Below are 144,179 nucleotides of genomic sequence, written 5' to 3'. Positions count from 1 at the left end.
CGGTGATACTGAAAACGGTTTGTGTTTGAATAAATGGTCAGGATAGCTAAGCCACTGATGAAGAGGATGGCAAAGTAACCGAGTCATCGAACTGGTTCGATCCAAGTTGGATTCGAGTTGGATTCGATCCAAGTCGAGTCAAGATGAGGCTTGCTCGAACTCATTTTCGAGCTCAAAAAATCATCTTGACTTGGCTCAAACTCAGCTTCGAACCGAGTCGAATCGAGCTTTTTCGAGTCGATTCGAGCGAGCTAACCAAGCTAGCTTGGTTCGTGTACACCCCTAGGGGTGTATGATGGACCTCATTCTCATCTTCTACTTCCTCAACTGGATATTGACGTTGATTTGCGGCCATAACTTCAATTAATTCAGAGGATCTCAAGTGATGTCTAATCCGGTGATAGATAGACAACCTTTCGACTAATCCTCCTTCACTCAAGAGACAAAGAGTGTTATCATGGACCCACTTTGTCATGCCTTAAACTAGGAAACCGGGCTCACGAAATTCTCAATTGCCGAATTCGGCACCGACAGCCTCCGTAGAACCCCATTCTCGGGTCCCGGCACCCATATACCAGGTTCCGATCCTGGGATCCTACAAGGAAGATTTTGTACATGAATTTGATTCATAATAAGCATAACTATAAGCATAAACCACTAACAATAACGAGAACACCATCACAAAAATCCACTATGACCAAAACTTGAGTATAATGCACATAAAGGGAAATACAATGATAATAATAACCAAACTCCAGAAGCTCTACGGCATGGTCCTGCTCTTTCTCAAGTATGGCCTAGCATCACCTGTATGCAATGGTTGTGCATAAGCTTATAAAAAGCTTAAAAGGTGGTGTAAGTGTGTGCTCAATATAAGCGTGCTCGGGATGCAATATCAGAGTAATACGAAAATATATTGGCAAGTCCATGAATGCTAATAGCCATACCAAGGCTATGCGATGCAAGGCATGGATGTTATCAATCATACCAAGGCCATGCAATGCGAGGCATGAATGTTATTAGCCATACCAAGGCTATGCGATGCAAGGCCTACAGGGCCAATGTCATATGCGAGGTGCAACTCAAGCATACCAAATCTCATCTAAATCCTCATATCAATACAGTTTGTCTCTAGAATATATATAGCACCGGGGTCTAGTACACTATACACCATATCGCCGCCCACTAGACGTCAACCATGCAAGTGGAAGAGACCTCACTATCCGCCTACCAATATCGACCCGGCCCGTCAATAGCGGACCCATTTATGAGCTGGTCAGACTTAGCCTAGCATTGCCCCCACCCTCGGGTGGATAAGGCCACATCCCCTTCCAATCAACCACGACACAGTGGGAGACGCGACTTACTAGTATACGGCCCTCGTGCGCTCATATATCCACTCGGTCTCGACGTTAGAGTCATCCTCTGGTACCATTGGGCTTAGGGATTTTTATCCAAGGACATCTATGGTACCCCGATGCTAGTAACAGTATTTTCAGTGTCCAATCCTGCCATCCACGATATGTCTCTGGAGGCTATGGCCCTGATGTCGTTAGGGCGTATAGAAATCATATCACATAAATGCGAGATGCATGAATCATACTATCCAGTCATGCAGCAATCCTGTGTGTACCGTGCACTCATGTGGGCAACTCCTCCTATCAGGGAGTCCCATAATTATCCACCCAATGGCATGGGCCATGATCAATCACTCCTCATATCAAGCATACATATGATGCACATGGGCATGGATCGTCAAGCTATACTAAGCATGTTATATGATGATGATGTACTCTCCTCATATCAAGGATGGGCTTAGACGGCCTACGCATATCAAGAATGGGCCTAACAATCATGGGGGCCGAACTATTTGGGTTAGCCCCCTAAGGGGAGGTGAGAATGGGCCTAACAATGTGCCCTAGGGAGAGTTACAATGTTAACATTTAACCATCATTGCTCTTATAATGTGGATATCAAACCATCATTATTCCCAAGGCATGACCTATCATAAACATCATTACATACATCATGGTGGAATCACACATCACATTGATCCTCACATACATCACATTGGGCCTCACACAAGGGCCTCACATACATCACATTGGGCCTCACTCATGGGCCTCACATGCATCACATTGGGCCTCATACAAGAGCCTCATATATATCGCATTGGGCCACATCCCATGGGCCTCAAATATATCACAATGGGTAATGTCCCATGGGCCTCAAATACATCACAATGGGCCACATCCATAGGCCTCTCATACATCACATCAGTCCTCACTCATGGGCCTCATATAGATCAAGTGGGCTGCATCACATGGGCCTCATATACATCAAGTGGGCCACATCACATAGGCCACACCATAAATAGTGGGCCGCATCACATGGGCCACACCATAAATAACAACAAAAATAATGATCAAAACATCATCTAGACCATACCACAAATAGCAGTGGAGATAATGAATTTCACTGTTTAAAATTCACTGGGCCCACCATAACATTTATTTTCTATCCAATCTAATCATAAGGTCACAAAGGCATGAATTAAGAGGAAAAACAAATTTCATATTGATCCAGAACTTTGTGACCCCAAACGGTTTCAATGGTGGACATTCAATCCTCCACTGATTTTTGCAGTGTGGTCCACCTGATAGACGGTGTGGATATAGAACATATACATCAATGGTGGGTCCCACCATCCAGCCATCTGGACGGTGTGGATAAGACTCATACATCATGGCTAGCCCCACATGGATGGACCGTGGGGATGTAAAACAAATGAACAGTGTAGATGGAAAATACATACATCATGGGGTCCACAGAGCTTGCTGACGTCAAACAGCGGCTATGTGGCTGTGTGGGACCCACCGTCCAGATAGACGGTTTGGATATAACACATGCCACAATGGGGCCCACACATGACACCAATCCAGCAGCTATAGCTGCTGGTGGATAGAGCTATACACGAGTAGAGTTAGCCCAGTAACTCGCTCGACTTGACTCGAAAAAGCTGGACTCAACTCGGCTCGAAATGAGTTCAAGTCGAACACGAGCTAATTTTTGGAGCTCGAAATGAGTTCGAGTCGAGCACAAGCTTGACCCTGCTCGACTCAGCTCGACTCGAAATCGATTTGACTTGGCTCGACTCGGTATAGGGACCAGGGTATATATACCCTTCTAATTTTCAAAATAAAAAACCTTAACCCCATTGCCCATCCCAGTGCCCGTTTTTTTTAAAAGAAAAAAAAAAACCCTAACCCTTCAAAAAAAAAAAAAACCCTCACCATCTCTCAGCCATCCCATCGGCCATCTGACCCATCCTAGCTCTCGTTCCCCTCTTATGCGGCCCATCCGCAAGGCCATCTGGGGTTGTCCCATCCACGCTGACACACAAGACGGCCGTGATCAGCATTCAGAAAACATCATCTGCCCACTTCATCTGTTGCCACAAAGACCCCTTTTTACCCTTTGCCCCATTCAAATTCACATCGCTCCCATCTTCCCTAAAACCCAGTTCATCTTCAACACTTGTGCTGTTATGATTAGCAGCAACAACAACAACACTAATGCCCTTCCCTTTACCGCAATTCAAAGAAATGCCCTTCAGGGCGATCGTGTGGTCAGTTTCAAGACCCATTGTCATTCCCATCACATATACCTGATGAGATAGACGGTGTTACGGTGGATTCTGATGAAATGAAGGGTCCCGATCTACTCGAACTCGACTCGAAATCGACTTGAAAACTCTGCTCGAAATCGGCTCGAAATATGCTTGAACTCGGCTCAAACTCGTTCTGAGCTGCTGTTGTTCTGAGCTCGAAGGCCGAGCACGAGTTAAGACTCGAGCAGTCCGAGCCGAGCACGAGCTGGGCAATACTCGGCTCAGCTCGTCTCGACTCGTGTACACCTCTACTAGTGGAGGTACTCTAGCCATTCCATTCCAGGCAGGTGGGTCCCACGTGGGGCCCACCATTATATACATATATATACAATACATATTATATTATATTATTATTATTTTTTCATACCTGCTCTAGCGTCCAGGGGACTGGACGGTGTGGGCTGCCACACATGCAGCAAGCCCCACCATCCATAATCCCATGGACGATGTGGATTCAATACACATGCATCACATGTGAGTCCCACGTGGTTGGGCCACACGAATTGGATCAACTTGATATTTGTGATTTCCTTCATCCAAGCCTGTCCCAACGGACAGGCAGAAAGGTGGGGTCCAACACATGGATGGCATGGATCGGATGCATCATGGTGGGCCACAAGATGGGAAGAGAGAGAGAGAGAGAGAGACATGCGATGGAGGGGGGGGACTCTGCCACCATGAGCCCTCCCTATCTTACAATGCATACATCAAATGGGTCCCAAATCATGTGGGCCCTAAATCATAAAAAAATCAACGATGTAGATCCCTTTCCACCAAGGAAATGCAAGGTCTAAATGACCATTCACAATGGGAAATAAAAATTATGATGGGGTTCATGGAGGATGGCCCCATCATGGGATGATCATGTGAATTATGGTGGGCCATCGGCCACACCTACGGTCCAAAGTGAGATCTATACCATCGATCGGTAAGCCCCACTTGGCCCATCATCAAATACAATCTAATCCTACAAAAAAAAAAAACACCACCGATTGTTCTTTTCTTTAACTCCTTGGAATCCTTGGCTCCTAAGCTCTCCCTTTAATGGAGGATGATGAAGATTGAAGGATTGGATGGTGAGATGAGGGGGGTAAGAAGTGGGCCTTGATCTTTTCTCTCCTTAGGATTTTCTTTCTTGGAAGCTTGGGAAATGGTGGAGAGAATGAGAGAAGGGAAGGTGTTGTAAGAAGAATGAAATGAGAGGGATGGATGTTGTAAGAAGAATGACATGGAGGGTATGGGCTTGGTTGAATTTTGGATGAGAGAGGGATGGGTGGAGAGAGAGAGAGAGAGAGAGAGAGAGAGAGAGAGAGTTGACTTTGGGGATGGCTTGTGTACTTGACTTGTGATTGATTAATTGATGTGATGGGTTGTAGAGATTATCTCGTAATTCACAACGTGCTGCGTTTCCTCGAAATATACGCGAGCCCATAACTCCTGACTTAGGTATCGCATGGCGCGAAAGACATGGCGTTGGAACCATGGTGACGGCGCGGTCGCTAGGGTACAAGTTTCGAGTTGAGTCGACTCAGATATACGGGATACAACTTAGGGTCGTGCACAAATGCTAGTTACAGGTCACAGCTCGCTGGAATTCAACGGGGAGGATCGCGAGAGTCTGAGGAACGATATAAACTAGGATACGGGCCTTACACACTTGGGCATGAAACACTCACAACCCTCAAACAACTAAATAAAACTAAACCTATGAAAAAGAAAATTAAATAAAATAAAGCAGATAAGAAATTTAGAAAAGATAAGAGAGAGTTGGAGAGAAGTTACCCGATTAGGGTTGCTATGTTAGGATTCTACAAAATAGAAAACAAAGTTAGTTTCTAAAAATAATTTCAGAAAATTCCTAACCTAAAAAGCATAGCAAAAAAAATAAACCATAATCTTAACCTAATTCTAATACCAATTAATTTCAGAAAAAGCAGCCGTAGTCCCCAGCAACGGTGCCAAAAACTTGTTCACAACCCCAAGTGTAGGGTCGCGATGTAGTAATAATTCGGTGTGAGACCGAGGTAGAATCCATAAGGACTAAACTTGTACGTATTCTGAAAATAACTAGAAAAAGATCTAAATCTAAATCTAGAATAAAAGAGAGTAATTGTGAATAATGTTAATTAAAACTATTAATTGAAAGGTGGGAACTAGGGTGCCAAGGATCCACTTGTAGCTATCAGGATGCTATCTCACTTTGATTCAAGAGACACAATTGGAATTGGAGTCCTATCCTATCCAATTGGAAGATGAAGCAGTTATACCAAATCTAAACTTTTCATTGACCTAGCCACACATGAAGGAGTAAAGCTGGGCATGTCTGACTTGATCCGGTGGATCCAACCCGATTCGAACCGAACCGACGGCCTGGATTGGGTTGGATCGAGTAGGCCCACTCAAATCCAACCGTACATCGAGTCGAGTTCAAATCGGTGGCCAATCCAGACTAATCCGATCTGAAATCCGATCCGATCCGCACAATATTCATTCAACACTATTTCTTGTAATGTTGTCCACTTGAGATCGGGATATACCTCATTTTTGGTTTAATACCATAAATGATCTAGAAAAATAGATGGACGGTGTGGATGAAATAAATACATCATGGTGGGTCCACAAATCACTGACCATTAGCCATGGGCCGGTGGCAGGGGAGTAGCCAATCCCTCTCTCAGCTCATGGCTCGAGGTGCATCGAGCACCGAGCTCTGACAGAGAGAGAGAGGGAAATAGTTCTATTCGATCGAGCTCATGGGAACTTCCCATGAGGTCAAGCTGTGTGGGCCCCACCGTGATGCGTGTCGAACATCAACACCGTGCATTTGATGGGTCCCCTTTAAATTATGGGATATCCTAAAAATCAGCCGTATATGGAACTCAGGTGGGCCATACCATCTAAAATCATGTGAAGACATTCCTAAAACATATAAAAGCACCTAGTGGGGGCCATCTAAAATTTGGATGCATCTGAAACTTGGTTTGACCCCTCATCCAAGTGGGACACACATAATGAATGGTCTGGATTTGTGAACCACACCTCGGTGGGCCCAAAAAATGTTTATAAATATTTTAATGGGAGGGTAACCCGGTCCGTAACCCACGTTTGTAGCTTTCACAGACTAGTAGTGGCTGGCATCCTACAGGTGTACCCAGGTACAACTCCCCCTTATTTGATACTCGGGCCATGTATGGTGCTTGATACAATGGCGCTTTGAAATGGTACAAATGAAGTATAATGACTCAAACTACACCGTCTAAATTGTGGAAAATGATGTCACCAACTTACACTCAATAAATCAAATTGGTTAAAAACATACTGACCTCTTATTCATGGACACTTATATATTGAAATAATACCGTTGGGTAGTTATCATTACTAACCGCCCAAGAAACGTCTACCGATCTAATAGATAGATGACTACATAATGGTAATTTTTGGTATATGATACATCTAAACTGGTAAAAATAATTTGGACGGTTTGATATGAACTACTTATATAAATTACATGCAAATTTCAAGTGCCTACGTATCATCCATCACCCTCTGCCAGAGTATAAAACGTTTTTTTCTCTGGAAAGTGGAGTCTTCGAGTTTTCCGTTCCAAAAAGAGAGAGAGAGAGAGAGAGAGAGAGAGAGAGAGAGATGAAACTACCAACGCACAGGCCAGCATGTGATTTGATGTCAGCAAGTTCTGTGGGTTCCATCAAGAGGTATGTGTTATATCCAAACCATCCATCCATTTGGCGGGCTAGTCTTAGGGCTTGAGTCAAAAAATAAGACAAATCTAAAGATCAAGTGGACCACAATGCAAAAAGTAGTGCGGTTGAAGGTCTACCACTGAAACTGAAGATTTGATCCGAGTCGTACCTAACCCGATCCGACTCAATTTCCTTGACCAAGTCGGATTCAGTTCGGGTCAAGCCTGCAGTGTGATGGATCAGATTGAGTCAAACGACCCAGACTCGATCCCGGATCGGATCGAGTTCGGTCAGAGCATTGAAAGTTTCGGACCTCGTCGAGTTGGACCCAATGCGATCCGACCCGACTCAATGCCCACCTTTATGAAGGAGTATTTTGATGATTGGAATGGATTCCATCATCCTACCATGCCCAGGAGATGATGGTGAACAACAAGATTTATCGATCTCACAATTTAAAAATAGAAAAAGAAGATATTCAAAGCTATCATAGCATCTATTGTAATTTGAGTCACAATAAATCATAAAAAACTAAAAATATTCCTTAAATTTAAACTAGAAATCAATGAGGTTCAAGAAAAATAAGAATCAAAGCAAGAAAATCATCTCAATATGCTACAAGCTTCACCTCTTAGCCCTAGCTAAGAGGTTTAGCCAACCATAGACATGATTGGATTTAAAAACCTTAAAAAAAAAGCATTAAAAATAAATAAGGAAGAAAAACTCCTGGGAGGCTGCTCCACCCTTTGGCTCTGCTCCTTGTAACATAATTCATGTTTAGAACTCATCAAAGAACCCATATTTATAGCCTTTATCTGACCGTCTTTGAAAACTGCCTCATATTTACACATTCTGTGTAATGCCTTCGATGTCATCGAACGTAACTTAAATCTGGAAGTCGCGCTTTTTCGCATTATGTAATACCTTTCGCACTGTGTAACTCTCCATGTCATCGAACATACCTTCGATGTCATCGAACAGTCCTTTGATGTCATCGAAGGGTGTTCGATCAATCGAGAATGTGTTCAAAGTGTTCTAGCGAGTTACTCCAAAAATCCATAAAAAATATCAATGTCATCGAACTGTGTAACATCTCGGATTTTTTTCCAACTTGGCAATGGACGTCCTTGGACATTGAACTGCCCTAGGACCTTATTCTGTTGTAATTAGGGCGTAATTTAGTTAAGTATTAATAGCTTGGATCACTTTCTATATAAACTACAAAGGCCCAAGTACCACCTCAGGCAGAAATCAAATATGACCAAATCCTTTAGAAACTAAACAAGAATTAATTTAGCGCTAAACTAGATTCTCTGTGCAATGAGCCCTAATCACTTTAAATACAAACTGCAAGACCCAAACCGTGCAATATCATTGACGCTATATTACCCTGAAATCTAGAATCCATCCCTAAACTCGGTTGCTCTCGGGAGCACACCAAAACTCCGTATCGGACCTGGACCGCACGTCGAAAGTCCGATAACTGAAAAACTATACAGCTATGACCGCATTATAGGACTTGACAACCCCCTCAAAAATCAGGTCTTAATTGTGTCTAGAAATGCACAACTTGAGCCTGGAGCAAAATGTGTGAGGAACGTGGATATCTTTAGAAATAAAATTTGAATTTAAGTAATCTGAGTCGTGTCGCTTGCGAGCCAAATATAACGATTCAGACCGTTAAAATCTGACCCAAATACATGCTTGGATCAAGGAAAATGCCCCATACATGGCAATGCACTTGTGGCCTTGATCGAGTGCCCGTGACCGTTGAACTGAAACTGGTCCGCCACGGTCAATCTGTAAACCCGATCGGAGCGAAAACTCAGCCTGACCTAGATCCATGGTCAGGGAGCTTAAGTCCAACTGCACATGGAAACAGGGCCACCAAAAGTGCTCCGTTGGACTGAAACAGACGCCCTTTGGATATAACCTAAGTATACCTTGGCCCTGGGACCATTCCCATCAGTTCTGGGCCTATATAAGGGCCTTAAACCCTCTCTCTCTCATTCCGTACGATTTTGCAACCCTAGGAGAGAGAAGAGAGTAAAGAGAGAAGGAAAGAGAGAGAAAGTGAGAGAGAAAGTGGGAGAGAGTTCCTGGTATCCGAGCTCATCGCTCCACATGCTGAATCGACCTATCTGTATCGCTATACTGGCGATTCTGATTCTATTGTCGGATAACAAATCCTAACCCTGATCTATTTTAGGGTTTCAGGTAGAGTAAATGGTGAAATAGCTGACATGTTTCATGTTATAGGTTGTCGTTGTGCCGTAAACAAAGACTTAGTGTTTAAACTAAGTTCGTTACGCGTTTACAGGCGAAAGGTGCGGACTATGAATGTTTAGTTTATGGTTTTCAAGGCTTTCAAAGTCAGTTAATGATTTATGACTGACTTGAATTGCTATCACATGCTTAGACACGTTGTTCCTGCATTTTACACCTATATATGAACTATGTTGAATATAGTGTATTCTTGTGTTTGTTGAAATATTTGTATGAGTATGGATTCTGGATATGGTTTTGCCATGATTAACTGTTGTAGACATATGGTTGAGGTATACGTGACAATTCCTTAGTGAAAGGATTTACCTTAATACATGCTATCACTAACATACTTCAGGTATGTTGGAATATGTAGTCTAAGTGTTTGTAGAAATGTCTGAATGAACAAGTGTGTAATAAATCATACTTTATATGGGCGATCACCCCCAGCACCCCCGGGGGGGGGGAGGACCTCGCCCCACCGGTGACCTCTCGCTGGAAGGTCCAGAGACCGGTGAGGACCTCGTCAGTTCGGCGAGGCCTCGTCCGTACAGCGGGCCGACGGCTCGTTTTCAACAGAAAAATTCTACAATGTATGTCCGACTTTGAAAAATCATATCTCCCTCGTTATAACTCCGATTTAGGTGATTCAAAAGCCAGATTAAATCTTGGTAAGTCTAGTTTTATATAAAAATAAGTTAAAAATATAATAAAATATTTAAGTTATTTAAATATAGGTCATTGGGGTAACTATCCGAAAATTATTAGTTTGGACAACTGCTGCTTCTGGAATTTTTAGAATTTTTCTACAAAACAAAATATAATGAAATTTGGTAGGGATGAAGTGGACTTAATGATGAACTATTAAAAAAATAATTAAAATAATATATAAATTAAAAGTACACGAAAAAGGACATAAAATTACCCTAGGATGACATTAAGTGTTGGCACTCCTAGATTTCAAAAAATCTGACAGTATAGGAAATCTACTGATGTAATAACCTGAACCCTAGGACCTCCTTAGATAGTATGGGCATATGTGTAGTACTTGAGCATAGTTAAATTCAAGTTCAGGCAACTCAATTTCAACCAGACGACTTTTGACCCTAAGCGATAAAACATCTTCTTGTATTAGAAAAGGTATGAAATCATCTAACGTATGAGCATAGGCTTTGGACTATAACTATTAGAATACAGTTACTTCCAAGTTAAGACTAGGATACTGGTTATACTAAGGAATGTAAAAGACTGATTATGCTAAGGTAATTGAAAGATAGACTTAGTTAGTTGTCATGATTAAGTTAGAGTGAGACCTCGTTCCTTCGTTGAATTTCCTTAATACTTATAGGCTTCTTTAATAACTCTTAGGAAGCTTGCTTTGATTGGAAACTAGTCATACTCTGAGAACAATTCATCGGATTGAACATTAGGTCAAATCAACACACCCGCTAGAATTGCCTTCTCAAGGACTTGATACACTCGGGAACACGGAGTAGAGGAACTATATATAAGTGAAATATTCGCGGTTTAAATCGAATTTTCAATCTTGGTAGTTGCCCATGAACTCAATGCTCTGATCAAGCAGAAAGTCGGGATCAACTAGGATTAAGAACTGATATGACAAACTTTTTGTGATAGCTAAGCAAAAGGTCCATGTATCCGATTCTGACCCACTACACAACTTTCCTTCCGTGTTGGCCCAACCACTTACAACCACAAGTTTCATACTTCATCTTTGAGAGGTGTTGAGAATATATAGCCAATAAAGATTTTTTTCTTTTAGGCCCAAGAAATTTCTTAAATGGGCAACAGACAGTTAAGAATTAGATCCCAAATCACAGACCATTCTGACCTACATATGAACTTAGAAGAATAGCCTGCCCATTAACTTGTTTTGTCCAACTTCCTTATGTACTACCAATGTATAGATTATCTTACGGTATTAAACTGGACATGATTAAAGAGGGTAAGTCAGGACTGTAGCAAAAGTTCCTTCTTGGGTAGAATTAGACATTTTGCCACAAACTCACACCCGCCCCTGGAATCAACCACAACACCAATCATTTTAGCTTCTTTCTATAACCATAGGTACCAATACCATAGCACACATTATCGATGGAAGGAAGACCAATGCATTGGGAGATCATATCCAATTTCATGTCAAGGATAGGTCCTAAATTACACCTTGTTCCGACATACGGATCATGACATAGATCCTTGAGCCTTGAGGGTGAAGATAATTTTTAAGGGGGGTAGAACATTATGAGCCCAATCTATTTAGGTCAGTTAATACTTCTATTTAATAAAAGTGGCACAGAGAAAGCGTGGTTGGCCCTTACCCCACTGACCCAGGATCGAAGGAAATTGATCTAGGTTAGACGAAAGGATAGTATAAGACCCCTATCCTAGTCCGTACTGTTCCGTTAAATCCCGCGATCCTTCCTGTCGAATTTCGGCAACCTGCGACCGATAATCAACGTTTACGCACAACCCTAAGTCGTATCCTGTAGAATTGAGTCAGCTTTATTCGAGACTTGTACCATTGCGACCGCACCGTTGCCACAGTTCTAACGCCGTGACTTGTGTACCGATCCGCTACCTTGGCAGGGAGATATGGGCCGGCATTCAGTTTGAGAAAACACCACGCGTTTGTAATCCCAATAGAATCTCTACGACATGTCCCATCAATCAATCACTCCGTCAATCAATCAATTCCATTAAGGGTCAAGTACACCATCACCTCACACCCATCCCCAAGCAACCCATAAGTCAAAAGTTTCTTACACACCCCATACCCTTCTTAGATCATCTACCCCCTAAAGTCAACAAAATCCCTACACACCCATCCCTCTCTCCCATCCATCACTTCATTACCCATCACTCTCTCTCCTTACATCCCATTCTCTCTCTCATTTTTCAAAACACAAAATCCAAGCAAAAGAGTGTGGACGTCCAACACTTCTAAGGAGAGAAAAGTGAGTGTGTGTGGCCCACTTTTCATCCCAAAAATCCATCAACCTAGCCATTCATTTCTCATATTCCACCGTTAAAGTGAAGCACAAGGAGATCGGCTTTCCAACAGACCAAGAAGATCGACGGTGGGTGCTTCTATAGGCTAGATTTTCATGTTCTTATGATGGGCCAAGTGAGGCCTACCGATCAATGGTATGGATCTCACTTTGGACCCTAAGATGTGGCCGATGGCCCACCTTGATTTTCATGATCATTCCATGATGGGGCCATTCTCCATGGACCCCATCATGATGTTTATTTTCTAGCTTGAAAATAGGTCATCTAGACCCTCTATTTCGGTGGAGGAAGGACCTCCACCGTTGATTTTGATCGGTGGGCTCATTTGAAATGGGACCCACTTGATATATGTTATAGATCATGCAAGGGAGGGCCCATAATGCCGGGGTCCCTCCATCATCACGTGTCTCTCTTTCTCTCTTTCTCTCTCCCTCTCTTTTTTTTTATTTATTTTTACGTGTGATGATATGGCCGTGTGGCCCACTTGGATGGACCCCCACCATGAAGCAGGTATTGGATCCAAGTCACTTGTAGGTGGGGCCCACTTTATGTATGTGTTGTATCCACACCACTCACCATTTGGCGGCCCACCTAAGCAGGGCCCACCTCAATGCACATGTTATGTCCAAACGTCCAGGGACGTCCCTGTACATCAATTGAAAACACAAATATGAGCTTGATTCATAAGCTTTGGGAGGGGCTTGTCCATGTAGGCCCTACCTTGATGTATGGGACTAATCCACACCGTCCATTCCATTTTCCAAATCATTTTACGCGTTGAGCAGAAAGATGAAGTTGATCCAAGCTTCTGGTGGGCCATACCTTTCAAAATAATGATTCTCACTGTTTAAATTCACTTTAATTTTTGCTACACGCCGAAATATATTCGATATTGGACTTGTTTGGCTTGTCTTGAGCCATGGAATGCAATGGCTGGAGTGGATTCACTTGATGTGGGCCCCACATATGAAAAACTACGGAAAAACGTGATTTCAAAATAAAAATAAAAATATATATATATGAGGGTACAGCGCCTGCTGCTGCTATGCAGCAGGACGCTGCTGGCGTTAGCGTGAAACGGGCAGGGATCCACGGCCCCAACCATGGCCCCACCATGATGTTTGTTTGTCATCCAACCCATTCATTATGTGAGCCCCATTACTGAAGTAGGCCCCACCCAAATATTAGCCCCATCTACGACTCAGGTGGCCACATCATAGTAAACAGTGGGGTTGAATCCTCTGCCATTGAAACCCATTTTTGGGTTCACAGAAGTTTTGGATCAAGATGAAATTTGTTTTTACTCTTCATCTAGCTCTGAGTGACCTTATGGGCAAATTGGATGGCATATAAGCATTATGGTGGGCCCCACGTGGGACCCACACTGATGTATGTGTTCTAGGCACACCGTCCACTGCTGTGGACGATGGATCCTACCCAGATGTATGTGTTTTACCAATGTCGTCCAGTGACTGGACTACCAGTGAACCCCACCATGATTTATGTGTTTATCCACACCGTCCACACCTGGACGGTGGGACCCACTATGATGCATGTGTTGCATCCAAACCGTCAATCCATTTTGCAAGCTCATTTTGGGCACGAGTTAAAGAATGAATCAGATCCATGGTTCATGTGAACCCCCCAACCATGATGCATGTGCTGCATCCAACCTATCCATCCATTTTAAAAGCTCATTTTATGGTATGAGCTAAAGAATGAGCTAGAATAATAGTTCGGTGGACCCCACCCTTGATGCATGTGTTACATCCAAACGGTCTAGCCATTTGGCAAGCTTGTCTTAATAGGTTTGAGACTAAAAATAAGATAGATCTATAGTTCAAATGGACCCCACCTTGGTATATATAAGGCCCAAGTGTTTAGGCCCACCTTGTCATATTTATGGCCCATTGTTGAGGCTCACCTTGATGTGTATGAGGCAGTTGCTGAGGCCCACTTTGATATATATAAGGCCCATGTTATGAGGCCCATTGTGATGTATTCCAAGGCCCAGGGGTTATGGCCCATTGCAATATACATAAGGCCTATTGATGTGGCCCACTTGATTTATATAAGGCCCATAGGATACGGCCCATTTGATGTATCCAAGGCCCATGGGTCGAGGCCCAACGGGATGTCCTTAGGGTCCATTGCAATGTGTGATTCCCCCATGGTTTGTGTAATGATGTTTTATGGCGGGCCATGCCTTGGGAGCTATGTCGGTTTGACGTCCACATTGTAATAATGTTGGTTAAATGTCCGCATTATGACTCTCCCTTGGGCCCATTGGTAGGGCCATATTGGTTATGTGTAGGCCATCTAGGCCCATCTTCGGTGTAAGGATAGTTCATTACTTTGTAACATGCTTAGTATATCCCCATGATTCATGCCCATACGCATCATATGTATGCTTGATATGAGGAATGTTTAATCATAGCATAAGCCGTTGGGCTGAGACATTTACGAGACTCCTTATGAGACGGAGTGCCTCACATGAGCGCGTGGTACGCGCGAGATTGCTGCATGACTAATGGTTTGACTCATGCATTTTGCATTGTGTGTCGTGATTCATTGCACGCCCTTAGTGACATAAGGGTCGTGGCCTCCACAGGCACATCGTGGATGGTCGTATTGGATACCAGAAATATTGGTTCTAACATTGTGGGCACTTAGGATGTCTTTGGGTGAAAATTTCAAAACCTTTTTTGTACCAGGAGATGCTCCAACGTCTAGACCGAGTGTATACACGAGCGCCTGAGTGCCGAATACTAGTAGGCTGCGTCTCTCTCTGTGTCGTGGTCGGTTAGAAGGGAGTGTAGCCTTATCCGCCCGAGTGAGGGGGATATAAGCTAGGCTGAGTTTGACCAGCTCATAAATGAGTCTGCTGTCAACGAGCCGGGTAGGTATTGGCATACTACTGGTCAGGCGGATAGTGTGGTCTCTTCCACTTGCTTGACTATGCAGTTAGGGAGGAGGCAGTCAGTGTGAGGTGTGTTAGACCCCGGTGATATCCAGAGAGGAATTGTACTGATATGTGTACTTGATGAGTACTGGCACGCTTGCTTTGCATCTCGCATGTGACATTTGGCTATATAGGCCTCGCATCGCATGGCCTTGGTATGACTGATAGCATTCATGCCTTGCATTACATAGTTTTAGTATAGCTGATAACATTCATGGACTTATTACATATTTCCGTATTACTCTGATATTGTACACTTGGCACTCGCCTTATACACACTTTCACCACCCTCTAAACTTTCTATAAGCTTATGCACGATAGATGCATGCAAGTGGCGTTACGTTGCAGCGTTAGGCTTAGAGCGTGCAGCCGAGCTTCTAGTGTAAGCCCCGTATCCTAGACCGTACCGTTCCATAGGCTTCCGCGGTCTTCCCGGTCGAATTCCGGTAACCTTCGACCCTTGTCCGGTATTTGCGCGACCCTGATTCTCATGCCGTTGACCCGAGTCGACTCAACCCAGGGCTTGTACCTTAGCGACCGCGTCGTCGCCGCGGTTTTGATGCCGCGACTCGCGCGCTGATGCGATGCTCTGGTCGGGAGTTGTGGGCCAGCGAGGAAACGCCGCGCGTACGAATTTCGAGAGAATCTCTACAAGGTGTCACATCAATCAATCAATCCCATCAACCCCATCATGTCAAGTACACATCAACTTTCACCATTTCCCAAGCAACCCCCAAAGTCAAAAAGTTCTTACAACCCCCATACCCTTTCTTACAACTTTTGCCAAAAAAAGTCAAAAAGTCTCTTACACCCATCCCTCTCTCCCATCCATCACTCCATCACCCATCACTCCCTCTCTCTCTCTCTCCCTTACAAGTCTCTCTCATTTCAAACTCTCCCATAGCAAAATCCATACGTATGAGTCCCCCATGGTGAGAAATTTTCATTTGTGTGGCCCACCTTTCTATCCTTAGATCTCTCATCTCAACCATCCATTCCTCATCTTCCTCCATCAAAGAGAAGCACAAGGAGCTAAGGAAGCCAAGGGAGCAAGAAGATCAAGCGGTGGGTGTTTGGATAGGATAGTTTTTTATGCTTTTAAGATGGGCCAAGTGAGGCCAACCGATCAATGGTTCGGATCTCACTTTAGATCCTATGATGTGGCCAATGGCCCACTTGGATCATCATGATCATTCCATGATGGGGCCATTCTCCATGGACCCCATCATGATGTTTACTTTCTTGCATATTTAGGGTCATCTAGACCGTCTGATTTAGTGGAGAAGGGATCTCTACCGTTGAATTTTAATTTAATGAGCCCACATGTAATGGGACCCACTTGATGTATGATTTAGTGCAAGGGAGGGCCCATAGTGCCGGGGTCCCTCCATCACACGGTCTCACTCTCTATCTCTCTCCCTTTTATTTTATTTATTTTATTTTTATTTTTTTTCTTTTATGTTAATGAGGTTATGTGGCCCACTTGAATGGACCCCACCATGAGGTAGGTATCTTATCCAAACCATTTATAAGTGGGGCCCACCTTATATGTGTAGCACCCGCACCATCCATCAGTGGTGGCCCACCTGAGCAGGCCCACCTTGTGTGGCAGACCGTCCAGCGTCGTTTTAATGTGAAAACATAAATACTAGCTTGGTTCAAGCTTGGGTGGTCCACTCATGTAGGCCCCACCTTGATGTATGTATTAAATCCACACCATCCATTCCTTCCCTAAGCCCTTTTTAGGCATTGACCTGAAAGATGGGATCCATCAGACCTTCAAGCGGGCCATACCATAGCAAATGGTGGTTTTCACCATTGAAAACTTCCCTGATTGGTTATACACTGGAATATGTCCAATATTGGACTTGTTTTGCTCGTGGTGGGCCATGGAAGAACACTGGACGGCGTGGATTCACTGGATGCGGACCCCACCTATAAAATCCTTGGATTTTCAAAAATCAAAAAAAAAATAAGAAGCAACACAGCAGCTGCTGCTGCTGTGTCAGACGGCAGCAGAGACGCTGCCTGCGCACCAGCGCTCGGGCGAGCGGGCGAGCGTACAGCCACTCACGGCTGTAGCCGTGGGCCCCACCTTGATGTTTATATACCATCTAAACCGTTCATAGGGTGGGCCACTACCTGACGTGGGCCCACCCCAAAAATCAGACTGATCCAAGACTCGGGCGGCCCACATCAAAGGAAACAGTGTGAATTGGACTCTACCGTTGGAACCCTTTTTGGGCCCACAGAAGTTTTGGATCAGGGTGAAATTTATTTTCACCCTTCATCTAGGTCTGCTGGACCTTATCAACGGTCTGGATGGAATATAAACATTATGGTGGGCCCCACATGGAGCCACAGTGATGTAAGTGTTTTTGCCACCGTCCGCCTGGACGGTGGGCTGCGGTGGAGCCCACTGTGCATGTGTTGCATCCCCACCGTCCAGGGACGGTGGGTGTTTCCAGGTACGTGCGTCTGTGGGTGTGTGCGTGTGTGTGTGTATATATATTTATATATATATATATATATATATATATATATATATATATATAATATTATGTTATATATAATACTTATGTATTGTATATATATATATTATATGCTATATTATATATATTTTTATTGGTGTGGGAGGGCCACCTCAGTTGCTTGTGGCCCATGGTTGAGGCCCACTTTGGTGTACATGTAAGGCCCATGGGTCGAGGCCCATTTAATGCATTAGGGGCCCATGGGTCGAGGCCCATTAAAATGTATTGGGGGCCTATGGGTCGAGGCCCATTTGATACATTATAGGCCCATGTGAGTAGGCCCATTTGATGCACGTATGGGGCCCAATTGGCGAGGCCCATTTGATACATATAAGGCCCATGTGAGCAGGCCCATTTGATGCACTCTAAGGCCCACGGGTTATAGCCCATTGTAATGAACATAAGGCCCATTGGTGCGGCCCATTGATGTGGCCCACTTAATGAATATAAGGCCCATGTGATTTGGCCCATTTGATGTATTTAAAGCCCAATGGGATGTACCTAAGGTTCATTGCAATGTGCAGTCCCAACATGATTTATGTAATGACGTTTACGTCAGGGCTATGCCTTGGGAGCAATGGTGGTTTGACGTCCACATTGTAGGTATAGTGTGGTTAAATGTCCGCATTATGACTTTCCCTAAGGCCCATTGTTAGGCTCGTGCGTGTTATGTGTAGACCGTCTAGGCCCATCTTTGTTATGCACATCATCCATCCTATATAACATGTTTAGTTCCATGATTCATGACCATATGCATCATATGCATGCTTGATATGAGGAATGACTGATCATAGCATATGCCTTCGGGCAGATTGTTTAGGGGCTCCCATACAGGGGGTGTTGCCCTACATGAGTGCACGATATGCGCAGGATTACTGCATGACTGAGTAGTGTGATTCATGCATTTGCATTATGTGATATGGTTACTGTACGCCCTAGCGACATCGGGGCCGTAGCCTCCACAGACGTATCGTGGTTGGCAGGATTGGATACCGAAAATACTGTTCTACATGGGGTGCGATAGATATCCCTGGGTGAAAGTCCCTAAACCCTTATAGTACCAGGAGGTTGCTCCAACGTCTAGACCGAGTGGATGCATGAGCGCTGAGTGTCGATTACCAGACGGTTGCGCTTTCCACTGTGTCGTGGTCGGTTGGAAGGGGGTGCGGCCTACCCGCCCAAGAGTAGGGGGCAATGCTAGGCTGAGTCTGACCAGCTCGAGGAATGGGTCCGCTATTGACGAGCCGAGCCCGATATTGGCAGGCGGATAGTGAGGTCTTTTCCACTCACCTTATTGCGCGCGATGGGGCGGCAATCTGGCTTGGAGTGTACTAGACCCCGGTGATATTCCAGATTTTGAGCTGTATTGATATGTGGACTTAGATGAGGATTTGCATGCTTGAGTTGCATTTCGCATTGCATGGCCTTGGTATGGCCGACATCATTCTTTGCACCGCATGGCCTTGGTACGGCTAATGGTATTCTTGGCATTCATCAGCATGTTCCGCATTACTCTGATACTGCATAACTACATTACCACCTTGAGCATACACTTTCACCACCCTCTAAGCTTTCTATAAGCTTATGCACGACTGTTGCGTGCAGGTGACGTTGGATCGCAGCAGCGCTGAGGCTTAGGCGCGTGGCAGATCATTTTTGGAGTTTTGTTCATCTTCATTGTATTTCCCTTATGCTCATTGTACTTGTAAAGTTTTTGATTATAGTGGAAATGTGATGGAGTTTTTGGTTGTTGTGTGTGGGTTATGCCTTTGGTTATGCTTATTATGAATTAAACTGATATTGAAAATCCTCCTTATAGCATCCCAGGATCGGAATCTGGCGAATGGGCGCTGGGAGCAGAGAATGGGGTTCTACGGAGGCTGTCGGCGCCAGATTCGGCGATCGGGAATTTTGTGAGCCCGGTCTCCGAGTTTGGGGCGTGACATCTAGAGTTTATGTTACTTTCATTATATTGTATTTCCCTTTCAGACGCATTGTACTTAAAGTTTTTGATATAGTGGATATGTGGTGTTGTTGTTTTGTGACTTGGTTATGCTTATGGTTATGCTCCATTACAAAAAAAAAATTCATACTGAAAATCCTCCTTGTAGGATCCCAGGATCGGAATCTGGCGTATGAGCATTGGGAGCTGAGAATGGGGTACTACGGAGGCTGTCGGCACTGAATTCGACGATCGAAAATTTTATGAGCGCGTTTTCTGAGTTTGGGGTGTGACAAAAGTTGGTATCAGAGCATAACTTGGGAATACCTGAGATCACATCACATATCTGTTATGAACTTAGAGTGGATAGGTTCCAAGTCCGAATAACTTAACAATTTTCTGACATCGGCCCTTAACATTTATGCCTTCGAGAATTCTCAATGCTGATAGGCCCTTGTTCCTTCTTGTAGGACGTAATGGCTAGAAGATCGACCCGAGCGAATCCCGCTCCACCACCTGCGACTCTCGCTCCACCACCTGCGACTCCCGCTCCACCACCTGCGACTCTCGCTCCACCACTAGATATTCCTGCTTTTCAGCCCGGGGATGCCATTCCTTTACCTGAGACGGGTGCGGATCCTACCATACCCGTGAGTGCCACCCAGGTGCAGCAGATGCTTCAGGCGATGACTGCTATTCTTCAGGGGCAAAGCAGGCGTCCTACTGTTACACCAGCCGAGGCCAAGCAGGAGCGTGCGAGCGCCCTTCTCAAAGACTTTCGACAGCACGATCCTCCACGTTTCCAGGGCGAGCCTGACCCTACTGCAGCGGAGATATGGTGCTCCGAGGTGGAGAAGATATTTGACACCATGAGATGTACAACCCAGCAGTGAGCCCCATTAGCTGTATTCATTCTCCAGGTGAGGCTCAACATTGGTGGGCATCTGTAGCCTGATTGGTAGCGATCGATTTTGAGTGGACCTGGGAGGACTTTGTAGACCAGTTTGACTAGAAGTTCTTTCCCGAGCATGTGCGACAGCAGCGCGCATTAGAGTTTGAGACTCTGGTCCAGGGAGACATGACGGTGTCCCAGTATGAGGCATGTTTCGTCGTGCTGTCGAGATTCATGACCTACCTTGTTGATGATGAGGGGCTGAAGGCCCACCGTTTTGAGAACGATTTGCGTCCTGCCCTCAGGAGTTATGTGATCGGACACATGCTTCCGACTTTTAAGCATATTGTGGAGAGGGTCCAGATCTACGAGTCAGATTGGGTCAATTTGCAGAGAGCCCGTGACCTGAGGGGAGATCAGAAGAGGAAGGAGCCCTCCAGTAGCTCCCGGTCACAGCAGCATCGTTCACAGCAGCGATGCACGACCCGCCCAGCATTTCGAGCACCAGCAGTACCCCCAGCACCACCTTCGGGACCGTTCGTAGGTACCTGTTTTAGATGCGGTAGGACAGGACATCGAGTGCACGAGTGTCCCCATCTGCAACAGCAGCAGCTGAGGGCACAGCATCCACCTCCGCAACAACCACCACAGCATCAGCAGCTAAGGGCACCATATCAGCCCCGCGACAGTCCCCACAGCAACAGCAGCGATCGCAGCACTAGCCTCTGGGACCTCCCCCGTAGCAGCAGAGACCTCAGAGGGGACCTACACCTCCCCAGCAGACCCAGGGCAAATTTTATACCGCCCAGCAAGACCCTTAGTCATCAGGAGCAGTCGTCGATGATTCCTGTGACTTGGCCCCTATACCGTCTTCCTAGATTGTTCATGAATGAGGTGTCCTGGGAGGTAGAGCTTGAGATTTGTGGGCGTTATCCCTATCCCTTAAATGTTTGATTATGTTGGCATGTTGTATTCTGATTATATATATAAATATATATATATAGCGGTGCGGTTTCCCTCTCTTGGTAAGCTCTGTATTGGTTATGTTATGATTTAAATTTTGAGAATGAAATTTCTTATTAGGTGGGGAGAGCTGTAAAACCCGTATCCTAGTCCGTATTGTTCCGTCGAATCCCGCGATCCTTCCTGTCGAATTTCGGCAACCTACGACCGATAATCAACGTTTGCGCACAACCCTAAGTCGTATCCTGTAAAATTGAGTCGGCTTTATTCGAGACTTATACCATTGCGACTGCACCGTTGCCACGGTTCCAACGTCGTGACTGTTGCACCGATCCGATACCTTGGCAGAGAGATGTGGGTTGGCGTTCAGTTTGAGAAAACACCGGGCGTTTGCAATCCCAATAGAATCTCTACGACATGTCCCATCAATCAATCACTCCGTCAATCTATCAATTCCATTAAGGGTCAAGTACACCATCACCTCACACCCATCCCCAAGCAACCCATAAGTCAAAAGTTTCTTACACACCCCATACCCTTCTTACATCATCTACCCCCTAAAGTCAACAAAATCCTTACACACCCATCCCTCTCTCCCATCCATCACTTCATCACCCATCACTCTCTCTCCTTACATCCCATTCTCTCTCTCATTTTTCAAAACACAAAATCCCAAGCAAAAGAGTGTGGACGTCCAACACTTCTAAGGAGAGAAAAGTGAGTGTGTGTGGCCCACTTTTCATCCCAAAAATCCATCATCCTAGCCATTCATTTCTCATCTTCCACCGTTAAAGTGAAGCACAAGGAGATCGGCTTTCCAACAGACTAAGAAGATCGACGGTGGGTGCTTCTATAGGCTAGATTTTCATGTTCTTATGATGGGTCAAGTGAGGCCTACCGATCAATGGTATGGATCTCACTTTGGACCCTAAGATGTGGCCGATGACCCACCTTGATTTTCATGATCATTCCATGATGGGGCCATTCTCCATGGACCCCATCATGATGTTTATTTTCTAACTTGAAAATGGGTTATCTAGACCCTCAATTTCGGTGGAGGAAGGACCTCCACCAATGATTTTGATCGGTGGGCCCATTTGAAATGGGACCCACTTGATGTATGTTATAGATCACGCAAGGGAGGGCCCATAATGCCGGGGTCCCTCCATCATTACGTGTCTCTCTCTCTCTTTCTCTCTCCCTCTCTTTTTTTATTTATTTTTGCGTGTGATGATATGGCCGTGTGGCCCACTTGGATGGACCCCCACCATGAAGCAGGTATTGGATCCAAGTCAGTTGTAGGTGGGGCCTGCTTTATGTATGTGTTGTATCCACACCACTCACCATTTGGTGGCCCACCTAAGCAGGGCCCACCTTAATGCACGTGTTATGTCCAGATGTCCAGGGACATCCTTGTACGTCAATTGAAAACACAAATATGATCTTGATTCATAAGCTTTGGGAGGGGCTTGTCCATGTAGGCCCCACATTGATGTATGGGACTAATCCACACCGTCCATTCCATTTTCCAAATCATTTTAGGCGTTGAGCCGAAAGATGAAGCTGATCCAAGCTTCTGGCGGGCCATACCTTTTAAAATAATGATTCTCACCATTTAAATTCACTTTAATTTTTGCTACATGCCGAAATATATTCGATATTGGACTTGTTTGGCTTGTCTTGAGCCATGGAATGCAATGGCTGGAGTGGATTCACTTGATGTGGGCCCCACATATGAAAAACTACGAAAAAACGTGATTTTAAAATAAAAATAAAAATATATATATGAGGGTGTAGCGCCTGCTGCTGCTGTGCAGCAGGACGCTACTGGCGTTAAAGTGAAACAGGCAGGGATCCACAGCCCCAGCCATGGCCCCACCATGATGTTTGTTTGTCATCCAACCCATTCATTATGTGAGCCCCATTACTGAAGTAGGCCCCACCCAAATATTAGCCCCATCTAAGGCTCAGGTGGCCCACATCATAGTAAACAGTGGGGTTGAATCCTCTGCCATTGAAACCCGTTTCTGGGTTCACAGAAGTTTTGGATCGAGATGAAATTTGTTTTTACTCTTCATCTAGCTCTGAGTGACCTTATGGGCAGATTGGATGGCATATAAGCATTATGGTGGGCCCCACATGGGACCCACACTGATGTATGTGTTCTAGGCACACCATCCACTGCTGTGGACGGTGGATCCTACCCAGATGTATGTGTTTTACCAATGTCATCCAGTAACTGGACTGCCAGTGAGCCCCACCATGATTTATGTGTTTATCCACACCGTCCACACCTGGACAGTGGGACCCACCATGATGCATGCGTTTCATCCAAACCATCAATCCATTTTGCAAGCTCATTTGGGCATGAGCTAAAGAATGAATCGAATCCATGGTTCATGTGAACCCCACCAACCATGATGCATGTGCTGCATCCAACCTGTCCATCCATTTTAAAAGCTCATTTTATGGTATGAGCTAAAGAATGAGCTAGATCAATAGTTCGGTGGACCCCACCCTTGATGCATATGTTGCATCCAAATGGTCCAGCCATTTGGCAAGCTTGTCTTAATAGGTTTGAGACTAAAAATAAGATAGATCTATAGTTCAAATGGACCCCACCTTGGTATATATAAGGCCCAAGTGTTTAGGCCCACCTTGTCATATTTATGGCCCATTGTTGAGGCTCACCTTGATGTGTATGAGGCGTTGCTGAGGCCCGCTTTGATATATATAAGGCCCATGTTATGAGGCCCATTGTGATGTATTTCAAGGCCCAGGGGTTATGGCCCATTGCAATGTACATAAGGCCCATTGATGTGGCCCACTTGATTTGTATAAGGCCCATAGGATGCGGCCCATTTGATGTATCCAAGGCCCATGGGTCGAGGCCCAACAGGATGTCCTTAGGGTCCATTACAATGTGTGATTCCTCCATGGTTTGTGTAATGATGTTTTATGGCGAGCCATGCCTTGGGAGAAATGTTGGTTTGACGCCCACATTGTAATAATGTTGGTTAAATGTCCGCATTATGACTCTCCCTTGAGCCCATTGGTAGACCCATACTGGTTATGTGTAGGCCGTCTAAGCCCATCTTCAGTGTAAGGATAGTTCATTACTTTGTAACATGCTTAGTATATCCCCATGATTCATACCCATACGCATCATATGTATGCTTGATATGAGGAATGTTTAATCATAGCATAAGCCGTTGGGCTGAGACATTTACGGAACTCCTTATGAGACGGAGTGCCTCACATGAGCGCGTTGTATGCCCGAGATTGCTGCATGACTAACGGTTTGACTCATGCATTTCACATTGTGTGTCATGATTCGTTGCACGCCCTAGCGACATAAGGGTCGTGGCCTCCATAGGCACATCGTGGATGGTCGTATCGGATACCGAAATTATTGGTTCTAGCATTGTGGGCGCTTAAGATGTCCTTGGGTGAAAATTCTAAAACCTTTTTGGTACTAGGAGATGCTCCAACGTCTAGATCGAGTGGATACACGAGCGCCCGAGTGCTGAATACTAGTAGGTCGTGTCTCCCATTGTGTCGTGGTCGGTTGGAAGGGGGTGTGGCCTTATCCGCCCGAGTGAGGGGGCTATAAGCTAGGCTGAGTTTGACCAGCTCGCAAATGAGTCCACTATCAACGAGCCGGGTAGGTATTGACAGACTACTAGTCAGGTGGATAGTGTGGTCTCTTCCACTTGCTTGACTGTGCAGCTAGGGAGGAGGCAGTCAGTGTGAGGTGTATTAGACCCCGGTGATATCCAGAGAGGAACTGTACTGATATGTGTACTTGATGAGTACTGGCACGCTTGCTTTGCATCTCGCATATGACATTTGGCTATATAGGCCTCGCATCGCATGGCCTTGGTATAGCCAATAGCATTCATACCTTGCATTACATAGTTTTGGTATAGCTGATAACATTCATGGACTTACTGCATATTTCCGTATTACTCTGATATTATACACTTGGCATTTGCCTTACACACACTTTCACCACCCTCTAAACTTTCTATAAGCTTATGCACAATAGATGCGTGCAGGTGGTGTTAGGTTGCAGCAGCGTTGGGCTTGAAGCGTGCAGTCGAGCTTTTAGAGTTTCTGTTACTTTCATTATATTGCATTTCCCTTTCAAACGCATTGTACTTAAAGTTTTTGATATATTGGATATGTGGTGTTGTTGTTTTGTGACCTGGTTATGCTTGTGGTTATGCTTCATTAAAAAAAAATTCATACTGAAAATCCTCCTTGTAGGATCCGAGGATCGGAATCTGGCGTGTGGGCATTGGGAGCTGAGAAAGGGGTACTACGGAGGCTATCGGCACCGGATTCGGTGACCGGGAATTTTGTAATCCCATTTTTCGAGTTTGGGGCGTGACAGATAGGTCAGTAAATGGTCACTAAATAGGAGCTGAACCTTCGTATTAAAGAATAGGTTTAACAATAGTTACAAGTTAAGTCACAATAAACAAAGTTAGTGTATCCGCAAATGTTAATAGAAACCTTAGCCAATTCTATACTATTAGAAACCTCCTTAGGATGATCTATTACGATATTGATTTACCCCTTCCTCGGACATAGATTAAAACGAGGACTCTCTTAGACCAAGACCTAAAGGACAACCTTAGAAATAGGAAATTTAAACCTTTTAGTGATGGGCATTTCCTAAGCTTTTAGAGTGATCGGACTACGGAGTTACTGAAATATACAACTGCGAAACATTCGCGGCTTGACCCAGTTCTCAATCCTGAGCGACTACCAATGGACTCACTGCTTTGACCGAGAAGAAGACCAGGATCCACCAAGACTAAAAAAGGATACATGAGCCTTCCACCCTAGTCAGGTAGATGATTGATGTATCGAGATCAAACCCATTACAACTGTCTCTCCGTGTTGGTCGACCATTGAAAACAAATATCTTACTCTAAATAGATGGGAATCATCATCAAGACTCTAAATAGGGAAAGAAATTCATTGTAGCAAACCATCAGGATGTAAGTAAGAGATAAAGAAATAAGTTTTTAAGGGGGGTAGAGACTAAAATGTACTAGACTAGCATGGACAATGTACACCATACCACGCGTATAAACTTAAAATAAATAAAACGTAGGCAAATGAAATAATCAAATCGTTATTTATTCCTCTTAGGCAATTTCAGGGACGAAATTGGTTTTTAAGCGGGGTAGATTGTAACATCCCGGATTTTTTTCCAACTTGGCAATGGACGTCCTTGGACGTAGAACTGCCCTAGGACCTTATTTTGTTGTAATTAGGTCATAATTTAATTAAGTATTAATAGCTTGGATCACTTTCTATATAAACTACAAAGGCCCAAGTACCACCTCAGGCAGAAATCAAATATGACCAAATCTTTTAGAAACTAAACGAGAATTAATTTAGTGTTAAACTAGATTTTCTGTGCAATGGGCCCTAATCACTTTAAATACAAACTGAAAGACTCAAACCGTGTAGTATCATTGACGCTACATTACCCTGAAATCTAGAATCCATCCCTAAACCTGGTTGCTCTCAGGAGCACACCGAAACTCCGTCTCGGACCTAGACCGCACGTCGAAAGTCCGATAACCGCAAAACTATACAACTATGCCCACATTACTGGACTTGACAACTCCCTCAGAAATCAAGTCTTAATTGTGTCTAAAAATGCACAACTTGAGCCTGGAGCAAAGTGTGTGAGGAATGTGGATATCTTTAGAAATAAAATTCGAATTTAAGTAATCTGAGTCGTGTCGCTTGCGGGCCAAATATAAGGATTCAGACCGTCAGAATCTGACCCAAATACACCCTCAAATCAAGGAAAATGTCCCATATATGGCAATGCACTTGTGGCCCTGATCGAGTGCCCATGACCGTTGAACTGAAACTGGTCCGCCATGATCGATCTGTAAACCCGATCGGAGCGAAAACTCAGCCTGACCTAGATCCATGGTCAGGGAGCTTAAGTCCGACCGCATGTGGAAAATGGGCCACTAGAAGTACTCCGTTGGATTGAAACAGACGCTTTTTGGATATAACCTAAGTATACCTTGGCCCTGGGGCCATTTCCATCAGTTCTGGGCCTATTAAGGGCCTTAAACCCTCTCTCTCATTCCGTATGATTTTGCAACCCTAGGAGAGAGAAGAGAGTAAAGAGAGAAGGAAAGAGAGAGAAAGTGAGAGAGAAAGTTGGAGAGAGTTCCTGGTATCCGAGCCCATCGTTCCACATGCTAAATCGACCTATCTTATCGCTATACCGACTATTCTGATTCCATTTTCGGGAAAGAAATCCTAACCCTAATCTGTTTTAGGGATTCAGGTAGAGTAAATGGTGAAATAGCTGACCTGTTTCATGCTATGGGTTGCCGTTGTGTCGTAAACAAAGACTTAGTGTTTAAACTGAGTTCGTTACGCGTTTACTGGCGAAACGTGCGGATTATAAATGTTTAGGTTATGGTTTTCAAGGCTTTCAAAATTAGTTAATGATTTATGACTGACTTAAATTGCTATCACATGCTTAAACACGTTGTTCCCGCATTTTACACCTATATATGAACTATGTTGAATATAGTGTATTCTTGTGTTTGTTGAAATGTTTGTATGAGTATGGATTCTGGATATGGTTTTGCCATGATTAACTGTTGTAGACATATGGTTGAGGTATACGTGACAATTCCTTACTGAAAGGATTTGCCTTAATATGTGCTATCACCAACATACGTCAGGTATGTTGGAATATGTAGTCTAAGTGTTTGTAGAAATGTCTGAATAAACAAGTGTATAATAAATCATACTTTATATGGGCGTTGAGAAGAGATTCTCAACTACCTTAACGATGTGTATGATTTCCTCCATGTAACTTATATTCTTTGTCTGTTTTACTTAGACACTGCATATGTGTGAATTCATGTTTAAGTTGAAATCCATCAAATGCTTACATGCTTGTATGATTGGAATTGTTGATCCATTACTATTCCGATTAGCTTGTTTGATTATCTGTTATAGTTGATTGTGTTTGGGACTACAGAATGGTCCAGGCAATCGGTAACAGGCATTAAATAGGTGGCTGAGGTTGATTTCGCCACATAGGACGTGATCGATGAATCCGAGCCGTACGAAGAATGTTGGCAGTGGTTAGGCCACACGGAGTGCTTACGCACTTCATGTCGATCAACTCAACGTGCGCTTGTACTAGTCGAGCTCGTCAAGTAACCTGATTGACCCGATGTATGTTCACCATGTATGGACGCTACTGCTTGAGCTTAAGGTACCAAACTTACCAGTGGAAACCCCTTTAACCTTGGTACCTCGATCCGCTAAGACTCATGAGCCGGACATGGTGGTATGGGATACCGTGGTCGAGCTGTCGGCCTACGTTGCGGTGACGAGCCTCCTCGTAGTGACCAGTGAGCAACCCAAACTCGTGAGCCGAATACAGTGGTATGGGACACTGTATTCGATCTGTCGACCTACCCTTGCGCAGCCTGGCTGTGGTCCCCAGTCGGGTTGGTGACGAGCCTTTAAAAATAGACTGCCAGTTGGTAGGGTGTGGGTGGTAGTGACCTCGAGTGTACTCTAAGACTGCGTTGAGGTGATGAGTCTTTTCGTAGCAACTAGAGTACAAAATAGGCATAAACTGATCAGGTGACGAGCCCTTTGTAGTGACCTAGAACTGCAACATCATATAAGATTTGCTAGGACTGATGACCCTAGAATGGATCATTGTTTGGAAATTGATATAAGGGAGGTACCTTAGCTTCCCAATCCTGCTGTATGAAAAGGACTAATAAGAACTTGGTAATCATATTCATGCACCACATTGGATGTGCCATTTGGTGATGTGTAGAGAGCACGAGGAAGTGACTGACATGCGCGACCGTTAGATGAAGATCGCTAAGGGAGTGCAGGTGAGGGCATGCATCATTTATTCAACCATTCCTTCATTAATCAGAGTACTTAGGGATGTTCGATTGTATTGTTTTAGCATTACTGCTTGACTGAATTGATAATATGTTAACCTTTGCTTTATTGTTCCACTGAGTTGATCACTCACTCCCACGTTACAGGACGGTGTCTTAAACACCAACCAGACCCTTTTGTAGGTTCAGATGATGGCCTAGCCTGCGAGGCGGAGCTGGACTTTGAGGATGATGAGGAGGCATTCTCATATATGCAGTATTCAGGCGGGTTCTCGTAGACCGTTCTGAATCGACGGGGCTTCAGGGTTATACTTGTAGTGGACTATTACATTTTTGACATTTTATATTTTGAAATAATACATGTAATTATTGACCTGGCAATGCATACATACTTTGGGGACTTATACTGATTTGTAGAGTTATATATATTTGAGTCAGTCTTCCGCTTGCGTATTACAACTGTCCCTAGATTATATTTTGCTGATTTGGCTTAATCTTATTCATGTTTTATGCACTAATACAGACAACATTTAATCATTATTAAATATGTTGTATAAGTGATGCGTTGGAACTCGGGAGTTGGACTTTTACTCAACCCCCGATTTTCAGGGCGTTACAAACTGTCTTCGATGTCATCGAGCAGGTCATCGAGCAATTGAACAGGGCTTCGATGTCAACGAGAACTCAATCCAATTTGTCCAGCAACCAGACTTGATTTCCTATAATTCTACGATGTCATCGACCAGCGGTCAATGAGATAGACAGTGAAGTTCAAATTCTGTGAATTTCTACACTTTACACTTTCAACTTCCATCCTTCCTTCTCCACTTGGTTTCCTTGAATCTTGGGTTCTTAAAATCTTCAATCTTAGTCTCCTAAGATCCATCCCTTACCTTAGTGATTCTTAGGCATCAAATCCATGCTTTTAACATTCATTTCAATCCAAACTCTTAAATTCACCTCGTAATACAAACATGTATAAAATATACCCATTAAGCATTATCATGTTCATAAAATCAAGATATAAACAGGAGAAATATGTAATATTTAACACTCAACACTGCGCAAGCTGAAAAGTAGGGGATCTTATTGTTATGTGTAAAAATTGACTGGATAAAGCGATGAGGTCAGCTCAGACATCTCTGCGGGACACGAGGTCAACTAGCGCCAGCTATGACCAATGAGCTACTCAATGACCAAGGAAGAGAGGTCGGTCACCTATTACATATGAAGGCAAGTCAACAGGTCGGTAGGTTGGCCATCTACCCAATGATAAGGGGAGACTCGAAGCTCATCCGAGTATCCAAGTCGGTCAAGACCACCTTAGACTCTTGAGGTAGGTCAGTAGGTCGGCCATCTATCCAATGATAAAGGGAGACTCGAAGCTCATCCGAGTATCCAAATCGGCTAAGACTACCTCGGACTCTTAAGCTCGACCCCCCACAACATATGTAATCCAAATTCTATTAAAGAAAGGAGCTTGGCCTCACTACCCTAACACAAAGTATAAGGGCATGTCGGTAGGTCAACAACATACATGACATTGAGAGAAGGGTCAGGGCTCACCGAAGAATCCAGGTCAGCATACTACAGCCAGGTTAGGTCGGCATACTACCCTCAGGTCAGGTCAGAAAAGACCACCTCGGCCTCCTACTGTACATCTCCACTAATTCCGAATAATCAGATCTTATCTAAGAGAGATTCGCACGAGATCTTTTCCAAAAATCTCGAAGGATATCTGTGACACGCTCGAGATCCCGAGATCTTCACCAAGGATTTGAGAGATTCCCCCACATGTTCGGGATCCGAATCCCTCTATAATACTTCTCTACTAAATAAGGAGATCTCCTCTACATCACTGCCTCTCCTCAACTATAAATAGGAGCATCTCTAATGGTGAAAGGTATGCAAAATCACTCATCTAAAATCCATCGATACTACTAGACCCAGATTCCTAGCCTAGCTTTGGCATCGAAGGGTCCCCTGCTCTAGCCAGGGTCTCCTTTGTCTTCTTCCTGTGCAGGTACTCAAAGGTCTAAAAATGGTGTACTAGATTTTTGCATCAACACTAATAATGAGTCCAATCACATATACTATAATAGATGTGTCATTCAGGCAACTAGTTTATATATGATAGTGTACATATGTGTGTGGGATGTGCTGACTATTAATGTCTAACATTCATCTAATTATTCATACAAATAAGTTCACTAACAAATCTAAACCACAATTCATAACTGATGAGTAAAGGTGGGGTATACATTCGCTTTGGCATTAAGTTTTGCACATTCTCTACCAAAGAGGGGCATCTGTAGACACCCCACCTTAGGTCGATAAGCTGATTGAAATTGAACCGTTTAGACATTTGGCTAAATCCCAAATCTAATCCATAGTCCATACCCTAACTAAAACCCTAAACCCCAACCTGTAACTTAAAACCCTATTCCAAACCCTTAACCTTAGAGCCTCGAGTAAACTCAGCGAGTCAACTTGTCTACTCAGCCTACCTAGTCCATCCACCTAGTAAAATCACTTAGTTTAGCCCAACCTTAAAGCCAGGCCTGAACCAAGCCCAACCGAAGTTCAAGGCAAATAGCAAATTGACAACCCAAAAGGTAGAGCCTCCAAACAAGTATGAGAGACCCCCTGTTAAGACAGGAGGTCCCGTGTGTAACTGACAGCTCCTTGAGAGTCACTGGCCATGTGGCATTCCTCCTGTCTGGGAAAGCGCCCTCCAAGCATGCAGTTTCTACCTTGTACAACCCCCATGTATGTAGTAATGTGCATTAACATCGATGCCCCTATCTTGGACCCGTATTTTCTATTTTAACACCTAATCCAATTGTTGAGATGTTACCACATGGAAATCTCAAATCCAGACCTTTGAAGCACCTTTCACCCCCCTGAACTTGGCAAGAATCACCAGAAAACTAGGTTTTGGAGCTATAAATGACCCCCTCCCCTTCCCATTTCAAGCATTCAGTAACTATCAAAGTATCCATCACTCATTAAGAGTCCCTTAGCCACCCATTTCCATCCCTCCACCAAGGAGAGGAAAGAGCCATAGGAAGGAGAGCCTAGCCCTAGTCTAGCATAGCCTAGTCAAATCCCTAGCCTCTTGAGCAATCCAGGTCCTGATCTAAACCATTCAATCCCATTCTTGCGACACAGCTGTCCATCCAACCATTCAATCTTTAATCAACTTCATCCAATCCAACATTAACATAGTGCAACACTCATTCCCCTCTCAACCCCCTGCTCATTAAATTCATCATATTTGTATTGCATTACGTCACCTCTTGCACCTAATTGGCTCGGGCGTATGCTCTGTGGCTTGCCAAATTAATCAGATCATGCTCATCAGAAACCCAATCGATTAACTCACGCTTTGTCATAAGCATTACATATAACACAACATCACCATTCCACGTGCATGACATCACATAGATAATACTCAACACCTTATTAGTTCAAATGTATGCTTTGTGGAAAAGGGGTTGATCTTCCCAGCTGAGTTTCAAATGAATAGGTGTAGAAAATTTACCTGGATGATGAACCTTTGTAGTTCTTTCTTGTTTTTAGAAGGCGCTGCTTCTAAGATGGCTCATACCTTCTTTTAGTGACCTTTATGCCTTGTTAATGCTTAGGAAATCCAAGGAAGTTTCCAACAAAGACTTTAAATGTGCACTTCAATGGATTCATCTTGAGCTTGTGTCTCCTCATATGCTAGAAGGATCTCCTTAGATGGGCAAAGTGATCCTCGAGATCAACTAACTTCACTATGATGTTGTCAATATATACATTCATAAACATGCCAATCATGTCATGGAAGATGATGTTCATGACCCTTTAGCATAGTGCAATACTTATTCCCCTCTCGACTCCCATGCTCATCAAATTCATCATTTTGTAATGCATTACGTCACCTCTTGCACCTAATTGGCTCGGGCGTATGCTTTGCAACTTGCCAATATAATCGGATCCAACCCATCAAAAACTCAGTCAATTAACTCACGCTTTATCATAAGCATTGCATATAATACAACATCACAATTCCACATACATCGCATCACATACATAACACTTAGCACCCGTTCGGTTCAAACGTATGCTCTATTGCTTGCCAACATAATCGAATACTGGTCATCAGAAACTTGGACTGATTGGTTTCATGAACGTCCACAGCATTATATTTAACACAACATTATACACACCATAGGATCATTAGTGCTCGAGAACTAATCCCAACCCTCAAAAGTTAATTGAATATTATGAAGTAGAGACCGTACAGTTAATGGGCAAAGTAGGTGCCTAACATCTTCCCTCTTTGTAATCTTGGTCCATTACATCAAATCTTTAACCGCAAATCAATGAGTCATCTTAAGATTAAAAATCTTCTGATTCTCCCTCCTAAGCATTTTTATAGGGTCTAGCCAATTGTAGGATCGAAGTAATTGGCTAGTGGTGACTCCGGTCATATATAATATACTTCACATGTATAAATGTAAAAGCCCTCAAAAGAGGCAACCTGTGGAAGCCGCGAGTTAATTCTGTTCGAGATCCAACATCCACATAACCTTCTAATATCGTAATGACTGGAAAGTGGTGCCAATTCTGAATCGGCATCAGAATTGGTCCCAAAGGAATATCCCTTGGCATGGTGGTCACATTGCTCACATGGGCATCTAGTTCAACCTCGGTTTTAGTCGGTTTGGCCTTTATGCCCAAAGAATCTCATTCACAGGTTGGACTAGTTGTGATGAACACATCTAGATCTCTACGAGTTTTATAGCTGTCGTCACCTTAACTGATCAACTGTTCTTATCTCGTCTGATGAGGCAAAATGGGCCAACTTTTTTATTACAAAATTTTTCTTCGGCTAAGTTTGAGCCCGCCTTAAATGACCATTTTTTAGCCCAAACAATTTCTACTTTTGGTCCTCCCCATAGGATTAGGATCTGATGGAGCAATGATGGAATGCATCAATTGGAGTGAATCCAGTTGCCTCTGAGGAGAGCATTGTAATTGGTAGATGGCTTTATCCTAAAGAATGCGTCATGACCTTACTAGCACTGACTTGTAACTCGATGTCGAGTATCCCTTTAGTATTTTTGATAGCCCCTGTGAACCCCAAAACTATTATTTTGGTGGGTATAAGTTATTGATCGTCTTGTTAGGTTTTTAACTGTAACCATTAACATGATATTAACCATGACACCATTGTCTATCATGACGGCCCCTGTGAACCCCGAAACCATTATTTCGGTGGGTAATAAGTTATTGATAGTCTTGTTAGGTTTTTAACTATAGCCATTGACATGATATTAACCATGACACCATTGTCTATCATGACCCGAGATACAAGGTATCCATCCATATGTGTAGAAACATACATGGATTTGAGGTGTTTTGATAGCCTATCTGGGGGTCTTGTGAAGACCACTCTTTCCACACCTCCGACTTCTTAAATGTGGACAGAGCCCTACCATATAGTGTTGGTCAATCATTGGAATCTCAGAACCCGACGGGGTTATATCTTATTCCTCCTGATCAGCTTCATCTGCAACAGAGGATTGGTCATTACATTCTCAATCTCAGGCAAGTGCATAGGCTTCCACATCAAATATTGTTGACGACTCCCTTATTTTTGTTAGTGCACTGATTTGTACACCTGTTTGTCAATCAAATGCATTTGTGTATCAATGAGTTGGTTGAGCCCTTAGAAGCTGAAGATTAAAGACAAATGAAGACTTAGAGCATCAAGGAGTGAAGAACATGTAAATTGAGGTGCCTTGGTGACCCAAACCTTAAATCCAAAACAACATAACCTCTAGATGATCCTAACCTTAATATGTAAACCTTGATTGATCATCACATAACCTTAGGAGCCATAATGAAACATGATAAGTTAGGCTCAAAGAGGTGCAAAGTTATTGTAAATGTAATTATCCAAAATGGTAGTTTTCGGGTGGCCCTTGATCCCATTGATAACTTGTCGATGGGTCTCGATGAAATTGAAGACCAGCTCGATTTGTTCGAATAAATAGTCTAGCAACCATACAGAAAATTTTTAAATTTTCTCGATGAGATCGAAGGACAGTTTGATCCTATTGAAGGCCCTTTTGATCCTATCAACAAAGCTGTGAAGTAGTCGTTGCAACACGATTTTTATAAAATGGCATTCGATTCTTGGTCATTTTGATGGGTTTTTAGTTTAAGAGAAGTCTAGGTGATTCCCCACTCATATCCCTTATCCTAAGCATCTAAAATAAAGAGATTTAAGTCATCTTCCTTATCATTTATCACTTAAGTGAGCATTCCAAGCTTCCTTTAAAGATGAACTTGATCCCATCTATGTTCTAAAGATTGAACCCAAGCTTATAGGCATAATCCTTGTATAAACTCTCTAAAACACCCATATAGGTGAATCCCCTAGGAAATCAATTATCCATTAGTTGTAAGAGATTTCACCATCCTCCCACCACCTTGGTCACCTAATTGGGGCATCATATAGAAGGTGGTTGATCGTATGAGTTGAAACATCAGCGTCAACGATCGTGGGAGCACGAAGGGCGCTGATTGAAGCACATGAGAGCATCGATCAAATAACCCAAGCAAGGCATATCAACGAGGCTTAATCGAACATATAAGGTTGTCAATTTAGAGTCCACAGACTCTTTCCTTATATAAGATTAAGTGTAGAGTTTGTAACCCAAAGTCGAATAAATTCTTGTGTAGGACCTAGACTCTTCTGTAAGGTCGAATTCACCAGATGTGGATGTGTACGTGTTAGTCTCCATGGGGAGCCTCTAGTGGGAGTGTACATAGGGTCTTGGATTAGGACCACTGTACATAGGGTCTTGGATTAGGACCACTATCATCGGACACGAGTACATACGTGTTAGTCTCCGTGGGAGACTCTGGTAGGAGAAAAATGTAGTGCCTTAGATTAAGACCACTAGTAGTTGTTGGTTAGTTGATAAAAAACCAACTAAAGTCTCTTGCGGGAGCCACCGATATTAGTAAAAATGTGTTCCTCCAACACGAGAGGGTACGTGCATTAAGTCCTTATATAGGGCTGTAAAGGTTAGGAGTGAACCTATTGAAAACTCGTAAGATAGTGAATATCAATACACTCGAGGAGAGTACGTCCACTGGGAGTAGAGTAGGAAAACTGAACTACTATACATGCTTATATTTGTGATTGTAATTTGAGCATAATTCTATTCTTACTTATGTGTTTGATTAGTTAAATTATATGAATGCTTGAGTTGAATTGTATGCTAGACACTTAACTTGCAAAACACACACAAGTTCATTATTTCTTATAGACTAGTTAATTGATTGGTATATCATTTGTAGCTTTTGTAATTGGTAAATTAAATAATTACACAAAATTTTAAAGTTGTCCTGATCACCCCCCTCTCAAACTTAATCGTAATTCTCAGCTCTACCAACCTTTTATATACACCGTAGTAGACAATCCATGCAATTTCGATTACTATCGGAGCGGGTTGCTCTTCAATAACGTAACTGTCTAGAATAAGATTTAAAAATGAGCTTTAGAATTATGTCTACCCATGAGGGGTATGCCGTCACACAACCACCTTATTTTGATGGGTCTAACTATGCCTATTAATTAGAAAGCTAGGATGAGGGTATTCTTGAGATCCCTTAACCTTATGGTTTGGGCAATTGTCGAACATGAAAGGACTATGCCCATGAAAATAATCATGATTGATGGTAGAACCATTAACACTCCCATAGATCAATCTAAATAGAGTTTTGATAAGAAAGCTTGGTATACCTATGATGCCAAAGCTCCTAATACAATTTACTATGCAATTTTTCCTGGTGAATTTATATGCACATGTACATGTGAAACAGGTAAGGAAGCGTGGAGCTCATTGAAAACTACACACGAGGGAACTAGCACAGTAAAATGCTCGAAGCTTTAGCTCTTAATAACTCAATTTGAAAATATTAAAATGGAAGAGTCTGAAATGTTTATGGAGTTTTAATCTAAATTGAATGATATTTGCAACTCTATGTGGTATTTAGGTGAGAGATTCCTAAAGAGACGTATATATAGGAAAATACTTAAATCCATTTTAGATATGTTCACTCCCAAAGTAATCTCAATAGAAGATTGTAAAAACATAGATAAGATGAAAGTAAAAGAACTCTTAGGTTTCCTATAAACATATGAACTACACTTTAATAACCTCTCTAGCAAGAAGAAACTAGTCATCCTTAAAACTTCACATAGGCTTTAACATAGGCAAAAGATTGTTAAATTTGAATGTGATAGTGATAACGAGGATGAAGAAGAAGAATTGCATAGAAAATTTAAGAAATTCCTTAAGTTTAGTAGATGAAAGAGTTGTGACAAGAATGATAAAATGATTAAAAAGTGTATAAGTAAACTTGTTAACAACCTAGAGTTGTACAATATTACAATTGTGAGGGTTATGAACATGTTGCCTCTGAATGTACTAGCAAAATAAGATCTAACGGCAAGGCTATAGCAAAAACATAGGATAATACGAAGAAGTCTGAATTCGATTCTAAAAACACCTCTAATGATGAAGACTTTTGACACTTATGTGTTCTAATAGCTTTATCATAGTTTCCCTCCCTAGAGACTTGAGAGACTATAACACCTTAGATAAGTGAACTTAGAAGGTCCGTATGAGGTTAATAGTTAAATATGAGGAGTTTACCTTCATTGAGCAAGCACTATAGGAAAATCTGTGGATTAGAACTTTATTTTGTTTTAATATTTAAATTTAAGGATTATATTCTCATTTTTTTTTTATAGTTTAGCTTTAAAGTTGCTTAGTTTTAATATCATATGTTTATTACTATACTATCATTGGTCATTGATATTTCAAATGGCATATCTCTTTAAATAACCATAATAAGCATGCTTCATGTTTTAATGTTATATGCATCATATTCCCTTTTTAGTATCTGCTTATTGAGAAATTCATGGTTTATAGAGCTTTCCATTTTCTGTGCTTAATTAGTGCGTGTGTGTGTGTGTGTGTGTGTGTGTGTGTGTGAAATTGTCTTTTTTGTTAAATACTGATAAAAATAAGAGAAATAGCAAGTCCCACCAGAACAAGTTGAATTCTGTTTTGCAGGTTCTGTTTGTTGTTGTAAGTTTACATTTCTTGGAGTTATAAATCATTTACATCTAACATATAATATTTTTAGTTGTTTTAGTATGTCATTGGTAAGAACCTAACTAATACTCCTAAAGTCCCAAGATTGATGGAACGTGCTAAGCTAGACTATTAAACTTTTGGAATCGTAACATTTCACCATGCTCCATTGGCGACGTCCACAGCGACCCACTTTATGGTGGCACTCACAGTCGCCTCTATTCCAAGTAGCCCTTTTAAGGGGATAGCGGCTGCACTCTGGTTATCTAGATAGCCCTTTCCACGCCATGGCGGCTTTCAATCTGGTCCAGGTTTCTCTTTTCAAAGGTCGGCCCTTTTGTAACTCAAACACACAACGTAGTGTACACTCAGATTTCAATTGTTAAAAACCTAAACAATAAACCAAAAGCCCTAAGATTAATGTAACGTGTTAAGGTAGGCTATTAAACCCTCGTAATCGAAACAATGGGTTTGTCCTCTCACCAAGTAGTATCATCATTTGCTTAAATTACTTTAACAGAGTTCCATTTGTTCCCAAAAAAAAAAATCTAGATTGAATTGGCTAAAGCCAAAAGACCTAATTTTTCTATATTTCAAGTATTAAGAAAATGTATTTTGTGATCAAAGACTAGTCTTTGCAAAAATCAAACCACACGCGAGTTGTATTTCACATTCCAATTTGCCTCTTCTATACGCTATATTATCCACCTTAATTTTGGTAGATTGTGTCGCCCCTTTAAAGGTCTTCAACAAAGTGACCCTCTTTCCTATGCGTGGAAGCCCTGTCCAACGACATGTTCCATGCAAGTTACCTCGTGCCAATTCAAATCTGCCTCTTCTACCTACTATTGGCGATGATATTGTCCTATTTGATGTTAGTCTAGAAACTATCTTCTATTATTATGTACTCATACCCATAACAAATACGACGCTCTTTTTTTCTTTTTTTTTTTGGTTATCTGACTCCTCATTCCCTCCTCACACAATTAATTCGCGAAGGTGTTGCCCTATCTCAAAAGGAAGCATTGCCATTAAATCATTCCACCACCATAACTTTCCTAATGAAACATGGATGGAGCAGTCCCTCAAATCTAACTTCCCTGTGGATAGACATTGTGAAACAAAAGTACTCAAGTAATAAGGATCTTCTAAATGTGGAGCTGCATGATTTAAACTCCTTCATTGGAAATGTTGTTGAGGATTTGTGCTACGGAATCACACAGATCTAGATCTAGGATAGCAATCAAAGAGCAAAAAGCAATCACAAGCGAACACAAAGATTTAACGTGGAAAACCCTTTCAGGAAAAAACCACAGCACAAAGTGACAGAAATCCAATATGAAAATAGAAATTACAAAGAGAGAGGATTTACCCGATTCGAACAACCTCGAATCTCACCCTTACTACACCATTTGATAATCGTAGAACCCTTTTAGAAACCCTTAGAAAACCTTTAGGAAGTCTTAGAATACTTTAGAATAGCCCTAGGGACCCATATTTATAGTTTAGGAAACTCCACTTACGCACCTCTTTAAAACCGCCTCAAATTTTCGCAGTCCGCGCAAAATCCGCACAGAATCTGCATGACTCTCAACTAGTCGAGCCAGGGCTTCGACTGGTCGAAGGACCCCTTCAACTAGTCGAACTTGACCCTCGACTAGTCAAGCGGCTTGGACACCCAAAAGTTATGCTCGCTGGACTTCGAGTCGAGTGGGCCTCGACCGGTCGAGTGGACCCTCGACCTATCGAGCCAGACCCTCGACCGGTTGAGCGGCCCAGAACATTGAAGACATCAATGTCTGACAACATGTCTGACAACAAATGCATCTTCCATGAGGACCCACCTGAAAATGGGTGCCTATTGGCTAGACAAATCAATGAATATTTGGCTTAATAGGCATTGCAGTAGTGGCACCCTTGAACCCATGATGCCAAGGTTCCCTCCTAGCTAATGAACATGAAAGACCATGGAACCTTCTTTTCAACCTGATCAGGTAAAACCCCATTGCAATCAATATTACACAAACCAATAGTTTGGAAATCCATCTTTCCATAATCAATGTCCATGTTTGGAAATAATGAAACAATCACATATTTCATTAGCAGCACAAGTGCACGACACTCCTCTCCTAACCACTGAAAATGTCATGAGGGTATTCTACATGGAATTCTGCAATACTCGCCCATCAAAGATTGCTTTCTCTCGTAAGTATGAAATCAAACCAACTGCCATCTTTCTATCAGTTAGTTTGCCTATCGGTCGGGTCCTTCCGCTAAGTGGGGGGTCGCAAATTAAATTTCGATAGCTCTGGGCATGAAGGTGACAGCTTTGGTGTGGCAAGTGATGTGATCATGACCGCACATGTAGATTCATCGCAGCGTATTTGCCTATGGTTGCATCCACTCCGTGCTTTTGGTTGAATGCACTAGTCTTTGGCTCGGGATATCTCTCATCTTTAATCTCAGAATACAATCTCTTTACACCAAGAGAGACTCCAAACAAACTATTCAGTTACTTCAGAACCAGATGGATCCTGCATGGACAATGTAGAACAAATGCGGGGAACCAGCTGGAGCAGTTGGGAATCTTGTCCGTTTGTGAAGAAGGCAATGCTGTAGCTGACATTTTGGCTAATTACTCCATTGAATATAGAAAAGAAATAAGGGATGAAACACATTGGAGAATGAATGATTAGAGAACAAGAGATGGCTTGGCCAAAAATCACTTTCATGTAGGGCTCTTTCGGCAATGTGGAATCAGAGAGATTTGTGGGGATTTGCAGTTTTTTTAGGTGTTTGGTGTTGAAATTTGTGGTTTTTGAAAAAAAAAAAATCAAAATATTCAAAATTTTTAAGATTTTCGTTTTGTTGCCAAAATGCTTTTTTTTAAAATGAAAAGTGCAGTGTGTGCTTTTGTCCCACATCAGAAATGAAAAGAGGTTTATATGTGGAAGTGTGTGTAGTATTCTTACTTGGAACTTTGGAGATTGAGACACTCGAATTGTGTATTCTAATGTATAGCACTGTAACGCACGCAAATGCATGGGCAGTGTGGCTATAGTGGCATTAGTTAGCACATTTTGCACTTGGCAAAGTGGCCGCACCCTCACGACTTTACGCGAATAGTCACGAGATGGTGCGAGTGGTCTGATATGAGCCTAAGTGCGATAAGGTCTGAAATGAGTTGGAATTTTATAAGCGACTGAGAATGGTCAAATTATTAATATGAAATAAGTAGCCGTTTTTTAGAACGGCTAGCGGCCTTGAAAGCTACAACGGTTTGGAAACAAATGGACTATGATGATCCAACGGTCAGATCTTTCGATCCGATGACCAGAAACGGTTCAAATTAATTATCAAAGGTCAGAAACGGCTCAAATTAATTATCAATGGTTAGAAACATTTTCAAACGTTCTGAACCATTGATGGCCACCTAACAACGGTCCACTCCCTAGTGCCCATACAAACTAGCCCATTCTGGTTCAAATCCCAATCAACTCCAACAGATATCTCCTCATCCATCAGATCCTCCAAATAACATTTCCATCATATAATACTGTAAAAACATCCTCTGTTTAAGTGTGCTAGAAGATCTACTTTGTTGAATTGTTCCCAAGTGGACCCTTCTGATTGTTGCACGCAGGATCCATACAATCTTGTCTTATCCTTGAAGCAATTCACCAGTAATTCATTAGCAATTGATAAGGGGGTGAATCATGCTTTAAGAACAACGTAAATTTTATATAATTCAGCCTAGTGAAACACAAATAATTAACTTTATTTTATTTTATTTTTTGGTATTTCCAACATTTGGTATCTAGGAATTGGTGGGATTTAGATTTGAAAGGAATCCAAATCATTCAAAAGAGCTCTTTTCAAACTCACACCTGAAAGCTCTGATTTCAAATCCACTCGATTCCACAGGGGTTCAAATCCTGCCAAAAGAGCCCTCGGTGTACTAGAAATGTATGGAGACCTTCCCACATTATATTCCTGAACTGTCCTTTACGTCCAGTCAGGTCCAATCTTGTAGGCTGCCTTAAAAAATCAGACTAATCAGATGATCCAAGCCATTCAGTTAGTGGCATGTGAATGTGAACAGACAATAACACTCCCAACAAGGTCCAGTAATGGATGTTTCTGACCATCCGGTTGCTGCAATTTCTGCAAAGTAGCAGAAGAAGAGTGGACTGGACCTAATAGACAGTCCAGCTAGGTCACGTGGATGCAACCAGTCAAAATGCAACAATGTGCATGGGAAAATTTTCATACATAGTGTGGCGGACCATTTCTCTTTAAAAACCATTCAACCGAAGGATGAAGAAGAAAAAGACAATGACCATGCAGCAGCAATAGCAAGCAACAACCCGGTTTCATACAGCAACCATCCATCTCACATAACCCCACGACCTGCCCTAGGGCCACGATATCATGCAACAGCCCTCTCCTATCAGTGCCAAAGACACCAAGAGAAGGACATAAACCGCCCGGAGTATCAGGTCTGGGCAACCCTACCCTGCACGAAACAGAAAATATCAAAATGTTGGGCAGAGATGGTAGCCATCTCTCTTTGGATGGTTCATGTTTTCTCATCATGTCAGGACTCATGTCTTCCAACATCACAATGCAAAAGCTGAGGTTCAATTGCATAGCTTGTAGTGTACCTCCACTTTAGGACTGCAATATCAGATGGAGAATGGACCCAACATTTGGAATTTAAGCTGTAGCCACTTTCCAGTGTTCATTCATCTTGAAATCTGTGTTGGTGGACCGCCATCACAGAGCACATAGCAGAATAGATGCTGGTTATATCATGGTTCAAAAACTCGAAGAAAACTCAATTTCCAGCGAGTTCAAGTGGACTCGATGAGTATTCACTTCACTTGACTCGATGTTTAATGTTTAAATTAAGGATAATAAATGTTAATAAATATTTGAATATATAAAATAGGACAAGATAGCCAGATGCACTACACATTCCTAGTGGCTTTTTCTTACTATATATAGAGAAAAAGGTTTTATTCGGCAAGTGACTTGGCAAGCCATGCCGAGCGGGTGAAATCAGTGAGTCAACTCATTGAATCTTCTCAAGTCAGGGCGCCATGTAACTCAGATTTAAGTTTCTTGTTGACTCGGCTTCAATCAGCAACTTTCAGAACAATGGGGCATGCATTAAATAGTGGTGCATGGCATATGTATGATTTTTTTTTTTTATGTATATAATTACTAGTGTTTGGATGGAGGAAAACTAAAATGTGGATAAGCAAAACAAGGAATCTGTTGAAATGGGAAAATGTGGATTCTAATAGTGTTCGTTTTTATTTAACTGTAATTTTTTTGGGGGAAATCTGGCAAAGAATATCCAAAACAGTCTGCTCGTGTCCTTCCACAGCCACGGAAATGGATTTGACACATCTTTTTTTCTTTTTTTTTACTGCAAATTCGAAATTTTGGATTCCATGGAAATCATTTTCATTTCCAGAGTTTTCCAAATTCCCAAACGCCCCCTAACACACACACACACACACACACACACACACACACAAAAACCAAGAGACGAGACAAGAAAATCAGGCAATGAGAGAACAAAAATAACTGAATTTGAATATTATACACTCCTGAAATCTCGCTAAGAGGCCCTTTCGGAAAGAGAGAACGTAAAAACCGAGACAGCGTCTTGCAAATGACATGAACGCCAGTCTTCTGGTGTAGGAGCATTGAGCATAGTCTCGAAGCAGCTCATTTGATCTTCACGTGTGGAGTCTTCCCCACCGTCCAATGCAAGCAGAGTGCAGAGCTCCTCTGCCATCTTTGAATAGGTTGCTCTGAGACAAGGAATAGATTGTACCCATGAGTAAATAAAAAATTAAAAATTAAAAATTAAACCTTTTCCCTCCAATAAAAAATAATAATAATAAAACGAAGCTGAAATTGGCAATCTCCTTGAAAAGCATGGATGGAGGTCAAAAGATGAGTGACCCCATCCTTTCACCAAGTGAACCGGCCAATCACATGAGTGGCACAAAGAGGAAGCTCAAAGTACATCAGATCAACAAACAGAACAAAACGACGGAGAGCTAGTGGCCTTTCAGCACAAAGGCTACAAATGGCAAAAATTATACCTGTAAGTTGTAACAGTAGTTTTGAAAATCCAACTAATGAACATCACAGATGATATTTTCATGTTTCAGATCATCCAATCAGTGTCGGATTTCAGAATGATGGCCTATCAAAGAGATGGGTATTATGATGGATGGTGGGAGTGGGCAAGTGACAGCTATGAAGAACTTCATGAAGTAGGAGTACCAACAAGTGTATGAACAAATCAATCTGAAAGGATTTGAGAAGTGTATGATTTAATGAAGGGGGGATTATACAGTACACCCCCTTGTTTTATGAAATGATGATCACTTTATTAGAAAAAGGCCGAAGCCAAAGAAGCCAAGAAAAAAAAAAAACCTTTACAACTCTGACCAACAAGCTCTCAAAGCACGATTGATCAGACACTAAAACATTTGTTGCTTGCGCCCATTCCATTACAGTCAAATTTGCGCTGTTAAAAACTTCCTTAATTCGGCCCCTTGGAAAGAAACAATCGCGCTTTTAGAAATCAAAGAAACTAAATATTGCATAACCCTGCTACTAAGCATAATAGACACCACACTCCTTTCCCAGCTTTACCCTTAATCCCTTCCATGTCAAAGTCAAACTAAGAAAAACTGACCAATCGAACCTGGAGTAACTGATGCAGGACAATTAACCACTTGCTCTAAAAGCTCGAACTGATAGAGCATGGCGAATCAATCCATTTATCTCATAGCCCAGGCCCCACATTGCATGGGTTAGGACCTCAGCCAAACCCCCCTCGTCGGCTCCACTTCACATGGGTTCCGCCTACATCCCGCTTCACCTTTCTTACCACCTCTGGCACCAACCTGCTAAGATTCTAGAAGCATCGGCTGTTCCTCTCACCTCAAGTGGCCCATAGAACTATCATCAAAACTAGCTGCCACACCACCCTATCATCTTTTCCCATCACTCCATGCCAAGCCCAAAGAAGAACTTCAACTGACCCTGGCATCACCCACGGAGTATTAGATATTTCAAGGAATCTATCCCATATACTTTGAGCAAAAGGATAATGAATGAAAAGATGGTTAATTGACTCCTTGTTTTTCGTGCACATAACACATTTTTTTTAATGACGTTGGGGTGTCCTCACCCTCGCCTCATTTTAAGGTGACACTATTCCCTACAGATGCACACAATCACCCGCAAACCTGCTAAGATTCTAGAAGCATCGGCTGTTCCTCTCACCTCAAGTGGCCCATAGAACTATCATCAAAACTAGCTGCCACACCACCCTATCATCTTCTCCCATCACTCCATGCCAAGCCCAAAGAAGAACTTCAACTGACCCTGGCATCACCCACGGAGTATTAGATATTTCAAGGAATCTATCCCATATACTTTGAGCAAAAGGATAATGAATGAAAAGATGGTTAATTGACTCCTTGTTTTTCGTGCACATAACACATTTTTTTTAATGACGTTGGGGTGTCCTCACCCTCGCCTCATTTTAAGGCGAGACTATTCCCTACAGATGCACACAATCACCCGCAAACCATGTGCATCGGGTAATCCCAAGGAAGGCAATCGAACTCGCATCTGTGGGGAGCACACCCACAACGCTTGCCGTTCACCCAAACCTCATGTGTTAGGAAGCACCATCAACATTCTTTGTAGGTTATCAATTTAAGCACCATTTTTCTCCCCGTAGGCGCCCACAAAAATGCCATCATCCCCATCCCCGTCCCCACCCCCAACCCCCCCCCCCCCCCCCCCCCCCGTGGGGGGCTGCTTTCTAGGGAGAGTCGAGCAAGCCTTGGAAACTCCGCCTTAAGCAAGCTCTCACCTAACCACGCAACGCATCCTCTAAAAAATGAATCCATTCGCCATCATCAAAAGCAAAGGAAATCCCATCTTTAAACTTATAAGCCACCCAGGAAACTGCTTTCCACAAACTCGAAGCCCTATAGAGGGACAATTCCTTAACCCACCAACCCTCTTCCTGAACCCTATACTTATTTGCGATAACTTCTCTCCATAAATTCCCCTCTTTCGTATCAACCCTCCACCAATGTTTTAAGTATCGACGATATCGGCCGATATATCTTGTATCACAGATGTGCGATATAAAACACACAAGTAGTGGGATATATACCACATGTTCGATCTGGTGAGAATTTTCAATTTTCTATCCTTTTTTTTTGTAAATCATGTTAAACCAATGTCAAATTGTCACAAATCCATGATTTTGAAAAATCATTGATTGAGAGCATAGATTTCGAGATTTGGAGGAGATGGACCGAGTTGTGGAAATTTGAAAAGAAAAAAAAAAACACAAATTTTCCTAATTTCTTGCAAATCGATTGCAATATTTGTGTCCAAACATAAAATCAAACATATATGTAACCTGATCTAGTGATTCTTCTTTTGCTTTTGAATGTATTGCTTGTGTTTCCACATGTCTTCTTACATTTAAAAAATATATAAATAGACTTTGAACAAACTTGCATCAATTCAGTTAGACAGTGCACAGATTAGGACCCCATACAAAGAAAACCTATTACGTGCACTTGTTTTTTGTAATGTTTTGATTTATAAGTGTGTATTGATGTCTTTTTTAACAATCATTGAAGTTTCATTGAAAAATTCAACCAATTTCTCAATGTTTCCAACAACAGCGATACATTACGCGATACGACCGATATATCCCAAGCGATAATGGATACATATCCATATCCCATCTCAGCAAATAAAACCTGTGATTTTCATCTCAACCACTCCATCCTATCCTAAACAGAGTTTGAATATCTTAAGAGAGATAAAATATAATGACGAACTTGTCAGAACTGCTTTAAGTAATGTTAGCAGCCTAGACAAAGAGAGATACCAACTCTTCCATCTTAACAACTTCCTCTTAACTCTTTTGATCAACTTATTCCAATGATGCTTTGTTGGTTGTTGATACATAGGGGAAGACTGAAATACAAGGAAAAGACCCACACCCGAACACCTCCACCAATCTTCCCACTTTTACCTTGGACAAATGAACCCTAGCGTCTCACTCTTAAGGATATTAATTTTCAAAACCAAGACCACCTCAAAACATCTCACTATCTTCCTCAAGTTGTGCGCCATGTCTTCATCAACATCACAAAACAAGATGGTGTCATCAGCGAACTGGAGGTGAGGAGTCCCACATTCACCACCTTGAACCCACAAATAACGCCAATCGATTCACCTCTATCCAACATTTTAGTGAAGGCTTATGCAATTACCACAAACAAGAATGGGGAAAAAGGATCCCCATGCTAGAGACCTCTAGAAGCCTTAAAAAATCCTTGGCAAACCCATTAACCAAAACAAAGAATCGAACCGACCTAATGCACTCTTGAATCAACCTTCTCCACTTCTACTCCACATGCCAACTACCCCAATATGTAATCAAGAAATTCCCAGTCAACATTGTCATAAGTCTCTCAATATCCAACTTACATATGATGCCCTTTTTGCATTCCCGATACCCCGACTCAATGCACTCATGAGCTATTAGTGTACTATCCAATATTTGTCTGCCAGTAACAAATGCTCATTGCACCTTCAAAATTACATTTGCTAGAACCGTCTGAAACTGGGGAGCTAAGATTTTGGCAAAGATCTTATTGGCCTCAAGTCTCTCGAACTATCCATGCCTTCACCTTGAGGAATGATACCAATGAAAGAGGCTCATAATTCCCTACAAGCCCACACAATGGAGGCTTTATGAGGAGAGTCGATGTTGCTTTGGAAACTGTGTCTTAAGCAGTCTCTCACCTAACCACACATCCACCAAAAAATGAATCCGTTCACCACCACTAAAAGTGAAGGAAATCCCATATTTAAACTTATAAGCCACCCGGGAAACCACTTTTCACAAACTCAAAGCCTTATAGAGTGAAGATTCCTTGACCCACCAACCCTCTTCCCGAACCCCATACTTGTGATAACTTCTCTCCACAGATTCCCCTCCTCCGTGCCAAGCCTCCACAACCATTTTCCGAGCAAAGCATGATTCATCACGTCCAAATCCCTTATTCCTACCACCACCACCTCGACAAAAGGCTTACACAATTTTTCCCATATCAGCATATGAAACTTGTGATTTTCTTTGGATTGCCACCACAAGTCCCATCTCAACCTCTTCAGCCTATGCAAAACAAAGTTTGGACATCCAAAGAGAAAATATAATGGCAAACTTGTCAAGGCTGCTTTCAGTATTTTTAGCCGCCTAGCCAAACAGAGATACCAACTCTTCCGTCTTGACAACTTCCTCTTAACTCTTTTGATCACCTAATCCCAAAGATGCTTCATTGGGTTTGTCAATACATGGGAAGACTGAGATACAAGGAAAAGACCACACACCACACCCGAACACCTCCGCCAATCTTCCCACCTTTTCTTTGGATAAATGAACCCCCAACATCCCACTCTTAAGGATATAAATTTTCAGACCGAAGACCAACACAAAGCATCTCACTATCTTCCTCAAGTTGCGTGCCATGTCTTCATCAGCATCACAAAACAAGGTGTCATCAACAAACTGGAGCTGAGAGACTTGAGTCCTCACATTCACCACCTAAAACCCACAAATAACGCCATACAATTCACCCCTATCTAACATTTTGCTAAAGGCTTATGCAATTACCACAAACAATAATGGGGAAAGAGGATCCCCTTACTGGAGACCTCTAAAAGCCTTTAAAAAAATTTAAAAAAAAAAACGAAGAAACCGGGTGACCTAATGCACTCTTGAATCGACCTTCTCCGCTTTTGCCAACATTCCAACCACCCCAACATGTAATCAAGAAATTCTCAATCGACATGATCATAAGTCTTCTCATTATCCAACTTACATATGATTGCCCCTTTTTTGAAATCAATGCACTCATGGCTATGAGTGCACCATCCAATATTTGTCTGCCTACAACAAATGCTCCTTGCACCATCGAAATTACATTAGCGAAAACCACCCGAAACCTGGAAGCCAAGATTTTGGCTTAAGATCTTATATGGCCCTCCAATGAGACTTATTAGCTCAATGTCTCTCGAACTATCCATTCCTTCAACTTTAGGAAGGAAATGATGCCAATGAAGGCGGCCCCTAATTCCATCGACAATTAGCCTCTTTCAAAAAACTAGAATAAAGCTAACCAAGTCACCTTTCACAGCATCCAAAAAAAAAAAAAAAATTTGAAAGAAGGCCAATGAGAAGCCATCTAGGCATGGGGCCTTATCCCTACCTAGCGATTCCACTGCAACTTTAGTTTACTCCTTGATAGCTCGGTTTCCAAGAGAATATGCATCTTCATCATAAATTTGGTTGAAAGCTAAATTATCCAGCTGAGGTTGCATCCACCTCTCACCTATTAACAAATACTAGTAAAAACTGAGAACGGTGTTTGATCACCCTTGGCTTAAAAGACTGCTTCTTTGACTTCTTCCCCAAAACCTCTTTCTAACCGATCTGCCTATTCTTCAAAGGCCGCATCAAACTAAATAGTCACTAGGTGCAAAAGTATAAGGGCTCTTTAGATACTCCAATAATAGGTTAAATAAATAACTAGTTTGTGGAAAATAACCTTATTAGATTAATAGTTAAAAATTAAAAAAGATTTTAAAAAATAAAAAATAAAAAAAAACCTCTACATTTTTAATTCTCAAATACTAGTTTTTTTTCTAATCAATTTCTTATCCCCTAACAAATGTGTTTTCCAAATTGGATTAAAAAATTGTCCAAGATTAAATTTAACTATTTTTATTTTTTGTTCTTTTTATTTTTTTAATCGTAATCAATTATTTTTAATCCAAACAACCCCTAGGATTTCTCAACATGATAAATATGGATTAGGACTTTACTGTTGCTTTGTGGGCTAGTAATTCAAAAGTCTTAAGATTTATTATTCTTAAAGGGAAGTGGATTGCGTCCTACCCCCGCCTAGACAATCATTTGTCTAGGCAGGGCTAATGGAGCCCACTATGATGTATGGGTTTTATCCACCGTCCATCCATTTTGCCAAATCATTAGGATATGAACCAAAAAATAAAAAATAAAAAATGAGGCAAATCTAAGGCTCAAGTAGACCACACAATTGGGATTGAATGCCCACCATTAAAAACTTCTTGGGAGCCATAGAAGTTTAGATCAAGGTAATATTTTTATTTTCCCTTTGTCCATGTCTAGATGACCTAATGAACAAGTTGGATGGAAAATAAACATCTCAGTCACCCCCAAGAAGGTTTCAATGGTGGGTGTGATTCACTGCTTCCTCTTGTGGTTCGGTCTACTTGAGCCTTGGATCTACCTCATTTTTGGGTTCATGCCCTAAAACGATATGGCAAAATGGATGGACCCACAGAGCTCTGCTTGGATGGATTATCGTCCAGGCAAGGGCATGACGCAATCCAATTCCATCTAGAAGAGTCCACCTTAAATGCCACATCTCGTGAGATCAACAACTTAGATCAAAGACTTGGACCCATATCCAACTAATAGAGTCCTAACACACTATAATACGTCGGCATGTACTAGAGAAAACCCATTGATATGGGCTGCCCATTCACTTGAAATAAGCATTGTTATTTGGATGGTCAATGTTCCATAAATGGATGGCAAATGGCGTTCACTTGAATTGGGCCCTGCTATTTAGATGATCAGTGTTCCATAGATGGATGGCAGCTGCTGTTCACTTGAAATGGGCCCTATTATTTGGATGGTCAGTGTTCCTTAAATGGATGGTAGGTGTCATTCACTTGAAATGGACCTTTTTATTTGGATGGTGGTCAATGTTCCATAAATGGATAGAAGCTATACAAGCAATGAGTAGCCACCATTTTTTTAAAACGGTGCAGCCATGCATGCGGGATCTGTTTGATCATATGGAAGGCCTAGACTCTAAGATGAATTTTGGCTGCCCAGGATCTTCCAACATGGGAGATTTTAGGGAATCCCAATGTGTCATGAACCAAGAAATTAACGGTCTGGATCGAACCATTGCCACACTTCTGCTTAATGCATCAGGATGCTTCACGTCCTGAACATCGGGACACTATAGCCCCTATTATAGGATCCTAAACCGATGATGGCAAATGGTACTCCTGGGATTTTAGTAAGTCCAAGTAGGGCCCATGGTTCTTTGTTCTGTTGAGTACCATAGGGAACAGAATTGGTTCTGTTGAGTGCTGGCTGCGGACCCAAGTCCGTAGCTTTGAGCTTGTGGCCCATCCAAACTATTGGTCCGCTTGCTTGAACCGCACCAGCATACCGCGCAATAGGTTACTTTGGTTAATAGAGAACCACGTGGGTGGATCATTCACTCATATGATATAGGCTATAGACCAGGTACACTGCATCATGCTCACTATGGAACCCAAAAATCATGATGTTTCAGGAGTTTGGTGGGCCACACCACAAGAAACAGGTGGGATTGGATGCCCACCATTAGTTGTGTAATGGCCATCATGGCGCTTATATGCCATTCAATCCATTAATCTGTTGCGCCTCATCCAGATGAAAGAATTACCAACAATCACGGTATTCCAAAACTCAGTGGGCCATACCCCTTAATTTTGAGGTTTTAGGTATAATTTTATGGAGTGGCTCGCATGAGTATCAAATCAGCCTGATTTCTAGAATGAAGGTCAAACAAGGGCAGTGTTGTTTGACCACTATCTACCCTGTTTGTTTTTAGCATTACAAATTTACGACTTTGTAATAATTACACAAATATGTTGCTTGGGAAAGATGGGGTTCCATCCAGCAATAACATCTTAGACCATCTAGTGGTTTGTGTGGTACTGCAAGAGGGATTTCATCCGTTTGTATACAAATACCTTTGAAAAGGTCTGTACACACCAGAGAAAATGCAGGCGAGATCAAGTTAGTGCGTCGAAGGATCACATACTGGGAACGTATCCCTCTTTGGGGAGTTTCAGTCCATGTTGATGCTCTATGAGGCCCAACAAGATGTATGTATTGTATCACGCCCATTGCTTGGCTATTGCTCAATGTAGCATAGATAAATGGATTGTTAAGGGTAGTTCCAAGCACAATTGGGCCCCATGCTGGGGACCACAATCATCCCACCATGGAAATGTAATTGACAGCCAGATATCTTTTGATCAAACAAACATTTTGGAGAGAGTTCAACCAAGTAGATTTCACCTCGGCTCACTTAAGTTTTGGATCTACCCCATTTGTGGTCTCATGTCCTAAAATGAGGTGGCAAATAGATGGACAAGGTGGATTTCTCACAAACATCAGGGCAAGCCCCAGGCAATCCGCGTCCTTTATAGTGTGGCCACCTTGTTTTGATCATTGTAACGTGTGAATAGACTTGGGAGGATCACCGATTGAAAGCCAAATTATCCAGCTGAGGTTGCATCCACCCGTCACCTATTAACGAATTCTTGTAAAAACTGAGAACGGAGTCTGATCACCATTGGCTTGAAAGACTGCTTTTTTAACTTACCCAAAACCTCTTTCTAATTGATCTGCTTATTCTTCAAAGGCAGCATCAAACTAAATACCTTCCAACAATGGTCGGTGAGGGGATTCTTCTGCAAAAGCTTTCTTTTATATATATATATATATAGCACCTATGCAGATAGATGAAGCCCTCACATTTGTCATCTTATGAAAATATGCAGTGCTACCATCCCTTTTTTGCCGCATTTATCCTTGCAGAGCTGATTCTAGTGCATCTCTTCTCTCCTCGGCATAGTATGTAATAAATGAATCAACTCCCCTTCAAACTACTTTTTGGGGGGAAAGCTTCCCATCTCTTCCCATTTCTCTAGCTCTGTCAGCTCCTGCAATTTCAACTTAGTTTCTTTCATATCTTCAACTCTACCTTGCTCCAAGATTTTAATTTGCCTTTCGACAGAAGCAACTTCTTGCTAAACAGAAATCCAAACCTACCTTGGATTGAGAAGCTCAACCACCACTTTTATCAGGATCCAAGAACCAAGGATGGTCTAGCCACGTGCTTTCAAATTTGAACGATTTTGGCCCCTATTCATGTTGTTTCCTACATCTATGATGACCTTCACCACTCCACCACCATAGTCTATCTACATGTGCAAAATTATTGGTTTGTAGCCAATCTTTATTCTCCGACTCCTTGGGCGTGACCAAAATTCCCTAAGCAGGCAACTGTAGCAAATAATCCTTTGTTCCATCCAATGCAAAAAAAAATTAGTTTTGCAAGATCATCATCATCCTCTGCTTCTTCCTCTACAACTTCGTCCCCATACCATTCTTGCTCATAGAAATGTAGGTTCGTTGTAATTGGAAGTATCCTCCCCACATTTTAAGTACATATTATTCAATCTTCCCTGATTTTGACAATGGCATTGCCCTTGGCTTCATAATTGCATTATGGAAATACAGACAATTAATTTCTACCATTAATGCCTATCGGGAGCATTTGAGGCAATATTTTAAATATAGTTATCACACATGATATTGCACCTTTGGGAATGACAAATATCACAGAGTTTATATTAGGAAATATCATGGATATCGTGTAATGTTTTACAATATGAGGGATACTTTGGGGAAACTTTAGAGAAATGGTAGAATTTTAGTAAAACTTTAAGAGATGTTGGATTGGTGAAAACCAAAAAAGGGATATGGAAAACCAAACGTCACATTAGGGAAAGGGAAATATGTGGAAAAGAATCCATTGTTTGTTTTAGCGCACACATGATTTCTATGGAAATGTTAAAAGGTCAACAGTCAAAAAGCAATACTTCTCTTGCAACCATGAAATCTAGATCTAGAAGGTTTTCTTTTTCGTTTCTTTTTTATTCTTTTATTTTTATTTTTATTTTTATTTTTTTGGAGGAAATGGAAATCACCATTTTTCTAAGGAAACTTTGTAACTGGAAATTGAATTCCACTAATAAATTTGTTTCTGCAAATAACGATAAGTGGAAATTTGTGGAAATCGATTTCGTTTCCAAGATAAAACCCTAAAAGACATGGGATTATACACTTAAGGGTCGTTTGGCAGCAAGAAAAGTTGGAGCCCGATTGCCTTGTTTAGGCCTACGGCCAAGGTATTCTGTATTGATAACAATGGCCATATCGATCACCATTGTTACCAATACGGGTATCAGCTAAAATATGGTATCGGTTGAATTTTTTTCCCAAAAAAAAATCTGGAAAAATATCCAGAAAATCCCAAATAATTTAAATATTCCAAATACATGTTCATTTTTTGTTTTGAACATGTTTATGGTGGCGTAACAGTCCACTCTTTGGTGAGAATGTTGTCTCAAGCCTCTCGATCTATCTAATAATTTTCTTAACTTGACAGGCTTAGATTGCTCTCAAATTGGTCCTCAACTCATGCAAGTTTACCACTCATCACACTAATGCTAAGCATTTAACACCATTCCCCTAAAGAAATTTTAAGAAAAAACTGAAATCAAATTCAGATGAATAATGTCATCGATTTAGGGAGCCATTCGAATGCCCCCAAATAGTCCTAAAATTCATATAATGTATGGCATTCATCACCCTAATGCATATTCCCAAATTCATGCAAGCTATGACACTCATCTACTAATGCATATCACTAACCATTGGACACAATTTCCCCAAATAATTTTAAGAAAAAATTGAAATTAAATTCGGAATGGTGTCATGGATTTGAGGCTAATATGGGGACCACTCGAAGCCTAAAATTGGCCTCAAATTCATGCAATCTATTGGCACTAATCCTACTAGTGTAATTGGCCCCAGATCAGTGGACATTCGGTGAAAAATGAAAAATATCTAATGGTACCAACTTATGCAAACAACCCTAACTTATGCTTATTTCATCATCCTACTATCAGATCGTTTGACATTTATTGGACAGTGAAGAATTAAAAATATCTAATGGTCCTATTTCAACAAGTGTCCGTAAATCTATGGTTAACATCATTCACACAATCTGATTTTGGGATTTTGATTTGGCAACAGTGGACTGCACAATTTAATAGATATTGTTTTATTTAATAGTGGGTGTTGTCCTGACTATGGCGCCCACCTTGATGTACGCATTGTATATCCACACCGTCCATCATTTTTTCCATTTCATTTCAAGGCATAGTCCCAAAAATGGAGCAAATCGAAATCTCAAGTGGACCACACAGTAGGGATTGAATGCCCACCATTAAAAACTTCTTGGGGTCAGAAAAGTTATAGGTCAAGCTGATATTTGTGTTTTCCCTTCATTTAGGTCTATGTGACCTTATCAATGGGTTGGATGGAAAATAAACATTACAGCGAGCCCTAGGTAGTTTTTAATGGTGTGCGTTGAATGATCACTTTTTCCTATGGTGTGGTCCACTTGAGATTTGGATCTGATTCATTTTAGGGACAATGCCCTAAAATGAGCTAGAACAATTGATGGATGACGAGGATATACAACACATACATCAAGGTGGGCCCCACAGCTAGGTAAACAGTGCAAGGCCACTTAGCATATGCCACCATAAAATTTTATTTAAAAAAAAAAAAAAAACTTCTAATACTTGGTTGTGAAAGGGCCACATTGCCACTAGGACGTGTCGCAGCAACAGCCGCAGAAGAAGAGAAAATAGGGATGTATTTTTATTTTTTTTCTCTTTAAGGGTTACTTTGCATAACAGCCTTGGGCGATTGTTACGAGAACCATAATGGCCATTATGGTTTGAAAATCCTCCCACCCTATTTCAACCTCGTATCATGTAATGGTTGCAACCATTCCCAATACATATCGACCGTTACAGCCAAAACGTAACCATTTTGGTATACCTTGCTTACAACAGTTGAGGAATAAGTCGAGAGTTTGTTGAGAGATATTCTCGCTAGGATTCCGAGACCGATGTTTTAAATATCGACGATATCGGCTAATATATCCCATGATAGATCTTGTATCCCACCTGTGCGATGCGAAACGCACAAGTAATGCCGATAAATCCCACACGTTCAAGCCAGTGAGCATTTTCAATTTTCGATCTTTTTTTTTTTGAAATCACATTAAATCCGTGTCAAATGGTTATAAATCCATTGGTTCTTGATGTTTTGCATGAAAAATCATGACGTTGGAGCTTTGATTTCGATATCCACCAGTTCTTCATGTTTTCCATGTTTTTTTTTTTCGAAAATTTCCTTGAACCAGCTGTCAATTGAGACTAATTTCAAAGTATTTAGGAGTATTTGATGAAATAATCATCACATACACTCTAATTTCGAAATTGAGTGCAGGTGGTTCGATTCGGGAGAAATTGGGTCCCAATTTCTCCCTAATTGTTTGCAATATTGCACTCCAAATATGAAATCAAGCATGTATGAGGGTTGATCTACTAATTTGTTAAGTCCTTGTTAATTTTTGAAAAATAAAAATAATATTTTAATAAATAATTAATAAAAAATTTATTGAAATATTATTTTTTTTTCGAAAATGCCCTTCAACCAGCTGTCAATTGAGACTAATTTCGAAGTATTTGGGAGTGTTTGAACTTTGATGAAATCATCATCACATACACTATAAATGTTATGAATTCAATTTGAATATGGTTGCATTAGTTTAGTTAGACAGTGCATAGCTTAGGAACGTATACAAAGGAAACCTATCACATGCATTTCTTTTTTGAGAAGTTATGATTTAAAAGTGTGTATTAAGGTCTTTTTTAACAATATCTAAAGTTCCATTGAAAAATTCAATCATTTTCCAAATGTTTTCCCATGTTTCCCAAAACGTGCGATAAATTCCCGTGCAATTACCGATACGTATCTGTATACCAAAGATGCGATACGTGACGCGATACTAATATTTCGAACACTGCCCGAGACAACCGGTGACAACTTGTATCTCTTTCTGAGAGTTGATCGAGTCCTCATTATCCCTACAAGGAGCAGGATCCCTAGCAAACCAAGACAACCTCTTCCCCCCTATGTGTTGACATCCGATCCATCAATCACATTCGAATTGTGACTTTAGGTCCTCACATCAATATCAACTCAATTCACATATTGGGTGAGTCACATGATAGGCAATAATGGAGTGGAGATGCACCAAACATTGTGTGGGGCCCATAAGCTTGTCTAAATATTAAATACAACCCGTTAATCAGGTCCCTGCCACCAAGATGAAGGGACTTAGTAAATATTTTGATGATTGAAAATTGTGGGCCACGACACTATTTTTAAGGGGTTTTCCTGTGATTTTACAAAAGTTTTTCCTATTCTATGGCCTAACTGAGTTTTTTATTGAGGTATTTTTTTTATTCTTGTATGGTGGATATGAGGTGAGAAGCCTAATGGATGGAGTGGATTACACATTGACAACCTAATGGGCCTACGAAGCTTCGAATATTATGAATGAGACAATAAGGCCTAAATAGACTTCAAAAAATAATCATATGCTTGTTCTTGCCAAACCGGACAGGTTCCAACAAACAACGGACAAGCTTGACAGGGAGAGCATTTTCCTAGCTATACAAGACCAGGACAAGCACAGCCTAAACAGGTTATCCAGGCTTCAATTTTTGTTGCTACCAATTGGGCCCTCAGAGCTAAAAATATCTTGAAAAAGAAAGGAGAGGAAGAAAAAAGGAAAAGAAAACTACACAATACTTTTCCACCATTTAGGGGAAGAATTATTTAGTATTTCATTGTAGGCCATAAATGATGCAATTATATCCAAAATGAGTTCATATCTTACATAATACGTTTTGATAACCTTATATAACAAATTTAAAGAGTAAAAACCAAACAGATTTGTAATCTAAATTTCTTGCTTGAAATCCATTTCAATGCATCAAACACATACAATGACATGGATTTCAAAATATTTCATTGCTAACATGGATTTAAACGTGTTGAAAAACAAATTTTCAAAATATTTCATTGCTAACATGGATTAAACATGTTGAAAAACAAATTCACACACACACACACACACACACACACACACACAACCTTTGTTGTTCCAAGCCGAAATCACTCTCGATTGGGATTTCTCCATCAAATCCATGTTTCGATGTGAAATGACAAGTTACTAAAATGCAGCAACAAAGTGCATCCCCAGAAGGGAGCAATTTTTTGGATTTTTTTTTTCTATTTTACGCCGATTCGGTTGAAACTAGTGAAATATCACAAGTTTGAATGGATAGTGTAATTTTATACTAGAGGTGTGCCAATATTTCGCTGTATATCATCAAATAAAAAATCGTCAATGTATTGTATGATATGCAATCTAATCATATATCGTATAACAAACTGTGGGGAAATGATGTACTGAGATAATATTGATATTTAAAATGCTGGTTACGATTGTCTCAAGGAGTGAGTACAACCAATGATTTAAATATCGATAATGAAGACCAATACTATCAGTATTGCACACTGCTAGTCAAAATATCGCGATATATTCACAATGTATCGATGATATTTCAATACATTATGATGATCAAAATATATCCATTATAAAATGCTTGATATTGTTGATATGTGCAATGCATATCAACAATATCGCACCTGCATTAGTTCCCTTAACGTAAAAAATGGGAAATTTGCCACACGCACAAAACAAAAAATTTAAAAATTTAAAAAAATTAAAAAAAAAAAATCTTTAAAAAAAAAATTTGTTGGATTACATTCGTAAGGAGATTTCAACCAATCATTTTTATTTGTTTGAGAGAAAAGCGGATTTGGGTGTAGAAATTGAGATTGGAAAGCATGTGATACTGGAAACCCAATTAATGAGTTTTTTATTTTTAATTTAAACTATTTTCTCTTGTTTAAATTGCTTGAAATCTATGAACGAAGTTAGTAACCCATGACTTTGCATATTTTGCATACTCAATCATGGATTTTGACCCCTGATTTTCAATTTTGGGGAAAATGGGAGAATTTGGGGAAAATCTGAAAATTTTCTGATTTCCCCCATCTAACTTGCAATTAAAGTGTAGAAATATTTATATCATGAAAGAGTGCTTGGAGGCTTACCTAAAATTGACGAAACTTTTTGAAGCTTTTGAAAAAAAATAAAATTAACTAATTAAAAAATATCAAAAAATAAATTTAAAAGTTACATTGACCAATTGTTTATTTGTTCCTAATATTTATGTATTTTTCACTGCATTGGTTGTGTTTTCATACATACCCTCAATGATTTATATATTATCTTAACTCATTTTGAATATAATTGCATAAACTTCGTTAAACAACACATAATTTAGGATGCTATATAAAGAAAACTTATTATGTGCACTTGTTATTTGTGATCTTCTGAGTTCTAAGTGTATAATAGTGTCTTTTTTGAAATCCCCTAAAGTTTTATTAAAAAATTTGACAAGTTTCCCAAAAACAATGATATATTTTGGGATTCATGCAATATTTCCCATGCGACACCGATATGATTCCATATCCCAAGGGTGTGATACATGCATCGATACCGATACGTAAATCACTGAGTATAGGTACATGGGGCTATGGTATGTAAACTACTTGGGGTGGAACGTGATGCTAGATACCACTTGGCTTAGATGTTGTAATGCCTTGCAACAACCTCTCTCATGCTCCTGAGCTACCAGAGATATCTGATAAGCCTATTGAACACTATGTGGTCCAACTTCTACCATCTACTCCTGAATATCGGCTCACAACCCATTGCAGCAGCAATTGCTGCTTGTCTGGCAGTCTCCATAAGTTCACATAAAGTTATACAATCAAAGAACTACGTGCATTCCTTCGCAGTGAGACCACCATATTGCAACAAGAAGAGATTTCTGTATGAGACCTCGTAATCTTATGAAACCTCGTAATCCAAGGGTAGAAACCTCTGATTCCGCCTTGCCTTCATTTGCTTGCACAGAGTTAAAGGAGGGACCTGCTGCACCAAGTCTACTATTTAGTACCACCATGATGCAGACAAGCTCTCATGGCCACATGTATGCAAGCAGAGGGCCGAGTGGGGCCCACATGATCACACGGATGGGTGCCATGTGCACACTAGTGACAGATGGTGTTAGTCGCATTTGAGAGTTACCCTAGCAGTCCCATCTTCAAGCCCAACCCATCAACATCCAAAACCCTAAAACCCTAGACCTACCTTGAATATTAACCATCCATCAACCACAACCCCACAATCTACAATTGTAAAGGTGTGACCACATCAAGCTTGTAACTGCACCTATCATTTTCCCCTCTCTAGATCTAGGGCAAGTAAACCACAGTCAACCCTCCTGCATCTTAATTGTGGGATCCCAAACCTAACATCCATCGGCCCCTTTTCCACCCCAAGTCATAACCATACAACCCTTAGAATTAGATTTATGTTAGATCCCTTAGTTGGAGACTTTATTTTCAGATCCATGTTTCAAATCCATTTCATGATATTGTCAGATTTGTGACCAGATCTGCATTTGGAACATTTGGTACATCAGAGCTGTGTTTGGAGTTGGTGACTGCACTTCGGACTGCAGTATACTGCACCATTTTGATACTATCAGATCCACTGATCTGCATGACCTACGCCTCAGATTATTAATTTGTACTTCGGTTGGGCTGAGTAAGCACTCCAGATATCAGATTGACAGAAAGAGCTGGGCCATGCAATAGATCAGCATCAATTCACAATTACCAGGGTACCATTGACCTGAGATCATATCTTCTTCTTTTTTTCTTTTCTTCTTTTTTTTTTTGGGTTAGGTTGTTAGTACACACCCATGTCAGTACACACACTCCATGTTAGCCACCCCCGCTAGGGATCAATACCAAGACCTCAAGTGTTGAAACGAGGTATCTCCACTCAGTCTGCCAGTTGAGCTATGGATCTGGGTGTCCTAAGATCATATCTACATTTAGATCTTCATTCATTCATGATCCTCGATTCAGTTCTGTTCAAATCTGTGGTTGGATCTGTCGTGGTACACATTTTCCATTAGCCATGACTTGAGAAACTTATAGAAAGAACCCTCTAGAAGTCCTTTATCTAATCTCTATTGGCTAATAAGTTTTTTTAAAGATGAGGTAAAGCTTTGCTCTATTTTTTTTTTACACACACACACACACACACACACTACATGGGCACTCAAACCCATGACCTCATTGTGGAAATGCGGTGGTGCATCTACCACTAAGGCACTAAGCCATCGATTGAGAACCTTGGCTAAGAAGTTTCTTTCTAGAAACTTCTTGAGAATCACATATTGGCCCAAATAATGTTTCCTCAAACAATCCAGTTATGCCTCTTCTAGTTCTAATTGCAATAAAGAAAAGAAAACAAGATCAAATAAACAAACTACAGTCCCAATACAACTACGCAACTAGAAATAAGGAATCCAAACCATCTAGGAAACTAATATGCATGAACCGTATGGAATTGGGCTTGTGCGGTTTATACACCCCATGAAAAGGCCTGTATGATCCATTGGAAACAGCACCACCAAGTGGTACGCGTGGATTGTTGGGCCCCATAATCCAACCAGTTTATATAAAGAACCATCAGATTGGATCTTTGGGCCCCAATGTCCAATCAGATGTTTTATACGGACTGGAAAATCACATTTGTGTCGTGTGAGGTCCAATTTGGACCTTCGTGGGTGCACATGTATGATGTTTAGCTTGGATGCATCATGACCAAAGCACATTTACTTGTCAGCATGCCTGGACCATGGATGTAAAAATGAGACCAAACATTCCAAGAGGAATGCCAGCACAAAACCCCACAGACCAGCCACACCTGTTGACAGTGACCTTAATTAGAGACGAGGGATTATAAGTACCTTGCAGCCAGTGGTAATTTGCTTCCCCAAACTGACAATGACTCGTTCAAGCGACTGAAGAAATTTCTGCATTCATCATTTTTCTTCTCAAGAGAATCCTGCAAGAAACAGTGTAAAAAATTCGTCAAAATGGAAGGACATTGTACAAGCTGAGAAGGAAAGTAAACGGGTGATAACCATTCTAACTTCAGATGCATTCAGCATGAATGCAGAGATCAGGAATCTCTATGTGAAAATCAAACAAAGCACCTTTTTTATTCACAGCATTTTAAAAAGTTAATTTTAGCTCAATATTCTCTCATAAATACAGCTTATTCTCATAAAACAGCCAAATACAATTATTGATGTGGTTTAGGTACTCAGATTCAGGCATGTACATGGCTACACAAGGCGTGAGCAGAAGGGAGAGGGAATTAAGGTGGGGAACAGTGAAGCATCTATTTCAAAATGTAAGCAGATACATGATGTAACTAGAAGCATAGGGAAAGCCATTTGCAAAATTATGAAAATACGTGCCGGATTCAAACAACAAGTTCCACTAAGAATCTTAACAAGAGATCACATGCAGGAATTCCACTTGATATTGACCAATTCAGCCCCAAATACCACAAACCGCTACCAAGTGAAGAAATATTCAATTTTAGTCAAACAACCCACATAATTCCACATGGCTTCCTTTTATAGACAACAAGTACATTCTTGCAATTTAATGTTAAAAAGCATAAGCAGTAAGCAACCAAATTGGTTGCACAATTAATGAAGCAAAAAGAAAGAAAGAAAGAACCCTTGGTTCTCTAGAGAAACTTTCCCAAACTCTCTCTAAAAGATAGCTTAGAGAGAATCCATGCTAGTTCTAACTCTTAAGGAGTTCTTTCTGCTCAAAGACCTAAAATCAAGAACTCAAAAGACTCCAAATTTTCCTAGCTACTTTCAATTACATATACATCAACTGTAAGGAACTTTATGCAGTTTGCAAGTTATTAGAGAGAGAGAGAGAGAGAGAGAGAGAGAGAGAGAGAGAGAGAGAGAGACTTTAAGCGGTAATTATTTATTGCACAGCCGTGAATACCCTCCCAAAATACAACCAAATTATCTTCAGGCCCATTTTAATGCTAATTGATGGACATGGGATACTGAAATAGAGTCCAATATTTACTTTACTTCTCATGTATCACTCATGACCTTTGTACACCATCTTTATGGCTATATGAAGTTCTAAAGCTGTATAAAACTGTCATCTGTAGCACTGACTGATATTGGAGCCTGAAACACTGATTGGACTTGGAGCTGAGGATGCCATCTGTATGGCTATACGAAGTTCTACTGTTGTACAAAACTTATTTGTAGCAATGACTGGTATTGGAGCCTGAAACAATGATTGGACTAGTGAGGTCTAAAGTCCAATCCGACTCCACCTAATTTTGAATCAACATGTGGAGCCTGATGTATGGCCTGGATTCATCCGCTTACCATGGCTTCAAGAGGAAATTGTCCTCGGGTTGATAGCTGCCATCCATGATCTATCCATCACCAGGTTGTCTTTTTCTCTCTCCTTCACAGGTTATGGCTGGAGCTGAGGATGAAGCCTGGAGGCCTAGCTGTCAAACTGGCTTGATCATCCTTGGGCTCCAGATTACACCGCTAGATCTTCTGCCCCTTCTCAAATCGAGATCATCATTGTCTTCTGTTTTTCCATGAGTCTCTTTTCTGACTGATCTGATCATCACTAAGATATGATCAACATATCCATCTCAACTTCAGCATATTCCTTGTTAAAATTCATTGACAGGACTGTTGAGTTGTCCGTAACTTCAGCTGTCTCAAGTACCCATCCAACAGTAGATGTGCTGGCCAATCCATTGGTCCCTTATGCCTGTGCATCCATCAACTGTTCTTCGGATTCAGTTGGCCCTGCATCTGGTTATCTATCAACAAATACATCCACATGTTCATTGATCAATCCACTATTGGTAGGAATCTTATGCGGAGGTATGTGGGGTGCAATTGTTCAAGGGGGGATTGAAATTAGGCACTACACAAACCCCGGCTTGAAATCTACCACACCTGTCAGCATTCTACTGATCTGTGATTGGGTGTGTAGGGAAATTTGGTAAGCCTCTAGGCAACGACGTATCACTGTCCTAATCTACCACTAAATCTATCCGTATAACCCATTGCAATAATGGGCCACAGCTTGTCGCCCATTCACTGACTCTTTGCATCAAATCATCAGATCATAATCTATACATGCCTCCACAGTTACGTTACTTTGGCACAGAGAATAGGTCCGTCAATGTGAGCCTATCCATAATCCAGGACAAGAACATTTCTTACAGTTCGCCTCTAATCTGCTCCCCAGAACTCACGGGAGGATGTCTAGCTTGCTGCACCAATTTGGAACTGATCCTTTCAATTTCGTCCTAGCAAAATGTATTTTCAGCTCGCCATTTTTAAGCATACCATCTCAAATAATTCCAACGATCGTAGCCAATCAGGAAGGCATCCAAATCTAGTTTCCCAAAAGAAGTCTTTTAACTCCACTCTTCAACATCATCATAATAACCATGCCCAAGATAATATAGCAAAGGGATGGTAGGACTAATAGGCATTGGCCTACATGGTCCTGGTGGATGATAACATGGGGAAAGGAATACAGGTGGAGGATCATATCCATAGCCATATGTTCCTTCAACTCTACCCAGGCCCTTGGTATTAGTTGTGGGCTGTCCAGGGAGACACTACCCGTTTCTACTTGTACTTGCAGGTTAGGACCTTCCTTATTTGCTCTATTGCCCTGTGGAATGGAGTTGTACTATTCTTGCTTTTCTCTTCCACAACAGTCATCTGATCATTCGTGGCATCCAACCAACATGTCAGAGCATCCAGCTGACGTTTCAAAGAGGCTATCTGCTCTGTTTGTTGCTGCTTCGTGGCACCCATTTGTTCCATTATGGTTTTATCATCCTCATATCTCACTTTACTCTTCTCCGCTGTCATACGACTAAAGAAGCCCCACCACATGTAGGCATCAGAAGTTTGCTACCAGTTTAAGGTTAGGCAAACTGAGATAATGGTTTTAGGGCTGTTGAAGGTTCAGAATAGGAATGGCAACAGACCGGGTTTGGGTCAGGCCCAGCATAGGCCAGCCTGACACAGAAGGCCCAAGCCCGATACGAGCCTAGCATAGTAAGCCTAAGCCTGGAAATTTGGTTGGGCTCGGGCCTGACCCAACCCATCCAAAAATTGATAAAATCCTATTTCCCACTTGAATGTTCCTAATCTATCCACTAAACACACTGCTCTAATTTTTATTTTTATATAAAATAATAATAATAATAATTTAAAAAAAAAAAAAACAAACGTTGATCAAGCCACTCATGCACAAAGTACTTGGGAATGAAACCAATGGTCAATGTTGAGAATATAATTAGAAGGGCTTTTATGTAATATGTGGTCTAATAAGGGCCTATTTGTAATTTTCAATTAAGTTGCTTTTAATAAGAAAAAAGGGGTTGAATAGAGCCCTAACATTTTCTCCTCTTTTCTTCTTCTTGTCTTCTTTCTTTCACTTCTTCTTCCCCTTGTTCTACCTCTCTTCCTAGAATCTTATTCCACTTTTCTACCTGGTATTAGAGAAAGGAATCAATTGCGTTTTCCACATCCTAAGGCTCCTATAGCAGTTAGGGACTTCATAGGGCTGTACAACCACCATGGTTCTGAATGTCGCTATTGGTCGACATAATGCCCAGCAGAAAAATGATACAATACGACGTTGGGTATCGATAGGAGGGTCGTATCAGCCCGTATCAATTAGAATTTTTTTAAGCCAAAGAATTAAGGAAAATATCAGGGAAAAAAGAAAAAGATAATAATAAGATATTCAAGAATCAATCTTTCTTTTTTTTTGTATTTTGGACATGCATATGATGGTGTATCAGACCATTCTTTGATGAGAATGTTGTTTGTTGGTTTGACTTGTTGAAGGTCAACCCTAATTGAACACAAATCAAGCATAATTTGGTGAACTACGGCCAATTACATTGAAATACAACAACAACAACAACAACACAAAAACAAAACAAAAAAAAAAAAAAAAAACGATGAAAATATCGAAAAGAAAGTGAAGGTTTACCCTTCCTTCCGATTTTTCCCATAATGGTCCACTTCGCTTCGATTTGTCAAATCCCACTTAAATCATTGGTTTTGATCCCAAAATAGGTCTAGATTTAGCCTTAAATGAGTTTTCAAGCTTCTTCCATGATTTAAATGAAAAAAAAAAAAGATGAAACATGGGTGACATCATGAAAAAAAAAAAAATCAAAATTGGGCTTTGATGGGCATATCAGTATGTATTAGCCATATCGGTGCCGATACGCCCTGTATCGACCGGTATAGGCCGATACGAGTCAATTTTTTCGTATCAGCCCAACGCGATTCCGTATCACATATCATCTCGTATCGAAACGGTATCGGCCGATACGATACTAATATTCATATCTATGTGTACGGCAATGTATTCTGTAATGGTAATGGTGGCCATAACGGCCACCAATGTTACCTTTACGATTCAAGTTTGTAACGGCTATTACGGTTTCTTTTTTTATAAAAGGGCAAAAAAAAAGCCCAAAAAAACTTGTAGATACCTCATAACGTTGAAAACGAATCCAAAAAAACTATATTTGCATCTTAACAAACCATTACAGGGCTATTACGGCCTTTACAAGGAGTGTAACGAGCCATTAATGACGGTTATAGGTCCTTTTTGCCATAACGGTTGTCACAACCGTTACAACCCCGTACCGTGTAACAGCTGCCACCATTACCTTCACATAACAACCTTTACAGCCTCGTAACAGCCTTTACGGCACACCATTGCGTACGGCTGACATCGGCAGTCATACAGCCACATGCTTTGGGCCTGACAAGTATAGGATCTAGGTCGGCCTACTTTTTGGGATTTTTGAGCCAAGTTTCAGTAAATTTAACGAAGATTTAAAGGTGGGATGACCTTTTCTTCCTAAAATTCTGAATAAGAAAAAAAAAAAAAGTTATAGTTTTTTGTTATTTGATTTGTTCTTCAAAACAAAGATTTTTATTTATTTATTTATTTTGATATGGGCTATGAACGTATAAACCTACAGAGTTTCTCTAGCCGTTAGTGTTGGTCTCTCTCGATTTGGAGGAGTTTCACGGGAGTACTGAAGTTTTTCTAGGTCTTTAAGTTGCCGCCCCCTCCCTTACCTCATTCATTTTTAGTAGTATCTTTGCAATATTTTGGTGGAAGAGTTGTTTCTATGAGATGTTGACTCCCAATGGTTCAGATGCTTCTTCCAATATTCCTGGGGCCTCAAATTCCATGTTTGCAATAGGTGGTTATGTTAACAACCCTAGTGTGTAGATTACAACTAAAAAGTTGGATGGCACTAATTTCATTGAAGGGTCTCAATGCACCAAGATGTACATCTGCAAGCAAGAAAAACTAAGGAATGTGAAATGGGAGCAAGAGAACTTAAAGGTGATGTCTTGGCTTAGTTGACTACTTAACTCCATGCAACCTCATATCAGTAGAGGATCCTTGTTCCTATAGACATCCAAGGAAGTCTGAGATAAAGTTACCAGAACTTATTCCCAACAATAGAATATTGCCCGTGTCTAACAACTTCACTAGGATATTGACACCCTTCGTCAAGGGAAGAAGAGTTTGGCTCCTTATTCTTCCACTCTTCAAGGTCTATGGGAAGAGTTGGATTATCACCAGTTATTAGAATGGGAAACTAATGTTGATAGGGAGAGACATCAAAAACAAATTGAACAGAATCGCATATTCGATTCCTTAGCTTGTTTAAACTATGAGTATGAATGGACACAAGTGCAAATCTTGGGGAGAGATAAGCTGCCCACATTGGACCAAGTTTATTTCCCAGTTCAGAGCAAGGAAAGCCAAAAGAAAGCCAAGCAACGAGTTGCAATCCCTTCCAACAATGATCATTCAGCTTTTGCAGTCACTTTTCGTTATTTTATGGGTAGAAAATGATCCAATTGGAAGACTAGAGCACCTGATGAGAAGGATAAGTTGAGATGTGACCATCGTAGGAAAACCTGCAGTACACGGGAGACTTGTTGGAATCTTCACAGTAAATCAACAAAATTCAACCATTCTGGACAGTCCCCCAATGGCCTTGTTTGTTGCTATCTCTGCTCCTCCTTTCTCGGGCGCTAATTCTTCTTCCACATCAGCCCCTCCTACTAGACCGCCCTCATCAACCTCGAACAGTTATCTATTACAGAATTGGACTGCCTTCGTCGTTTACTTTCCCAATTGGAAGGTCTATATGCTTCTAATTCATTCGCACAGCTAGGTACATGCATTTGCTAACCTTGTTTGCTATTCCTCATGCCCAGCCTGGATCATTGATTTAGGTGTGTCTAATCACATGAGAGGTCTATCGTCCATCTTTTCATCATACAATCTATCTTCTGGAAGAGATGAAGTGTGAATTGCTAATGGATCCCTATCCTCTATCTCTACGAAGGATGATATCGAGTTTAATGATCACTTGTCTATATCTTTTCTTCTTCATGTTCCAAATTTATCCACAAATTTATTTTTTTGTGAGTAGCCTTACCAAAAATTGGAACTGTTGCGTAACTTTTTTCCCTACCTGCTATGTTTTCCAGGACTTGGTGACAGGGAAAATGATTGGGAGTGGTCATGAAGTGAATGGTCTCTACCTTATGGATATTGCTGCTCTTCAACCTTGCAATCAAATTGTAATCTTAGTAGGGATCATAATAATGCTCGGGTTAAGCTGTGACATAGTTGTTTAGAGCATGTCTTTTCAGTCATTGAAGTTATTATTTCCAAACTCATTTAAGTCAATTTTGAGTAATAATTTACAGTGTGAAGTTTATGAGTTGTCCAAGCTTTGTAGATCAACTTTTTCCCCAAGTTTTAATAAAAGTTTGTTTCCGTTTCATATTGTTCATTATAATGTGTGGCAACCTACTCCCATTGTATCCATGGATGGCTATCAATATTTCATTTCTTGTGGATGATTTCCCCCACTGCACCAGGTTGCATCTCATGAAGGTTCATGATGAAGTGTCGCATATTATTTAAAGGTTCCATACGATGGTATTCACTAGTTAGATAAGAAAATAAAAATATTTTGGTCAGACAATGCTCGAGAATACTTCGAAGGTGAATTACGGGATTATTTAGAAGAATATGGGATGATTCATCAAAGCTCTTGTCCATACACTCCTCAGCAAAATGGAGTGGAAAAACACAAGAATCGTCATCTTCTTGAAGTTAAAAAGAGCCTCTTGATAGGATGGACATTCCAAAGCATTTTAGGGCTGATGCAGTGCTTACAGCCACCTATCTTATTACTCGTATGCCATCCAGGGTATTGAAGTTGAAGTCCCCACATCAGGCCCTTTTGTCTGGATTAGCCATCTTTCATTGCTCCACCTTACGTACTTGGGGGTGTGTGTTTCATTCATGTCTTGGGTCTAAAAACAAACCAAGATAGATCTAAAAGCAATTCAGGGTGTATTTCTGAGGTATCCCTCCGCCTGAAAGGGACAGTATTTTGATCTTGTGTTCAGAAAATGTTTTGTCACTACGGATGTCACCTTTTTCGAGTCCATATCTTATTTTTCTCGTAATCCTACCCCTCTTCAGGGGGAGCTTAGTGAGTTGGAAGAGAAGCATCCTTCTCCAATTTATCCCCTTCATGTTCCTGTTCCATCGGCTACTGCTCTAGTAAGTCCAACATAGCCTACTAATATTATTACTGATGCAGCCCAACACTTAAAGGCAAAAACAACTGCAAATTACACAAGATGCCAAAAGGGGGTGATCACGGCGACACACCTACCCACTAATTCTGATTGCTTGGAATCAGGTAATCATTCTCCTTTGTTTGTTCCTTCTTCCTCTGATAGTACTCTCATTGCCTTATGCAAGGGAAAGCGCCAATGTAATTTGCATTCTATATTTAAGTTTATTTCATATGCAACCTTGTCTCCTTCCTATTATTCCTTCTTATCTTTGGTTTGTTCTGTTTCTTTGCCTTCTAGATTCCAAGAGGCGGTCTCCAATCCAAAGTAGTGTGAGGCTGTGATGGAAAAGATAAGGGCAATGATGAAAAATGGCACATCAAAATTGATAGATTTGCACAAAAGGAAAGGAGCCAATGGGTTGCAGATGGGTCTTCACAATTAAACACAAGATGGATGGATTAATTGAAAGGTATAAAGCCAAGCTTGTTGTTAAACGATACACTCAAGCGTATGGGATTGAGTACAAGGAAAGATTTGCACCTTTAGCCAAGATGAACTCCATGCGGGTTCTACCGTCGCTTGCGGCCAATTTTTCTTGGCTATTGTATCAGCTACATATGAAGAACGCGTTTCTCCATAGAGACTTGAAGGAGGAAGTGTATGGCTGCTCTACCTGGTTTCATGTTCTCCAACAGTCAGGGAAAGGTCAATAGGTTAAAGAAGTATTTATGGACTTAAACAATCTCCCCAGGCTTGATTCGAGATGGCTGTGAAAAGGATTGGTTATTCCCAGAGTCACACTGATTATCCACTTTATGTGAGGCGACAGGGTCAGTTGACTACAATTTTGATTGTTTGTGTGGATGATATTATGAGGACTGGAGATGATTCTCAGGAAATTCAAAATTTGAAGAATTATTTTTTGCAAAAGAGCTTGAGATTAAGAATCTAGGAAATTTGAAATATTTTCTGGGTATAAAGGATGCTTGATCAAAGAAGGGTATGTTTGTATCTCAGAGAAAGTACACCTTACACTTACTAAAGGAGACCGGTGAGCTAGGTTCTCGACCAGCAGACACTCATGTTGATCCTAATCATAAGCTGAGCCTAAGTGAGAGGGACTTATTACTAAACAAAAAGATGTATCAGATGTTGCTTAGCAGACTTACTCTTTCTCTCACCAGACCTAATATAGCATATGCAATAAATGTGGTAAGTCAGTTTATGCAAGCTCCACAGGTTCCCTACTTTTAGGCGGTTGAAAGAATCTTAAGATATTTGAAGGCATCTCCTAGTAAGGGACTTTTGTTTGTAGATCATGGACATTTGCACATGGAGGCCTACACTGACGCAGATTGGGCTGGTGGTGTAGATGACAGAAAGTTGACTACAAGATATTGTACTTTCATGGGAGGAAATTTGGTCACTTGGAGAAGCAAGAAACAACCTGTGGTGGCAAAGTCTAGTGCTGAAGTAGAGTACGGGGTTATGGTACATGGTGTAGCAAAAGTGTTGTGGCTGAAAATTCTGTTTTGTAATTTGGGAATCAAGGCAGATGCACCTATGAAGTTGTTTTGTGATGACATGGCAACCATTAGCAATTTAGCATAGCACAAAATCCAGTATAGCATGATCATACCAAGCACATTGAAGTTGGCATGCACTTCATTCATGAACAAGTCATCTCTCAAGATCTTTGCATACCGTTTGTAACAACTAAGACTCAACTGACTGACATTCTCACCAAGGGAATATGTTCTTAGCAAGTTGGGCATGATAGATATCTATGCTCGGCTTGAGAGGGAGTGTTAAGAATATAGTTAAAGGGCTTTATGTAATATGTGGTCTAATAAGGGCCTATTTGTAATAAGAGAAAGGGGGTTGATTAGAGCCCTAACATTTTCTCCCCTATTCTTCTTCTTTTCTTCTTCTCTTCTTCTTCCCCTTCTTCCTCTCTACCTAGAATCTTATTCCCCTTTTCTAATGTAAACATTCAAGATGCATGGGTTGCCTAATCGAGCATTAGAATGGCATATTCGTAGCATAAAGCACATGTACATAAGAAGTCAGGTTAGGCGGAGCGGGGCTAGGCTAGGCTAGGCTAGGTCGAGCTGCAATTACTTGAGCCCAAACCCGTCCCAAAAATTGATCAGGCTATGCCGAGGCCCAAGCCCAGCCCATGGACCAAGCTAATAGATCCAAGCCCAGTCCAAAGCCAGGTCAAGCTCGTCAAAAGATGGGTTGAGATTCTGGGACAAGCTGCTGGACAGATTTTGGGTGCTGGGTTTAGGCTAAAAGTGGACAATGTGTGGATAGTCCCAGTGCAGGTTTAAAGGCTAGGTTAAGGTTAAAAATGGGTTGATTTTGAACAGGTTTTGGGACAGGTTTATGTGTGGGGTATTGTTCGTTGAAAGTGGACAAGTTGCATATGTTATTGGGAACAGGTTAGAAGGATAACTGGTTCGGGAATTGATTAGGGGACTCTTTAATGTTTGGGCTGAAATTGGTTGTCATTGAAGTTTGGAGGAGATAGATGAGATGCAGGTGGCCTAAGGGACTATAGAGCTATGGTTGACGGTTTTGGCAGTGGAGAAGGCTTAAGCTGCTGTTTTGGCTGGGAAAGTTGGATTATGATATGTGGTTGGACTTGGGATGATGTAGATAGGATTTAGGGTTTGGGAATTGGGAATTGGGACATAATAGGGCTGCAATTAGAGTTTTGGATGGAGTAACATTATGACCATAGGAACTGCGGCAGTAATAGGCTACAATTTCTGTTTTAGGGACTGTTTAAAAAAGATAAATTGGGAATTGGGAACTGTAAGGGGGCTAGGATTTATGGATGTTGGGGCTGTTCAGGGTATGATGGTTGGTTTAGGGTTGGCTTAGGGTAGAACTGGTGATGTTTGAACATGAAATAGGGTTTTGAAAGGTCTAGGGATGTATAAGGATGCAACAGGGCTATGTATGGAGCTGGAGTTGTATGGTTGCATGGGTTAGGTAATTGGGAGAAATTGATGTTTATGGTTTAGTTTGGGGTATTATTGAACCTAAAACGCAGAGAAAGTGAACAACTAGGGTTTAGGTTGGGCAAATTTAGGGACAATTGGAGATTTAGGGTTTTAGATTGAGGGGAATTTTGAGAATTGAGGAACAGGGATTGAGAATGGGGACATTATGTAGAAGTTTGGGAATTAGTGTCTAGGGTTAGGGAAATTGGGGAAATTGGAAATTTCGGTATAGGGCTAGGGAATTTTGTGGGGCTTCGGGGAAATTGAGGGAATTTAGGGTTAGGGCAGGGATTGGATATAGTGAACAAAAAATAAATAAAAGCAATTCCCAAGATGGAACTTGTTCTAAATTTCTAATACAAAATATAGATGAGGCAACTAAGATGGAATTAAATCTACATGAATAGGAATGAACAACTAATTTCAAGATTAAATCCCATCACTTCCGGAATATGCACTACAAAACCTAATGCAAACTCCCCCAAAGGGTTTCCGTAAGAGTCTCACCTCAAGAATATGCTTCCAATCACAAAAAACAAAGGCAAAGGAGCATTATTTCAAACAAATAGTTTGGGACATGTCTATGTAGTTCCATGTGGCTTTATATCTACCTTTTCAACACAAATCCCTTTTAAATGAATGAAAAAAAAAAAAAAAAAAAACAAGGCTTGAAGCCTATTAATCTCTTCTTTCTTTCCTGAATTGTCTCGAAGGAATCCTAAGAACTTGTATAGAATAGAAGAATTAACTCAATAAGGAAACACAGGAACTTGCAATAGAAGAAAAAGATTAACCCAATGTGGAAACAATGTCAAAGAGTCCAAATTCTACCCAAAGACTTGCATCTACCCAACCATATGGTTATAGTGGGCTGTACAACTTGTACAAACCCTTGTTCATGCTCTATGGTTTGTATATAATGCTTGTCCGGATGGACTTGTGGGCTTCTGCAGTCCAATCAGTTTCTTATTTGAACCATCCAATTGTTCGTGTGGCCTTCACAAAGCAATTGGACCATTAGATAGGCAATCTGATTAGATCAATGTGGCCCATAGTCCAATTGACTTTTAATACTCATGGCCTGATTTGCAATCGAATGACATTGGATCCACTTACAATTCTTCCCCTACTCTGGTCTGAGAAAGTTCCCTATTACTAAGACTGACATAATTTAATATCTTACCTAGCCAGTCATCTGTTGAGTAGAAGAAAATCTGTTAGATGACACTAGAAGAAGAATCACGGCTCTTAGTTCAGACTTCAAATTTTCTCAAAGATAACAAGTCATGAAATGGAAGTGACTAAACATGGATAGCTAGGATCATGTCATTCGATATTCATTTGGAGAAGATATGATTTTCCTAAGTTTCCTTATTGGTGAATGGTTTCGAGGCATAATGGAGTTTCTGTGCAATTGATAGATTTCTAAATATCTTTGATATTTGTTGATAGAAAGGTTCCTAGAAGGTCATCACCATCACAGCCCTCTCCCAGTCAGCTTTCAAATTTTTTGGCAAAAATTTGGCAACCGGCAGCCTGCCTGACATCAAAATCAGCCTCATTCTTTATCTGGACTTAGTACCGGCTTGTTAGATTGACAGATCACAGTGGCATATCCACGTAATGATAGTGGAATTCAGATGGATGTTCTGTATGATATCACATCATATCCTTTTCTTTTCTTGATAAATTGTACCATCGCATCGTACCAATTGCATTAACTTCCTTCAATCATTTTAAGCATGGTGTTAGAGCAGGTCTAACATGGCAATAGAGCAAGTTCTTATTTGTAGAAACCCTAAATCCTCCGATATGAAAGAACACTGAAAATCTGAAGATATTTCCCAGGTTAAATCAAATGATCTTCTCCTAGGCTGAACTAACAGATCTATATCTGGAGTTTGATCTTGGCTATGCCTATGCACAAACCCAAAAACTCTGCACTAGTATCTTTCTCCACAAGTACGAAAACAAGGTTAGATTCCACACTCAAGTCAATGATGTTTTGCCACTACTACATTTTACAGGCCTCACCAGTAACCTATCATCGCCATCGTCTCTGTCATCTAATCCTTATCCCAACTAATTGGGGTTTGCCACATGAATACTGCTCTACAATTCCACTCTATCAAGGACCATATCCTCAGTTAAACCATAGGTCATCAAGTCTTTTCATTCTACCTCAAACTACATCCTTTTGGGCCTTCACCTTGCTCTCTTGGAGTCTTCAACTAGAACCAACTCACTCTTACCATGTGCAGTTCTTCGTCTCCTTTGCACATGGCCAAACCATCAAAGTCTACTTTACCTCATCCTTTCACCTAAGTTCCCTCGAATGCAATCATTTCTAATTCTATCCTTCCTTGTTGCCACTCATCCATCTCAACGTCCTCCTTTCAGCTACACATCTAGCTGCCCCAACATTCTGTCCCATAAAGCATGGCAGGTCTTATTAGCTATCCTGTAAAATTTCCCCTTCAGTTGGATTAGTATGCAGCGTGCAGCGATCACATTAATGATAAAACTCTAGAGACACATCTCCACTTCATCCAAACGACTTCAATTCTATGAGCAACATCCTTCTCAATCTCTTTGCTTTCATGATTTATGGATCGACCTAAGATATCGAAAATGGTCATTTTGGATTATTTCTTCTTCTTTTTTGAGCGATAAGAACAGAATTTTATAGAGAAAAAGGCCGAAGCGAGAAGAAACAAAAAGAGAAAACTATACACCCTTCCAGGGACACTCAAAGGTCTGCCCAGTTGGCCAGAAACTGAGCAACAAACTTAGTGGCCACTGCCCATTGAATAACATGAAGCTTCGCTTTCTTGAACACTTAACTCAACTCAACCCGAACGATTCCTGAAAGTTCTATTATTCCTTTCCAACCAAACAAACCATAACCCTGCCAACATTGCAAGGTGCCAAACTTTCTGACCCGTGATCCCATGCATGCTTACGTGCCACATAAAAAAGAATTGGCCAATGGAACTTGGTGAAACCCACGATACTCCAAAGAGGTTGAAGATGTTATACCACATCAGCCTCACAAAGTACAATGGATTAAAAAAAAAGTGATCCATCGTCTCCTCGCCCTTGAAACACATCACACAAACGTTCAGAAGAATCATCTTCGTTTTTCCTGAGATTATTTACTGTCAGAACATTGCTGCATCCTACCAACCACAGAAACGCCGCCACCTCTGAAGGCACACTGTAGCGCCAAACTTCCGTCAGCGGGCTTACCCCACTATTTGTACCTCCTTCCTCCAAAAACTTGTAGAGGGATCTGACCAAAATCTACCAGATCTATCCCTCAGCCATGGCAAGGAATCCAGTTTTGAAAGCACCGACCTCACCTTATGAAGAATGGGCCAGCAACCCGCAAACTCCTCAACCTCGTCATCATGCAAATTCCTCCTACACGAAGGAGCCCAGATGGAGTTTTCACCTTGTATCGAGAAGCAGCTAGCCACTACAATCCCCTCCCCCAAGGCCAACCTAGCTATCCTTGGAAATTGCTCTCCCAACTTTTGATCCCCCACCCAAATATCATCCCAAAACTTTATCTTCAACCAATTCCCTAAAGAGAACCCGACGCCTTTCCACACCTTATGCCTAACCGAAGCCACAGCTTTCCACACTAAGGAAGATCTATACATCAATGATGTTCGAGTCCACCATCCCCCATCGTCAACCCCATACTTTCTACATACTACCTCCCTCCAAAGGGACCCCTCTTCCTCCCCAAACCTCCACGCCCATTTCCCTATCAATGCATCATTTATCCTCTCCAAGCTTCTCAAACCAGCCCCCTTGATCCCAAGGCTTGCACACCTCCTCCCACTTCATAAGATGAAATTTGTGCTTTCCTTCTGCTCCCTTCCATAGGAAATTACTTCTAATTTTCTCCAATCTATCCAACACCGATTTTGACCATTTAAACAGTGACATAAAATAAACCGGTAAATTTGACATTGTCACCGATTTCTAATTTTCTTCACTCTCTCCAAAGTTTTATAATGTGATTTATACATTTAATCCCACAATAGTTAGTGCAGCTCATTATGTCTGATTTGTTCTTATAAATAGATACCACATTACCTTTCCTTCATTCATCAGGCATTTTCTATGATCTTACCACCTTAGTGAACAACTTTTCAACCAAATAGACCAATTCTCCCATGTACTTCCAAACCTCTATTGGTATACCATCTAGTCCCAAGGCCTTTCTTGTCTTCATCTTTCTCAAAGCTTCTTTCACTTAAAAAATCCTAATCCTAGGAAACTATCTAGACTCTGGCCTCATTTGAGTACATGATTCCTTGCATGCCTAAACTCTAAGGGCATGTTTGCTAAATTTGAAGTCCTAAGTCTGAATCTGAAATCTGAATCTAAAGTCAGAATTTGAAGCCAGAAAATTAGCAGTAAATCTAGAACAACCTGTTTGTTAACAAACGTTTGAATTGTTTGAAATATGTTAATTTAACACATTTGCCCTTGTAAACAATCATGATTTAATCCCTACCATTAAAAACTTCATGGATTCCACCAGAATGTTTATTTGTCATCCAAACTGTTAATAAGGTCAAAAAGACCAAGATGAAAAGACCACACAAATATCATCTTAATCCAAAGCTTTTGTAGCCCACAGGAAAAAAATTTACGGTCATTTACCACTGTTTCTTATACTATGGTCCATCTGATATTTGGATCTGCTTCGGATCATGTCCAAGAATGAGCTTTTAATAAGGACGGCATAGATGTAGTCTCATACATCACGGTGGGATGCAGATTTCTAGCGAAAGGGTTTTGCAGGAAGTTCCCATGCTATGATGCTAAGTGGGGTATATCGTGATGTTAGTGAATCCACCCGTCCATCCATTTTGTGAGCTCATTTTAGGACACATCACTAAAAATGAAGCAGATCCAAAACTTAAGTGGCCCACATGAGAGGGAAAATTAGATAAAGAAATGTTTACCGTTGAAACCTTCATGAGCTCTACCTTGATGTTTATATGCCATCCAAACCGTTTATAAGGCCATCAACATTGGAACAAAGTGAAAAGAGAAAAAACTTGGACTGATACAAAACTTTTGTGGCCATATTAATGTTTCAACAATGGTCACTGTTTTGGATCCGCTTGACAAAACTTTTGTGGACAAAAAACCTTCCTCCCGTGTGGTCCACTTGAGTTTTGGATCCACTTCTGATGCAAGACAATTAACAACTTGCTCTAAAAGCTCGAACTTCTAGAGCAAGTGTTTAATTGTCCTGCATCAAATTAGTATCAGAGCAGGAGGCCTCGTGTTCGAGACTCCTCACCGGGGGTGATTAATGCAAGGGCATTTTTACACCGGGCTCAAGTGGGGTTGCTGTGGGATACAGGGGCACACTCGAGGTGGGCAGCCCATGTGAGGCGGGTGGCGTTCGAGCTTTTAGAGCAAGTGGTTAATTGTCATGCATCAAATTGATATCAGAGCGTGAGGTCTCGCGTTCGAAACTCGTCACTAGGAGTGATTAATGCAGGGGCATTTTCACACCGGGCTCAAGTGGGGTTGCCTGTGGGATGCAAGGGCACACTCGGGGAGGGCGGCCCGTGTGAGGCGGGTGGTTTGTGTGAGGCAGTACCCATGTAATTTGGGGCCCACGAGGGGGGTTCGGCCAAGGTCCTAACCTATGAGATGTGGAGCCTAGGCTATGAGATAAATGGATTAATTCGCAATGCTCTAACAATTCGAGCTTTAGAGCAAGTGGTTAATTGTCCTGCATCAACTTCATTTTTTGTATCATGGTCTAAAATGATGGATTTCTCACAAACATCTCACCATTAAAAACTTCATGGATTCCACCAAGATGTTTATTTGTCATCCAACATGTTGATAAGGTCATAAACAACTAGATGAAGAGAGCACACAAATATCATCTTGATCCAAAGCTTTACGCCAAGGATCCATGCCTATCGCGGAATACATAGCAAAATTTGAATTTATAATGCGATGTGACATTGAGGAAGACCCTCTAGTAACACTCACGCATTTCAAGACGGGCCTTCGATCGAATCTTCAGCGTGAGCTTTGGGTCCGTCCAATGACAGATTTGGACGAGATGTACCAAGCGGTGCAGGAATTAGAGCGGTATCTGAAGACTCCTGTCACAAGACGGTTCGATTCCCAAGACTAATGTTAGAACTGGTTCTCAAGGAACTAAACCCAACATTGGGAATCAACCGAGGGCACAAGCGAATGTTCCGCCTAGGCCTAAGGATGACAAGGGAAAAGGCGTCCTTAGTGCTGGTCCAAGTGGAGGACAGAATGTGCGATGTTACGAATGTGGAAATATTGGCCATTTTGCAACTCAGTGTCCCACTAAGAGCAAAGGAAAAGCCTTAGTCATTGGCGATTCCCAGGATAACGAGTATGATCAGGGCGACTCTGAAGTAGAAGAATATCAACCCGTAGGATCGTTGAGTGATAAGGATGAGGTTGGTGATGATGCCACACTAGCAGTTGCCAGGTGTGTGTTAGCCCAGACTAGAAGTAGTGTTGACTGGCGTCGCAACACTATCTTCTACATGATCGCTAAGTGTGGTGAGAAAAATTGCAAGGTGATAGTAGACAGTCGGAGTTGCCAGAATGTAATTTCCGCTAGCACCTTAGGCTGTCTAAAGTTAGAGGCCACCCCTCATCCTGACCCGTACAAAGTCTCATGGGTAGACAAGACTTCCCTTCCTGTCACCCATCAATGTCTTGTACCCATCAAGTTCAGGTCTTATAAGGAGTCCCTATGGTGTGATGTGTTGCCCATGGATGTAGGTCACATCAACCTATGCAGGTCATGGCTATTTGATAATGACGTCACGATCTACGGCCATTCTAATGCATGTACCTTCATGCATAATGGCAAGAAGATCAAAATTAATCCTATGCCACCACAAAACACTGCATAGAAAAAAGGTGAGAAGGCTAGTGAGCCTAAAGAAGTGAGGAAATCCACACCCAAGTATCTCCACATCATCACAGCTAAAGAGTTTGAAAGAGAGACTGAGGAGGATTCTACGGTGTAAGCCTTAGTGGCTAGAGAGGCTACACTAGACGTATCAGTAGGATTACCACAAGAGGTAGCCCCAGTCTTAAAGGAGTACAGAGATGTATTCCCCGAGGATTTGCCAGATGAGTTGCCACCCATGAGGGATATCCAGCATGCCATTGATCTTATCCCTGGGTCGACTCTACCAATCCTTCCTCACTATAGGATGAACTCTACAGAGCATGCAGAGTTGAAGAAGCAGGTAGATAAGATCCTGCGAAAGGGTTTCATCCAGGAGAGTATGAGCCCGTGTGCCGTACCCGCTTTACTGACACTTAAGAAAGACGGCACTTGACACATGTGTGTGGACAATGGAGCCATCAACAAAATCACGGTCGAGTATAGGCTTCTCATGCCTAGGCTTAATGACATGGTAGACACGATGGCTAAATCCACCATTTTCTCCAAAATAGATCTCAAGAGTGGATATCACCAAATTTGTATACGCTTCAGTGATGAATGGAAGACAGCCTTCAAGACGAAGGACAGGCTATATGAGTGGTTGGTTATACCTTTTGGCTTGACTAATGCACCAAGCACTTTCATGCGGGTGATGACCCAGGTCTTGAGACCGCTCATGGGAAAATTCTTAGTGTACTTCGACGATATCCTAATCTATAGCACCACTAGAGAATCACACCTTGAACATTTAAAGTTGGTTTGTAGCGTCCTTAGGGCGGAGAAATTATACGCTAACCTTAAGAAGTGTTCGTTTATGTCCAGTCAGGTTATGTTCTTAGGGTTTATAGTGTCAGCAGAAGAGATGCGTGCAGACCCAAAGAAAGTCAAGGCCATAGTTGATTGGCCTAAACCGAGGAACATCCATGAAGTGCGAAGCTTCCATGGCTTAGCCACAATCTATCATCGGTTCATTAAGGGTTTTATCACGATTATGGCTTCCATTACAGAGTGTATGAAGAAAGAAGAATTCGTGTAGTCGAAAGCCGCAGTTAAGGCTTTCAAAGAAATTAAGGGCAAGATGGTCGAAGCTCCCGTCATGTGCCTTCCCGACTTTTCTAAAGTCTTTGAAGTTGCGTATGATGCATCTGGTGTTGGTATAGGTGGAGTCCTAAGTCAAGAGGGTCATCCTGTTGCCTGTTTCAGTGAGAAACTGAATGAGGCAAAACAAAAATTACCTATGATAAGGAATTCTATGCGGTAGTGTAGTCTTTGAGACATTGGCGCCACTACCTCCTACCACAGAAATTTGTCTTATTCTCTGATCATGAGGCCTTATGTTACCTTCACTCCCAGAAGAAACTTAACCCAAGGCATGCTAAGTGGGTTGCGTTCCTTCAAGAGTATTCATTTGTCTTGAAACACAAGGCCCGAGTAGAGAATAAACCAATCGATGCCCTTAGCCGTAAAGTGGCGTTACTCAATTCTTTGAGTGTAGGAGTTGTCGGCTTTAAGCAGCTAAGAGACGAGTACCCCACATGTCCAGATTTTGGGGGGCACTTATATGTCACTCTCGAGTAATCAGCAAAGTGCGGGGGATTTCATGTTGAGAGATGGATTCCTTTTTAAAGGGAATCGTTTATGTATTCTCCATACGTCTCTCCATGAATTCCTCGTCTGGGAGCTTCATTCAAGAGGAATAGCTAGCCACTTTGGCCGTGATAAGACTATTGCACTCGTAAAGGATCGTTTCTACTGGCCAAGTCTCAAGCGAGATGTCGCCAAAATTTTAGGGCAATATAGAACGTGTCAGATGGCGAAACAGCAAAAGAAAATTTCTGGATTATATATGCCATTACCTATGCCACATGCTCCGTGACAAGACATCAGTATGGATTTCATGCTTGGGCTTCCTAAGACGATTAAAAAGCACGATTCCATTTTTGTTGTTGTGAACCGCTTCTCTAAGATGGTGCATTTCATCCCATGTTCTAAAACTTCGGATGCGTCTAATATTACTTGGATCTTTTTCGATGGTGTGGTCCATCTCCAGGGTTTACCTAAGACCATAGTGTCTGATTGTGATGTCAGATTTACTAGGTATTTTTGGAAGACACTATGACACATGATGGGAACACGTTTGCAGTTTTCTACTGCATACCACCCCCAAATTGATGGCCAAACTAAGGTGGTTAATCACAACCTTGGAAACCTCTTACGATGCTTGGTAGGTGAACATGTGAAAACTTGAGATTTGATTCTACCTATAGTCGAGTTTGCCTACAACAGTTCAGTCAATAGATCTACAGGATTGAGTGAAATTGTTAGTGGGTACCAAGGTGTCCCGTATCGGTATCGGTTGGCGTAACGGTACCCCCCGAAACCGATACGGATACGGGGGCGTAACGGCGATACGGAGGCGTAACGGCCCGTAACGGCGCAAATTTTTTTTTTTGCCAAAAAAATATGAAAAAATATTGATTAAATCCGAAATATTCTAAGCATTCCAAATATGCATTCATTTATAAATTGGAACATGTTTATGGTGGTGTAACGGTCCACTATTTGGTGAGAAGTTGTATCGGACTGTCTGATTAATTTTTTAACCAGGTAACTTGAATTTGACTACAAAATTCATATATTTAATTTTTTTTTTTAAATATGTAATTTATATACTTAACAACTTGATATTATTTCTCCCTATAGTTCTTTAAAAAAAAATGAAATTAAATTTAGGTAGATGGCGTTACCAATTTGGGGCTGACTTGGAGGACCAATCTATTCTCCAAATCAGCCTCAAATTCATGTTATTTATTGTCATTATCCCACTTATAAATTGGTGGACATTTATTGGATAGTGAATCATAAAAAAATAAAATAAAATCAAAAGGTCCTATTTTAAAAAATAAAAACTCACAAATTAATAATTAAAACTATTTAAGTAATTTGATTTTGGCATTGTGAGTTAGCAATTGCAGTCCATAATTTAATTGTCAAATTTTAAGTTAATATATGTCTCGTGTACAATTATTTAAGGCTTGAATTAGGAGGGACTCAGATGTAAAGTGCAACACGTGTCAAAGTTTTTTGGGCCCCACCCGTGATGAATGTGTTATATCCATAACGTCCATTCATTTTGCCAAATAATTTTAGGGCATGAGCCCAAAAATGAGGCACATCCAAAGCTCAGGTAGATTGCACCATAAAAAACAACAATAATTAAATGTTCACCGTTAAAAATTTATTGAGGGCTAGAAAAGTTTTAGATCAAGCTGACATGTGTGTTTTCCCTTCATCCACGTCAATGTGACCCACTTAATAAGTTAGATTGAAAATAAACGTTACAGTGGACTTTAAGAAAATTTTAATAGTGAGCATTCTATAACCATTTTTTCCTATGGTGTGGTCCACCTAAGATTTGAATATTACTAATTTTTTGAATCCTAACATAAAATGACGTGGCAAAATGGATGGACGATATGGATAGAAAATATACATCATAGTGGGCCCCACTTGGGTCTGATCACATTGGATGGAAAATAAACGCTACCGTGCGCGTACGAATTATTTAACGTGAAAATCATTATCTTTGTTGCTATTTTTGGTGTGGTCCAGATGATATCTGGATATAAGTCATTTTTTGGGCGGTGCTCTAAAATGATCTCTGAAAATAGACGAACGGTGTAGATGTAATAAATACATCACTGTGGAGCCCATATAACTTTGATCTCCTTTTAACCGTTCGTACAACTCGGAGCTCGAGGAGTGTCAGCGCTCGTCTTTGCGTGACACGTACCTACATCAGTATTAAAAAAAAAAAAAGGGCAGAGAGGGAAACGAAAAGAAAAAAAGAGGGAAGGAAGAGAAAAGAAAAAAAGAGGGAAAGGGGGAGGAAGAGATTGAGAGAGAGAGAGCGAGAGAGTGAGAGAGAGAGAGAGGAAGAAGAAGAAGAAGAAGAGGAAGAAGCAGCCGCAGCCGCAGCCGGGCGCAGCCGCAGCTGCTCGAGAAGAAGAAGAAAAAGAAGAAGAAGAAGAAAGAGAAGAAGAAGAAGAAAAGAAAGGAAAAAAAGGTGAGTTTTTTTTTTTTGTTTTTTGTTTTTTTTTTTTTTTTAGGGCCCGTCACAGCCGTTACGGCCGTTACGGCCGTTATGGCCCGTAACGGCCCCGAAACGGCCGTTACGGTCAAAGAATTCCGTAACGGCCGTTTCAACCCCGTATCGCGTAACGGGTCCCACCGTTACCGTTACGTATCGGCCGTTACGGCCGATACGTAACCGATTTGGGATACCCTGGTGGGTACAAACCTCGGATGCTCATAGACTTGTTACCCATGTCCGTTACCCAAAGATCTTCTGAGTCAGTCGATGCATTTGCACGACACATTCATGATTTGCATGTACATGTTAGACAGCGAATAAATGTTATAAATGTTCAGCTGACCAACATCGTAGGTGGACAGAATTTAATGAAGGGGATTATGTAATGGTTAGGATTAGACCGAAGCGGTTTCTTCCGGGTTCCGCTACGAAATTACAAGCTCACAGTATTGGACCATTCAAAGTATTGTGTAAAATTGGGTCTAATGCGTACAAGATAGACCTTCCACCTAAAATGGGAATAAATCCGATGATTAATGTAGAAGATCTAGTCCTCTGTCCTAACCCTTCCATTGTTTCTTATTCTCACCCTTGGCCACTTTCCGACTTTACTGCTCAACCGACTCCACCCCTTCCACCATCAATTGACCATAAAGAAGAGATTGAAGGGATAGTGGATAAGGAGATTATTTCCACACGAGATGGGGGCTTCCAAAGGTACCTTGTCAAATGGAAGAACAAGCCACCATCTGATTCCATGTGGCTTACAGAAGCGGAATTGCAACGGATTGATCCGAACCTTCTCGAGACGCACAAAAGTTTTAACTCGTCGGAGCCAAGTTCTTCTCACCCAAGGGGAGTTGATGAGAACATCAGATTCTTCAAAGTTTATCAAAGAAGAAGGCGGCCAACAAATACATCTTTATGGCTCGATAATGGTTACATGCACAACTAAATGATGATTTTGTAGATTTTATTACATTCACAACTAAATGATGATTTTGAAGATTTTATTATATTCACAACTTAAGGATGATTTTGAAGACCTTACACGTGTCCTTGGATCAATTGAAGGCCCCACATTAGGAGGACACACGTGTAGGATGAGTTAGAAGACTCATCTGTTATGCATGATTTTTTTTTTTTTTTAGAAGGCTTTGTTTTGCACTTTTTTTTTTACTTTTGTTATAGGGGTATTTTAGTCATTTCCTTTTAAATCCAAATTTTATAAATAGGGTGGTTTCTACCCTAAACCGAATGATATATTTTTTAATAAAAGCTTGGTACCTCCTTCCCCTTTATCTCTGTGGTAAGTTCTTCTCTTCCCCTAATCTCTTCTCTTCTTCTAACTTCTATTTCTAGCCCTCCAACCTTCTTCTCGTTCCACTCCTAGTCCTCTTTTTTCTTTTTTTCTTTTTTTTTTTTGTTGACCCTAAAAGTCTGAGAATTGATCCCAACCCTCTCAGATTTTTCAGCCGTCCTTATTCCAGAAATCATTTGATTTACTGGACTAGAGAAGCTGCCTTGATTGTTGGATTAAAACCATGCAAGATCGGGAGGTCCCATCCCTCGCTGGATCCAATCCACACATGATTTGAATACGATACCGCAGGATTGTGATGATGGTTTGCAACCATTGCATGTTCCCTTTATTATTATCTTTACTATGATGTGTAATGTGAATATTTTAATTGATTTGCTTAGTTTATTTCGCTGAATCATTTTTGTGCTCACACATGCATTCTAGTTAGACCATCCTACATCAATATGCCTAAAGTTTAGCCTCACTACTTTCTTAGAGTTCCTTTTGGCATTTCTATGTTCTAAATTTTCCACATTCTAAATCATGGCCTCGAAACATGATTGTTTCTCAATAATAACCTTTTGGACCACATCATTCAACCACCAAGTTCCGTTATAGAGTAAATTTTCCCTCTAAATACTCCTAAAATCTCTTTCACAACTATTCTAATGCACTCAACCATCTCGTTTTGCATAACAATAACCTTTTTCTCAACATTCCACTATCTTTCTTCCGTTAATTTATCACAATAAACATTGTTTTCTCTCCTTTTAAATTCCACCACCTTGTTTTTAATGCCTTTTTTAATTTCACTCTCTCTCTTCCATCTCTTAATTTAAACATCCATAACAATTAGCCTATGTTGCATGGTTAAACTTTCCCCTAATATAACCTTGCAATCTTTACATATTAATCGGTTTATCTTCCCAAGTAGAAAGAAGTCAATCCGACTTGTAGATGAACTTTTTGGGGAAGTCATTAAATGTTCATCTCTCTTTTTTTAGAGCATGTGTTTACTAGGCCTCATCAGTACTTGAGACTAGATATTGCCAGAAGGCATGCCAGTGAGCATATGATGTCTATTGAACTCGGTCCATTTGAAAAAGGCCAGGCTCTCCTATTCTATACGATCTAGCTTGTATATGGCTTGTATACCTTCGACTATGTGGAGTCCACCTCTATTTGTAACAATTAAAATTGATGATCCAAGTCCAATCTTTGATGTCACTATTTGGTGGGTAGCTTGGAAATGGACCAGCCGCTCTCATAAAATGCATTCCCCATCAAGAAATCCTAACCGATCCCAAATATCCCCTGGACAAAAGGAAACTGGGTTCATTGATTTGCAATTCACCATCATGTTCCTGCAGCCGAAAAATGATTCTGTCACAGTACCGTGTTTAGTAAGGTATTAGAATGATTCAATTACCTTAACAGCAGCATCACCTACATATGAATTTCTTGGCAATTGTTTTAGCGGAGGAAATAATGAATCAACAGTTCCCATGATGTGCTCAATGATCAACCAACCACAATGTTTCAGCTCTAAAAACCACAAAAATAGAATGAGTTACAAAATTCAACTTCTGCTTTCCTTTACTTTTTTCTTTTTTTCTTTTTTTTTTTTTTTTGAGAGAGAGAGAGAAAGAGAGAGGTGATGATAAACAATGTAGCATATGTTACACAACCATTTAACTACCATCAGAATATATTTCTCCGCGGATACCAATCATACCATTCTTCCACTACTATTTACTTTTAAATGCAGAGAATAGATACTAAAGTTCAAGAAACACAATGACATAGATCTAAATAAGATATTCAAAACAGTTATGTTACATAACGGAAACAGTGGGAACCGTTACACATTACAGGGCCATAACGACCGTTATGGAAAAAATGGCCCGTAATTGTCCGTTACCAGGCCAATACAAGGACTAACAACCCTTACGGCCTTGATTCTAAAGCATTAATGCATACTAATCATGATAAATCATCTCACCAGTTCAGGCATCATGTTTTCTTCAAGCAAAGAACCTCTAATATAGAAGAAATCAATATAAAGTCCAGCACCCAAGTCCCAGTCTGCAATTTCTGACTTGTGCTCTTCCATGGTTATTGCAAGCCTCAAGATCTCTGAATGTTTAGCTGAATCAATATACAGAAAATAAATAAATAAACATCTGCAATAAGCATAACTGCAAAATCAAAATATGAAAAACATGATTTTACTGGAAGCAAAATTGTAATCCTTTTTTCAGAAGCCATAACTGTAGCATAGCAAGAATGCTATGTAAAGCAGTTAACAGTAAGCAAATTGCAACTGTATACAAGCATATGAGAAGAAAAATGCAAGTCAGTATGACAGGGTGATAAAAAAAATTAAAAATTAAAAATTAAAAATTAAAAAAAAAAGGGTAAAATATGAGACAGTTACATGAAGAAAACAAGGAATGGGCGACTGAAGTCATGAAAATTGAGTGAGCTCTTTGCCAGTTGGCACATTTGAGATAATGTTCAAGGGCCTTTGGTAGATCTCTGTAATATTGAAAATACATTGCCTGTATGGAAAAAAAAAAAAAAAAGATTAATAATAAGGAAAAAAAATCTAGCAAGAAAAGAAAAATGTTCAAAGTGAGGCCTGCAATATAGTAGGATTTATTACTTCCAAAAGGAAAGACATCAACTAACATGTCCATGTTCAATGGCCAGATGCAATTGGATGTTCCAGTAGCCAAGGTTTTCAAATGTTTAAACCATAGTTACTCTTCATTTTGGAATCAGAAAACTGACAAGATTTGCAAGGTAAGGAAAGATGTAAGTGCTGGTAACTTACCAAAGCCTCATGCATCCATGCAGATGGTACTCCAAGATCTTCAATAAATTGGCGTTGTATTTCTTGTGTGCTCCAGGTCTCGCAATACTGGAATAAGATTTCCCTTATGATATTAGTCTGGAGATACGGGAAATCATCACGGTAAGGCATGTGGAGAACAACATAGATGGCCCAATGACACTGCCCAACACATAGAAGCTGCGAGACAAAGCTCATGTCAAGAAGATGAAGATCATCTGAGCTGAAAGCACCCACAGCTTCCAGTACAGCTCTTTGATGCCAAATCATATGGTAGTCAAGAGCATCATGTGTGGAAGAGAAGGCAGAGAACATGTTTTTCAGAATTCCAAAGGCCTTCTCTTCATCAGCATGAAGGAGCATAAGATAATACCCAAGGTCAAAACGATCACCATGGCTCCAATTAGGGGCTTCTTCCAGAGGTCCTTCATCAATGTAAACTGGAACAGGATGCGGAGCTCTTCCATCACTGAGAAGCTGCTGATAAGTGCGAATAATGATTGGCAACGAAGTATCTGGTGGCAGTTGATACCACATAAGCAGTCCTAGGTACCTTTTCCAATCTAGTTTCATATCATGAAGAGCGCCTTGAATATTACCTGCAAGTAACTCATACAGTTTTATCCTGTCATTCTCAATGAACTTGAAGTCCAGCCCATTGATTCTCCACAAGTCAAGCTGTTGAGCCATGTCAGACCGGCTCAACATTGACCCACCAGCCTGACTTAACAAACAGGCCATCCTGACATCTCCTCTAGATGCAGCCAATTCTACTGCTGCATCCAGCTGCCGTCCAGTCAGGAGTAAAAAGATTTGTTCTAAATCATTGGACTCATTTAAACAGCTTACTTCTCCTTGTACACGGTGACAAACACTCTCTTGCAACCAATAACTAAACTCAGCTCTGCGAGAAAAAGGGTATGCTTCTGGGTCCATGGCTAGAAAGCCATCCTTGTTGTCATGCATCATATCCTCTCCGTCATCGGCATCTGCAGCTCTTGAATGACTGCTTATTTCCTTCGCAGAAAAGAGAACCTTTATCAACTCCCAAACCATGACTTGGTGAACCAAAAATAGGCGGGTAGATGTAGACAATCCAGGAATATCAAGCTGCCTCTCGATAATCCCAATATAACCCCGGGAAATCTCTGAAAGCATTAAACGACTAGATACAAGTTTTTGAAGCTTTAATTTGAAGGAGCCCACTTCAACATTTGTATTTTCATGGCTTATTGACTTGTGGAAATTTAGAGGAGAAGCAAAGCACAAGTCAACAAGCTCCTCTTTCACTTTGTTATTTTCATCTCTGACTGCTCTATCTATCGCAACTTTCTCTATGTTGATCACAGAAGATAATGTTTTTCTGAGACTGGCATTGCCTACGGGCATTCCGGTGTGAACGAGGACGCCATTTGGTCCCCAGCCAACGCGAAATGACCTTCCCATGAATAGTGCAGCATCAACAATGTTACTAGAATGGTTGTTGGCTATAGGTGTTTCATGCTTCAAGTCCAGTTTGAAACCTTCTACTTTCGTTGTCCTCAATGGCATGCCCTTGTTTTGGCGGGTCATGAAAATGGTACCAGGTGGGCTCAAGTTAGAACCATTTGTTTTGTACTCAAGCAAAGCTATCGGTGCTTTACGCATAGGGGACGGGCTACTTTTTTGGCTTGTCTTTGGAGCAGAATACTGTAGAGGAGGTTTATGAATGGTCCCTCTCGAATTGGAGCTGGCATTTGATCTAATATGCCCCTTTCCAAAAGGCCACTTCTCATGTGAAAGGGGGATATCAACATCTTCAGCCTCCTCCTCTACAGGAAACATTAACATTCTCATTTCTTGCATCTTGACAGGATCAAGCCCAAGATGCGCTGGAAGAGAATGAGATAAGACAGTTCCAGCAGGACCCACTTGAGGCTCCTCATCTACTTCCAACCCATCACTACCACTTGCCTCTGCAGGATGTTGAACCGTAGCATCTTCCATGACAATATCATCTTCATCATCTTGGTTCAACCCAAATCTGCTGAAATGACGAACCAAAAATTTCCATTCACCACTCGACGCGTCAAACGAAATGAAATGTGCCCCCTGTTTTTTTGTGCTACTCCTCAGTTTATCCACGAGTTTATTGTGTTTCACTCCATCTGAAGCTGGTAACCTTATGTGAATTATCAAGGTTACTTCGGCAGCCTTGTTAAGGCCTTGACCAATTGCCGGTTTGTTACTTTCGTTCCTATATACCAGAACCTCATGCCTGTCAAACTTGACAATCTGATCTAAATCCAACCATCTAACATCAGTTTCTCCCAAAAACTTAACATGCCCATAACCCACCCTTCCAACAGTGAAGTTTGGAACCCTGCAGCAATAGCTGTTATCAATGAGTTCTCTCTCAGCCAGCTCCTTCAGAGAAGGTTCCATAAAATAATCAGAAGAACGTAAAACAGGTAAGGAAGCTTCAATCCCGCCGAAAATTAGACATGAAGAACAGCCCCCATCACGAGAAATGTTTCTTTTCTTGAACTGAGATTTCACATTGGAACTGGACAAGTCTGTATAGGATTCATTTGAAGAGAAACAGCCAACTGGGTCATCATCTCTCATATATTGGAGCTCATCCGAAAAACCTAATCAGAAAAACAGAAACACTTGGAATCATCGTTCAAAGAAATAAGTAGAGGAATTCTGAAACCAAATTGGATCCAATATCCATAAATAATTTCTTAAGAAAAAGTACAATGACTTCTTCAACTGAACTCTTGTGCACTGAAACACAAGCTGTAAGTATGAAATGAATGTAAAATGGAAAAATAAAAAATAAAAATTCCAAATAAATTTACAGGATCGACTCTCACATGCATTTGTCACAATTGATAATTCTACCAGATGTGACATAATGCATGCTAATGCATCCTAATTCTTATCATACAAATCACACGGCCCATTGTGGATGGAGCATAGTCTGAAAGTCTTTAACCATATGATCTCGCCATAGAATTAGGAGCAACAACCATTTTTCTCATTAACCATCAATTTGATGGCCACCAATCGGATAGTTAGGATTATCCAAATCTAATCAGTCTAGATTTCGGGCCGTTTTCCATCCACAACAGTGCACATGATTTAAACAATCCAGATTGACATGCATCCGTGACCCATGTACAGTAGACGAGTTGCCCCATTTTAGACACACATTGTGCTCTAGACTCTAGCCCATTACACCTGATCATCAAAACTCTATGTGTAGCAATGCAGATCATATAATTCCTCTACATAACATTCGAATGATTTAATTATCGTAATAAAACCACAAACACAATCCCATACAATTGTGAATTGGGTCTTTATGTGGGAAGCGACTCACCATCTCTCTCTCTCTCTCTTTAGGGGTGAGTGTTTGGATGCCAGTAAGTGGGAAGCGACTTACCCTCTCTCCCTCTCTCATTCGAATGATTTGATTATTGCAATAAAACCCCAAACACAATCCCATACAATCATGAATTGGGTCTTTATGTGGGAAGCGGCTCCCCTCATTTTCAGCCATGGCTTCCTGTTTCCCCTCCCTCCATCCCTCGGGTATTTTCAGCCATGGCTTCCTGTTTCCCCTCCGTCCATCCCTCAGGCATTTTCAGCCATGGCTTCCTGTTTCCCTTTTTATTTGGTTTGTGTACATCATTTGCGTTGAGAATGGGAAAGCACAGTTATATGGGGTCCACCAAGATGTATCTATTATATCCACTCCGTTCCTACATTTCTTCATTCCACTTTAGGGCATGTTTGAAAACATGGGGCAGATCCAATGCTCAAGTGGACCACACGTCAGGAAATTGTGGGGACTGGACATCCACCATTGAAAACTTCCTAGGGCCCCATAACTTTTTGATCAAGATTATTCTTTTTTCCTTCGTACATCTTGGAGTAACATTATGAACGAGTTGTATCATAATAAACATCGCCATGGGCCTGAGGAAGGTTTCAACAGTGAGATTCAATATTTCCACTGGATGATTTAGATTGCATGATTGGTGTGATTTTAGAGATAGGCCCGCTATCTGGGCCCGTCCTCATTTTTGCAGCCCAATAAACCATCAGGACAGAGATGGGCTTCTGTATGCCTATAAAGGCTGTCAGGATTCTTAGATGGCTACCTAATCAGGGCCTACACCTGGGTATTTTGCTCATGGGCCATGCTAGAATTGGCATAGGCCGACCCATTACTTCTAGTTCAATTTTCAACTGGATAGGGTAAGGTGGGCACTAAGAATTTGGACACCTTGCATAAAATTTACTCAATATAAACCATCCAAATCATGGGCCCTAATTTACATAAATCATTAAAAATAATGTTATTTGGTCCCCTATTTGATCAATTGGGGGATAATTAAACATCTTTTATGTACTTTATCTGTTGGTAGTGGATTGTGGTAATTAAGTTTATGTTTGGATTTATCATCATCATCATCATCATCATTATTAATGTGTTCATTGCTTATATTAAGTAAATGCTCCACATTACAGGTATTTTGAATCTGTGTGCCCAATTTTTTAGCCCACCTGATGATTGATATAGCCTAAAGTATTGGCTCAAAGATTCATCTAGATGAGCTCCACCCAATGGTGTATCTTATGCCAAGCTTTTTCATGAGATTTGAAGATTTTAGAGCGGTTCCCTACTTGAAGATCTATTTGATGTGAATACACTAACTTTTGTAACTCACTTATAAGTTGGCCACACACACACACACCAAAAAAAAAAAAAAAAAAAAAATTAAAAAAAAAAAAAGAAAAAACCTACCTACCTATAAGTGACTTACAGCTTTCATCCTAACGGACAACATGTAAGTGACTTTTAGACTTAAAAACTTAACAGGCATCCATACGATCCTTCAAAGAATAGAAATCAGCAGTACAAACCATAGTCACCTAAATTAGTCAGTGTACCTTCCAACTAGGATTTAGATCCAGTGACCTAAATTGCAGTTCGGCTCCCAAAAAAAAAACCATGATTAAAGTCAAGCTAGTGTGACCCAATACGATTCTTAATTTGCCACCCATCCGCTGCTGCCGTTTTTTTTTTTTTTTTTTTTTTTTGAAATATAAGGATTACTTTATTCGAAGGCAAAAGAAGAACAAGAACATCTAGCTAGTTTGGAGCATATTAGCAACACACCTATGATAGTTCACTATCACTTAAAATGATGGTGATCTGATCTTTCTCCTATACACATGGCTTAGTGACTCAGACTGTCCAAATGACTCATTCAACTTAGATGGAACATAAAGTAAAAAAGTAGTGAGAAAATGATAGTAACCATCTGATTTTTCCCTTGGAATTCAGACCTCCCAATATTTTGCTTTCAACCATCCATTTGATAGACACCAATTGAATGACCAGGATTGCTCTATCAACCTGATTTTAGATATATGCTCCATCCACAATCACCACCACCACCATCATCATCATCTAACCCTTCTATCAAGGACCATGTCCTCGGTTAAAAATGCTCCATCCACAATGTGGCCCACAATTTAGATGGTCTAGATAGTGGTTGATGAATACCGCATGTGAGGAAGATGGACCACCACCATTTACAAGAATAATACATGAATCCACGGTAACTTGGCCTGAATGAAAAGAAAAATAACCGTTTTTTTTTGTCAATATAAAAAAGATTTGAAAGTACAAAACCCTAACCTCTTTTTCGATGGCCCGTAATCACTAGCATCTCCATTGTTCGTTCTTACAGACGAAAGGCGACGGGGAGGGAGAGGAAGGAGAGAGCAGCAGCCATGGCTAGGGTTTTAGTGTAATGAGGAAGAAGGAAGTTATGGGGCAAATGACGAAAATACCCCCGATCGTCTTCCCTCTTTAATGAGATTTGTGTAACAACTCATCTACGCGGCCACACACGTGCCAGAATGGCACGATAGTTCGATCCATCCATCAGAACGGCCCTAGTACATTCATGCCCTGGCTCAATAATCAGGCTCATCTATTCGTTTGGTGGGCGGGCCACCGTTCGGAAAACAAATGTACGGTTCTTAAAAACTTGGCTGAAGTTTTCTAACATGTTAACCTATTTCCGGTACTTGGCTCACGTACTGACTGTGTTGGAAAAAGTATATTGAAAAATAGGAAATAAAATTATTTGAATTTAACGTCCAGCTGAATCACGTACAAATACATTGTCTTTAAAGTTTGATGAGTCCCCTTTTCAGTTGCCGATGGGTTAGGTGAATTGCTTTTAGGATAAAATAAGCATTCTTTAATATCTCGCATGCAGCAATTACAAAAGGATTTACTTAGAAACTCGGTTAACGCAGTTGGTCATCTGGTAGATTTGACAAGTAGTCAAACTCGGTTAACGCAGTTGGTAATCTGGTAGATTTGACGAGTAGTCAAACTCGGTGTGTAAGACCATGTCTATTCCGTACGACTTTTTATGCTTATGTACATAATGATCTACGCCCTTAACTTAACCTGAACTGGCCGTTCATAGTACATACTCAACTGACCGGAACCCCAAGACCTCGAAACCTATCTCATATTGACCGTCCCATCGCCGCGATCGTGGAAGTACCACCCATGTATCCATACGATACACACGTTAGTGAGATACGTCGTGAAGAATAATAAGTGTATCATGTGCGTATGGCGCCATGTATTCCATTCCACACATGTGCACATCTCATGCCATGCACACATGTACATGCCACACATGGGTGAGAGAATCTCTACCCATGTGTGTGATGTCACACACCCATACCCCTCCCTCTCTCATGTACACGTCAAGTCAACACCTCTCCATTCCATACACTATACATGACATCATCACACCATGTCATCCCATGCTTTTTTAATTCAATATTAATTACAAAGCATGAATTAATTACCATAATCCTAATCTAAGCTAATATTAATCACATTAGCCTAACTTAACCAAAAAATTATCCATTTCTTTATAAATACCCCTCCATCCATTAGCATTTCACCATTTTTTATGAGAGAGAGAGAGATGAGTGATCTTAGTGGGTCATTAACTCTATCAATCTCATCTCTTCCATCCATCTCAACCATCCATCTAATTCATCAAGGTGAGTACACCCACTCCACTCTTGGTTTGTTTTCTTTTTAATTATTTGTATGATTATTAGTGGTGATGATTGATGTGATCAATGGTGTGGATGATGAAGATGGTATGATTGATGGTGAAGATAATTGCAATAATGATGATGATGCTATTAATGGTGTGAATGCATAGAAGAAAACACATAAATCAATTTATTATGGAGTTCATGTGGGACTCATTGATAGTGGGCCCCACCAAAAATGTTTGTATGACATCCAAATCATCCAACCATTGGCCCATTGGGATGGCCAAACTCACACACACCCGTGCACACACGTGCATGTATATAAATTTAAAAAAGAAAAAAAAAAGTAAAAAAAGAAAGAGATGTTGCTTGCTGGCCCACAACAGGCCCCACCCACAGTTTATGTATTTGATCCACACCTTCCATTCAATCTCCCAGATCATTTTAGGCATTGAGCCAAAAAATGAAGCCAATCCAAATCTCTAGTAGGTCACACCATCAAAAATATGATTTTAATAGTAATAATCTATTAGGGCCCGGTGTGATGTTTCTATATATCGAAAAATACTGAATATTGGGCTTCTTAGATCTGTCTCTAGCGGTAAAATCCAACAGATGGAATAGATCGCCAGGATATAGGCCCCACCTATGAAAAACCATTAAAAAACACAAAAAAAAAAAATTAAATAGCATTGACGTTGTTGCTGTCAGCGTCTGACGTTGCAGCAAGCAGCGTCTGCTGCTGACGCTGGAGGAAAGTGGGCCCCATCACAGGCCCCACCTTGATGTATGTCGAACATCAACACCATGCATTTAATGGGTCCCGTTTAAAAATGGGTCACCCCCAAATTTCAATCGTACATGGAACTCAGGTGGCCCACACCATCAAAAATAAAAATAGAAAATAAATTTATGAAGCTGAATAAATCAGCAATTTTCATGGGTCTGATCATGCGGTATATGTTATATCTAAACCATCCATCCAGATAGATCTAACTATCAAGTGGGCCACACTACAAAAGGAACAAGGATTGAACATCGACCATTGGAACCCTTTTTAGGTCAGAAGTTTTGGACCAATATGAAATTTGTTTTTCCCCTTAATTCAGGTCTTTGTGACCTTATGAATAGATTGAATGGAAAATAAACATTATGGTGGGTCTTGTGAATGGTTTAACGGTGAAATCATTATCCTCACTGCTAATTGAGGTGAGGTCCAGATAATCTTTGGTTATGAATCATTTTTTTTTTTTTGGATAATTTTCTAAAATGATCTCTAAAAAAATAGATGAACGGTGTAGGTATAATAAATACATCACTTTAGGACCCATGCAACTTTGATCTCCTCGAACCATTCATACAACTCGAAGCTCGAGCATGTAAAATCACTTGTTAGGTACACCTGAAATTTGGTTGTATTTGAAACTTGGTTTGACCCCTCAACCAAGTGGGATACACATAATAAATGGGCTGGATTTATGAACCACATCTTTGTGAGCCCAACAAATGATTATGAATATTTAATGAAGGGTAAACCTCTCAACTTGTGTGTGGTATGGCCCACTTTGATGTAGGTGTTAAGCCACTTAATCCACCATGGTTATGACATGATATATATTTAAGATCATCGTCATTTATCTATTTTATCAACCCTTTTGATGGTATGTTACCATGAATCAGGCCCATCCAATGATTAGATAGCCATACATTATGAAATAATGTAAATTGAACTCTCATCACTAAAAATTTATTATGGGTTATCCTGATGATGTATTAGATATTCAACCCATCTAGCCCATGTACCGGGTTCCTTTTAGGGCATTGTCCCAAAGATCAGTCAATCCAACCTGAATCGGACCATACATTATAAGGCTGTGAGAATAAGGACCTAACTATTGAATCCAACCTAAGGCCACCATGACGTACCTATTTAATCCATGCAAACCATCCACTTCCTCATATCATTTTAGGATTTGGACTAGAATCAAAGCAGGCCTAAGTCTTAAGTGGGTCACACTCGACTTAACCTCATGGGAAAGCCATATGAGCTCCACCATATAAAACTCATTGTAAATTCCATTAATGTGTGGGCCCAAGAATGTTAAGGCCCATTTTGAGTGAACTCCATGCGGGCACATCAGTGGTAGCCTTGTTTGGGCCAACCATTGGGCCTCTTCAACAAGAGTTTGTAATCTCCATGTGTTAAATATACGATGAATTGGTATTGTAAATTTTGAAGTAATGATGATTAATCCCTTAAATGGGCTGATTATGGACAGCCCTTGATCACTTGACACTTTAGTTAGACTGTGGCCCTAGGTAATAGGATCATGTGACTTGTGTTTAAACCCTGAAACATGTTTAATTATAACAAATATGTAGACTCTAGTGGTGTGAGGGTGTGATATACCTGTTTGGTCCATTAATCATGTAGGTATTTGATGTATATATAGCCACCTAATCATAGGCAATGGTGGAGTATATGTAGTATATGTAGTCATTTAATTGTATGAATGTGAAATACGTACAAGGCCACCTAATTGTATGGAATCAAGTAGCATTGATGGCCATTCAACAATGTAGGTTTGTGCTTATCGATATAGATACCGCCACTTGAATCACATATAACCAAGTTGTACACTAAACCGAATGTGATGTAGGGTTATGTTACCCAAGCTAATGCTATCAAGGTCCTGGATTCTATACGCTGTGACCTCTAAATCGTAAATGGTACGATGAAATGTGGCTCTTGGCCCTTAACAATGCGACACCGAATATGAGTCATTAACTATGTGACATGTGAAGTGGTTGTAGTATAAGATTTATCATAATTGGTATAGTCATGTATTCGTGGCCTATGGGTAAGGCCCATTGAGATATATTTTCGGCCCATATGATAGGGCCCATTGTGATGTATTTCCGGCCCATGTGATGTGGCCCATAGTGATGTGTATTAGGCACAGGTATGTGGCCTACCTGTGAAATAGATTTGAGGCCACTTGTAATGTATTAGAGGCCCATGGGCGAGGCCCAATGTGATGTACTTGAAACCCATGGGTGTGACTCATTGAGATGTATTTTAAGCCCATGGGTTGTGGCTCATTGTAATGTATTTGAGGCCCATGTGTAGGGCCCACCTAATGTGTGTTTGAAGCCCATGGGTTGTGAAGCCTGATGTGGTGTATTCATGGCCTATGTGTCGAGGCCCATTGCGATGTGTAAGGCCTATATGATAAGGCCCAATGTGATGTATATGCGGCCCATGAGTGAGACCCAATGTGATGAATGTGTGGCCCTTGTGTGAGACTCAAAGCGATGTATATGAGGACCGATGTGATGTATGATTTCGCCATGATGTATGTATTGATGTTTATGTGGGCTACTCCTTGGGAGCAATGTTGGTTAAATGTCCACATTAATGGGCATGATGGTTGAATGTCCACATTGTGACCTTCCCTTAAACCTTGTTAGGCTTATTCTCACCGATTCTGATTATCGAGGCCGATTATTGATGCCGATTATGAGTATGTGACAGCTTATCATCATGATACATGCTCGTACGCATCATCTGCATGTTTGTTATGAGAGGTGGTTGACCATTGCATATGTCATTGGGCATGACGATTATGAGACTCCCTGATAGGCAGAGATTGTCTCACATGAGTACACGGTATGCGCCGGATTGTTGCATGACTGGATTGTATGACTCATGTATCTTACATTATAATTATTGTGCGCCCTAGCGATATCAGGGCCGTAGCCTCCACAGACATATCGTAGATGGCCAGACGGGACACCAAAAATTTGTTTTAGCATCAGGCTGTCATAGATGGCCCTGGGTGAAAATCCTTAAACCCTCTTGGTACTAAAGGATAACTCCAATATCGAGACCGAGTAGATATATGAGTGCACGAGAGCCGAATACCAGGAGGTCGCGTCTCCCATCGTGTCGTGGTCGGTTGGAAAGGGGTGTGGCCTTACTCGCCCGAGGGTAAAGGGCATTACTAGGCTGAGTTTGACCAGCTCGTAAATGGGTCCGCTATCGACGTGCCGGATAGGTATTGGTAGACTATTGGCTAGGCGGATAGTGAGGTTCCTTATGCTCTCTTGGACTGTGCTGTTGGGAGAGGGGCAGTGCCATTTGGAGTGTACTAAACCCCGGTGATGATCCCAGAGATGAACATTACTGATATGTGGACTTATTGAGCAGGAGTTGTATAGTCATTCATTCATTCATTCACTATCCACTCGGGCTGGTGGTGCGCAACTATTTGTTGCGTGTACCTTCGCAATGGCTAAGATTTCGGTTAGGGCGTGCGACTAACCTGAGATTAGGAGTTTACCACATTGAGTATGACTATCCAAATTTAGGTATGAGACTGGTTTGGATAGAAGTCCCTTGTGATGGATCCCATAGCCTGCGATGCTACGTACTCTCATCCCAACTTCATACTCCAGCATGGTCATTTCATTCGCATCGCATATTGCATTACATCCACGACATATGGCATTTTGGGTTACTGTGTTTCTGCATTTATATGGTCTAGATACGACTGACGATATTCGTGAGCTCATTAGGAATTGTATATTGCATTGCTCCTCGGCATCTGATATTTGGCTCTTTATGACTCCTCATTTGCATAGCTAATCCGTATTACATACTCTGATATTGTTTGACTCATGGACTTGTCAGTATTTCTGATATTGCATAATTGTGGCATGACAATATGATGATGATGATGTGAGTACAGATGCGTATAATACAGTTATGGCTGTGGTATAGGAGAAATGAAAATATGACTTGTTGATGCTGGTAGCATTGACTTGGAGTATTACTATGATGCATATGCATTGCATTGACATTGATATCATACTTTATGTGCTACACGCCTTTCACATATATTATTTCTTTGTAATATATTTATCTTGCTTGCATGTAAGACACACTGTACATATGTGTGTACTCACTAGGCTTTTTGCCTAAGCTTCCTATCTCCCATTTTTTTCAGGGCTAGAGTAGCTTGAAAGACTTTGCTTTCTCGATGCATTGCATCTGTTTTTCGATTTGACAATATTGACATTGTGTACCTTTTGGAAAGCATTGTACTTGTAACCATCAGGATTTCTATTCGAGAGTGTTGTTGGTAATTTGATCATGGATCTTTATGCTCAGGTATTATTATATATGTATAATAATAATAATAATAAAATTGAGTAAAAAAATCTCCCTTGAACTCGGGACTTGGTGTATGGAAGTCGAGTGCCGGATTTGGGGCATTACGGAAGCTGTCCGTCCCCGGGTTTGGGGCGTGACACGGTGACCCAAACAATGTTCGCGCTACTCGTCAATTTCTTAAAAGGAAAATGTTTGAAGAAATCAGATCTGATTGAATTTGTTGGACTTGAACAATTCTTGACTAGAATGGTCCAATTTATATAGCATATGAGGGGTGGACCGTTGCTAGGTAGTCAATAATGGTTCATAACGTTTGTAAAATGATTCTGACCGTTTGTACTAATTTTTTAGCCTAAGTACATAACATTTGTAAAATGTTTTTGACCTTTGGCACTAATTTCTGAGCATTTTAAATTATCGGATCAATGATCTGATCGTTTGATAATCAAAGACCATCCATTTTTGGACCATTTTATCTATTAAGGCCACTAGTCATTCTCAACACGACCAACGGTTTTAGATACATTAATCTAACCATTTTTAGTTTTCAACACACATCTAGCACTATTAGAGCCACACACACCTGCGCAAACTGAGCATCGCATCCTCTATTTCTTTAAGTAAGAATATTACTCACTCGACCACTTATAAATCATAACTTTTCTCCTACTCTATTTGATGTGGAACTAAAGAAAACACACATTTTTCTTTATTTTTATAAAAATTATTTTGAAGGAAAAATGAAATTTTCAAAAAAAATATTTATTCTTAAACCAAATTTCAATAGAATGAACCATGTTTTATTTTTGAGAAATCAAGCACAAGGTCCAACTAATCAGATTGATGGATTAGATCCAATATTCATGTGCCTTGCTAGCACATTTGTGGTATGTTCACATGCATTTGTGCATGCGTGTGCACTCAACAAAGCTCCACTCTTTTACTTTCACGAAGGAACGCGAGTTGCCTGCCAAGGATGCCGATTAGCTACTATCAGGTTGAGTTGTGAGACTCACTATTGAAGTGACATCACCAAGTTCTGTGGGGTCCACCATGATGTATGTGTTGTATCCACACCATCCATCCATTTGAAGAGATCATTTTAGGGTAAGGCCAACATCCAAAAAATGAGGCAGATCCAAAGATGTGATGGACCCACCACAGAAAAAAGTGGTGAGAGTGATGCCCACTCTTGAAACATTCCTAAGATCACCCATGATGTTTGTTTGAGATCCAACCTGTTTATGTGCTAAGGCAGACATAAAAGAAGGAAAATCACATATATCAATTTGATCTAAAACTTTTGTGGCCCATAGAAGTTTTTAATGATGGATGCAAGTCTCTCCACTGTTTTCTGTAGTGGGGTCCATTGGAGCTTTGGATATGACTCCTATCCTAATATGATCTCTCCAAACGGATGAACTCGACCTGTCAATAACTAATCCGCGTCGGCCTGCCTATGTTGTCGGGCCACAAAAACGTCTGCATCGTATCTACACGTCTCCATCTGGTTCACCTCATAATTTTAAGACATGAGCAGGAAAAAGAGGTAAATCAAACTTCAAACGAGTCCGGGCACAGGAAAAAACGTGAAAATGAAAACGCTTATAGTTGAAACCTTTGTAGAGTCCAACCGGATGTTTATGTAAGCTGATTGGACCTGCTGCCCCCTCAACCGCCTATCGCCCACGAAGAGGCACTGTGGGGCCCACCGTGGTATATGGGTTTTATCCACACCGTCTATCTATGTTTTCAGATCGATTTATGGCAAGAACCTAAAAATAAGGTAGATCCAAAGCTCAAGTGGACCATACCACAGCAAGCAGCGGTGATAGTGATACCCACCGATGAAACCTTCCCCCGGGCCAGCAGGATGTTTATTTGCAATCTAGCCTCTTCATAAGGTCATGTTGACGGAAACGAATTGGCTACTCCCCCTGCCACCAGCGCAGTGGCTAGTGGCCGGTGCTCTGTGGGCCCACCATGATGTGTTTCATCCATTCCGTTCATCTATTTTTACAGATCATTTTAGGGCTTCATCCCAAAAATGAGAGGGATATAAATCTCAGGTGGACCACACCACAGGAAAACAATTGTGATTGGATATCCACCATTAAAATCCTCCTAAGGCCCACTGTAACCTTTATTTGACATCCAAGCTGTTGATTAGGTCATTAAGACCTAGATGAAGTGTAAAAACAAAGATCAGCTTGATTCAAAACTTTTATGGCCGCCAAAAAACTTTTAATGGTCAACGCTCATTCAACACTTTTCCTGTAATGTAGTCCACTTAAGATCGGTATATACCTTTTTTTGGTCTCGTGCCCTAAAATAATCTAGAAAAATAAAAGGAAGGCATGGATGAAACACATATATCATGGTGGGGGCCACAGAGCACCGACCACCGGCCATTGGCAGGTGGCAGGGGAGTAGCCAATCCATTTTCCATGTAGACCTGGACGAAGGGAAAACACAAATATAAGCTAGATCCAAAACTTGCGCGGCTCCCAATAAATTTTTAACGGTGAGACTTCAAATCCCACCGTGTGGTCCACTCGAGCCTTCTTTCTGTCTTTTTTTTTTATATATATTTCATACCCTAAAATAATATTTTTAAAAAATGGAAAAACAGAAAAGGATGGAGAGCGTGAATAAAACCAATACATCACAATGAGCCCACAGAGCCGTCTCAACGGATTATTGTCCAGGCTGGGACAGGACACAATCCGCTGCGTATGTCATATGCAATTCCTATTCGTTGGTAAGGTAACTCCCACCGGGATAAATGCAAAACAGAAATACAATCATAGTCTAGAACTTCTGGGTCCAAGAAAGTTCCAATGGCAGGCGTTCGTTCTCTCCTATTTTCAGTGGTGTGAGACAGTTCAGTTGTGAATCTAATGGATGTTTGGGCTCACATCTTAAAATGTTCTGGCCAAACGGTTGGACAAAGTGGATGGGACGGAGTGGATGTAACACATACATCATGGTGTGGTCCCACAACTTAGGGTTCCAGGTGAATTCCAGTTGGCAATTTTAAGCATGAGTTGGGCTTACTTTTCCATGGTTAGCTAATCATCCATGGGCTCTTATTCATCTAATTCTCACCATTGGATGGTTCCGACGGTTCCATGAGTTTAACCATCCACGAGGGCGCCCATGAATTAGATGGTCCAGATTAACAACCATGTAAGCCACATATGTATTATATATGTCACCACAATTATTCCCCGCAACATTGGTTTAAAGAGGGCAAAACTCACTCGACAAGGGTGGTCAACATGAAGAGGAGACCATGCAAAGCTCTATGTGAGGTCCACCGCATTGTATACGTAAAATTCACTTTTTCGGTTTAGGTGTGAGAATCATTATTTGAATCATATAGAAAATAATTTGGATTTAAAACTGAGAAGGGCCACACCAAAAATGGCAACATAAAAAAGCTTTGAAAATTGCTAAGTTCAAATGATGTGGCACGTCTAAGTTTTTTAGCAAGCTGATATTAGTTTCTTTTATTCATCTTGCTAAGTTGAGTTTGACTAATAAGTTTGATGAAAGATATGGTAGACACCTCACCTAATATGAGAATAAACAATGCTTTTAGCTTTAGCTTAACTTTAATAAAACCGTCTCCGGTTGACATAAGAATCATTGAAAATTCAAACATGTCAAGCGAGAAGCATCTTTGACATGTCTTGAGAATAATTGATAGACCAAATTGGAAGATCAAGGGTCCGACTGATTTGATCATGGTAAAACTGCTAGGGCCTTTGGTGAAACTGAAATGTATACCATTATAGTAAAACCACATCTGGCTGATCCAAAATGGCTTAAAAATTCAGATGGATTAGTTGAATAAGGTCCTTACACTACACCAAAATCAATGATTAGGAATGGCCTAATCTTTGGTTCAAGAACTGTTTTAGGCCGTTCTTAATGGGATCGATTTTCAACAACACAGCACTACCCCCACCTCATAGGGGGACTCAACTAAACAGCACTACCCCCACCTTATAGGGGGACCACAGTTATGTAATGGTTTTATCCACACCGTTCATTCATTTTCTTGTATCATTTTATAGCATGATCTGAAAAATGATTCAAAACCGAGGCTTAAGTGTACTACAAAGTGGGAATTAAACTTCCACCATTAAAACCTTATCCAGAACTTCAGAAGTTTTGGATAGTCTACTGATGCCTCGAGTTGTACAATAATTTAAAAGGAGATCAAAGTTACATGGGCTCCAAAATGATGTATTTATTATATCCACACCGTTCATTCATTTTTTGGGATCATTTTAGAGCATGAACCAAAACATGAATCATATCCAAAGATCAACTGGACCACACCAGAAATAATATAGAGATAATGATTTTCACTGTTAAAACATTTATACGGCCCACCATAACGTTTATCTATCCAATCTGTTCATAAGGTCACAAAGACCAAAATGAAGAGGAAAAAATAAAATATCATACTGATCCAAAACTTATGTGACCCGCAAAGGGTTTCAATGATAGACATTCAATCCCCCACTGCTTTTTTCATTGTGGTCCACTTGATGTTTACATCTGTCTTATTTTTTTGTTCAAGCCTTATGGTGAGCTCGTCAAGTGGATGGACGATTCGGATATAACACACCTCATGATGAGTCCCACAAAACTTGCTGATGTCTACACACCTACAAACGGGATCGGGTTTCCCGTGAAAGCCTCTCCAAATAAGTTCCTATGCAAGTATGTTGGGTGGGGCCCACTACAATGTATGTGAGAAATCCATTCCGTCCATCCATTTTGCAAGATCATTTTAGGAGCAATGAAAACTGAACTGGATACAAAACTCAAGTAGGTCACACGAGAGGAAAAATTGAGGAAAGAAATTCCTATCGTTGAGACCTTTTTGGGATCGACCTTGATGTTTATATGCTATCTAAACCATTTATAAGGTTGGATTGGCGGGTCCGTAACTCATTTAAATAAGATATAATCAGATATAGGTTGATTGTCTGAAAGCTTCATCTGGTCTAACCAAAAACATAAAACATCCGAGTGAGTTCAATAAAAAGCATTCCCGACACTTCCCAGCAGAAGCAACCATCAGAGTCAATCGACGAACAAGCCCCAACATCTTTCTTACCCAAGAACTTCAAAAACCTTTTGTGTGTAATTGTGCTTGTGCATAAAAAGACGAAACACATCATGGGCCCTTCAAGAGCCAACTGTACAAGAAAATTCTTTTTCAATACTATTGTTGTCACTTGGCATCCCTCTAACAACAAGGATTAAATAAAATATTAAAATAAAAGGGGGCCTAAGATTTAATTTATTTAATGGGCTCACCACAGAGCCCTAGAGAGAGGGGGAGCAAAAGACACAAGGGAGAGAGCAGAGGCCGAGAGATCGAGGGTTTGCCTAAGGCTAACAGTCATGGTAAAATTAAAAGTGGCGTTTGCCTAAATAAGGATTGTACAAGCTATAATATACATATCCAAGATTATTAAAATGTAAAGTTTTCAATTTTCGCCATATTCTCCAAAACATAATAACGATGGTACAAGTCAATCTATGTCTACCCGTATAAGGTTTCAATACTACTTGCATTAATAATATTGTCTGGTTGGTGTTTTAAAATACCATCCCAGGTAGGAGTGAGTAGCTAACTCAGTAATTCCATTAATTCTAAGTTACACCTGCTTTCGACTCAATCAATGTGCAGTTAATGATAAACAACTAATCAAGCATTTCCTAAATACTCATGTTAAATGCACAATTGAGATTATGAAATAATGCATTCGCCTTAGAATCCAACACTCACTCACAAGTGACTTCAACGCTTATTTTGCAAATGCCAATACTCCCTCACAAGTAACTTCAACACCAAATCGTAACCATCCTAGGGTATGCATGATTAGTCGAGTGATTATTAATTCTAATTCATACAGCTGATTGGCGAAAATAAAATACCAACATTATATCACGAGTCCTTATCCGGATCATTTGGCTTTTTGCAGCACATATCGACTCCTTACTAGTGTCCCTTGATCCAAATTTAGGTATCACCTGTTTATCTAAAAAATCAGCGACTCCAAAGGTACGACATAATACCCAAATGTATAAGGATCAACTCGGTATGAGTCGTCACCCAAACATCGAGTATGATCACTCAATTCTGAGGTATGGGCTTGTTATATAAAACTAAATTACCACAAAGAAAAGGGCCCGTCACTCAATTCCATTCATGCTCGGGTCGTTCGAATGGTACTCTAGCACGAAACCATCAGGTGGGTAATTTGACGAGGGTCATTCGAACAATAATCTATCACTTCCATTAGTGCTCATTGGTCATTACGGGGAGGCTCGTCGCCCCAATATAGACCGACATCTCCGATACGGTATCCCATACCACCATGCCCTACTCATGAGTCTTAGTGAGATCGTATCGCACTAACGGTTATGAATGGACTCATCCATTGAGAACGGGGTATCCTAGATTCTATTTAGTCATGTCACATATTTTGAACATATATGATCAGTCGATTAGTAGGCTAATTAGATTGACCTGGGAGAACCCTTGGTGCAACTGTCATTGGGTGCAAGCATCTCGTATAGTCCTGCTATTGTCGGTCGTCCATGTTCAGCTTGGGTTGATTGAACAAGCTTAGGGTGGGCGACCTAACTCGGTCCACCCATTGATTTGGGTGATTTACCGACTAACTCAACATCTTAACAAACCCAAATATTTATATGGACTAAACTCTATATCACACAATTATAACATAAGTTTCACTACGCAACCACTTAGACATTTCATCAAACACGTGAGTATCCATAGGGTATTATGTTCACTAAAGCATTAAATCAAACATGTGGGCATGCATAAAGTAATATAATTACTTAAGCAATAAATCAAATATGTGAGCATCGACAAAGCAACAAATTCTACCACTTAGACATTTCATCGAAATATGAGCACCCATATTCAACTAATAGCATATACTATAGTAAAATCAAAATGCTAGCATATTAGCATGCATATATTCATCTACAAGCAATTAATAATTGATTAAGACCCTCAATGGTTAATAAAAGATAACCTATAGATAATGGTCCGTACCTTTGCAGTGATTCGTCCGACTCAAAACACACACAGGATTAAGGTTATAGGAAAAATCTATCAGAGCCTAAACAATCAAATGAACCATTGTAAGGAGTAGAAAATCTAACTCAAAAGACTAGATTAGATAGTAGAATCCATTTCTTACCTCCAATCGTCGCTGAGAGAACACAAAGGATCTGCGAGCGATAAAGTGGCTATAGAGGGTGTTATGCCCCCAAACCCGAAAATCAGGCTCACAAAAATTTTCGATTACCGAATCCGGTACTGATAGCCTCCGTAATACCTCGTTCTCAGCTCCCAGCGTCCATACGCCAGATTCCAATCCTGGGATCCTATAAGGAGAATTTTTCAACGTACATTTGTCTCATAAGAAGCATAACCATAAGTTTACCCAAATCACAAAGACAACATTATCATCACATATCTACTAATATAAACATTTGAATACAATGCTGAAAGGAAAATACATATATCGAAAATCAAAGCTCCAGAAGACCGCTGCACGCTCCAAGCTCAATGCTGCGGCAACCTAATATCACCCACACGCATTTATCGTGCATAAGCTTATAGAAAGCTTAGAGGGTGGTGTAAATGTGTGCACAAGTAAGTGCCAAGTATTCAATACAATGTCATAATCATACAATATCATAAATACTGGTAAGATCATGAATCATACAATATCAGAGTACGCAATACAGATTAGCTATGCAAATGAGTCATAAAGAGCCAAATCTCAGATGCCGAGGATGCAATGCAATATACAATTCCTGATGAGTTCACGAATGCCGTCAGCCATATCTAGGCCATATAAATGCAAAAACATAGTAACCCAAACTGTCATATGCCACGGATGTAATGCAATATGCGGTGCGAATGGAATGACCATGTTGGAGTGTGAAGTCGGGATGATAATACGTAGTATCACAGGCTACGGGGTTCACCATAAGGGACTTCTATCCAAACTAGTCCAATACCTAAATTTGGATAGATAGATTCAATATGGTAAACTCCTAACCTCAGGTTGGTCGCGTGCCACAACCGAAATTCTAGCTTTGCAAAGGTACACATATCAATTAGTTACGCACTACCAGTCCGACTGGATAGTGAATGAATGAATGAATGAGTAAAATGTTGAGTATGCAACTCCTACTCAATAAGTCCACATATCAGTACTGTATATCTCTGGGATCATCACTAAGGTTTATTACACTCTACGGCAACTTACCGCCCTTATCCGAGCGTACAACTAGGTAAGTGGAAGGGACCTCACTATCTGCCTACCAATATCTGGCTTGGCTGGTCGATAGCGGACCCATTTCTCAAGCTGGTCAAACTCAACCTAGATATTGCCCCCTCACTCAGGCGGTAAGGTCACACCCTCTCCCAACCGATCACGACACTGCGAGATGCGACCTACTGGTATACGGCTCTCATGCGCTCATATATATCCACTCGATCTCGATGTTGGGGCGTCACATGACTACGGAGGTTTAGGAATTTTCATCCAGGGACATCTATGGCGCTCGTATGCTAGAACCAAACATTTTCAGTGTTCCATGTTACCATCCACGATATGCCTGTGAAGGATACGGCCCTGATATCGCTAGGGCGTACAGTAGTCATATCATAAAATGTGTGATGCATGAGTCATACAATCCAGTCCTGCGCATACCGTGTGCTCATGTAGGACGATTCCACCTATTAGGGAGTCCTATAGACAACCTGCCTTATGGCATATGCAATGGTCAACCACATCTCATAACAAACATGCAAATGATGCGTACGGGCATGTATCAAGATGGTATGCTGTCACATACTCATAATCGGTATCGCTAACTGGCATTGATAATCGGCCTAAGGGAAGGTCACAATGAGGACATTTAACCATCATTACCCATCAATGTGGACATTTAACCAACATTGCTCCTAAGGAGTGGCCCACATAGAGCCAAATATATAGTGGGCCCATGGCCTCACACAATGGCCTAATATACATCACCATGGAACTCTCTTAAGGGCCTAATACACATCTAGAGGTGTGCATTTGTGACCCGATCTGGCGGATCCAACCCGATCCGGCCCGTTCCGAACAGAACCGATGGCCAAGATCGGGCCTGATCGGGTTGTGGTTTCCAGATCCGATTTTTTTTCGGGTCAGGTTCGGATAGACCTCTGTCCGGACCGACTCGACCCGGATACCCGAACCGATGGACCCGAACCGCACCGAACAGACCTGAACCGATAGGCGAGCGGGTAGTATGAAATATATTTTTTATTTTTTACCCCAATTTTTCTAAAAATAGATGGACGATTGTAAATGCTATAGTTTGTATCCCTGTCTGTTGTCAAATTTGTGGTGCCAAAATCACTGTTTTATATAACTTGCATAAGTGAAGCTCTCTCAAAGATCAACATTCATGAACAAGCTAAGCTCACAACAAGCAAAGCTTACAAGGATCAATCTTGAATGCAAGAACTGCTCACAAGACAAGACTCAAGCTGCTAGACTTCAAGAAGAGTACAAGGCAGTCTGTAAAGAACTCAAGACACTTTCAAGATTGAGCTACATCAAGATTTCAACTACATCAAAACTTCAAGGCTCATACTTCAAGGTCACTAGTTCCTAATGTTTCAATGTCCTTACTTCATGATTGAGGTTTGACTGACCTTAGGTTGACCTTAGAAGTAGGTCATTTTGGATACATAAGTCGAATGTTTATTTTACATGAGTTTGGTCTGTTCTTCGACTAGTCCTAGGCCTTCTTCGACTAGTCCTAGAGTTGCTTCGACCAGTCTAAGAAATTCTTCAATCAGTCGTGAGTTTGTTACAAATTTCGGATGAAATCTGTTAGGCTTCGACTAGTCCAGGAATCCGTTCGACCAGTCGTAGGAACAGTGTCGACTGCATCTACAACCAGTCAAAAATCTTTGACTCGAAATCCAGCGAGGTTTTACAGGTTCTTCGACCAGTCGAAGGAAACCTACGACCAGTCGAAGGTGACCTACAACCAGTCGAAGGAGACCTTCGACCAGTCATAGAATGGTCAGAGCTTATCCCGCCGGATCTTTCAAAAATCTGTTATTGCTTCGACTAGTCGAAGAGCTCCCTAGACCAGTCGAAGACGCGATCTGCTCACCTATAAATAGTGCACGAATCTCAGAAGAAATCATTGAATTAATTAATCCATTCAAGCCAATCTTCGTCGAACTTCTGAGAGATAATTTTGTGCTCCATCTAAGCTAAGTATGCTTATTTAATATTCTCTTTCCTTAGCTTTATTTAATTGATTTTGTTTCTGCTATTCCAATCTAATTTGATAAGAGGAATTGTTATTCCCTTTTTTTGGAATCAAAATCAATTAAGGCAAGCCCTATTTGGTTTAATTTAAAATCTATTAGAATTAGAACCATTGTAATTGAGTACTGGACATTAAACTTGGACATTCAATCATCTACTCTGATTTGGTTCTGGGCTGCTACAACGAAGGAGATAATCAGGTATTTTACATTTAATTGTAAATTCCTTTCTATTTTGGTTTCTTTCAAGATTTGACAGAAAAATCTTGTTGTATTGGTTATCTGAGGAGAGCCAGGAAAACTCAGAAGTGGGGTTTTTTTAATTGTGTAAGCCCAAGGACAAAGACACAATTGTAAAGGTTTTGGGTGAACCTGGGAAAGCCTATTTTGTTAGTGAACGCTAATATCCCCTGTGTGAGGATAATAGGAGTGGAGTAGCATTCTGTGTGGCTGTTGCTTAACAGTTGGTGAACACACAGGTGAACCACTATAATCCCTTGTGTTGTGGTTGAATGATTTATACTTCTGATCTTTAATTATTCTTTTGTGGGATGTATGTATGGTGGTGAGTGTTGTAATCATTTAATTCAAGCATTGTGAGAATTTTGTAATAGTTTAGAATTTATTTTCTGCTATTCCTTTATCAGCTTGATATTCAATTTCCTTTAAAAGTTGTTCCAGCAAGGTTGCCCTGCCATTTTTATGGTGTATGGCTGTCCCTAGAACAATACATTTGTGATTACAATTTATTTTAATTCAGTTTGTATTTATTTCTGTATTCCTCTTCGGTTTGAGATTCGATACAAAGATCTTTCTAGAAATAAGGTTGTCCTACCATAAACTCTGGTTTTTGGTGTAAGGTTGTCCTTAGAACAACATTTGTATCAACCTCCCAAGATCTGAATTTTGAGGTTGTTTTACTTTCCTACATTGTGATTTATTTTGGCTATCATATTCTTTTTAATTCCGCTGTTATAAGTTTTATTAAGCATTGTCCTATTCACCCCCCCCCCTCTAGGACATATAGCTAGGCCTTTTCAATGATACAGATAAAACATATAGATTGCATAAAATATGTTGATCAAGTCATGGGGACCCAGATGAAGGGGAAAAATATCTATCAGCTTGATCAAAAATTTTTATGGCGTACATAACGTTTTTAATGGTCAAAATTCATTCAACACTGTTTTCTATAATGTGGTCCACTTGAGATTTCAATATACCTAGTTTTTTTTCCAACGACTTAAAAAGATCTATAAAAATAGATGGAGGGCATGGATGAAACACATACATCGTGGTGGGGCCCACAGAGCATGGATGTCCGGTGGCCAGGGGAGTAGCCAGTCCGTTTCTAGCTGTAATACGTCTAACCGCCTCGAGCTGCAGGCGCTCCTCGAGCTCCGTGCTGTACGAACGGTTCAAAGGAGATCAAAGTTATGGGCCCCACAGTGATGTATTTATCATATCTACACCGTCCATATAATTTTAGAGATAATTATAGAGTATTATGCAAAAAAAATAAATAATATCCAAAGATCATGTGGCCCACACCACAAATAGCAGTAGAGAATGATTTTCACTGTTAAACCATTCGTGTGGTCCACTCGATAGTTAGATCCATCTTATTTTTCGTCTCAAGCCTTAAGAAAAGCTTAGAAAATGGATGAACGGTTTTGATATAACACATACCCTATGATTATATCTATGGACCTTGCTCACCCTGTATAGCTCCGCTTGCGTGAAAGAAGTAGTTTGATTTTCGTGCACTACACGTCAAGATTCAATAAAAAGTAAAAAACGCTGTATACGTTTAGATTGGAAGTTCTTTCATACCCATGTGGGTCCCACCTTGATGTGTATGTTTTATCTAAGCCGTTCATAAATTTTTACATATTATTTTAGCCATTGAGTACAAAAAAGTAATTATATTAAAGATTAAAGTAGACCACATCACATGAAACAATTTAATTAAATTTATATATCTGAATTCTACTCAACCTATTGACTTGGTTTTTCTAACCGAGTCGGACACTGTTCGAGTCACGAAAACCATGCAACGAATTTGTCCGAATCATGTGTCCCAGATCCAGGCACGGATCGGATCGGATTCGGGTCAAGCCTGTAGAATTTCGGATCAGGTCGAGTTGAACCTAATCCGATCCGATCAGAACCGATGCCCAGCTCTATACACATCATGATGGGCCTCATTTATGGGCTATATATACATCACATTGGGCCTCACTCATGGACCTCATGTACATCACAATCAGCCGTAATACATGGGCCCCATATATGTTAAATGGGCCGCGATATGTGGGTCGAAAAATGCATCTCATTGGGCCTTACCAAATGAGCGGGAAATACATCACAATGGGCCTCATCAATGGGCCAGAAATACATCACAATGGGCGTCATCAAATGGGCCGAAAATATATCACAATGGGCCACGTCCCATGGGCCTCGAATACATCAAGTTGGCCGCATCAATGGGCTGCACTAGTGGGCCTCATGACATCAAGTGGGTCACATCAATGGGCCGCACCAATGGGCCTCATATACATTAAGTGGGCCATATCAATGGGTCACACCAATGGGCCTTAGACATCAAGTGGGCCATATCAATAGGTCGCACCAATGGGACTTATGACATCAAGTGGGCCGCATCAATGGGCCGCACCAATGGGCCTTAAGTGAGAGCTTGGATTACACCAAAAATCATTTCAATAGTTACAGGTGTAACATGTGTATCAGTGTACACTATCATTCTATGGGGCACATGGCTCACTAATGATGATCAGCACTGTCCAAACATTGTCTATGTAAATCAGCACTGTCCAAACATAGTCCATGTAAATCAGCACTGTCCAAACATAGTCCATGTAAATCAGCACTGTCCAAACATTGGACATGTAAATCAGTGCTGTCCAAGCATTGTCCAGCACGGTCAGCACCTGTCCAACTGCTGGACAGCGTGTACAATACACGTACATCATGGTCAAGCCCACACAGATGGATGGTGTGGATCAAAACATACATTACGGTGGTCCACAACACCATCCATACGATCAGCACCTGTCCAAACATTGGACAGCGTGGATTCAATACATATATCACGGTGGATCTCACACGTGCAACAAGTGGGGTCCACGGCTGGACAGAGTGGATATGGAATAAGTACATCAAGGTGGGTCCCACGCTGGCACAACAAACGGACGGTGTGGGTATGACACATACCACATGATCAGACCCCAGAACTTATGACGTCCATTAGCCATATAGCTGGTGGGACCCATAGAACCTGCTGACGTCAGTCCAACAGCTATATTGCTGTTAGACGGACGGTGAAGATAAGCACATATATCATGGTAGGGCTGCACCAACACCCGTCCAGATGAACAGTGAATATAAAACATATACATCAAGGTGGGTCTCACTACCCACATGTGTAGGGTGGGCCCCACATCTAAACAGATGGACGACTGGGAGAAAACGCATATATCATGGTGGATACCCACTATCCAGACCTACTGGATGGCTGGGATATGGAATAAATACATTATGGTAGGGTCTACACACCACATCTGGACAGTGGAGACCCTGCACATGCAGCTGGGTCCCACCGTCCAGCAATGGATGGACGGTGTGGTTAGAATACATACATTAAGGCCCCACAACACTGTGCAAATGGTCCAGCACCGTCCAGTACAATCTGGACGGTATGGATGAAACAAATACATCACGGTTAGGCCCACCCGAAAATGGGCAGCAAGGTGGTCCCCCGGATGGATGGCGGCATGGATAAAATACATTCATCATGGTGGGCCATACACACACACACGCCAGGTGGGCCACACACCTCATCATCAATAACATAAAAAAATGAAAGAGAGGGAGAAAGAGAGAACGGTGGAGATGAGAGGGACCCCACCACTATGGGTCCCTCAAAATACAATGCATACATCAAGTGGGTCCCATTACAAGTGGGCCCATAAAAAAACTAAGATGATGAACACCCACCGTTGGATCTCCTCTTCCTTCTTTCGCCAATACATGCTAGAGCTCCAAGGGAACAATTTCAACGGTTGAGATGGACTTTGGATGGTGTGATTGGGTGGTAAGAAGGTGGGCCACACTAGCTTCTCTCCCATGGAGCTAGCTTGGACGGTTGCTCTTGGGAGCTTGGGAGGAATGAGAGAGATGAGAGAGAGATGTGATGTAAGGAGAGAGAGGGATGGAGAGTGATGGGTGAGTGATGGATGGAGAGAGAGAGAGAGTTGACTTTGGGGTACTTGTCTAAGAGAGAGGTAAGGGTTGCTTGTACTTGAGGATGGGATGTGGTACTTGACATTTGATATAATGTGTACTTGATTGATGGGATTGATTTGATTAGAGATTCTCTTGGGTTTTGCAGAGCACGACGTTTTTCTCGAACTGAACGCAGGCATACATTTTCTGGCCATGGTATCGCATCGGGGCGCGAGACGCGGCGTCTGAACCACGGTGACGACGCGGTGGCAAGGGTACAAGTCTCACGTCGAGCCGACTCTAAAATATAGGATACGACTCAGGGCCACGTGCAATTGCTATCTAGGCATCGCGGGTCATCAGAATTAGACCGAGAGGACCGTGGAAACCTACGGAACAGTACGGGCTAGGATACGGGTCTTACAAAGGGAGGTTAGAGGGTGAATGTGTAAAAATCCTCACACTTCCAAGCTCTCTCTCTCTTCCCCCCTCATTTCTCCTCTTTCCTCCAAGGTTAAGGCAAGAAATTCATATGGGGATAGGGGGTGTGAAATGAATGGGTGTTTATAATGCCAAAAAGTGTACAAATGGCCCCAATAGCTATTTGTTTATTATTCTAACCCTAAGAAAAGTTGTTTCACCACTAATGGGACCCAACGGAAGGCATATGAGTCAATCAAGCCATTTAATGGGTGTCCTACAATGCAATCTTTGTTTGGATACAAATATACAACGATCAAGCATGCCGATCAACTGGGAAGGCCCTAACTTAGATCGACGATCACAGATGATCAATCGGGGCTGTGACTATACGGATATGTGTGGGGAAATGTCTTTAGTTAGTACCCCGACTTTGGCCATGAATTAATGGTTTAAAAGTTACAACTTCGGCAAAGAGCAAAGGGGCTAGTTTCACTTAAATTCTAGGTTTTCATCTAAGGCACTCACACATCCTATGCACTTGGCTTGCGGGTCTAAGTTGCACAATTTGAGACATGACCTTGGCTCGATGTCCTGCGATGGACATTAGGCCCACTAAGAATATTTTTTTTTAGTCTCAGGTTTAATGGTCCACTAACGAGCGGTTTAGAGTTTGTTTGAATAATCAAGACATATCTTGAATGAATTGGGTAACGAGATTTTTTGTGTGCAATGATTAGGGGTTAAGATTATCTAAGTTCACAATGTGGCCTATTCGCAACTAGTGAAAATAATGATTCAATCATAATCACCCTAAATTGTTGGTTCTTAGGCTAAAAGGATAATTGGTTTAGTTTGGTTTGTTAATTAAGATCCGACCATTGATTATCTCAAAATTTAGTAGGTTTTTATTTAGTTGTTGTTGTCTTAATTAGTTAACAATAAGTCAGCTAGATTTGGGCTCTATGTGAGCAAATCACGTAGCTAAATTCGATGTTTAAGTGAATCGGTCAGATTCGTTGGCTTCCTATGGTTGATTAATCAGATTTGTGCAGTTCTTTATTAGTACCACCCGCATATAAGCTAACATCGATTGTTTATGGTCAGTAACTGACAACATAAGTTAATTATAATGAAAAATTCAAAGGTTTTTGGAAATCCAAAATAGCGAAAATCTGGGATGTTATAATATGTTATCCAACCCTGGAGACAAAATAACCCATTAAAGAAGCAACTGAAGCCTAGAGTAGGGTTAAAATCGGGGATATCTAGTCATCCCTTTTAAAGAAAAAATGGTATATAATCTCATCTTTTCTTTCTCACATCTCAATCGAACTCATATCACATTCGACTCCATGCATTCTAACATATTTGTAATATTAGCTCACCGTTTCATTTCCTTCACCTTGCATCTCTTTTTTCTTTATTACATTTGCCTAGCTAAAGTCTTAAACTCTATGCTACAAGGCTAGGATTGCATTTTGTTTCATTTATTTCGTATTTATTTATATTACCTACCCAAAGTCCTAAACTCTATAATGTAAGGTTATGATTACACTGCATTTTATTTACCACATTCTTCTTTACATTATCTACTAGAGTCACTTGACTCTATGAAGCAATGCTAGAATATTCCATTTTTGCTTACCTGACCCCTAATGGCTTATATGAAGCATGGTTGGATACATAATAATAAAATTCCACTGAACTCTTTTAAAAATCATAAAATCACATAAAGTAGAAACCGCACGTGGTGTATACATAAAAATGGTGTTTAACCCCTTCATTTTCTATCTACAAGGCCCTTCCTTATAATCTATAGTCATAGATTACCAACATGAATCACTTGACATGGGGAATCTTGTAATTCCCCAACCCTTCAACAATTCTATAGTTTTTAGCCGGCCATAGATTATAAGCTTCATTTTGCTAGTAGTAACTCTAGTCAAATATATTCCATTTAAGTCAACACTACACCTCATTTGCATATTAAGAAAGAAAGAAAAAAAAGAGTGAGGGTGGCCACTCACAGTGAGAGCATTCACAGATACACTACATGGTGGCCCACAAACAAAGCTATGGTAGCCATCTCCTTCCAACTGTTCCACATAGTTTGATCCATCTAAGTTTATAGGATCTACTTGATTTTTTCCCTTAGGATCTAGCATCAAAGTATGATGGGCCCACATACATGGGTTTAAGGCTCCCCCCATTCCTTTCTCCAAGTGAGTCCCACTTGCCATACACCTAGTCAAAATAATATGCATCTTATAAGACTTGAGGATTGCCAATGTGGGTGGCCTACATGTCCACATGAAGACACATGTGCCAATACTTAGAGGATGGTGAAACTTCGCATGGGAACATACTAGGCAAGGGTGGAGGGACAATTACTCATACCATAAACAATGGCCTCTATGGGAGAATATTTTAATGAGGAATATTTGCTACTTTCAAGATTCGAACATATGACCTTCTGCTCTAATACCATGTCAAACAACCACTTTCTCTAAAATCTCAACCTTTAGAATATTGTGTATCAATTTATATTAACAGACTTTAACATGAGCAAAATTTTTGATGTTATGGATGCCCGGGCATTCATTGCTTGCCTCTTGCCACTCCTTAGTAGACTCAATCCAAGCGGGGGCCATGTGGGGCCCATCGTGATGTATGGGTTTTATCCACACAATCCATCCATTTTTAAGGTCATTTCAAAGTTTGAGCCCAAAAATGAGTTAGATCAAAGGCTCAAGTGGAGCACACTATAGGAACCAACCATGATAATGATGCATACGGTTTAAACCTTCCTAGGGCCCACTATGATATTTATTTGCCATCCATTTTGTAGACTTGGATGAATGGAAAACATAAATATCAGCTTAATCCAAAACTTATGGGGCCCTACGTAGAAGTCTCCAATGGTGGGAGTTTAATACCCATTATGTGGTCCACTTGAGCCTTGGTTCTATGTCATTTTTAGGCTTATGTCTTAAAATGATATGACAAAATGGATGGACGACTTAGATAAAACCCGTACATCATGGTGGGCACCATAAAGCCCTGCTTGGACTGAGTCTGGCCCGGCGGGGAGCATATTAGGTGGACCCCGCCCTCACCTGAGATGGTGCGGCCCTTACCATTGGGCCCACCTTGATGTATGTATTCTATATCCACGTTGTCCATCTGTTTTGGCAGATTGTTTTAAGGCATGGGCTTAAAATTAAGAAGATACAAATCTCAGGTGAGCCATACTATAGAAAACAGTGGTAATTGAATGCCCTATGATTAAAAAATTCATAGGGCCCGCCTTAATGTTTACATAATGTTTATTTTCCATCCAATCTGTTGACGAGGTTAGATAAACCTAGATGAAGGGACAAATACAAATATCAGCTTGATCCAAAACTTTTGCGCCTCATTAATGGTCAATCAACAATATTTCCTATAGTATGGTTCACTTCAGAATTGGATTTACTTTGTTTTTGGGATCATGCCCTAACATTATCTGGAAAAAAATGGTTGAACAACATGGATATAGAATACATACATAAAGGTGGGTCCCATGGTAAGCATCGCACCTTGTTGGGTGAGGATGGGCATGATTCATCCACTGATAGCAGGGGTGGGAGACACAATTTGCTTTTGTCGAGAGTGGATTAGGTGAGACCCACATTAATGTATGTATTGCGCATGGAAGTGGATTGGCTGGTGTACCACACACCATTGACCCGTAGAGGTGTACATGAGTCGATCTGAGTCGAGATTCGCCTAGCTTGGCTTAACTCGGCTAGCAAGATACCTTAGCTCGAACTCATCTCGGCTTGGTCATCGAGCCTTGATTAGCAGCTCGGCTCGGCTTGATCAGCAACTTGGTCCAGTTCGATTTGAGTTCGAGCTCGAGTTTCGAGCCGAGTTCAAGTTCGAGTTCGAGTTATATATTGACTTTGATTTGAATTTGAATTCAATTTCAAATTCGAGTTTGAAGTTGAACGAAACAATAAATATATAAAATTTATAAATTACAATTATAAAGCTTCGATAATTACATTGTTCACAAATTACAATTCATAACCTCCATAGGAGGGGTGCCTTCTTGTTCTTGCTACATAATTATAAGTTCCTGCATCGCCATCCAAACCATCCGAACTACTATCTAATTTTTCATATACATATTACTTCACCTCTTCTGAATCAAAAGGTGAAGAGATGTTTTCTTCGTGCTCTTTCATAGTTTGAATTAAATTTTTTAAACTTTTTTTATATGAAGATTTGTACATAGTACCCAACACCTTATAAAATTCACCGAGAAAAGGTGAGGAAGTTGACTTTGTTACTCTTTTTCTTTTTGTTGCTCGTTAATGATCCTGCTTAAACATCATGTTGCCTTAAAGGATATCGCCGAAGTCTAGAAACCTCTTCTACACTACATTTTATGGCGAGTTGGAGTTGTTCTTCATACAAAGCTTTTAATATGGCTTCCTCCTCTGCATCTTCCATGGAAGTTATTTGTGTACCAGATCCAGAAGGTTTAGATGGAGTAGAAGGTTTCCTATTCAAATCTAAAAGGCTCTGAAAAATAATTTGGACATCCTTTGGAGCATTGGGGTACGATTTTGCATCACCACCTCGACATGACAAATGTAACCAAAATCGATTAATCTTGTTCACAAACTTTGCCTCACACAAACCACACACAATCTTTTTTCTTCTAGACCTTGGTGGCGATTCGACTAAGGAAGCGCAGTCTTAAATGTTAGCCGATGGGTCGGATGACGATGCATCTACACTCAATTTTTTATATAAAAGAATCAGAATGTTAATGAATAATTTAAACTTGATATAAGAAAAAATAAAAGCAATATGAATATATATATATATATATATATATATATATATATATATATATATATATATATATATACATATATATATACATATATATATATATATACATATATATATACATATATATATATATATATATATATATATATATATATATATATATATATCAAAAGTAAATAAACAATAATGAAAGAATAAATATTAGAGTCTCACAGACTCACATTATACTACTTTCAAGTTTCAAGTTAAGTAATATTATATAGCATTCAAGTTTTAACAAAAAATAAAAAAATTGATAAACGCCTTCATGTAGTTGTTGTTGCCGATAGAGTCTCGTCATGAATCTCAATCTCTTCATCTTCCTCATCATTAATATCATCCCCTCCCCATATCGGACGCAACCAATCTTTTGTACAAATTAATGTAATAACTATTTTTTTATGAAAATGAGCTTCGATACTTGCTCACAACCCTACTTCTTGTGTTAAATGTGGATTCTGATGCCACTATTGAAATTGGTATTGATAATATGTCCAGTGCCATCACAGATAATGTAAGGTATTTTGATTCATTGACCCTCGTCTTCCACCATTTCAAAATATCAAAGTCGGATTGTTTTACGATTGGCTCATTCAGGTACAATTCTAGCTCTGATTCCTTAATCTGAACTCCTATTTATTCTTAGGTTAAGTAAGACATGTATTCATTTAGTACATCATTATCATCAATTATAGAAACATTCATATCTCTATCTTTTGTAACACCTGCTGTAGATAAAGCAGTAGCATACGAATCATATAAATCTTCGAGTTCTTGATGAACCTTGAAAGTCTTCATTGTTGCTCTTTCAACAGAATAAATTTTTATAAAAATAAACTTAACTAAGCCCATATTACAACGAAGATCAAGAGCAATTGCCAAGGACATCAACAAATGATATTTGTCTCAGTATTTTTCAAACTTCATCTACATACCAATTGTCATCTGTCGTATAAAATATGGACCTGCAATGACATTTTTTTGTAGAGCATCCTTAATCTTCCAAAGAAACAGAAGAAACAGATTCACAGTTGGATACTAATTTCCAGAAAAAATCTTCGTGCAGTCTTAAAAAACTTTGAGAAAGTTGTAAACTCGTTTTGTTTTGGTCCAATCATCTACATTTGACAACCAAGAATACGTTCTGTCACGCTCTGCATATTCAGAAAATGCAATATGTAATTCCATTGTCGTATCTAATATTTCATAACTCGAGTTACAACATGTATACACATCCAACTTTAACGGTTTTTTATATGGCACATTCAAATGTTGGACGATGTCATTCCATACACTCAGTCATGACGGCGACCCCCTTATATTTCACACATTCTCTTATGTTCTTTACAGTGTGGTCAATTGTTTTCATCCCTTCTTATACAATCAAGTTTAGAATATGGGCACAACATTTGACATAGAAAATTTTTCCATCAAAAAATAAATTTTCAATTGCCTTAAACTGGTTATGTAAATATGAAATTACATTGTCATTTGATGAAGAATTGTTTAAACTTATTGCTGAAATTTTCTTTTAATGCCACAGTCTTGTAAATAACTATAGATGTAATATAAAATAAGTAAAATAGTATGAGGAGGAGGATGACAGAAGTTCAAAATTCTCTTGCAGAGTTTCCAATTTTTATCTACATAGTGTGTGATTAATGAAATATATCATTTTCTTTGATTGGACGCCATCCATAAATCAAACGTTAAACTTATTTTAGATACTGAAGCAAAACTTCTTTCAGGGTGTGTTTGATTTTCCAAACCCCCAGTAAATACATTGTAAATGGGATAGTAATTATTTCCTTGAGTAATTACGCAATGATACCGATGTTTAATTTGACGTTTACTTTTTTTAGCGCTATAACTAGGGGTGTACATGAACCGAGCCAGCTCGGTCAACTAGCTCGACTCGGTTCGAAAAAGCTCAACTTGACTCGATTTGAAATTGAGTTCGATCTGAGTCGAACCATTGTTTATAGCTCGAAAATGAGTTCGAGTCGAGTTTGAGTTGGCCCTAGCTCGACTTGACTCGGATCTGTAAATGCTATCTTGTAAATCTAGCATCCGGAGTTGTCAAATTTATTTGTGACAAAAAACTTAGAATCTGTATCTTATTTTGATGAGATGGATAGATCAACTTCATGCATTGTGAATCATCTTCTTCATCACCAAACTTTTCTACATATTTAAGTTGAAGAATGTTGTCGAAGTTCAAGGATTACAAGTTCAAGCGCAAGAACAAAAGTTCAAGGCCCTAGTTTAAGTTGAAAGCTCATTATTACTACTTTAAAGAATTAAGAACTCAAGCCCTAGCTTAAGCTCAAGTTCAAGATTTGGAACACAAGCTTCATGTATTTCAAGTGAATGAGTTACCGAAGCGATCGATGTTTTGATGGTTCAAACTCACAAACAAGGTATGAATGACCCTAGATTGACCATATGTTAGGTTATATTCATTGCATATTTTATTTGGGTCATTACATAAGTTTATAGGTTATTTTCTCGACTAGTCCGAGTCTTTATTTAACTAGTCCAAGTACTGGCTCGACCAGTCTAAGAAGTTTCTCGACTAGTCCAAGATTTGTTATGAATTTTCAGAATTTTTTGTTGGACCCTTGACCAGTCATGGAGACTGCTCGACCAGTCGAGTGAACAATGTTCGACCAGTTGTGCAGTATTCGACTCAAAGTCCAGCAAGGTTTTTTGGTCCCACTCGACCAGTCGAGCAGGCCAGTCTAACATGCCACTCTACCAGTCGAGCAAGCCACTTGACCAGTCGAGTAACGATCTTATCTTATCGCGCTAGAAATCTTGAAATGTGGTTGGTCCTTCAACCAGTCGAACCGACCCTTAAACCAGTCGAGTGAACAGTATTTTCACCTATACATAGAGGATGAATCTCAGAGTTTTTCATTCATTCCAAGCATAATCAAGCCATCACTCTGAGAGATAAGTTTTTGCATTTCTTAAGCTATATTGTGTTTATTTTAGATTATCTTAAATAGCTTTTTGTATTTGATTTTGTGATCTCCATTCGACTCTATTTCATTAAAGAATGGAATTGTGATTTTACCCTCTTTGAGATCAAAATCAAATCAAGTTAGCCCATGTTGATTTAATCTAAAAATCATTTAGACCTAGAACCCTTTCATTTGTGAGACTAGACATTGAACATCTTCATCTACATCAGATTGGTTCTACCGGGCTTCATCAGAAGGAGAATCTTCAGATAAGTACAATTTAATTTTGTGTATCTTTTGTGGTTTGTGAGATTCAGCCAGAAAAATCTCAGAGTGTGGGATTTTTGTAATTTTGTAAGCCTATCTAAAAACACAATTGTGAAAGTTTTAAGGTGAACCTTGGAAAACCTTATTTGATAGTGAAAGTCAATATCCCGTGGGAGAGGATATTGGGAGTGGAGTAGTTGTGTGACTGTTTTTCAAACAGTTGCTGTACACACACGAACCACTATAATTCTTAGTGTTTTGTGGAGGCTTATGGTAATGTATGTGTAGTGCTAAATGTTGTAATTTCCTTTTATGCACTTATGGTGAATGTTGTAATAATTTAGATTATTTCCTTTGCCTCCTTCTAAGTTTGAGTTTTTGATACTTACAAATGTTCTAGAAATCAGGTTGTTCTAACATAAACCATGGTTTTTTATGTAAGGTTATCCTTAGAACTCAGTTTGTATCAACATCTCAATACTTGTGCATTTGAGATTGCTTATAATTGTACTATATATCTTTATTTATCTTTGTAATTCCGCATTTATTTTTTAATTTGGCATAGTCCTATTCACCCCCCTCCCCCCCTTTAAGACTTTAAGCTCGGCCTTTTCAAGTGGTATCAAAGCCTAATAGCTCCTTTTTATTATTTGGATTCATTTCCTGAGCTTATAAGATGTCAAATCTTAATAGCCTCTTGATTACTAGGCCTCCACCTTTTGATGACTTTAATTATGCTTATTGGAAAACTAGAATGAGGATTTTTTTGAGGTCCATAGATGAGAGCGTATGGCAAGTCACAGTGACAAAATGGAACCCACCCACATATGAAGTTCTAGGCACTAATGGAACTAAGTCTGCTGTAGTTACACCTTATTATTCATGGACCACTCTTTAGAAAAATGAGGGTAGTGCCAATGCAAAGGCTTTAAATGCAATCACTTGCGCACTATAACCAGATGAATTTAAAAGAATTATATCTTGTGATACTGCAAAGCAAGCCTGGAATATTCTAGAAATGACACACGAGGGTACGACTATAGTCAAGAAATCTAAACTTCAAATCCTCACCACTAGGTTTAAGGAAATACGTATGAAAGAAAGTGAAACTTTCATGGACTTTTATACTAAGTTAAATAACATAGTCAACTCTATTTGGGGACTTCGTGATAGTATCCTAGAAAGTAAAGTCTGTGTAAAGATACTACACTCATTGCCTAATAGGTTTAATTCTAAGGTGACTGCATTCAGAAACTTCGTGATACAGATAACATGCAGGTTAAAGAACTTGTTGGTTATTTACAAACCTACGAGTTAAATTTTAAGGCTCCTAAAGGTAAGTCCATGGCCCTTAAGTCTTTTAAAAATATTTCTCAAGATAATGCTGGTATTCTGATTTTGAAAATTCTAAAGATGATATGGCACTATTAGCCAAGAAGTTTTATAAAATTTTCAAAAGCAAAAAGAGAGTAGATTTTTAAAGACCTTTTGAAAAGAAAAAGAGTAGATCTAAAAATTGAAAATCTATTAAAGACAGTCAATGCTTCAACTGCCATGAATACAAGCATCTGGCAAACAAATGTCTAAAGAGGGACAAAACTAAAAAGAAAGGTATGTTGGCTACATGGGATGAATCGTCTTACTCTGAAGCTTCTTTTGAGTCAGATGATTCTGAATCTAAATCTACTAATGAGGTCAAGGCTTTAATGACTCTAGCCAGAGTCACTTCCTCAGACAGTTGTAATTCAACTTATGATGAAAATCTGATAAGCAACCCTAAAAACGATGATAATTTATAAGATGCCTATAATGCCCTATACAGGGAGAGTTGTAAGATAGCTGTAAAACTAAAAATTCAAAAAAAAAAGTTTTTTAAACTAAAAGAAGATTTTGATAATCTAGTTTTAGAAAAATTGCATCTTTCTGATTGTTTTGAAAAAGCTAAGTATGATTTAGATTTCAAAACATCCTAAATTGAAAATCTAAAATCTGAAAAATGAAAAACTAAAACTAGAAGTCTCTTCTCTCTTGAGTTCGAAGGATACTTGGAGGTATGTCCAGGGTGATCCTAAATTAGAAAAATTGCTATACGGATCAAGGAAATGTAGCGATATATCTGGTTTGGGCTACGATAAGAATACGCCTCTTAAATGTAAGACTACTCCTCGTAAGTTTGTTAAAGGGGAGTCCTCTAACTCAAAAGGGTAAAGTCTGAATCAAAATAGTTTTAAAAATTCTAAAACTTTTTAGGCTATGAAACCCAAAAGCAACCATATCAATTATAGAAATAAGAATCATAAACCTTTAACTGAGAAAATTGTAGATTTACTAAAGGAGCTTCTAAAATCTAACTTGAATGGTAGAATATATAACAACTACAAACGTAGAAAAACCAATAATGCTCCAAAACCCAAAACAGTAATGAAATGCGTCTCTAAGATTGCTTGTCTAGTTACCCACACTGCTTTCAAGGCTTTGAGTCAATCAAAGTGGTACCTAGGCAGTGGTTGCTCTAGACACATGATAGGTGACAAAGATTTGTTCACCAATCTCAAAGATATGATTGATGGTTCGGTCACTTTTGGTGATGGTAGCAATTGTAGAATTGTTGGCTAATGTACGGTTCAACTTCTTAATCTTCCTTCATTTGAGAATGTTTTGTTTGTAGAGGGCCTTAAGCATAATATCTTAAGCATTTCTCAAATTTATGATAATAAACATAGCGTCAAATTCACCAATCAAGGGTGTGAGATTTGTAATAAGAATGGTTCTGTGATATTGACTAGTCGTAGAATATCTTAGAACTGCTATATAGTCAGTAATTCAAGCTCGTCTAAGTTATCATGTTACATGGTTCGAACCAATGAGACCGATCTATGGCATAAACGCGTAGGAAATGTACACTACCGTAATCTTTATAGACTGAGCCAATGTAAAGTAATAAAAGGTCTACCAAAGTTAAAGAAAATAGATAAAATTTGTGGCAAATGTCAGATTGGAAAATAAACTAGGAGTACTCACAAGAAAGTGAACTCCAGTGCTACATCCAAACCCCTTGAACTCCTCCACATGGATCTCATTGGACCTACTAGAACAGAGAGTCGAGGTAGTAAGAAAATATTCTGGTAATAGTGGATGACTTTACCAAGTTTACATAGGTAGTTTTTATGAGAGAGAAGTCTAAAACTCTCGATAAAGTGAAAAGTATACTCAAGCGTATCCAAACTGAGAAGGAATCACATGTTACTAAAATATGAAGTGATCATGGATTCGAATTTGATAATAGCAGTTTTGAGGAGTTCTGTAGCAATCATGGGATATCGCATGAATTTTTTGCTCCTAAGATACCTCAACAGAATGGGGTTGTTGAAAAAAAAATCATGTGATTCAAGAGATGGCTAATGTTATGTTAAATGGCACGAAACTTCCTAAAAATCTTTGGGCTGAAGCTGTGAGCATTACTTGTATATTATTAACCATGTAATACTAGAAAATCAAATAATAAGACTGCATATGAACTGTGTTTCAATAAGAAGCCAACAGTTAAATATTTTCGAGTTTTTAGTAGCAAATGTTATATTCTACGTGACCGAAAAAATTTGGAAAAATTCAACACTAAAAGTGACGAGAGTATTTTCCTAAAATATGCGTTAAACAGTCGAGCGTATCGTGTTCTCAATACGAGGACCGATGTAATTTAGGAATCCATTAATGTGCTTATAGATGATCACCTGAATACACCTGTCTCTAGTTCAGAAGATGATGAAGTCTCTTTCTTTGATAAACTAGACTCTTCATCTAGTCAAAATGACACTGAACTGCGGTCAGTTAAAGACCATCCAACTGATCAAATACTTGGGAACCCTCTCACTGGTGTGCGCACTCGTAAACAACTAGAAAACATATTTAAGTATGTCTGCTTCACTTCCCAGATTGAGCCGGCCAATGTAAAAGAAGCACTTACTGATGAAAATTGGATTATAGCTATGCAAGATGAACTTAATCAATTTGTAAGAAATGATGTATGGCATTTGATTCATAGACCTGATGATAAACATATAATTGGAACTAATTGGATCTTTAAAATAAGTCTGATGAATTAGGTAACATTATAAGAAATAAGGCTAGACTGGTTGTACAAGGGTACAATCAGATAGAAGGCATCAATTATGATGAAACCTTTGCCCCAATAGCTCAACTTGAATCTATCAGACTGTTCATATCCATTGCTTATAAAATTTTCAAAATCTATCAAATGGATATCAAGAGTGCTTTCATGAATAGTGATTTGCATGAGGAAGTATATGCAGAACAACCTAAGGGTTTTAAAGACCCTAAACATACTGATCATGTTTATCACCTAAAAAAGGTACTCTACGGATTAAAATAAGCTCTCAAGGCATGGTACGAAAAGTTGACTATGTTTCTACTGAGTCATAATTTTATAATGAGAAGTGTTGATAAGACACTGTTTGTAAAGAAACACAATGATCACATTCTAATAATGCAGATATATGTTGATGACATTATCTATGAATCTACTAGTTCTAACATGTCTGTTGATTTTACAAAATTGATGAAGTCTAAGTTTACAATGAGCATGGTAGGAGAATTGAACTACTTTTTAGGTCTGCAAGTGAAACAGCTTGCTGATGGGATTTTTACTTCTCAAACCAAATATGCTCTAAACTTGGTGAAAAAGTTTGGATTTGAGAGCAGTAAAAACTTCGATACTCCTATGAGTACAATACTTAAGCTCTTTAAGGATTCAATAGGTAAAAGTGTAGATCCTAAGTTATATCGCAGTATGATAGGTAGTTTATTATATTTAATTGTGAGCCGACCTAATATAGCATTCAACGTAAGTATCTATGCTAGTTACCACTCTAATCCTAAAGAATCTCACTTAATTGCTGTCAAGCATATTTTGAGATATGTCACAAGTTCGGCCAATCTTGGCCTTTGGTATCCATATGATACTAATGTTCAATTAGTCGATTATACGGATGCTGATTGGGCTGGTAATATTGATGATCGCAAGTCTACGAGCGATGGATGTTTTTATGTCGGGAACTTCTTGGTTTCATGGCATAGTAAGAAATAGAGTTCCGTATCGCTATCCACAGCTGAGGCTGAATATATTGCAGCTGGTAATGCATGCACTCAGCTTGTGTAGATAAAGATGATGTTAAATAATTACGGATTTGCACAAGATTCTATGGTTCTATATTGTGATAACTCTAACATCTCTAAAAATCCAATCCAGCTTTCACAAACTAAGCATATTGACATTAGATATCATTATATTTGTGAATCAATGGAAGATAAGATTATTTCATTGGATTATATTCAAACTGAAAATCAGCTTGCTGACATTTTTACAAAACCACTTGATAGAAATAAGTTCGCTAAATTGAAATTGGATATTGGTATGTGTAATGTGATCTGAGTTAATTGTGTTTGCTTCTACCATATTGCATGTTTTTATTTTTTTTAGATTTAAAAAAATTAAAAATCAAAAGTTATTGAAAATTGTAAATTTTTAAGGTTGCACAACTAGTCGAGTACACACTCGACCAGTCGTGGGATGACCGGTCGAGTAGCTCGGGTTTGAGGTTTTAAAAAGTGGAAAAAGCATTTTTTTTTCTTTATTCTTCTCATCTTCTCCAACCACCCCTTCCATGACCGGTCGAACCCACCTTCGATTACAACTTGGTTAGTGCATCTTTTCCATTTTTCTTTTGGATTTAGGATCTTTGCACTTCTATTTCCTTGATTTTGAAGTTTATTTCAAGGTTTCTAGTGGTTTCTTTAGTTATCTTAGAAAAAATCTAATTTGTGTGAAACCCTCCATTCCTTTCTTGTATTCTTTTTGTGCATCTTGAAATGGAAGGTAAATATAAGAAGACAACCACTCATTGTCTTTCTTCTTCCCATTCCACACCTATTTCGGTGCGTATTCTTCTACCACCCGAAGAGGATCTGGAATATGTGCGGGATATTCATCTCCGCAATGTCATTGTAATTCCAACCATTTGAGTCCTTTCAATATCATTCCTCTTATTGAGGCTATAGGATGGGCTAACATATTGAATTAGGGCGGACCCGCATATCGGTCCATTGCTCAAGCCATGTATGCATGTATCAGTGATTTTTCTATTAAAAATTTAACCTTCACTGTGATGTTTAAAGAAGGTTCATTTCCAGTAGACCGTCATTTGATTTCTAGCTTGATGGATATACTAGTTAATGATGAAGGAATTCCAATATCCACATTGGTTGTAAGATTATTTGAATCAGAAAAACGTATGTTAACTAGAGATATGTGCAACATGAATGCGGAATGGTATTCCGGTATTGCGCTTAGTTCCAAAAATATGTTACCCAGATATAGAATTCTTCATCGAATCTTTATTTCAAATGTATATCCAAGATCTGATAACAAGACTGAGTTAACTTCTTTCATGGTGCGCATTCTTCACTCAGTTGTTTCTGGTACTCCAGTGTGTCTTCCGTCTCTTATTTGCTCCATTATAATTCAGTTTCGTCTCCATCCTGGCCATAGTGATATTCCTTTTACTTATCTAATGACCGTCTTACCTACTCATAGTCTTGTGGTCATGCCTATTAGAGAAGATCATATATCTCATCTTCCTTTCAACAATTCAAACATTAACAAGATGAATCTGAAGTTGGCTCCTTGCCAAGTTGATAGGGATGCTGGAGGAGCTGTTGAAGAAGCTGGAGAGGAAGATACTTTACCTTCTGATGATGTGACTATGGATAATATTTTTGATGAATTAGAATCTGGCTCTGAGGCTGATTCTGATTATCTGCCATCTGATTTTGATGAGCGGTTGAGAACCTTAAAGGAAACGGTGAAAGGTTTGTATATGTCCCAAGAGACTCAATTTAAATATATGCGCAAATACCTTCGGCGGATTAACAAGGAACTACATCAAATTGATCCATCTGTTCCTACTCCATCTTCTGGTTTTGACTAGATTTTATTGTCAATGCTGGGTTTGTAATAACTCTTATCTTTTCTTGTGCTTGGATAGTTCTTGAACATGTGTGTTTTTATTTTGCTACTTTATGAACATGTTAGTATGCTTAATGATGATATTTGGATGCTAATTTATAGACATGTTTATGCTATTCACTCTCTTATCTCATATTCTTCTCATATCTTCTTACTTAAATCATCTATTTATTTTTCTTTCCTTTGTCATATTATGAGAAAAAGGGGGAGAATGTGGTATGGATATATTTAATGTTATATGATGATTAATTGGGGAGATGTGTGATTGTAGAATATATGGGAGTGTAAATATATGGAAGTGTATTTTTTTTCTTTTTTGGGATATGTATTTGATTAATACAGGTTCTACAAATCACCTCGCCTGTATTGAGGGGGAGTTGTTGTACATGATTCTTTATTGAACTGGTGCATAATTCTTTAGGCAGTTTTATCACAAATTTGACAAAGTGGGAGATTGTTAATGCTATCTTGTAAATCTAGCACCCGGAGTTGTCAATTTTTGTTGTGCCAAACTACTTAGAATCTGTATCTTGTTTTGATGAGATGGATAGATCAACTTTATGCATTGTGAGTCATCTTCGTCATCGCCAAACTTTTCTACGTATTCAAGTTAAAGAACATTATCGAAGTTTAGGAATTACAAGTTCAAGTGCAAGAATAAAAGTTCAAGGCTCAAGTTCAAATTGAAAGCTCATTGTTACTACTTTAAAGAATCAAGAACTCAAGCCCTAGCTCAAGCTCATGTTTAAGATTTGGAACACAAGCTTCATGTATTTCAAGTGAATGAGTTACTGAAGCGATCGATGTTTCGATGCTTCAAACTCACAAACAAGGTATGGATGACCCTAGATTGACCATAGGTTAGACCATAGGTTAAGTCATATTCATTGCATATTTTATCTAGGTCATTACATAAGTTTATAGGTCATTTCTTCGACTAGTCCTAGTTTTTGTTCGACTAGTCCAAGCATTGGCTCGACCAGTCCAAGATTTGTTACGAATTTTCAGAATTTTTTGTTGGACCCTCGACCAGTCATGGAGACTGCTCGACCAGTCGAGTGAACAGTGTTCGACCAGTTGTGCAGTGTTCGACTTAAAGTCCAGCAAGGTTTTTTGGTCCCACTCGACCAGTCGAGCAGGCCACTCAACTAGTCGAGCAAGCCACTCGACCAGTCGAGATGATCTTATCTTATCGTGCCAGTAATTTTAAAATGTGGTTGGTCCTTCAACCAGTCGAACTAACCCTTAGACCAGTCGAGTGAATAGTATTTTCACCTATACATAAAGGACGAATCTCAGAGTTTTTCATTCATTCCAAGCATAATCAAGCCATCACTCTGAGAGATAAGTTCCTGCATTTCTTAAGCTATATTTTATTCATTTTAAATTCTTTCAAATAGATTTTTGTTTTTGATTTTGTGATCTCCATTCAATTCTATTTCATTAAAGAATGGAATTGTGATTTTACCCTCTTTGAGATCAAAATCAAATCAAGTTAGCCTAGGTTGATTTAATCTAAAAATCATTTATACCTAGAACCCTTTCATTTGTGAGACTGGACATTGAACATCTTCGTCTACATCGGATTGGTTCTACCGGGCTTCATCAGAAGGAGAATCTTCAGATAAGTACAATTTAATTTTATGTATCTTTTATGGTTTGTAAGATTCAGCTAGAAAAATCTCATTTTTGGTTTTGTCTGAGATAATCCAGAAAATCTTAGAGTGTGGGGTTTTTGTAATTGTGTAAGCCTATCTAAAAATACAATTGTGAAGGTTTTAAGGTGAACCTTAAAAAACCTTATTTGGTAGTGAAAGCCAATATCCCGTGGGAGAGGATGTTGGAAGTGGAGTAGTTGTGTAGCTATTTTTCAAACAGTTGGTGTACACACACGAACCACTATAATTCTTGGTGTTTTATGGATGCTTATGGTGATGTATATGTGGTGCTGAATGTTGTAATTTTCTTTTATGCTCTTGTGGTGAATGTTGTAATAATTTAGATTTTTCCTTTGTCTCTTTCTAAGTTTGAGTTTTTGATACTTACAAAATTTCTAGAAATCAGGTTGTCTTACCATAAACCTTGGTTTTTGCTGTAAGGTCGTCCTTATAACTCAGTTTGTATCAACCTCTCAATACTTATGCATTTGAGGTTGCTTATAATTGTGCTATATATCTTTGTTTATCTTTGTAATTTCGTATTTATTTTTTAATTTGGCATAGTCCTATTCATCCCCCCCCCCCCCCCCTTTCTAGGACTTTAAGCTCGGCCTTTTTAAGATCGATATATGGCTTGACTTGGATTAACTCAATTATATTGTGTGTGTATAACCCTAAAATTCTACCCCCTTTACCTTTCTTTTGAAAGTACACCTGCTCGGCCCATATCTCCCTACTCCCCCTCTCCCTACTCATCTCAGACTCCAGCTCGTCAGTCGTCCATGCTCCCTCTCTCCTAGACTCCCAGTCCCTGCTCGTCCCAGATGCCCTATCTCCCTACTCGTCCCAGACTCCAGCTAGGCCACACCTCTTAACTCTTTAATCTCTCCCTCATCTTCGACTGCCCTTCTCAGCTCTCTCGTCTCTCTCTCTCTCTCTCTGCTCGTCTGGTCATCCCACCGCTCGCAGCAGCGACTCTATCTTCGTCTCTCAGTCCATATGCTCGTCCTGCCCAACCAGCAAGGGCAGGAACCTAACCAGCACAGGCCCTCCGCCTCTTTTTGCTCGTCTCGCCGCCCGACCAGCAGAGGCCCTCCGCTTCTCTGCTCGCCTTGCCTCTTGACCAACAAAGGCCATCCGCCTCTCTCTGCTCGCCTTGCCGCCCGACCAGCAGAGGCACTTTACTCGACCGGCGACTTGCCTGCTCGCCCTCTGCCCGCTAGTAAGCACTCGAATCGAACCCCATTTTTTATATATTATATTATATATAATTATATAAATGTGTGGATGGATGAATGGATGGATGGGCCAGGATGAATGGATTGATGGATTAAGATGAATGGATGGATGGATGAAAATTGTGATGGATGGATGGGTTGATGGATGGATGATTGGTTGCCTGGTTGGATGTTTGGATGGATAGGAGGGATTGATGGTTCCAATATTCGATAAAGTCAAGCTAGTAAACTCAACAGGTAGGACATAATTTACAAAAAGAAATGGATGGATTAGAAACGTTGGGCAAGTTTTCTAAGTAGTCACTTAATTTTTAATAACTTGGCCCACCTGACATGAGCCTGATTTATGGGCCAGATGATCTACATGGCAGGACCCATATGATAGGTGCCTTGGACCTCATGACAAGTAGCCATGCTGGCCCAAGTTGATAGGTCAAATATGATCCATATGATGGATGGCTTTACCAATTTCCAGTGCAATTATACAAATTAAATTGAACTATCTTGAAGTATTGTATTGGTCCAATGAACTAGGTTAACCTAAAATGCGATTTAAGTGAAGTGAAAAACAAAACTAGTTGAAACTTTCCCTGTGAACTGAGATATTTTGAAACTCATCAAACTTCAAACTATGAACTATGAATTTGAACTTTAGCCAAACTACGATTCAAGTAGCTATGGTGTAACCAAATGCACCCTTTATCCTTTGTACTATGCTTGATTTGGCATGAATTGAAGATCATTTTCTAGACACTGGATATGGTTTAAATTTCAATAAAAAATAGATTAGCTTTCCAGATCATCTTAGGCCAGGGCAAGTCTAAATTTCAGATGGACCGCACCTCAGGAAACAACGGCCATTGAAGTCCACTGTTGAAACCTCCCTCGGACCAACCGTGCATAAGGTCATGCAGGCCCAATAAATCATGCATTTGATAAATTATGGCTTGTATGCTCAAGTTCCAGCCCAGCTTACCTATCAAAAAAGATATATGACTTGTATGACAGATCCCATATGCATGATATGTGGAGAGATCTAGTATGTTTTTCTTCTTTATTTACAGCTTCCTAGTTTCTTTACTTGTAATTCTTCCCTTTGTTTCCATTTGAAAGGGATCAGAACAATATATGTGGACCAATTACGTGTAAGTAGAGAAAAAAGAACATATGAACATGATACATGGACATAGTATGGCCCAATAGCCCATTTGGTAGAAGAGGTAACACCTTTAGCCATACTCTCTAAGCAATAGCTCCTTTGGAGCTCGCTTTCACGTCGACCTAATGGTCCTATCGTGGAACTTCCAGATCTACCCATTGAGTCTAAAAGAGAGACGCAATGTCTTTTTATTTTTGTTAGCTAGTTTTAATTTATGCTTTTACCTATTGCCTATTGGATATCTTTTATTTTATAAATATTGTTAATAGTTAGTTGGATGATGACAATGTGGATGATATTCAACTCTACAAATAAACTTTCATGGACTCATAATTTGTAACGTCTCGAGAAAATCCGTACAAAGACACGAGTACCACCTCAAACAGAAATCACCCAGGACCAAGACCTTTAGAAATTAAGTTAATATTAGCAAGTGCTAAACTAAAGTACTTATCAAATTAGCACTAATCACTTTAAATATGATCTGCAAGACCCAAACTGTGTAAAATCATTGATGCTACATTACCCTGAAATATAGAATCCATCCCTAAACCCGGTTGCTCTCGGGAACACACCGAAACTCTGTATCAGACCTGGACCGCACGTCGAAAGTCTGATAACCGTAAAACTATACAGCTATGACCACATTACTGGACTTGACAACCCTTTCGAAAATCAAGTTTTAATTATGTCTATAAATGCACAACTTGAGCACGGAGCAAAGTATGTGAGAAACGTGGATATCTTTAGAAATAAAATTTGAATTTAAGTAAATTGAGTCATGTCACTTGCAGGCCAAATATAAGAATTCAGACTGTCAGAATCTGACCCAAATACACCCTCGGGTCAAGGAAAATTTTTCATACTTGACAATGTACTTGTGGCCCTGATCGAGTTCCGGTGATCGTTGAATTGAAACTGATCCGCCATGGTTGATCTATAAATTTGATCAGACCGAAAACTTAGCTTGACCTATATCCAATGTCAGGGAGCTTAAGTCCGATCGTACGTGGAAAAGGAACCACCAGAAGTGCTCCGTTGGGCTGAAACAGATGCCTTTTGGATATAACCTAAGTATACCTTGGCCCTGGGGCCATTTCCATCAGACCTGTGCCTATATAAGGGCCTTAAACCCTCTCTCTTATATTCCATATGAATTATTAAATCCTAAGAAAGAGAGGGGAGGAAAAGGAAAGGAAAGAGAGAGAAAGAGAGAGAGAGAGTTGGAGATTCATCCTGGGATTTGATCCCGTTGCTCCACGCACTTAGCCACCCTATCTGTATCGCCATACGGGCGATTCCGATTCCGTACTTGGGTAAGGAATCCTAACCCTAACCTGTTTTAGGGTTTTTAACTATTGTAATAGATGAAGTAGCTAACCTATTCCCTGATATAGGTTGTTGTGGTGCTGTAGACACAGACTCGGTATACAAACTGAGTTCGATACGCGTTTACCAGCGTAAGGTGCAGACTATAAATGTTTAGGTTATGGTTTTCAAGGCTTTCAATGTCAGTAACGATTTATGACTGACTTGATTGCTATCTCATATGCTTAGACACGATGTTTCCCGTATATTACACATAGATGTAAACTATGTTGTTTTTAATGCATTCTAAGTGTTTGTTGAAATGATTGAATGAATATGGATTCATGATTTGTGCTTGCCATGATTTATGTGGGAGGATATATGATGGTTGTACGTGTGGCAACTCCTATGTGGAAGGATTTGCTACAACGTGCGTTTTAACTAATTTATTACATGTACGTAATATGTGTAGTCTAAGTGTTTGATAAAATGCCTGAGTGAGAAAATGCTTAATGTAATGTGCTTAATGAGGGTGTTGAGATAGGATTCTCAATCCCCTCATCTAGGGTTACAGTTTTCTTCATGTAGTCTATTTTACTAATATGTGATTTGTGAATTAAATGCTCATGTATGTTAACATGTATTCTATGTGTTCGTTGAGATGCTGATATGGAATCTATATTTAATTGTGTTGTTACACGCAGTCTTGGCTATTACATTTTAATGCTATGATCTGGAGTGTATTTGGGGCTACGTAGTAGTCTAGGCAATCGGTACTGATTTATGACCGGTGGCTGAACTGTTTTAGCCACAACGGATGCGTTCGATGAATCTGAGTAATAAGTCACTTGACGACAGTGGCTAGGCTAGGCGGAATGCTTATGCACTCTATGTCGATTAAGTCTACATGTGCTCGTACTAGTCGAGCTCGTCAAGTAACCCAATTGACCCGATGTTTGTTCACCATATCTGAACGCTACTGCTTGAATATAAGGTACCAAACTCACCAGTGAAAACCCCTTTAACCTTGGTACCTCAATCTGCTAAGACTCATGAGCCGGGCATAGTGGTATGGGACACCGTGGTCGAGCTGTCGGCCTATGCTGGCGTGACGAGCCTCCCCGTAGTGACTAGTGAGGAACTCAGACTCGTGAGCCAAATACGATGGTATGGGACACTGTATTCAAGTTGTTGGCCTACATCAAGGTGACGAGCCATTCGTAGTGACCTCAAGTATACTCAAACTGCGTAGAGGCGATGAGTCTTTCTGTAGCAATTAGAGTATAAACCACGCCTACACTGATAAGGTGACGAGCCCTTTGCAGTGACCTAGAACCGCAACATCGTATGAGAATTGCTAGTACTGACGACCCTAGAATGGATCATTGTTTGGGAATTGATATAAGGAAGGTACCTTAGCTTCTCAATCCTGTTGTATGAAAAGGACTAATAAGAACTTGGTAATCATGCTCATGCACCGCATTGTGTGTGCATTAAGCGTAGCAGGTCAAGCACTTAGGAAGTGTTTCATGCACGATCATGAGATAATGTCGCTGAGGGAGCACAGGCGAGGGCACGCATCATTATTTCATATCATTCTTGTATTAATTAGAGTATTTAGGGATGTCTGATTGTACTGCTTTATCATTACTGCTTGAATGGTTTGATAACATGTTAACCTTTACTTTATTGTTCCACTGAGTTGATCACTCACTCCCACGTTACGGGACGGTGTTGTACACACCAACCAGATCCTATTGTAGGTTCAGATGATGGCGTAGCCTACGAGGCGGAGCCGGACTCTGAGGATGATGAGGAGGCATTCTCATATATGCAGTATTCAGGCGAGTTCTCGTAAACCGTTTTGAATCGACGGGGCTTCAGGGTTCATGCTTGTAGAGGACTACCACTCTTTTGACATTTTGTATTTTGAAACAGTACTTGTAACTATTTAACCTGGTAATGTGTTCATACTTTGGGGACCTACAATGGTATATATATGATCTCCCCTTATCACAGTCTTCCACTTTTAAAAATTCAACTGTCCCTGGAGTATGATTCGCTGATTTAGTTTAATCCCATTCATGTTTTATGCACTAACATGGACAACATCAAATCATCATCATATTTGTTGCATAAGTGATGCATTGGAACTCAGGAGTTGGGTACCTGCTCAACCCCCGATTTTCAGGGCGTTATAAGTTGGTATCAGAGCATGATTTGGATTAAACCAGACCTGGGTTATGGTCACACGAGCGCTGATGCATTTAGACCTAGGTAGGTGCGAGAAAAATGTAGAGACAAGCTTAGTTTTCCCAGTTTCGCCAATTGGCAAAAATTACCGAAAATGATCGCTAAGATCGGGTCTGTACACTTCCGTGATTGCTTGAGACGACCCCGAATCACCCCTAGACCGTCAATCAATGGGTTTAGACCATGATTTACCCCACCCAACCTTCAACAATTGAAAAATGTGAATGTACATCAAAAAGTACTCGAAATGACTCGAAACGACTCAAGAGGGAGTCGGGGGCCAAAGGGGATACTTCCAGGGAGACCCAGGATGGGACCTACACATTTTTAGAGTCTAAGGGGCAGGAGGACCTTGCCCCACCGGCGAGCCATCACCGGTTTGTCCAGAGGTCGGCGAGGGCCTCGCCGCCTGGCGGGCCAGTTCGGGCCGACGCCTCTAGGGCGTTGTGTGGCCCAATGATGTATGTTGGGCTGGTTTAAACCCCTCCCAATACTTCCCCTCTTTATAACCTACCCCTCCAAACTCTCTTTTTTCTTCAAAAATTCTTGTTTCTCTCTCAAATCTCCCCTCCATCCACCCATTTCCCCATTTTCCTTCAATACACACACCCCTCCATCGTTTTCCATCAAAACCCTCTCCTAGCTCTCTCTTTTCCTTCGATTTAAGTGCACAAATCTCTCATTTGTGTCTTAAATACCTCCAAGTTCAACAACCCATCCTATTCTCCACATATCATTCCACTCTAATGGCTCTATTCGAGCTTGTGACGGCCTTTTTCTCGATTTCTACCATTCTATCTATCATGGGAAAGAAAAGGGCTCCTGTGGATGAAGCTGGGCCTAGTCGCCCTACTCGTTCAAGGAGGCCGAGATGCGCCACCGCAAGTGCAAGAGTCGATCGAGAGATAAGGACTAAGCGGGAGCTTGATCCCAGGGCTCCCCTCGAAAGGGCCCTACTGGCGGATCTGTCTCATGGGAGATTTCATAGTCACAGGGTCCTTTTTGAAGCTCATGTGGATGAGAGGCTCTTTGGGTAATATCTGGTGATGGACTGCCTGGTCGAGGCCGGGTGGGGTCCTGTATTTGAGGGTGGGTACCGCGTAAATGTGGGCACAATCTTAGCCTTCTACGCCCACATTCGAGAGCCTACGCTGAAGCCCTTGCAGTTCAAGATCCCAGTGGGTAGAGATCGGGAGGCCACAATTAATACTGGCTTGATAGCCCGACTCATGAGAATGCTGCTTGGTGAGACCCATGCAAGCGAGAAGAATTTGAGGAGTGCACGTGAAAGGGATCGCCGCACGTTATTCCTTTATGGATAACTAGCCCACTGGAATCCAAACAACAACCTCCTAACAACCAATATGACTGACGACTTCCGCCTGCTCCACCATATCTTCACATACAACGTGTACCCCAGGTGGAGCAACTGCAGTGAGTGCACCCGTCTGATGGTGGTTTCTTGTACCAAGTGGGGCAGGGAGAGAAGTTATGAGTGCTAACGCATGTTCTACGACAGATAGTTCTTACCGCACGCTCCATTAGAGCGTCTAATTCGCTCCCATTTGGCCGACTCATATGCAAGATTGCACGTGAGTTTGGCTATAGACTTGGGGCAAAAATGCCGGTGCCGACCCATTACATTAACGAAACTACTCTCAATCAGATGAAAATTGGGTCACGGCAGTGGCAAGCCCGACTCGATGAGAGTGAGGACGAGACGGCTAGTGAGAAGTATGAGAGCGAGGAAGAAAGCAGAGAAGAGATAGAGGAGGAACAGGAAGAAGAAGTGGAGGCTCAGGACACGGATGAGAGCTCCCCTCCTACAGCAACGAAGCATGACACTGATCGGGCTTCTAGGGAAGTCCACTTAGCTCAACTTGAGGAAGGTCAGGCTGCCCTGCGATAAGAGATCATTGATACCCGAGCCCTCGTGAAGCACAAGTTTAAGAAGGTGACTCACACCTTGAAAGCTATCTTGTGCTGCCTGCAGGATAAGGGTGCCTCTCCTCTGTCGCCAGACTCAGATGTCTATTCATCCATGTCATTGCCCTGTAGTTTGTTTTGTTGCTGTTCAGGGATGTCGGTGTTTCAATGTTTATGGGCCTAGTAGTATTGTAGGTAGAGAGTGGGTTTGTGGTTGTTAGTTTGTTTTAATGTTTACAGCTTTGCTTATAATAGCTCATATGCATTTCCTGTCATGATTCATGTAATGTCGTATCTCATGTAATTATGATAATTTTGTACATGAAATGCATGAAGTTTATTTAAACTGTGTGTGAATGTGGTGGGGATTGAGTTAATGGGCATGCTGAATCTGACCTGGGTTGCACCCTATGTTGTATATAGGGAATGCCACCTAAGGCCGCATGGAGTACGACATGTCTCACTATTGGCGAGTCGTTTGATGGGGCACCTCCCCTAAGCGATAGCCATACGGACCCCAGTTCGGGCCCGTCTCCCTCTAACACCATGCCAGATTCTCAGCCGGCCACTGGCCCCACTAATGGGCCTACACCTGTTATACCACCAGTTCCAGAGCAGAACCGTGCGTCTTCTTCGACGCCATCTGGAGCTCAGTCAGCTCCCCCTACTGATAGGTTGGAGCAGATGATGTTGTTGCTACAGTAGTAGCAGGTACAGCAGCAGCAGCAGCAGGCACAACAGCAATAGTTTTTGACCACCATGGTAGAGATTTTTTCTCAGGGCATGGGCGTGGCTCCACCTACATCACCTATGCCCCCTGCTGGGAATGTAGGTGTTAGCGGCCTTTTTGAGCAATTTCAGCGCTTACGGCCCCCTACCTTTGAAGGTACTCACAGACCCGAGGAGGCTGAGTATTGGCTTGACCGCATCTCTAAGATGTTAAAGCCATTGCACTGCACAGAGCCTGAGCAGGTGGAGTTGGTCACCTTCATGTTCGAGAAGGAGGCCAGCTTATGGTGGGATAGTGTCCTCCGTACTGTTGCGGTCGGACACATATGGATATAGGCAGCCTTTGAAACCCACTTTCACGAGAAATACTATCCCATCACCTATCACCACGAGAAGGAGAGTGAGTTCCTTCACCTCCGACAGGGAGGGATGTTAGTGGTGGAGTATGAGAACAGATTTACGGAGTTGGGCAGGTACGCCCCGTTGATTGTTGGATGAGCCGATGCGGATGCAACGATTTTCTGAGGGCCTGCGACCCGAGATCCACTCAAAGATTTGTCGCGCTAGCGTACCCAGCTATCCTGAGCTAGTGAGCATGGCTATACGGGCTGAGTAGGATGGGGACAGGCAGTCCCGTATGTGAGCACCTATGGCTCCTTGGCCACGACCAGATCTTCCGAGCAGACTGTTCCTCAGCAAGAGGCCACGCGCAGACTCATCGCCGAGGCTGATGGCTTCACCTGCCCCGTGAGGCGACCTGATGTGTGGTGTGCCTACTGCAAGAGGCCTGGCCACACAGAGGTGAATTGTTTCACCAGGATAAGAGATAGTGGCTTCTCACCACCCTAGAGGATCAACCACCAGCATCCCCAGGTTATATTAGCACCACCTCTATGGTCGGCACCAGCTCATCCATCATTCCAGCCACCAGTACTTCGATTTAGACGGCCTCAATGGCCTATGGTACATCAGCTCAACCATTTTTAGCAGGCTCGTGTGCACTCACTTACAGCTGAAGCATCAAAGGCAGCACCTATGCCACCTATGGCTTTTGATGTTACGACACATATCTAAGGTATTCTAGTCTTTTTATTAGTGGACACTGGGTCTACTGTCTCTATCATATCATGCGCAACAGTCAAGCGACTGGGGTTGGAAACTAGTCCTATGGTTGGGGTGAGAATCCTTACCACCACAGGGACTTTCTCGAACGTTACTAAGATCTTTAAGGGGTGCTCGATAGATGTAGGGAGCGGGACAGTGCTCCTTGATTTGATTGTCACCTAATTACATCATTATGATGTTATTCTCGGTATGGATTGACTCATAAAGATAAAGGCAGAGATCGACTGCAATATTAGAGTGGTGACAGCCTGTGGACTAGAGGGCACGACCTTTACATTCCCAGTGCAGATCAGTTGGCCCTATCACATTGATTGTTATGCTTCCATGCTGGAGGATGCTTATGGTCCAGTGCTTGAGGACACTCCTGTGGTCCAAGAGTTCTCAGACGTGTTCAGGAAGATACCTGGACTACCCCCTCAGTGCGAAATCGATTTTACGATCGATCTAGTGCCTGGTACGACACCTGTATCTCTTCTGACCTATCGCATGGCTCCGTGTGAGATGGAGGAGCTGAGGAAACAGATCGATGATCTGTTGGATGTAGGCTTTATACGACCCAGCGTGTCTCCATGGGGAGCACCCGTGTTGTTCGTAAAGAAGAAGGATGGCTCTCTGCGATTATGTATTGATTATCGCAAATTGAACCAAGTGATGGTAAAGAACAAGTATCCCTTGCCCAAGATAGATGACCTGTTTGATCAGTTGAAGGGGGCAAGGTATTTCTCGAAGATTGACTTGCAGTCGGGGTATCACCAGTTGCGCATCAGGGATGAGGACGTGCAGAAGACGGCCTTCAGTACCAGTTTTGGACACTATGAGTTTCTCATAATGTCGTTCGGCCTTATGAACGCACTGGCCATGTTCATGGACCTGATGAACAGGGTATTTTGGTCATTTTTATTCCGATTCATCATCGTGTTTATTGATGATATCCTGATATACTCTAAGAGTTAGGAAGAGCACGAGGAACACCTGCGGGTAGTCTTGGATACTCTGAGGAAAAATCATTTGTTCACCCAATATAAGAAGTGTGACTTCTGGAAAGAGGAAGTCAAGTTCCTGGGACATGTGGTGTCCAGGGAAGGGATAGCCGTGGACCTTGCCAAGGTAGCCGCAGTTCAGGACTGGGAGCAGCCCGGTTCGGTTACTGAGGTGAGGAGTTTTCTTGGACTGGCAGGTTATTATCGACGATTCATTCGGGACTTCTCCAAGATAACCAGACCTTTGTCTCAGTTGACTCGGAAGGATCTTAAGTTCGCCTGGAATGAAAAGGCAGAGGCAGCTTTTCAGGAGTTGAAGGACA

The 144,179-nt window shown here is 40.6% G+C and overlaps 1 protein-coding gene across 1 annotated transcript; it reads right to left on the bottom strand.

The window, feature by feature from the left end:
- Nucleotides 1–44,632: 44,632 nt before the first annotated feature.
- On the bottom strand, nt 44,633–94,827 carry LOC131243273 (nuclear pore complex protein NUP96). The gene is made up of 6 exons (XM_058242498.1): nt 94,664–94,827; nt 88,948–91,595; nt 88,549–88,672; nt 88,114–88,259; nt 62,923–63,020; nt 44,633–44,879 (listed from the first exon to the last, which is right to left on the bottom strand). Exons 1-6 carry the CDS (start codon nt 94,698–94,700, stop codon nt 44,684–44,686), a joined length of 3,249 nt encoding a protein of 1,082 aa, XP_058098481.1. The 5' UTR covers nt 94,701–94,827; the 3' UTR covers nt 44,633–44,683.
- Between the last annotated feature and the right edge of the window lie 49,352 nt (nt 94,828–144,179).

This window comes from Magnolia sinica, chromosome 4 (assembly GCF_029962835.1).
Source record: "Magnolia sinica isolate HGM2019 chromosome 4, MsV1, whole genome shotgun sequence".
Taxonomy (NCBI): domain Eukaryota; kingdom Viridiplantae; phylum Streptophyta; class Magnoliopsida; order Magnoliales; family Magnoliaceae; genus Magnolia; species Magnolia sinica.
This window is presented reverse-complemented; position numbering and strand designations above follow the sequence as displayed.

Bases quoted from the DNA above. Each gene is read 5' to 3' on its own strand.
- LOC131243273 (XM_058242498.1), bottom strand. From the start codon at position 94,700: ATGGAGATGCTAGTGATTACGGGCCATCGAAAAAGAG. The intron at 88,673-88,947 runs GTAAGTTACCAG...TTTTCCATACAG, and splicing joins CATGGATGCATGAGGCTTTG to GCAATGTATTTTCAATATTA. The intron at 63,021-88,113 runs GTGAGATGATTT...TGTTTCTTGCAG, and splicing joins AAAACATGATGCCTGAACTG to GATTCTCTTGAGAAGAAAAA.